The sequence below is a fragment of the Electrona antarctica genome, assembly GCF_951216825.1.
Source record: "Electrona antarctica genome assembly, chromosome: 7".
NCBI lineage: Eukaryota > Metazoa > Chordata > Actinopteri > Myctophiformes > Myctophidae > Electrona > Electrona antarctica.
The window spans coordinates 1,989,152-2,107,898 of NC_136812.1; the positions used below are offsets into that span (position 1 = coordinate 1,989,152).

Sequence of the window (118,747 nt, forward strand, 5' to 3'; positions counted from 1 at the left end):
ACCGGTAGTTGAAAATGAATTAATTACAAAACTGAGCGCATAGATTTTTTTTTATCTATGAAGGCAAAACCCTGAAAGAACCTTTGAAAAAATATATAAAGAGTAGGCTATATGACAGCCTTTTAAAATGTATATTGGAATCTGGGTCAAATCAATTAAGCAGCAGGAGCTGACTATAAGCTCATCTATTCTCAATATTAAATCAAAAAGACAAAAGACTTTGCCTGCTATGTATGTTTATCATATACCTTTTAAAGTTGCACTTAAAAACATGCTCAACAGTAACTGTAACCAAATAATGGCCCTGTGCTGTAACTGTAACCAAATAATGGCCCTGTGCTGTAACTGTAACCAAATAATGGCCCTGTGCTGTAACTGTAACCAAATAATGGCCCTGTGCTGTAACTGCAACCAAATAATGGCCCTGTGCTGTAACTGTAACCAAATAATGGCCCTGTGCTGTAACTGTAACCAAATAATGGCCCTGTGCTGTAACTGGCCGGTGCAAAAATAAATAACAGCCTACTGCAAATAACGGCCTGGTTCCCTATAAACGCTCGGGGTCATATTAACAGCCCGGGCTACTATGTGGTAATATACGGTATTGCATCTGTAGTACTCTTCCTTGGAATGAAACCATAGTGCTGCTCAGGAATGCTCACCTGTGCCCTTAGTCTAGCTTCCGTTACTCATTAACGTCATTGTTTGTTTCATCAGCTTTATTCCTCTGTAGTTTCCACAACTCTGCACGTCACCCTTGTTCTTAAACACATTAACGTCATTGTTTCATCAGCTTTATTCCTCTGTAGTTTCCACAACTCTGCACGTCACCCTTGTTCTTAAACACATTAACGTCATTGTTTCATCAGCTTTATTCCTCTGTAGTTTCCACAACTCTGCACGTCACCTAGCCCGTCACCGGACCCCCCGGGTTGAGCTCCTTTGGACCCCTAACCCGTAGGGTCCGGTCTCATCGACCTCAAGCGACGTGCTCATTTCAATACGCAATCTGACTTACCCTTTCCGACGCTTGTGCTGCGCTGTGGGTATGACGCTGACTTATTCCAAAAGAAGCATATAAGAGCTATAGGAGACAACGAAACCTCTGACCCCCCCCGCGAACGGCGGAGAAGCCGTTAAGTATTTTTAATGTTTGTTAGACCGTTTTGGCAGCTCTCTTCCTTCCTTCCTTGACTTCCTTATTGACATCCTATTGTACCGCCTCCAGCACCGTTGCTGGCTACCTGCGACAGAGGCAGGAACGCGCAGATAGCCAGTTCCGGCGCTGGAGGCGGGACAATGGGATGTCAATAAGGAAGTCAACGAAGGAAGGAAGAGAGCTGCCAAAACGGTCTAAGAGGGTTCGTTGTCTCCTATAGCTCTTATATGCTTCTTTTGGAATATGTCAGCGTCATATCCACAGCGCAGCACAAGCGTCGGAAAGGGTAAGTCAGATTGCGTACCAAGTCACTTGAAGTCGACGAGAAGGAACCCTACGTAAAGTCATCAAAATGTCCGAAACTTTAATGTAGGGTTCCGAAAGGAGCTACACATCACCCTTGTTGTTGTTTCATCAGCTTTATTCCTCTGTAGTTCTTAAAAACCAACACCACCACACTTCTTCATACCGGCTGCCTCATGCACCCTCTCATTCTCTAAGATCCTGTTGTATACTGACCTAGTCAAACATTTTACTTGATTACTCACCGAGTAAGCATTGCAAGCTTGCAGATCTGCTATTTTTGCCACTAACAATAAGTGAAATGTTTTGAACATACAATGTTTCAACGCGACAGAGACAAACTTATCCAATTTATTTGTTGACGAAAATATATACAAACAAATGACAAACAGCAGTGTAATAAGAATAAAGAGACACTTTGTTCACTTTATTTCGTCATGTGGATATGGTCAGATTATGTCGACTCAGATCGCTTATGTGAAAAAGGTATTTGCTACTATTCACAGATTTTCCCCTGTATATTATAACGGTTGCAACAATAACAATTAAGGAACCAATTATAGCAAAAATTAGGGAGGTGGTGGGTCAGTTCAGCATAAGAATAACTAAGGAAATCAGTAAATAAGTTTAACTGTAATTTATTAAATCAACACAAAATAAAGTTTTCAATAACCAAATGTTCACTTAATGAAATATATAATAATAAATAAAATAAAACTGCCTCAAAAGGGATGGGTGTAAAGTTCGAGTGTCCTGGCACTGTCCAAAACTAAACTTAAATGTCCCAAAAATAAATCAATCCAAACCAGTCTGTATGCAGTGTGGCCAGTCTCCTTTGGCCACCCTTAACTCCTTCACAAAGTCTGTCCTTAATCCGATATCCAGGGAAGTAATCCAAAATGGAAAGAGTCTCTAAGTCTCTAAATCCAATGGTAGAATCCAATATTCGGGAAGGTACTCCAAAAAGGGAATATGGCAAGACTTGGGAAATATTCCTCTTGCTTCCCCAGTAGCCTGTCTCTCTCTCTGTTCACTTCCACTCTGGACTGCCAGAGTCAAACTCTCCAGGTGGCCCAAACATTGTGATTGCCCCTCAGCCAGGTGAGCTGTGGGCGGGGCCTCTCAATCACTGTCTGTTGCCATAGCAACACATGTATCTCACTGGCTTCTTGTGGCACATAGTCCAGCAGATAACCAGGAAAATCTCACAGTAGCAGATAGTAGAAAATAATAAAGTACATCAAAATTGAGCATAGTAAACAAAAAATACACAGAAACAATGTGACTCTGGGCACAGATGTTACAATATCCTCATAACTTCAGATGTGCATTGTGACGCAAGCGTTTTTTTCCCCACTAACGTCAACTAAAGGTTTTCTTCCCCTGTACGAGTGACCTTTTAGTTGACTCTTTTTACAGTCTTTGCTAGCCGCAATTTGCAACTCTAGATTTTTTTATAATGGGATGAATCTAGAGTTGCAATACCCTCCATTGACTCCCCACTCATCATTTTGCGTTTGCGATCTGCTTGTCTTAAACGACGTTAAACGCACCAACATTGCAGCTGTAGTCTAAGCTTGAATTATTCTCTTTCAATCTGCAGAGCTTGTTTTTCATAAAAATCCCCCGTAGACATGTTATGAGCTACTTTCTGTCAAGAAGAAGAAATGTTGTAGTTTGGAAGCGCTCGTTTGTATTAAGGGGTCGCGCTGCTGCCTCCTGTATTATGTGCAAATGCGAAACAGATGACTTACGATGAGCGCTTCCAAACTCCAGCACTTAGAATAAGAATCACTTGCACAGAATTTCTTGACAGAAAGTAGCTCATAACATGTCTACGGGGGATTTTTATAAAAAACAAGCTCGGCAGATTGAAAGAGAATAATTCAAGCTTGGACTACAGCTGCAATGTTGGTGAGTTTAACGTCGTTTAAGACAAGCAGATCGCAAACGCAAAATGATGAGTGGGGAGTCAATGGAGGGTATTGCAACTCTAGATTCATCCCATTATAAAAAAATCTAGAGTTGCAAATTGCGGCTAAGTCTTTGCCACATACCGCACACATAAAGGGTTTTTCCCCTGCATGGGTCCTTATATGCTTTTTCCGTTTACTCTGTTGATTACAGCCCCTACCACAAAATGTACAAGTAAAGGGTTTTTCCCCTGTATGAGTCCTCATATGTATTTTCCGTTTACTCTGTTGATTACAGCCCTTACCACAAACTGTACACATAAAGGCCTTTTCATCTGTATGAGTTATTTTAGACGACCTTTTCATTTGTATGAGTCATCATGTGTGATTTTAGATAATCTTTACGACTCCAACCTTTGCCACAAACGGCACACGTAAAGGGCTTTTCACCACTATGAGTCATCATGTGTGATTGTAGATCACCTTTACGACTCCAACCTTTGCCACAAACAGTACACGTAAAGGGTTTTTCATCTGTATGAGTCATCATGTGTGATTCTAGATGACTTTTACGGTTGCAGCCTTTGCCACAAACTGTACATGTAAAGAGCTTTTCGCCTGTATGAGTCCTCATGTGTGCATTTAGATGAGTCGTGTTTACACAGCCTTTACCACATACTGCACAATAATAGGGTTTTTCTCCTGCATGAGACCTCACGTGATCATTTAGAAAACCTTTAGAACTGCAACCTTTGCCACAAACTGTACATGTAAAGGGCTTTTCACCTGTATGAGTCATCATGTGATATTTTAGAGCACCTTTATGTCTGAAACCTTTGTCACAAACTGTACATGTAAAGGGCCTTTCATCTGTATGAATCATCATGTGTGCTTTTAGATAATTACGACTGAAAACTTTGCCACAAACTGTGCAAGCATCCTCAGATTCAGAACAGTGTGAAGAGAGGAGCATGTCTTTATTGGTTGGTTGTGATGGTACCCAGTGCTCTATGTAAGCTTGTGTTTTCATGTGTTCAGTCGAGGTACTGGCTAGAGGCTCTGCCTCTGTGTGGTCCTCTTCTTCTTCTTCACGGTCATCTGTGTCAGATTCAGAACAGCGTGAAGAGCGGGGCTGGTCGATAGTTTTGGGGTGTGATGGTACCCAGGACTCTATGTAAGCTTGTGTTTTCATGTGTTCAGCTGAGGTATTGGCTAGAGGCTCTGTCTCTGTGTTTTCATCTTCTTCACTTTTCACTGCTAGAAATGTCAACATTGACCCACCAGCCTCTTCTGGTCCTAGTAGCAGCTCCTCTTGTTCCTCTTTAATCTGTGGAGGTTGTGGTTCCTCCTGGACCAGACTGGAGCTCCTCTCCTCTTCAGGGGGAACCTCTTTACACTCGGGGAGGTGCAGGAAGTCTAGGGGTGGGAGAAACAAAAAAACACAATAATTATATTAGAGATGCCGCGATCCGATCTTATGATCAGTTATTGGGGCGATATCAGCCAAAAAACGTGATCGGGATCGGATCTGACTACGGCGAAAATGATCGATCAAACGCTCCGATCCAAGCACTCCATTCCAGTACTCCTCGTTCCATCCAGCATGCACCAGTAACATACAATGATCATAACAGTGTTGTGCTACTAGCAGGCTATGCTAGCAGGCAGCTAGCTAGCCAGCAGGCAGTACGACTCGAGCGCTGCTCATTTTTTTTAAATGAGGTTGTGTCTGAGCAGAAGTGACCCCAATATATTGTACTGTGACCTGAACCTAATAAATTGCATTTTTAAAAAAAAGAAAAGTGCAAAACTCTCAAAAATACAGACTGACAGCAGAGCATGCCGAAATGCTCATCTTCTTTTAAAAAAGAATCTCCGCAACAGTTTTGGTTGATAAAGATAGCTAGTTCAGCAATGTTTATCAATACTACAGACCATGCTAATATGGCTGCTAAAGTGCTGCAACAAATGCTATAGTGGTACTGGTTACAATGTGGCACATAGACAGACAGTGTCACAGTGCTGTAGGCCACCAAATGGACCTGTAACTCAGTGTGCAAATGGAACCAATTGGACCCTAACCGGTCCATTTGGACACTCTCAGAGTTAAATTGGCATTGCTTTCACAAAAATGTAAATAAAATACAAATAATAACTGGGTTCCCAGAGATAGAAATGGCTTTAAATGGGGGTCAGTAGCCTAATGCACATCAAACTGGGGGTCCTTGTAATTAACATAATCCAAGCCATCCATGAGATATATAGAGGAAATCTATTATTACCATCTGGGCCATCCACGAGAAAAACAAGATTTGATTAAAAAATATATTAAATTCTTTATTGGTACCTTTTTTCGCTTCCGTTGCTAGCCTCCACAGGCCTCGCATTGTAGAAACAGCCTGAGTGGTAATCTGCAGTGCACGTGCACAGTGCATTAGTGGTTTTTCTGCTCAAAAAGTACCATATGTTTGGGACCTTATAAAACATTAAACTGAGCTTGCGCTAACGAAATGAATCGTCTGTGCAAATTGGTACACAGCTAGCCTAGTGAGGCTCGACTACAGATATGGAGGGCTGTCACTTCCGGGTCGGAAGCTATATCAACTAGGCTTGATAGATGGCCCTTAAAAGATAGCCTGAGTCTGGGCTTCAACCCATTTTGGGCGGGAACCCCTTTTGGTGTTTCAAACATGTTATACTTTAGCTATTGAAAAATAGCAGATCTACAAGCTCATACAAGCGCTATTTTTTAAAAATCGTGGAAATGTGGCGAAAATCTTTGAATATATATTCTTTCAGAGCGAACGTTTTTAACACAAATCTTTGCTTCTGGGGGGGGTCCCTGGAACAACATATTTTCAGATGGGGATCAGCGACCAAATACGTATATAATTTTTGGGGTCCTTGACATGAAATATTGAGAACCACTGATACCACTGATTTTCTGAAAACTGTCAGGATTTAGAAGACATTTTCTTTTAAATTTCGACGTCAGGTCTAAATGGGTTAAATGAGCCGTACTGTACTTTGAATGTGTATGAAAGGTGGTATATAAATAACATTGCCTTCCCTACTTAATTGCGTAGCTCAAAGCAAAGTAAAAGCAAAGATCTATGTTTACCCAGGGTGAATGGACTAAGCTCGAGATGCTTGTTTACAGCCAGACCCTGCTCATAGAGCATTTCATGGTAGGGGTTCAATGCCTTGCTCAAGGGCACTTCAGCGGTGGTAATTTGAACGTGCCGGTCCGGGGATTCGAACTGGCGACCTTCCGATAACAAGACCGCTCCGCAAACCGCTCGGCCACCGCTGCCCCTCAGACTGAGTTAACATAATAGTCTATCAATACATATAAGTGTAAATGTCAAAGGACATTCTGTCTATCTACAGTGCCTTTATGAATGAACATACATCAATGTAACCTGACTCCGCCAGATGGGGCAGCAGAGAGTACACTGGGTTCCCCCCACCTGCTCCCATCTGGGAACTCTCAGGCAGACTTGATGCCCGGCCACAAAACGGCCTGGCCAATCAGCAGCAGCTATCCCGCCTCTAGCTGCTGCTGATTGGCCAGGCCGTTTTGTGGCCGGGCATCAAGTCTGCCTGAGAGTTCCCAGATGGGAGCAGGAGGGGGGAACCCAGTGTACTCTCTGCTGCCCCATCTGGCGGAGTCAGGTTAACATCAATGATCATGTTGCCAAAATAAAACGTGCACATTTATTACATTTCCATTCAATAATCTCACGATTGAATGTAAATTAATTTACATATACAATGGAAAAATAAAAGTATTCAATTAAGGTTTCTTTCCATTAAAGCTGCTATAAGCAATACTATGTCAACATTTTAATGACTTTTTTATTTTTTATTTTCTTGGTATTCAGACAGCCAGCAATGGGTAGAACGCTCCCAAAAAAAATGTAGTCTCTGTGACACATCTAGGGACCGCAATCTGCATTCAAAGATTTTCCTAGAAGCTTTGTCATTGGTCGATTTGCCTGTCTGCTTCCTGATTGGTTAGTCACTGCGACCGGGTTTTTTTCGACCAATGACAAAGCTTCTAGGAACATCTTTGAATGCAGATTGCGGCCCCTAGATGTGTCAAAGAGACTACATGCTTTTTGGGAGCGTTCTACCCATTGCTGGCTGTCTGGATACCAAAAAAATAAAAAGGTCATTCATATTTTGACATATTATTGCTAATAGCAGCTTTAATATTAATTGTGTATAGATATATAGCCTAGTCTGTATAATCCCTCATAGGCTACTACTCATTGTTGACAGATGATGAATTCACTGTTCATTCAGTCACTGACTGTACATGTCGACACATTCAGAGATAAAGTGAAATATTTTGGACCTGTACGTCGTCCATAACTCCTATATGCGCTCGCAATCTATTTGAGCGAGGTTTCACGGCGCCCAAACACTGGTTGAGATATACACGCTATCATTTATTGGTTACTTTGATCGTTCAGGCGACGTCACAAGCAACGACCAACGCTCCATACAAGGACAGTTTTTCGCACAATATCGCTGTCGCGTCGGAACGGTCTCTGTGTGGATGAGGTGTAGACTGACCTGAAGACTGTTTCCACTTCCAGTCGTTCCAATCGCAGAACAGCATTGGTTGATTAAAAACAAATAGTCCCTTTCGCTCGCTGGCTGTAGATTGACACGTACGTAATTTAACATTTGGCAGTGGAATGTACCAAATGGACCCGCTCGTTCAGACAAGATGGCTCGGTTCAATATATTTAACATAATTCCTGCTAGTATATCATTTATGAACAGCAACATGAGTTCAGATGAATTTGAAAAGGTTTTCCACCACCATATTAGCGTTAGCGGTCATCATGGATGAAGCCAAATAATTTCCGAACAACAGGATAACTTCAACACTGATTGGCTGTCAGGACGCCATGTGCAGCAAACGCCGCTTCAATTGGCTTTTCCAGCCCGCCGGCTGGCCAATCACAGCGGGGCACCACAAATAAGGTCATACAAGGTATCACCACCGACAGAGACGAACTTATCCAATCCATTTTTGTAATAAAAAGAAAAACTGTTAAAAATATTTAAAAAAAAAGATGACAAACACCAGTGTAATCAGAATAAACAGACTAATTGTGTTCACTTTATTTAGTCATGTGGATATTGTCCGATTATGTCGACTCATATCGCTAATGTAAAAAAAGGTATTCGCTATGATTCACAGATTTTCCCCTGTATATCCTCATAACTCCAGATGTGCATTGTGACCCAAGCATTTTTTCCACAAACGTCAACTAAAGGTTTTCTTCCACTGTATGAGTGACTATTTAGTTGACTTTTGACTACAGCCTTTGCCACATACTGTACACGTAAAGGGTTTTCCCCCTGTATGAGGCCTCATATGTATTTGTAGTTTACTCTGTTGATTAAAGCCCTTACCACAAACCGTACACATAAAGGGCTTTTTATCTATACAAGTGATTTTAGATGACTTTTTCATCTGTATGAGTCATCATGTGTGATTTTAGATACGCGTTACGACTCAAACCTTTGCCACAAACAGTACATGTAAAGGGCTTTTCATCTCTATGAGTCATCATGTGTGATTTTAGATGACTTTTACGATTGCAGCCTTTGCCACAAACTGTACATGTAAAGGGCTTTTCATCTGAATGAGCCATCATGTGTAATTGTAGTTGACTTTTAAGACTCCATTCTTTGCCACAAACTGTACATTGAAAAGGCTTTTCACCTGTATGAGTCCTCATGTGTGTTTTGAGATGAATCCCGTTTAAACAGCCTTTACCACATACTGAACAATAAAAGGGTTTTTCTTCTGTATGAGTCCTAATGTGAGAATTTAGACAACCTTTAGAACTGAAACCTTTGCCACAAACTGTACATGTAAAGGGCTTTTCACCTGTATGAGTCCTCATGTGATAATTTAGAACCCACTTAAATCTGAAACCTTTGCCACAAACTGTACATGTAAAGGGCCTTTCATCTGTATGAATCATCATGTGTGCTTTCAGATAATAACGACTGAAAACTTTGCCACAAACTGTGCAAGCTTCCTCAGATTCAGAACAGTGTGAAGAGAGGAGCATGTAATCATTGGTTGGTTGTGATGGTGGTTGTGAATGTCAACATTGACCCACCAGCCTCTTCTGGTCCTAGTAGCAGCTCCTCTTGTTCCTCTTTAATCTGTGGAGGTTGTGGTTCCTCCTGGACCAGACTGGAGCTCCTCTCCTCTTCAGGGGGGACCTCCTCTTTACACGCAGGGAGGTGCAGGAAGTCTAAGGGAGAAAAACAAATACGAGAGAAAAATAATAAAATGTGACTGCATCTGTCAAAAAGGCCCTCATTTCAACCAGAGTATTTTTTCTGTTTTTTACCGATTATTAAAGTACAGAATGTAAGCATTCATATGATGTATCATTCAATGAAATTGGCAAATATTTGAAGGAGATATGACCATTTTAAATTAGTGTACCATTATACCCAAACCTGAGTAAAGGCCCTTTGAAAATTCACAACATTTTAACACCTAGAGCTTGACAGAAGTGGGTGTGACAATGGGAGGGACAATAGGTACTTAACTCCACCCACAATGACCACCATAACCAACCCCACGTTTTAGCTGTCAACAGTGCAACACTAGAAACAGTAGATCAGACAGACCTGCTTTTACAGTAAAACAGTATAATTTTATGTAACCTTATGTGGCAGGTAACAAGGACAACATTCCCTAAAGGGAAGTATAACCTAGAACTCTGACGTGTTTAAGCCAGTAGAACAAACAATGCAATTTGTAAGGTGCCCCAATAAACCATTTTGTCAGTACAACAATTCAACATATACACTACCTGGTTGTAAATAGCTACAGTACACCATTTGTATGCAGGTCTACTTTCAGCAATCAAAGTCAGACAATTAGTTAATTATTTTTGTATTGAAGTGACACAATCACTGAATCAAAAATAATGACACTCGAAGCTTCATTCTAGGGAAAATAAATGGTAAATCATGCTAGAATTTCTACATGTTAATGGACATGCACGCATGCTGTACTGTAAAATGTGTTGTAGTACTCTGTACTGTACGATCATGTGCTGCTGTACTGTACTGTACTGTAGTAACATTGCTGCTGCAGTGGTCAATGGGTGTGTGTGTGTGTGTGTGTGTGTGCGTACTGAAGCGGACATATATAGGGACACACATTGGCTGTGCATTAGAACAGTTCGGCACCACTAAAAACGTCACAAAAAACAAACAAAAAGCCGAAAGTGACGACGAAAATGACGTTGCACCACTTCAGGAAGTAGCCAGTGGAGGTGTTGCGTATTAAGACATGGTGGAAATGCGTATATCTAATGTGCGGCTGAGCATCTACATGGTAACGCCCCGCCTGCCTCTGATTGGCCCGCCGACACTGCCCGCCCTGACTGTCCACTGAGGTGGATATAGCTCAAGCCCCCAGTAAGGCTATCCAACGTTGAAGATGCCACTACCTACTGGCGAAATGTGGAATTGCAGCACTTAATGGAAGTGGACGGACGCTCATGATGTCACGTGAAAAGCCCGGACCTCAAAATTGGGGTCCGGGGCTGGGCTAGGCTAAACTTCCGCTCGCTCGAGCCATTGAGTTATAATTATACTTCCGGCAGTCTTCCGGGTGCTTCAAAACGCCACTGAGCAACTTCCACTGAAATGAATAGCGGGGGGCTAACGCTCCAGTTCGGTCTCTATCCTGTATAGCTCTATGATATAGCTATGCTGGATAGTCTGATCTCTGCTGCGAGGTGGTGGAAAATAATACAAGTATACGGTATCGGTATGATTAAGAGAACTGCCTCTGCCTGTAACTTGTACGTTTTATTTTTGTAGAAGAGGCAAACTAATAATGTTTATGCCGTTTGCTTTAATTGAACGTGAAACATTATTGTACTGTAAAAAGGGTCTCTTTTCCCTTCACCTTTATCCTTTTTAGTATAATTAGTTAGTCGTCTCCACCAGGCCGAAGGCATGGGGAGAGAGTATGTTTTGCACTCCGTCCGTGTGTCCGTCCGTCCGTCCGTCCGTCTGTGATCAGCTAATCTCCGGCACCGTTAACCCGGTCGATGCCAAATTTTGCACACACACTCCCTGGATCGGTACACATGCTCTCCATAGTCATGTGATCAAGACCGGTTTGTTTGATTTCTCCTAATCCACCCTCATTGGCTACGATTGGCTTCTAAACTTTTCAGGAGTAGCCCGCTTTGTACCCGTTTTGTACAAATCTACTACTCAACGCAGCGTCCGATTGTGGAGAAACTCTGCATGCATATTCCCACTAGGCTTTGGAAGAAATGCCACTTGACAGTTTTCAAATCAGCCTCATGGTGGCGCTACAACAGGCCAAGCCACGTCACACACACACACACGCATGTACGCACACGCACGCACACGTTTATATTGCTCCTAAACATTTTGCCAAACATCACACTCACACTCCTATACTCCTGGTGGAGACCTGTGCCCAGAAGGGCACTTTTTCTAGTTTACTATAATTAGATTAATACACGATAATCAACACTAACACTTTAATCAAATCATAGTACATCGTACACGTGTGTTCAATCAATTATTCAATCAAAGCAAACGGGATAAACAATATTAGTTTGCCTCTTCTACAAAAATAAAACGTTAGTTACAAGGCTGCATTCTGTCACGCGTGCCAAGCTGTCATTCTCTTGTATTATTTTCCCACCACGGAGTAACCTCGCATCTCGGAGGACAGTCGATACGGGCAGTGTCGGTAGGAAATACAGTAAAGGCTCATACAGAGTCTGGATTTTCGGTGGTGAGGTGACCACCACTCCAGTGGTGAGCTGACCACCGGAGCTGAAATAACGTTGAGCGGTGGTGAGTAAAAACAGAGAGAAGGGCTGGAGCGGCGGCGGTGGTTTGCTCTTCACCGCGGCTCGTGACGACATGTAGTTCCGTGGTCACCTCACCACCGAAAATCCAGACTATGTATGAGCCTTTAGGCTGCAGAAAGAATGCGTGTGCAAGGAGACCCTGGTCCGACGCTCGTCCGGACTGCATAGTGGCTGTCAATTAGTAGCAGGGTCTGGATGATAAATGATCATTGCGATTTCAAAAGGGCTTTGCACTACTGTGCAGTGCTCGGATGTTAATAATAATAATAATAATAATAATAATAATAATACATTACATATGCAGGGGTTGACACTAACACCTGCCCGACTGCCCAGGGCAGGTCAATAAAATGGTCGGGCAAGTAGAGGCGGGATCAAGGCATACACAGTGCTGCCTTGATCCCGCCTCTAGCTGCCGCTGATTGGTCAGGCCGTTTTGTGCCCGGGCATCAAGTCTGCCTGAGAGTTCCCAGATGGGAGCAGGAGGGGGGAACCCAGTGTACTCTCTGCTGCCCCATCTGGCGGAGTCAGGTTAGTCCCTTGGCATATATTTTTCAAGTGGGGGTCCGCGGGCTGATCAGTGTCAATTTGGGGGTCCTTGACATGAAAAAGTTTGGGAACCACTAGTGTAGCCTATAAATGTTCAGCCCGGCCCGTGAAATGTTTGAAACAAACTGGGCCAGGGCCGGCTGAAAGGATCTCTAGCTCCGATGCCTCTCCAGTAGTGAGGGGTGTCCTCCCAATGGAAGAACAATAATGAAGAGAGCTACGTCATGTTAATAATCAGGCACCGTTATCGAAATCAAAGTATTGAACCTGTATAGATATTAAGATTTGTAACGATGCCCAGACACACACACACACACACACACACACACACACACACACACACACACACACACACACACACACACACACACACACACACACACACACACACACACACACACACACACACACAGCAAGAAAGCTGCCTCTTTTCTTCTTTTACCTTTTATTTGGTTCTCATTCATTGCTGAACTGTCCGTCTGGCAGGATGACCTCAGTTTGAAGAGACTGCAGGGTCTGGATATCCTGATTGACAGTCGATGTGCAGTGGCCTCTCGTCCTGTTGGGATAGCAGGACAGGAACAAAAACATGTCAAACAGCGTTGTTTTTGGCGGCACATTTTGATTTTAGTTTTAGTCGTAGTCTCTTCAATAGTTTATTTAGTTTCAGTCACATTTTAGTCACCTGGAATGTTTTAGTGACTAAATCTACAGTTGATTTAGTCGACTAAAAATGTGTTTTGGCAAGCCTTGATGGCTGATTTTACACTTGCTGAATGCGACGCGTTGTGAGCTTGTAGATCGGTTATTTTCAGCATGCAAGCAAGTGTAAAATGACTTACTGGATCTCTTGTCCACTAGTCCCTTCCTAACATTTTAGTCTAGTTTTTATTTGTTGACAAAATTGTCAATACATTCAGTCTTAGTTTAAGTCATCATAGCTTAGTTTTCATTTAGTTTCCATTTTGTTTCCGTCAGTGAAAAAAGGTAGTCGATGAGCAGTTTTCGTCTTAGTTTTAGTCGACAAAATCAACACTGATGTCAAACCCAAACTTTACATCAGATTATTCACAGACTAGCCATGCCAGCAGTGCTGCCAGGTCTGCTATTATTATAAGTGAATCTGCAAAGTTGGGGTTCATAAAAATCAACCGTAGACATGTTATTTTTCCAAGTGCTTGGAGTTTGGAAGCAATCGTTTTTATTAAACGGGTCGTGCTGCTGCCTTATGCATTATGTACAAATTCCAAACAGGTGGGACGCAGGGCTGTTCATAGCCCCTTTCGGGACCCTCGGTTATCTTTTCTGAATTTTGGACGGCGGTACCCTAGGGTCCCTTGTAGGTTTTTCCACCCTCCATAGGACGCAGATTTACCTACTGTCCGTTCACGGAGACCTGTGTGGTCGCTTGAGTGTTGGTGAGTTGTTTCAAAGATGCAGCTTTAGGAGACCGCGGAAACGTGTGCGAAACGGCGCTAATAGGCGTTGCCGTTAAGTATTTTTAATCTTTTTTTTTAATTTTGCTTCGCTGAACTTCTCTCCTCTCCTCTCTCTTCCTTGACTTCCCATTGTACCGCCTCCCGAGCGGCGACTGGCTAGCTGCACGTCCTAGTTACGGCCTCTGATTGGCCGACCGCGTACATGCAGGATGTTTATAATGCTGTTGTCTCGTGGGAGGCGGGACATGGGAAGTGAGGAAGAGAATTTCAGCGAAGCAAAACTTAAAAAAAAAGATTAAAAATACTTAACGCCGATTAGCTCCGTTTCCGCAGTCTTCTAAAGCTGTTGTATGCATCTTTGAAACATCTCACCAACACTCAAGCGACTGGGCAGGTCTCCGTGAACAGACAGTAGGTAAATCTGCGTCCTATGGAGGGTGAAAAACCTACGAGGGACCCTAGGGTACCGCCGTCCAAAATTCAGAAAAGGTAACCGAGGGTCCCGAAAGGTGCTGTTCAATGACTTCGACGAGCGCTTCCAAACTCCAAAAGAATTTGCACAGAATTTCTTGACAGAAAGTAGCAACATGTCTACGGTGGATTTTTATGAAACAAACGCATTGCAGTTTGAAAGAGGATGAATCAAGCTTTCCCTACAGCTGCAAGTTTGATGAGTTTAACGTTGTTTAATACAAGCAGATCGCAAACGTAAATTGGATGAATGAGGAGTCAATGGAGAGTATTGCAACTCTAGATTCAACAAAAATCTAGAGTTGCAAACTGCGGCTAGGACCAGAGCTACTTCTACTTTAGCCTCGGAAACCCAGACGTTTTTATTTCCAGGGAGAACAAAAAAGTCTGGGTCCCACTCCGAGTCCACTTCAATTTGGCATAGAGTAGCGCAAACGTTGATCACTCTCTGTTGATTTCTGATCGTCTGCACCTTTGTTAAAGGACCACTTCACCACTTTTCAACATCTCTTCATATAATTGGTCCTAACTAATGTCCATGATAAAACACCACCATTCTTTTCTGCTCGGTCTGTGTCTCATAGGAGGGCTGTGGGCAGTTCAGACATCCGCCCACCAGTGACATCATCGTTAGGCAGATTTTTTTTTAAACAAGATTTGTTTTAAAATATATATAGATTGTTATTATCATGAGAACGATGGCTTCAATTTTTGCATTGCAACTTTTCAGGAAAAGAAAGCCTGTCGTTTCTATTGGCTTGGAATCCCCATCGATGATGTCACTGGTGGACGGGTTTCTGAACTGCCCACAACCCTCCTATGAGACACAGATTGAGTCGGAAACAATTGCGGTATTTTATCATGATCATTAGTGAGGACCAATTATAGGAAGAGAAGTTGAAAAGTGGTGAAGTGGTCCTTTAAATTGACGCACACCCGTACACACACACACTCCTCTCTCTCTCTGTCGCTCTAATTAATTAGTCTCATGTCCAGCAGCTGCGCACAGTTTCTGCCGGCGGATCCTGCCGGGAGCTGCCTATACACTGACACCACATAAGACAGGAACGCCCAAAAACGTCACATCCGGTTTTAGCCTGGGGTAAGAATTTTCTATGGCTGCCAATGCAACTTGGTCCAATCCTTAATCACATACGGACAAACATCTATGCCGATGCTATCTAACTTGCGGAGGTAGCGTGCCTTGTCCACGGGCAACAGATCTTTCAACGTATGGCATTGCAAATACGTTTGATAATCGCTACTCTGCTCAATATTGTTTTGAAAATGCCGCAAATTGCATTGCAGTGAGCGAGCGCAAATCACAACTTCCCCAGGGGGTGGGCGGAGTCACAGTTTGAGGCGCTGATTACGCGCAGTGGTGTCAGTGTATGCCATAGAAAGCATTAGTGAGTTCCAGGCTACTTCTTCATCTCCAGGTTAGTTTTGTAGCATTTGTTTTTAACCCATTTTGACCTGAGATCAGATTCTAAAAATGTCTTCTACATCCTGACAGTTTTCTGAAAAAGCTATGTTTCTATGTCAGTCGTTCTTCGATTTTTCAAAAAATAGCAGATCTACAAGCTCGTAGCGCGCCACTCGGTGGCGCGCTATGAGCTTGTAGATCTGCTATTTTCCAATAGCTAAAGCATAACATAATGCTAACACCAAAAGGGGCTCCCACCCAAAATAGGTTAATTGTTTTGTATTGTGTAATGAAAACAATGTAAATATTTATTTAGTTAAAACTGGCACAGTTATAGATTTCATATAGCAGAAATAATATGAAATATGTAGAGCATTCTGCTAGCTTTAATTATAATAATCATTTCTTCTTCTGTTTTCTACATGAATATAACCACATTATGACCAACCCATAAAAAAAAAAAATGGTAGTTAAATGCTGCAATTTGTAAGAATGACAAAATATGACTCCTAACGTCGTCAGCAAGGCAAATTACTTCTTGGTTAGAGTGGGTGACAATGTTATCACATGTAAAGATGAAATTACCTACCTAGGTTCCATCCTGGAGGCTAATCTTTCCGGTGATAAAATGGCCACCAACGTAATCAAAAAAGTCAACCAAAGAACAAGATTCCTTTACAGGACCTCCTCACTGGTCAACAAAAACACCTTGAAGACCTTAACAGGAGCCCTCGTACAAGGTTTATTTGACTATGCATGCACCTCCTGGTACCACAGCACCTCAAAGGCCCTTAAAACTAGGCTCCAGACTTACTACTTGGCCTCACCCCCCGAACCCACCTCACCCCTGCCCACTTTACAGGCTGGAATGGCTTAGGGTCGACAACAGAGTACAGCATCTTGCAATGGGTCTGGTCCACAAGATTCGATACACCACCAAGATAGTAGATACCCATGTACCTGTCTAGATACTTCCTTAATGTTAACGAAGTCCACACCCACAACACCAGAGGGAGTGCAACGAACCATGTACAACCCAGATTCGGCACAAACAAGGGACTAAATTATTTTCGCTCCTATGCCACCAAAATGTGGAACGCCCTACCAACAGTCATTAAGACATGCAAATCCCTTGACTCCTTCAAAACCGCTCTCAAAGGGCACCTACGGACGGCTGCAATTCGAAACTGGCCCCCCGTAAAATCTGAATCCCCCCCCCCACCCCTTTTTCCCCCTCACTGTATATGATTCTTTTCCTTTTCACCTCCTTTATGATGAATTCCTGATCTGTTCTTTGACTATATAGAAGTGTCTATTTGAAATCAATTGAGCTATCAATAACAGCTCACTTGATCTCTTAGCTCCTCCCTTCATTTTTGAAAAAGCTCTTCCAACCCTATATAGGGTGATCAGTTTCAGACACACTCTGGGTAGCGGTCTGACTCTGCATTTGCTTGTAAAGCTGCACTTTGGTTCACAGTAAGTGAAAACATACTCTGAACTTTGATCTACATTTCCTTCCTTTATTTGTACTATCTGTTTGTCTTAAGTCTGTGTTTTTATACTCTGAGCCAATTTCACTGTTTACATTCAGAAGCTCAGTTGGAACACTATCAGATTGTATTTCTGAATCTGAACAAAGAGACTAGGACTAATTGAAATCAATTGAGCTATCAATAACAGCTCACTTGATCTCTTAGCTCCTCCCTTCATTTTTGAAAAAGCTCTTCCAACCCTATATAGGGTGATCAGTTTCAGACACACTCTGGGTAGCGGTCTGACTCTGCATTTGCTTGTAAAGCTGCACTTTGGTTCACAGTAAGTGAAAACATACTCTGAACTTTGATCTACATTTCCTTCCTTTATTTGTACTATCTGTTTGTCTTAAGTCTGTGTTTTTATACTCTGAGCCAATTTCACTGTTTACATTCAGAAGCTCAGTTGGAACACTATCAGATTGTATTTCTGAATCTGAACAAAGAGACTAGGACTAATTGAAATCAATTGAGCTATCAATAACAGCTCACTTGATCTCTTAGCTCCTCCCTTAATTTTTGAAAAAGCTCTTCCAACCCTATATAGGGTGATCAGTTTCAGACACACTCTGGGTAGCGGTCTGACTCTGCATTTGCTTGTAAAGCTGCACTTTGGTTCACAGTAAGTGAAAACATACTCCGAACCTTTTCTCTACATTTCCTTCCTTTACACTTCTGAGCTGTCTTAGCTCCTTTCCTTTCCCCCGTCTAACCACACTAGACCCTGACTCATGGCTGGCTGAATCTCGATATTTATCGAACAAATCACACAGGCTGACTAATATAGCCTAGTGTCCAATCCAAAGACCCGGACATCCAGACACATCCAGCGAAGGAGGCCGTCTCCTAGGGTTTTGTATCAACTTACTTCCTACTTCCTATTATTACTATTATTATGTTATAATTATTAGTTGTACTTTATTATTATTATTACTTTATTATTATTATCTCTTATATCTGTTTATAATGTGCTTTCCCACCGTCCCTATACTGTCCTCCTCTTGTCGCCCTAGACACTACCTTTCCCGTCACAGAGATCCCTCAAATCTCATCTATCCAGCTCGTTCACCCAGTCACCACATTGTGGTGGAGGGAGGCCTCTGGAACTGCCACGCAGCTACCAAGAAGAAAATGCCGGAATTCATTTCAGGCCACGCCTCCCTCAAGTCTCTGCATTTCCTTGCTCTGACTGAAACCTGGATTACACCAGATAACACTGCTACCCCCGCCGCCCTCTCTGTTTCACACAAGTTCACCCACACCCCTCGCCCAACAGGTGCAGGGGGGGGTACAGGACTACTAATGTCCCCCAAATGGAATTTCCGTGTCTTAAATCTCTCTCACCTTTCTCTGTCCACATGTGAATTTCATGCTATCTCAATATCACAACCAGTCCCCCTAACCCTCATTGTGCTCTATCGCCCCCCAGGAACCCTTGGGAACTTCCTGGAAGAACTAGATTCTCTGATCAGCTCCTTTCCGGAGAATGGCACCCCTCTGATCCTACTGGGTGATTTCAACCTACCTACAGCAGAGAAGTATCTTCCCGTTACATCCCTTCTGGCCTCATTTGACCTCTCCCTATCTCCCTCCCCTCCCACTCACAAGGCTGGTAATGTTTTGGACCTTGTGTTCTCCAGAGCCTGCTCTCCCTCTACACTCTCTGTTACCCCCTTAATCAGGTCTGACCACCACTTCATAACCTTCTCCCTCTCTCTCTCCACCCTCCCGCCCAAACCTACTAACCCTCCGAACACCACCACCCGATGCAATCTCAAGTCCCTAAACCCCTCCTCCCTCTCATCCTCTATTCTCTCCTCTCTACCCTCCCTGGAGTCCTTCCTCTCTCTCTCACCTAACACTGCAACCTCATCCTTCCTCTCCTCTATCTCATCGGCATTCGACCAACACTGCCCGCTCTCATCCAGGCCAGCTCGCTCATGTCCACCGGCTCCCTGGTTATCTGAAACTCTCAGATCTGAACGAACACCTCTAAGGGCAGCCGAAAGAAGGTGGCACAAGACAAAGCTACCTGATGACCTTTCCCACTTTCACTCACTCCTCTCTGCCTTCTCCCTCTCACTAACCACTGCTAAAACCTCTTTCTACCACACCAAAATCCAATCCTGTACTTCTAACCCAAGGAAACTCTTCTCCACTTTCTCCTCCCTCCTTAAGCCCCCTCCCCCCACTCAACCTGCATCCCTCACTGCTGATGTTTTTGTCAACTACTTTGAGAAGAAGGTTGACGATATCAGCAGCTCCTTTCCCCCCCTCCCCCATAAAGTGGCATCTGACTCAACCAACACTAACCCCAACTTACCATGCATGTCTTCTTTCTCTCCTCTTTCCCCAGACGAGGTCCTACAACTAGTGACATCCACTAGACCTACCACCTGTCCTCTCGACCCTGTCCCGTCTCCAATCTTCCAGACCATCGCACCTGATCTGCTCCCCTTCATCACCTCCATCATCAACACCTCAGTAACCTCAGGCTGCTTCCCATCTGCCCTCAAGTCAGCCAGAGTAACTCCACTCCTCAAAAAACCAACCCTTGACCCCTCAGATGTCAAGAACTACAGACCGGTATCACTCCTTTCATTTCTGTCTAAAAGCATTGAACGTGTTGTCTCCAACCAGCTCTCTCTCCATCTCTCACAGAACAACCTGCTGGATCCCAACCAATCAGGATTCAAGAAGGCACACTCCACAGAAACTGCCCTGCTGGCAGTCACAGAAGCACTACATGCTGCCCAGGCTGCTTCCCACTCTGCTGTCCTGATTCTCCTAGACCTATCGGCGGCATTTGACACAGTGAACCACCAGCTGCTCCTAGACACCCTAGCGGATCTAGGCATCGGCGGGACAGCACTAAAGTGGTTCTCTTCCTATCTCACCGACCGGACCTACCAGGTTTCCTGGAAAGGTCTGCTATCATCCCCCCGAACCCTCCAAACTGGGGTCCCACAGGGATCTGTACTTGGTCCGCTCCTTTTCTCACTGTACACCAAATCCCTTGGCACTATCATCTCTGCTCACAATATATCCTATCACTGCTATGCCGATGACACACAACTGTTTCTATCCTTCCCCCCCTCTGCCACTCAGGTGGAAGAGCGCATCACTGCATGCCTGGCTGACATCTCACAGTGGATGTCCTCCAACCACCTCAAGCTGAACCCAGACAAGACTGAGCTTCTCTTCTTCCCAGCTAAGTCCTGCCCTATGCGGGAGCTAACTATTTCCGTAGACAACGCCCTGGTAACGTCTGTCCCAACAGCCAGGAACCTTGGTGTTGTCCTGGACAGTCAGCTCTCGTTTAAAACTCACATCACAGCTGTCACTCGATCCTGTAGGTTCACACTCTATAACATACTACGAATTAGACCGTTCCTCACCCAGGAATCAGCCCAGCTCCTAATCCAGACAACAGTCTTGTCAAAACTTGACTATTGTAATTCGCTCCTTACTGGCCTACCGGCATGTGCACTTAAGCCTCTCCAACTGATCCAAAACGCCGCAGCTCGTCTGGTCTTCAACCAGCCAAAATTCTCACATGTCTCCCCCCTGCTCCGCTCCCTGCACTGGCTCCCAGTCGCTGCCCGCACAGAATACAAAACTCTGATGCTGGCATTCAAAGCAACCAAAGGTATGGCTCCCCCATATCTTGCAAGCATGATTGAACCCTACAAACCCTCCCGCGCACTCAGATCAGCCAACGCAGGAAAGCTGGAAGTACCCTCACTAAAAACGCCGGGACAACGCTCCACACGTCCCAAACTCTTCTCCCTTCTGGCCCCAAAACTGTGGAATGCACTCCCCGTTGCAATCAGAACTGCAGCATCACTCCCAATCTTCCGCCGTAGTCTGAAGACCCACCTTTTCAGACTCCATCATGGCCCATAGCACTTATCCTACCCCCTTAGATAGCACTTTTTAGACTTAGATAGCATTTGAAACAGACTTATAGCATGTCATGTAGACAGCACAATAATTGCATTGTATGTAGTCATAGCACATCATAGTACATATGTATAGCATAGTATAGTATATATGTATATTTAATATGTATAGTGTCATTATATAGATATGTTCTAGTTACGTTCTTAGCTTACGCATGTTTCTTGATAAATGCATTTTATATATGTGATGTATTCCCATACTTTTGTTCTTGCCTAATGTAAGTCGCTCTGGATTAAGAGCGTCTGCTAAATGCCTAAATTGTAAAATTGTACGTCTCTAAATGTTTTGATGAATTGAACAAGGTGGACCCTCTTGTAAACAAGTGTAATGCTTAATTGGGTCGTCCACTCACAGTTAACAGTCTTTGTATTGAGTTTGTGCTTGAAATGTACTGTAATTCTGCAAACTGTTAATAAATATTTCCATCAATCAATCAAAAAGTGGGACTCATAAAATGTCAATGGGACCGTCAGGTTACCCATCTAAAAGACCACCCCTGGGTGCCGGGACCCATTACATTGATAAACCAATATACAGATGACATCACTGGATCAGCTATTCAGCAAAGCAAAGCAAAGTTACTATATTTACCCAGGGTAACTGGACTAAGCATCAGATATTTGTTTACAGCCAGGCCCTGCTCATAGAACATTTCATGGTAGTGGTTCAATGCCTTGCTCATGGGCACTTCAGCGGTGGTAATTTTAACGTGCCGGTCCGGGGATACGAACTGGCGACCTTCCGATATCAAGACCGCTCCGCAAACCGTTCGACCACCGCTGCCACAAACGTTCCCCATCACACAACTATTTGGGGACCCCTGTAAGTTAACTCTCGGTCCGGTCCCGGACCCCCCAGAGATGTTATCAATAACAACAACAGTCAACAGTAGTCCTATATTATAAGGAATAAAACACAGCCAACATTGGATGTGGCTTGACCTCCATCCACAGACCTTCTGACTTATTGAAACATTAACGTTCATGTAGTAGATCTGCTGTAACAGACTCCATTTGACGTTTTTTACTGTTTATTAGGAGAGGGTTTTCAAGCCGATCTGTTCCGTCAGCATTGATTGATTGATTGAAAAATGTATTAACAGTTTGCAGAATTACAGTACATTTCAAGCACAAACTCAATACAAAGGCTGTTAAAGCTGTTAAAGCAGCAATAAGCAACACTATTCCGGTCGAGCACATACGTTTACCATCAGTAGCTCTTTAGAAATACATTTTACTTTTGGGTTCGATACTGTGAAAAGGGGTTTTCGCCACTGCTTCTGGACCCATTTCTCCCTAGCCTCAGGGAAACCAGAGGCTAAACGGGGCTGTTGATTCACTACTAGGCCGAGAGGCCTGAAAGATGCATATAGCCCGATGTTAGCCACCGTGACACGATAGTAATGTCGTACAAATACAATTATGATAGTGTTACGGTATGCAACAAAGACGCTTACCTGAAAGACTACGGACGTTTTGCGTCTTGCAAGTTCACCTCGGCCCGGCCGGGAGTAGCTACATCCGACCGACCAGTGTTTATTTAGCGAATCTAAGATAGCGAATATAAGACTTCCGGTGGACGATCTCTTCAAAATAAGAGCACACTCTAGAGTAGGCTGAACTGAATGAATCAATTGAAAAACGGTTTTTATTTGCACACTAAAACACATCTAAACGATTAAAACACAGTTAAACGATGCTCTACAACACACATTATGTTTCTTTGTAAAAACATAAAATAAATAATAACTTTAAAATATGTCTATGTGGATAAATGCTGTTCACTGGAGTGCAAGGCCTTTACAAATTGGACGCGTAAAAAAACTTTGAGACGACACGTTGTGAATGTGATGCGATGCGTTGTGAGCTTGTAGTCTAGATCTATTAAATTGTGCTTTTAAAATAGCATAATTTGGGGGGGGGGGGGGGGGGGGGGTTATTGTATTATGCAGTATTCAGATTATTGTATATTGGCTAGATTATTGTATTATGCAGTATTCAGGGATGTGCAGAGCTCACAACTTGTAGATCAGCTATTTTCACGGCACACCCCAGCACTCTTTAGCCAGTGGAGATGCAGGTGTAAAGACATCAAACAAAATGTTTGGTCAAACCATATGGGTTTCCATTGGAAATGTATTGGAGCGGCCATTAAACACAGACACAAGACAGGTGTCTTGAATGTGTGAGCGCAGCCCAGTAAGGGCACCCCCTCCTGGTGATGTGGCCATCTTGGAAACTAAAACACAATATAAACAATGGGAGAGCGGTGGGGCCTAGAAAGGCCCTTATTGTAGCCTACACAATTATAAAAGACAGGGGAAATATTAATTGTCTATCCTACTGAAACCGAACCATGAGGCTGACTGTGCTATGGTTTTGTTCGCTCCCATTTCATCAACTGATTGTAAACACATCTCTCTCTCTCTCTCTCTCTCTCTCTCTCTCGCCCCGTTATAACATTTAGCCTACATATATTTATTTGCCATTTCATTGTTTTGTCAGCCGTTTCGACCGAAAATCAACCGATAATATTGTGCCGATCTTATCTAGCCGATCGGCTCGTCTGGAGCCTACTGGCTGCGATTGGTGTTGATGACACGTTAACCGATCTTATCGGTCTATTCAGGTCTACTGGACATGCTGGGAGCCTACTGAAAATGATAAGCCTCCTCATACCCACCCCTAAACTTAACCGCAAGCATGTCGCAGCGCGGTCCTAATATTAACGCATGTTCGCCAACCTTAATCCTGTCAGGTTTTTTGATCAGTCGGCAGGCATGCCCATACTCGTCGAAAACAATCGTACTGATCCGAACTGATAACTGCGGTCTTGTCCATTGATAACAGTCGAAGCGGGTGGTTTTGAGGTCTCCTCCATCTGCTGTCAGTAGCCCAGCCAACATTATGAACGAAATGCTGCACAGATTTAAATTGATGGGGAAATAGCCTAGTCCCCTCTGTCGGGATATTTATGGGTGTGCGAGATTTGTACTCATAATGGGAGTAAAATATATATTGGGTCAAATTGATTGATCAAACTGTGGGTCTCCACATTCCATTCTGCATGCAAACCCTAGAAGTGGGGGTTTTGCGACCTCTTCCTGTTGTAAGAGAGGCCATTTATGACACCTCCCAGAGGAGTGTCAACTAACAAAGTAGGACATGTTAATGCAGGATGAAGTAACTATATTTAATTCCTTTCAATTGTTTAATGTGTTCTAATAACCCATCATATGTCGGGTGGGTAAGAAGCCCAAATAATAATACCTGTAATGAACGTATATTCTGTCCTTTTCTCCCTCTTTCATCCTCTTAATGAAGATTTAAAACCACTTTGTGGTACCATTGGTACTACCACTGAACTAATCTGAAAAACATCAAGGAGCTAAATTGTATCTGATCTGAAGGTTCTAGAAGGGCCGATCTAATGCAGTAAAGCGTGTTACCAGTAATAGCTAAAACTTCTACCGAGCATAGCAAGAGACAGCAAATAGCAAAGTGCAAAGTCACATGCAGTGTTGTAATACTTACTTATTGTAACGGGGAAGAGTGAACAGAACGTGTGTATGATTGTTGTATGTGTTTATGATTAATAATGAATTAATAAAAACCCTATAAAAAGCACGTTTGAGTTCATCAAAGATAAGCGATTATTGTAACTGTAATTTAGTCAACTGTGCGTGTTAGTCTCTAACAATCTGCTTGTAACCTTGAGGCCGGTCGGGGCCTGGCCCATCTCGCCAAATAACCGAACACCCTCTCTGTACCAAAAGCAATTGGAGGGGACTGGACTTGCTGCGTGTTGAAAAGCCAGTTGGTAGACTACTTTTTATTTCTGCGGGGCAGGCGGGTCGTTGATTAATATATTGTTTTGCGGGGCGGGTTGGCTCCCGTGGCGGGACGGTCGCCACTAACGAAAAGTGTTGGACATACAAGGTTTCAACCCGACAGAGACAAACTTATCCAATCCATTTGTTGAAGAAAATATACAAAAGATGACAAACACCAGTGTAATATGAACAGACATTAATTGTGTTCACTTTATTTAGTCATGTGGATATTGTCAGATTATGCCGACTCAGATCGCTTATGTGAAAAAAGTATTTTCTACTGTTCACAGCTTTTCCCCTGTATGAATCCTCATAACTTCAGTGCATTGTGACCCATTTTTTCCACAAACTTCAACTAAAGGTTTTCATCCCCTGCATGAGTTCTTATGTGACTTTTTAGTTGACTACAGCCTTTGCCACATACTGTACATACTTGTATGAGTCCTTGTATGCTTTTTTAGATCACCCTGATTAGTACAGCCCCTACCACAAACTGTAGACGTAAACGGCTTTTCGCCTGTATGAGTCATCATGTGTAATTTTAGTTGACCTTTAAGTCTCCAACCTTTGCCACAAACTGTACATGTAAAGGGTTTTTCCCCTGTATGAGTCCTCATATGTGTTTGTAGTCTACTCGGATAAGTACAGGCCATACCACAAACTGTACACGTAAAGGGCTTTTCACCTGTATGAGTTCTCATGTGTGTTTTTAGATGAATCCCGTTTAAACAGCCTTTACCATATACTGTACAATGTAAGGGTTTTTCTTCTGTGTGCGTCCTCATGTGAGCATGCATGTGAGCATTAGTAATGAAACGTTTGCCACAAACTGTACATGTAAAGGGCTTTTCACCTGTATGAATCGTCATGTGATAATTTAGTCCAGGTTTACTAGTGCAACCTTTGCCACAGACTTTACATGTAAAGGGCTTTTCACCTGTATGAGTCATCATGTGAGTATTTAGATAACCTTTATAGAAACCTTTGCCACAAACTGTACACAAATTCTCAGATTCAAAACAGTGTGAAGAGAGAAGCAGGTCAATATCCATTGGTTGTGATGGTATACAGTGCTGTATGTAAGCTTGTGTTTTCATGTGTTCAGCTGAGGTACTGGCAAGAGTCTCTGTGTTTTCATCTTCTTCACTTTTCACGGCTAGAAATGTCAACATTGACCCACCAGCCTCTTCTGGTCCTAGTAGTAGCTCCTCTTGTTCCTCTTTAATCTGCGGAGGTTGTGGTTCCTCCTGGACCAGACTGGAGCTCCTCTCCTCTTCAGGGGAAACGTCTTTACACACAGGGAGGTGCAGGAAGTCTAGAGGAGAAATAAATAAAACAAAAAGAAAAACATGAGAAAAATAATTAAATGTTTTAAGTTTATTATTGTCCATGCATGCAGTATAGTGTTACCTCTGTTTTAATTTAATGCAGATCTTATCTTAAAATTGGAATTTAATAATTTGATGATTAATTGACTGCCACCTGTGATTCTGTGAGTCTACTGTTCCTCACCGCTGCCTGTAGCAGCGGGATCTCTTATTTTGAAAAACCTCAAATTCACCCGAAATGAACGGGAAGCAAAGTCGTCTATAACTACTGTGGCGATCGTAACTTTAAGTCATCAGAAGTGTTAACTTTTTCTCTGCTTTCTACGATTATAATCGTAGCTAAAGGTACTAAAGGTGCTAACTACGTACATGTTCGTAGACAACCGTATACTCCATATATGAAAGCGGCGACCGTCAATTTACCTTTTAGCATTGCTCCGGTTGCTATGGAGAGCCTCCGTCCCGACCAGCTTTGGGATTTTTAAATCCAGCTCCATTGAGCCTCCATTATAACAGGATTGTCAAAGTGCTGTATCTCTAAAGCTTCGAGCGCTGTCCATGGTGAGCCGTCGCGCATCCCGGCGATCGTAAATCATTTGTGAGTTTGTATCGCATCGCTGAGCACATGTAACTCTTTGTAAAGAGAACTAAGAGGTCTGAGCTACGGCTAACGATCACTGTGCTCCAGGGCTGGATTGGGACAAAAAATCGGCCCGGTTATTTTCGCACAAATTTGGCCCAGACCAGACCACCACAACCAGTGAGCAGATAGCAGAAACTCATATACTAACCGCTAACAAACAAGCCCTAATACGACCACTTTTACAGAACATAAATTATACAAACCAACAGACAACTACACAACCCTTTGTTGCTCCAACAAGAATGATGCTGGCAAAAGGATTCAAGATAGAGGGTTTATTTGTCACTCACTGATACAGGTACAGTGAAATTATCATGATGGCACTGGCAGAAGGGCAGCAGGACCGGACCTTTCCCAGTGGCTTGCCGCCTATTGGCCTGCCTGCCTGTCATTTTTTTTCTTCATCATATCATAACTTGAGCGGCCCCCTACGGTCGCGGCCCACCGGGAATAAACCCGGTATGTCCACAGCTCACAACAACAGCCCCCACCTCACTGAATAACCTGGAAATGAAACAAGGATAGTAGAGTGAGAGCGGACGGTTGTGCTTATGCTAGGGCATTCACTTCTAGTCATTTTTACTAGTTGACTAGTTGCCTAGTTTAGTTGTTTAACTACCCATTATGTAAAGAATTAAATAAATTAAAAAAATAGTTTTTTTTAGTAATTTTTACTAGTTGACTAGTTTAGTTGTTTAACTACCTATTATGTAAAAAATTCAATAAATTAAAAAAAAACTATAACTATAATCTACCTGATCTTGAGGCCTACAAAATTGAGAAAAAAAAATCAACTTATCAACTAGTCAACTAGTACCAACAAGGTCGACTAGTGGATTTACTAGTCGACTAGTAAACTAGTCGACTAGTTGCTTAATGCCCTAGCTTATGCTACCACCTAGTGGCAGTTATAAAGTTAAGATTTTTTATGAGCCCCTAACATCGACGTTCTGTTCAATCACCTCAATCTCAGCCTCAATTCTGAGAAGAAACGCGGCCAAAGATCGCGCTTATAATGGAAGTGGAGAAATAATTAATTGGCGGGAAGCTAATATACGGTAGATATAAGAGAGACTATTCTGAATCAATAAAAAAAAGCTGTCAAAGACGTCTTCGGCAGGGAACGCCATTGGGAAATAATGGCGTAATAATAATAACCAGTAAGACGTCTGAGGGCGAGAAACTACCTCGCCCTAAAGTCGCGAAGTCGCATGCACGCATCCGCCTCGTTGACGGCAGACTGCTTGGCATGTGGGGCCAGATCAACATGGAATTAATTCTGTGCTGGTCATATAAGGAGCATGTCTTGAGTGTACAGGGTTTGATGAGGTCAGATCAACATATGGAATGTCAGAACAGGTCAGCTCCATATATGGAGATCTACGGGTGGTAGGGGTGGACATTCGCTTGAGCATACAGGGTTTGATGAGGGCCCACGTAGGACCGGGCCTTAATTTGAGCATGTTGAGAACTCTAGTTTTCGCTGGCTGCCGGGCGCGGCTGCATTAATAACTTTGGGGCAGGCCCGTCTAGAGTTTGAATGGACAGGTATCAGTCAAAAGGGAGACATCGAAGAGGATGGATGGATGGGGAAGGATCAACATATGGAATGTCAGAACAGGTTTGACATATATCCATATATGGAGATCTAAGGGTTTGAGGTCAGATGTAGAGTTGCTGGCCAATATTGATGACATCAGGGATCTCCATGTATGGGCTTAACTGCAACATTTACTATGACATCAGGGATCTCCATCCCTGATGATATCACGTGATGTCGCGAGACCTGGGCACCATATATGGGGGCTTTCCCATGTATGGGGATTTTGACTGGCTGACGGACAAAAATGTACGATTTCATAGTAAATGCGACCTGCAGTCGCAATAACTAGAAATGCACTCTGTCGAGCTGCCAACTTGGCGCTTTGCACACAAGTTGGCCATGAATGGCCTTACCTGTGACTCTTGTCAACTTACCGTCCCTCAGTCCAGTTCTTCTTCATCGATATTTTCCAAAGCTGTATAATGGAATTGATCGATAAGACCAAGATATATTATTCTATCCCCTCTACCAGCAAATGGACCGATCATCGTGGGTTCTTCCCATAAAGTTGTAGTTGTTTTATTTCAATGTTACAATTCAACCTTTCACTTAAACCCTGTACCGCTATATTGTCATCCCAGGCATTTTTACCTAGTGAATCAAGATAACTTCTCCATGGAACCTCAGGGTCGTCAACATGATTTATTTTATCATTCTGTTTGTGTGTATAAGAAATACCTGTAATGCACCTCTTAAATGATTCTTCACAGTAGGTGTTCTCTAGACTGATATAAATGAAAAGCCGTATTTTCTATGCGGAGAGCCAGCTTCCAATCGCAAGCGTGTGTTGGTGTTTCATTCTGCGCAGCTAAAAATAGACACACGCTGGACTTGGTGACATGTTAACACCTTGAGGGCTCGGGCCTATTTAATCCATTAATAAAATGTGCCCATCGTTTATAGCGCCCGGACCACTTTTACCGGCGGACCGGAAGTTGTTGTGAATGTCTGTGTAGCAGCTAACAATAGCCACACCACTCTAGAGTCGATTGACAACAACGGGAGGTAAGAATAAATCTATCGCGACTAGCGACTGGACCGCGGAGCGCCGTCTAACACAGGATATTTTTTCATAATTAGACGGGCTGATTTAGATAGCGAGTTATGAACGTTTTAAGATTTTCGTTGTCGTTAGCTAAACAGGCAGGGAACATTTTCGATGACGTGTCACTGTTGTGCAACACCGAGGATTGGGCAACAAGCGTTCCCTAGGCTGTGGAGCGATGCGACCGGTTATGATATCATTAATCTCCGTCGTTTTTATCAATCTCCGTCTCGGGCAACTGACCGTGCACTTGAACTTGACGGTGATCTCCGTCGCCTCCAAGGTGTTAACAAACTGATGACAGAAAAGGCAGTCAACAAATTCACAATCACCCTTTATTTGTCAAATTGTAACAGCACATGTTACTACTACAACTGTAAGAGAAAAAATAAATTGTACTAAATATTTTGATAGAGGGTAAAACTAACATTAAAACAGTAAAAAATACAAGTCAATGAAGGAAATAAAAAAAAAATCATAAAGTGTGCTGCCTGCATGGAAGTAATATGCCTACATTGTGGCAAATATGAATATGTAAGAAGTGTTTGGGAATTGGAATATATTTCAACTTCTGATCAGACAGCAATGTCATATGACACAGCCTATGCAATGTCATATGACATTACATAGCCGATGCAAATTATACGACATTTCTATCAACATAAAAATGAACATGAAGCTCCACACACGAGTGCGAAGCGCGCGTGCATGGGGCCTCCTGAGAATACTTGTCAGGGCGACCAGAATTTGGTGCTACGCCCCTGCATGTAGCCTGTATGTTTGGTGCTACGTCCCTGCATGTAGCCCGTATGTTTTAGGACAGGACACTCACTGTAGTCATCGTTCAATGTTCTCTCATGACTCATGTAGGCCTATTGAATTGTATAGCCTACACAATTATAAAAGACAGGGGAAATATGAATTTGTCTATCCTACTGAAACCGAACCATGGGGTTGAATGTGCTATGGTTTTGTTTGCTCCCGTTTCATCAACTTTCATCAACTCCCGTTTCATCCACCTTCTTTACGTCTATTCCCTGTAACCTCACTGTTCCACTTGGGTTCCTCTCATTCACACACACACACATGTATTCTGTCTTGCTACAGCTAACCTTCATTCCTCTCTTTTCCAGGGCATATCTCCACCTCGTTAGATTTTCCTCTACCTGCTAACTGCACTCACTAAAGATCACAATGTCATCTGCAAACATCATGGTCCATGATTGGGATTCCTGTCTAACCTCATCTGTCAGCCTGTCCATCACCATGGCGAACAAGAAGGGGCTCAGTGCTGATCCATGATGCAAGACCCACTTGCAGATGCAGATCCACCATGAACTCATCTGTCACCCCCATAGCACACCTCACCACTGTCTTACAACTTCCGTATATGTCCTGCACCACTCCAACATACTTTCTCTGTCACACCAGACTTCCTCATACAATACCACAGCTCCTCTCGGCACTCCATCATATGCTTTCTCCAGATCTGCAAAGACACAATGCGGCTCCCTCTGACCTCCTCTGTCAACATCCTCAAAGCAAATATTGCATCTGTAGTACTCTTCCTTGGAATGAAACCATAGTGCTGCTCAGGAATTCTCACCTGTGCCCTTAGTCTAGCTTCTGTTACTCATTAACGTCATTGTTTGTTTCATCAGCTTTATTCCTCTGTAGTTTCCACAACTCTGCACGTCACCCTTGTTCTTAAAACATCAACACCACCACACTTCTTCATACCTCATGCACCCTCTCATTCTCTAAGATCCTGTTGTATGACCTAGTCAAACATTAGAGTAAGCATTGTGAGCTTGTAGATCTGCTATTTTTTGCCACTAACAATAAGTGAAAAGTGTTGGACATACAAGGTGTCAACCCGCCAGACAAACTTATCCAATCCATTTGTTGAAGAAAATATATATTTCACTGCTTCACACTTTCTTATGTTACTTTTTAGTTGACTCTTTTGACTACAACCTTTGCCACATACTGTACACGTAAAGGGCTTTTCACTTGTATGAGTCCTTTTTTTCTTTTTTAGATCACGCTGATTATTACAGCCCTTACCTCACACTGTACAAGTAAAGGGTTTTCCCCTTGTATGAGTCCCCATATGTATTTGTAGTTTACTCTGTTGATTGCAACCTTTGCCACAAACTGTACACGTAAAGCGCTTTTCACCTGTATGAGTCATCAGGTGTGATTTTAGATGACTTTTACGATTGCAACCTTTGCCACAAACTGTACATGTAAAGGGCTTTTCACCTGTATGAGCCATCATGTGTAATTGTAGTTGATATGTACGACTCCAACCTTTGCCACAAACTGTACATGTAAAAGGCTTTTCACCCGTATGAGTCCTCATGTGTGTTTTGAGATGAATCCCGTTTAAACAGCCTTTACCACATACTGAACAATAAAAGGGTTTTTCTTCGGTATGAGTCCTAATGTGAGCATTTAGATCACCTTTAGTAATGAAACGTTTGCCACAAACTGTACATGTAAAGGGCTTTTCACCAGTATGAGTCCTCATATGATAATTTAGTCCAGTTTTATGAGTACAACCTTTGCCACAAACTGTACATGTAAAGGGCTTTTCACCTGTATGAGTCATCATGTGAGCATTTAGATAACCTTTACTGAAACCTTTGCCACAAACTGTACACAAATCCTCAGATTCAGAACAGTGTGAAGAGAGGAACTGGTCGATATCAGTTGGTTGTGATGGTACCCAGGACTCTATGTAAGCTTGTGTTTTCATGTGTTTAGCTGAGGCACTGGCTAGAGTCTCTGTCTCTGTGTTTTCGTCTTCTTCACTTTTCACTGCTAGAAATGTCAACATTGACCCACCAGCCTCTTCTGGTCCTAGTAGTAGCTCCTCTTGTTCCTCTTTAAACTGTGGAGATTGTGGTTCCTCCTGGACCAGACTGGAGCTCCTCTCCTCTTCAGGGGGGACCTCCTCTTTACACTCAGGGAGGTGCAGGAAGTCTAGAGGGAAAAACAAACAAAAACACGAGATAAAGAATGAAATGTTAAAAAAAAAACGTTACCTTAAATTCACATTTTGGTCGTAAAATTGGAATTTATATTTATATTTATAATGTATAATTTATAATTTGTAATAATCATAATCATAATAATAATAATAATGACCCGGTACCAAAATCAAAGAATTGTATCTGTATAAACATTTTTAATGATACCCAGCCCTAATTTAAGTATGGGAGCTGGGTTTTTGTAAACGTCATTCTTTCGGTCAGATTATGTTATCATATAGTTTATTTAGTTTTCATAATGTAACCATTATTTGTTCATGTTTGGAAGGATTAATTAGTGTTTGTTATTGATTTACGGTTAGGTAGTTTTGTCTTGCTTGTTTCTTTGTGTTGCCCCATTTAGCCTTATTTTCTTTGATTACCGCCAAATGGTAGGAGCGATAGTTCAGCTCCTGCCACCATAGACATTTCCCACCCACGGACTCGTAGTAACCTGGCGTCAGTCAGTGTCACCAGACTCGTAGTGACCTCGTGTCAGTCAGTGTCACCAGACTCGTAGTGACCTTGTGTCAGTCAGTGTCACCAGACTCGTAGTGACCTCGTGTCAGTCAGTGTCACCAGACTTTCCACCTCGGAGGACGGTCTGGTAACCACGGAGCAAAGACCAGCATTATCGGTGATTTTTGTTTATTAACATCTTGGACCAAATAGCACATTTTATTTCGAGGTACCTCTGGAGTCAGGAACCTTTCGTCTGGGAGCACTCCGTACCAAATAATTACCCGTTTGGAATAGTTGATCAATATTACAATATTGTAATGGCACTTTGGCTTTCTGTAGGTTAAATTAAATCAAAGTTTCCCCCAAGGCATATTACTAAACAGAATAAACATTACACCTATAACATTTATTTAGTATAATAGTATTAACACATTTGGCTGGAATATATATGTAGGGAGTTAAAAAAGTAAAACCTAATTAGGCTATAATAGGTTAAAACTTACATTCACACATACAAAAGTAAAAGTGGCCCAATAACACAAAGTCCCACACAAATAGGAGTGGATCGACTGAGGACCTCAAGTTTTATTTACAAAACACCAGAATTAAATTTAATGAGGAAATAAAGAGTAGAAACCAGAATGAAATTGAATGAAACAAATAGAGTAATACAGAACATCTGACAGTACAGTAGGCTGGGCATTGGCAGATTTTGTTAGCGAGGTGAGAAAACTGTAAATGGTCTGTGCAAAATGTAAATATACCTAAACAGAATTAAATTGATGAGCATAAATTAAAAAAGAATCAGACCAGTCTGAAGCGAGTGGTGCAACAGCACCCCCTATTGGTACTCTAAACATCGGGACATAGGTTAGGACATAGGTTGGGACATAGCTGTTCCTTGGAGTGGTTGCACCACTCAAAAAGTAGAGTAATAATGAATACACGTACATACGGCATTGACATAAATCAAGCTTGATACATATTAATAGAGAGTATTTTATCTAGATGAATTAGCCCTTTGTTAAATCCCACCCCAAAAGTGATTGTCCAACGCCAATCCAAATAGTTTAGCAACGGTTACTATGCTTCCATTACTCATTCCCATATCTTCATTGTTTGTTTCATCAGCTTTATTCCTCTGTAGTTTCCAGAACTCTGCAGTCTGCACGTCACCCTTGTTCTTAAAGATCGACACCACCACACTTCTCCATTAGGGGTGGGACGATATGGGTACCTCACGATAAGATATAAGTGGCGATATTAGGCCCTCGATAATGATGATATCACGATATTCGATATATTGAGATATTTGCGATATATCAATATATTGCAAGAGATTTCATCAATGATATATCACGATATCTGCAACTGAAAATGAAAAAAAAAAGAAAAAAATACAAGGCAAAAATCAGGAATTACTACCGTAAATCTTCAATTATTAATCCGGTCTTTTATTGGAAGGAGGCAGCTATAAGAAAGAGGCCTATATTTCTACTTTTCAAACTGATCATAATGAATGAATCACATTCTGTGTCAGTTAGAACCCAGTCAAATGTGCTGGGCTCATGTATCCTATTGAAACATTAAACAGTGAAATATTAAACAGTGCAGTTGCATGTGCTCACTGGTCATTTGAACTTTTGTTTTTTATTGCTTATGGTAATAACATCAACATCAATTTAACTTGAACAACCAATGTCAATTTGAAGCTATGATTCCCTGCTTTCATATGACATGAAAAGAAAAATCCAATAGCAATCCCATCTGGTCACAAATATATATAGGCTAACTTCAACTGAGATAAACTACAACAGTACTGTGGTCCGGTCTACAGTTAGGCTAATGACATATAAAGATGCAAATAATAAAATTAAAATAAATGATATGGTTTAGGCTATTTCCTAAAATATCAAAGCAGCTTATATGAACAGTGCAACACTGCAGTGATCAAACTCTTGGAACTTCAACGGGGTACTCACTCATTCACAATGAGAGAGAGAGGGGCGGCGGTGGTTCAGGGGTAGAGTGCCTGGATGGTAACCGCAAGGTTGCCAGTTCAAACCCGGGCTCCCCCATAGTTACTGTCGAAGTGTCCTTGAGCAAGACACTGAACCCCTAATTGCTCCCGATGTGCTAGTTGGTGCCTTGCATGGTTTCCATTGCCATCGGTGTATGGATGTGTGTGTGAATGGGTGAATGTAATGCACAATCTCTGTAAAGAGCCTTGGATAAAGGCGCTATATAAATGCACCATTTACCATTTAGAGAGAGAGAGAGAGCTCTTTGTTGCATAAAAGGTAGATCTGCTAGCAACATGGGGCTGCTGTGACCGCAGACAGCAGCCCCATGCTGCTAGCAGCTCTTTTATGCATAAAGGCTACTAGTAATAAGTAACTTTGTCAGGTTTTACGGACGCTCCGCGACCCGTTTTTCCTCCCAGATTTCAATCGATATTTTCCGGCGGCGTGTCGATTATTTATCACGGGAGGAAGTATCGATATATATCGCAATATAGATATTTAAGCACACGCCTATTCTCCATACCACAGGCATCCTCTCAATCGCTAACATCCTGTGCTCACTTTATTTAGTATGTATAGTTTACATATACAGTTTCATGATATAGATACTCCACTGTTACGTTCTTAGCTTACGCATGTTTCATGATAACTACTTTTTATATATGTGATGTATGTCATGCTTTTTGTTATTGCTTAATGTAAGTCGCTCTGGATTAACAGCGTCTGCTAAATGCCTAAATTGTAAATTGTAAATGTAATCATGCGGATATTGTCAGATTGTTGACTCGGACTGCTCATGTGAAAAATATTCACTAAAAAAAATGTCCTACTATTCACAGCTTCTCCCGTATGAATCCTCATAACTTCAGATGTGCATTGTGACCCAAGCATTTCTTCCACAAACTTCAACTAAAGGTTTTCTTTTCTCTATTTTAGTTGAGTTTATTGACTACAGCCTTTGCCACATACTGTACACGTAAATGGCTTTTCACCTGTAGGAGTCCTTACATGCTTTTTTTTAGATCACCCAGATTAGTACAGCCCTTACCTCATACTGTACAAGTAAATGGCTTTTCACCTGTATGAGTCCTCATGTGTGATTTTAGATGACTTTTACGAGTGCAACCTTTGCCACAAACTGTACATGTAAAGGGCTTTTCATCTGAATGAGCCATCATGTGTGATTTTAGATCACCTTTACGATAGCAACCTTTGCCACAAACGGTACATGTAAAGGGCCTTTCACCTGTATGAGTCCTCATATGTGTTTGTAGATGAATCCCATTTACACAGCCTTTACCACATACTGTACAATAAAAGGGTTTTTCTTCTGTATGAGTCCTGATTATGTGAGCATTTAGATTACATTTATTACTGAAAGGCTTGCTACAAACTGTACATGTAAAGGGCTTTTCACCTGTATGAGTCCTCATGTGATAATTTCGACCACCTTTCTGACTGAAAACTTTGCCACAAACTGTACATGGCTTTCCACCAGTATGAGTCATCATGTGTGATTTTAGATCACCTTTACGATTGCAACCTTTGCCACAAACTGTACATGTAAAGGGCTTTACATCACCTGTATGAGCCACCATGTGTAATTGTAATTGACTTTTACGAATGCAACCTTTGCCACAAACTGTACATGTAAAGGGCCTTTCACCTGTATGAGTCCTCATATGTGTTTGTAGATGGATCCCGTTTACACAGCCTTTACCACATACTGTACAATAAAAGGGTTTTTCTTCTGTATGAGTCCTAATGTGAGCATTTAGACTACCTTTATTACTGAAAGGTTTGCTACAAACTGTACATGTAAAGGGCTTTTCACCTGTATGAGTCCTCATGTGATAATTTAGGTCACCTTTATGAGTGCAACCTTTGCCACAAACTGTACATGTAAAGGGCTTTTTGCCTGTATGAGTCCTCATGTGAAAAGTTAGATTACCTTTATAAGTGAAACCTTTGCCACAAACTGTACAAGCATAGGGTTCCTCAGATTCAGAACAGTGTGAAGAGAGGGGCAGGTCAATATCCATTGGTTGTGATGGTACCGAGTGCTCTATGTAAGCTTGTGATTTCACGTGGTCAGCTGAGGTACTGGCTAGAGGGTCTGTCTCTGTGTTTTCATCTTCTTCACTTTTCACTGCTAGTAATGTCAACATTGACCCACCAGCCTCTTCTGGTCCTAGTAGTAGCTCCTCTTGTTCATCTTTAATCTGTGGAGGTTGTGGTTCCTCCTGGACCAGACTGGAGCTCCTCTCCTCTTCAGGGGAAACCTCCTCTTTACACTCAGGGAGGTGCAGGACGTCTAGGAAAAACAAAACAAGGAAAAATAATGAAATGTTTAAAACAAAGAAAAATAAACATGAAAAAAAGAATGAAATGTTTGGAAGTTTATCATTGTCCATGCAGTGTAGTGTTACCTCAGTTTTAATTAAATGCACATTTTGGTCTTAAAATTTTGAATAAACAAAAATGTGATTAAAATTAAAGCTGCAAGCAGCGATTACGGGGCCCTCACTCATCTGTGGATGTTAGGGGCAAATATCGACCAATCAAAACTGGGAGAAATGCTAAGTAACTCTAATGAAGGACAATAATTTTCAACAGAGTCCAGTGAGGCGACTCATGACTATTACTATCGACCAATCAGAAGAGGATAATTGACTCCAATCATGGACCAGGACTTTCAATCTAATTAAGTGACGTGAATCAAAAGTCTGAGTTATAGCAATAAATAGGAAGTATCAGAATATTATCCAATCAGAAGAGGGGGCAGGGCTACATTACACCAATGAAGGATAAGGACTCTGAACCAAGTCTAATGACATCACCCACCAGTCTTCATGACAAAGGGCGCGGGCAAGGAAGCGCCTAGACCAGACGTCTCTTCCTGGTGTTTAAATAGCTGGTGGATGGAAAATAAATGCAGCTTGCGTGCGACTTCAACTTGCCGTGTCGGCAAAGCATTTGTTTTGTTTGCCGACGCTGCTAGTTGCAGCCACGCGCAAGCGTCATTTCCATCCATCAGCTGTTTAAAAACCCTAAAGAGATGCTTGGACTAGGCGTTTTTTGACGCTTAACTATTTTATTGCGGCTAGTTGTTAGCATAAATCCCAGTTCCAGGTGCCACCATACGCGTACACTTTAAGAGTCTGAGTTTGCCTTTCGTCAGAATACGACAATGTTCGCCAATACGTCATGTTCACGCCAATACGTCAATGTTCGCCAATACGTCAATGTTTACACCAATACGTCAATGTTCGCCAATACGTCAATGTTCGCCAATATGTCAATGTTTACACCAATGTGTCATCTACAGACGCTCCTAAAAAGGACCTTAGAGCGGAAGTAGGGGGCGTGAACCAAGTCCATGACACGACCCAGTAATGTTAACATTGACCCACCAGCCTCTTCTGGTCCTAGTAGTAGCTCCTCTTGTTCTTCTTTAATCTGTGGAGGTTCCTCCTGGACCAGACTGGAGCTCCTCTCCTCTTCAGGGGAAACCTCTTTACACTCAGGGAGGTGCAGGAAGTCTAGAGGGAAAAAAGAAAACATAAAAGAAATATAATGAAATGAAAAGTTTACTATTGTCCATGCAGTGTAGTGTTACTTCTGTTACAAATAATATAACAAAAAAAAGAACAAACATACAAACCATCCACGCACCCCTCATGGCGTGTCTCGACAGCTTACAGATCTGTTATTTTGGGCACATAGACTAATAACGAGGCGCGCCGACAGACAGTTAAGTAATACTAAGCATTTTGGAAATAAAATAGCCTGTAGCCTACAGTGGACTGTAACATTGCATGGTCATTATCATGCAGTGGACTGTAACATTGCGTGGTCATCATGCAGTGGACTGTAACATTGCATGGTCATTATCATGCAGTGGACTGTAACATTGCGTGGTCATCATGCAGTGGACTGTAACATTGCATGGTCATCATGCAGTGGACTGTAACATTGCGTGGTCATCATGCAGTGGACTGTAACATTGAGTGGTCATCATGCAGTGGACTGTAACATTGAGTGGGCATCATGCAGTGGACTGTAACATTGCATGGTCATCATGCAGTGGACTGTAACATTGAGTGGTCATCATGCAGTGGACTGTAACATTGCGTGGTCATCATGCAGTGGACTGTAACATTGCATGGTCATCATGCAGTGGACTGTAACATTGCGTGGTCATCATGCAGTGGACTGTAACATTGCATGGTCATCATGCAGTGGACTGTAACATTGCATGGTCATCATACAGTGGACTGTAACATTGCATGGTCATCATGCAGTGGACTGTAACATTGAGTGGTCATCATACAGTGGACTGTAACATTGAGTGGTCATCATACAGTGGACTGTAACATTGAGTGGTCATCATACAGTGGACTGTAACATTGAGTGGTCATCATACAGTGGACTGTAACATTGAGTGGTCATCATACAGTGGACTGTAACATTGAGTGGTCATCATACAGTGGACTGTAACATTGAGTGGTCATCATACAGTGGACTGTAACATTGCATGGTCATCACCATGCAGTGGACTGTAACATTGCATGGTCATCATACAGTGGACTGTAACATTGAGTGGTCATCATACAGTGGACTGTAACATTGAGTGGTCATCATACAGTGGACTGTAACATTGCATGGTCATCATGCAGTGGACTGTAACATTGCATGGTCATCATGCAGTGGACTGTAACATTGAGTGGTCATCATGCAGTGGACTGTAACATTGCATGGTCATCATGCAGTGGACTGTAACATTGCATGGTCATCATGCAGTGGACTGTAACATTGCATGGTCATCATGCAGTGGACTGTAACATTGAGTGGTCATCATGCAGTGGACTGTAACATTGCATGGTCATCATGCAGTGGACTGTAACATTGCATGGTCATCATGCAGTGGACTGTAACATTGCATGGTCATCATGCAGTGGACTGTAACATTGAGTGGTCATCATGCAGTGGACTGTAACATTGCATGGTCATCATGCAGTGGACTGTAACATTGCATGGTCATCATACAGTGGACTGTAACATTGCATGGTCATCATACAGTGGACTGTAACATTGAGTGGTCATCATACAGTGGACTGTAACATTGCATGGTCATCATACAGTGGACTGTAACATTGCATGGTCATCATACAGTGGACTGTAACATTGCATGGTCATCATACAGTGGACTGTAACATTGAGTGGTCATCATACAGTGGACTGTAACATTGCATGGTCATCATACAGTGGACTGTAACATTGCATGGTCATCATGCAGTGGACTGTAACATTGCGTGGTCATCATGCAGTGGACTGTAACATTGAGTGGTCATCATGCAGTGGACTGTAACATTGAGTGGTCATCATACAGTGGACTGTAACATTGCATGGTCATCATGCAGTGGACTGTAACATTGCATGGTCATCATGCAGTGGACTGTAACATTGAGTGGTCATCATACAGTGGACTGTAACATTGCATGGTCATCATGCAGTGGACTGTAACATTGAGTGGTCATCATACAGTGGACTGTAACATTGCATGGTCATCATGTAGTGGACTGTAACATTGAGTGGTCATCATGCAGTGGACTGTAACATTGAGTGGTCATCATGCAGTGGACTGTAACATTGAGTGGTCATCATACAGTGGACTGTAACATTGCATGGTCATCATACAGTGGACTGTAACATTGCGTGGTCATCATGCAGTGGACTGTAACATTGCGTGGTCATCATGCAGTGGACTGTAACATTGCGTGGTCATCATGCAGTGGACTGTAACATTGCGTGGTCATCATGCAGTGGACTGTAACATTGCATGGTCATCATGCAGTGGACTGTAACATTGCGTGGTCATCATGCAGTGGACTGTAACATTGCGTGGTCATCATGCAGTGGACTGTAACATTGCGTGGTCATCATGCAGTGGACTGTAACATTGCGTGGTCATCATACAGTGGACTGTAACATTGCGTGGTCATCATGCAGTGGACTGTAACATTGCGTGGTCATCATACAGTGGACTGTAACATTGCATGGTCATCATGCAGTGGACTGTAACATTGAGTGGTCATCATGCAGTGGACTGTAACATTGAGTGGTCATCATACAGTGGACTGTAACATTGCGTGGTCATCATGCAGTGGACTGTAACATTGCGTGGTCATCATGCAGTGGACTGTAACATTGAGTGGTCATCATACAGTGGACTGTAACATTGAGTGGTCATCATACAGTGGACTGTAACATTGCGTGGTCATCATGCAGTGGACTGTAACATTGCGTGGTCATCATGCAGTGGACTGTAACATTGCGTGGTCATCATGCAGTGGACTGTAACATTGCGTGGTCATCATACAGTGGACTGTAACATTGCGTGGTCATCATGCAGTGGACTGTAACATTGCGTGGTCATCATACAGTGGACTGTAACATTGCATGGTCATCATGCAGTGGACTGTAACATTGAGTGGTCATCATGCAGTGGACTGTAACATTGAGTGGTCATCATACAGTGGACTGTAACATTGCGTGGTCATCATGCAGTGGACTGTAACATTGCGTGGTCATCATGCAGTGGACTGTAACATTGAGTGGTCATCATACAGTGGACTGTAACATTGAGTGGTCATCATACAGTGGACTGTAACATTGAGTGGTCATCATGCAGTGGACTGTAACATTGCGTGGTCATCATGCAGTGGACTGTAACATTGAGTGGTCATCATGCAGTGGACTGTAACATTGCGTGGTCATCATGCAGTGGACTGTAACATTGCGTGGTCATCATGTAGTGGACTGTAACATTGAGTGGTCATCATGCAGTGGACTGTAACATTGAGTGGTCATCATGCAGTGGACTGTAACATTGCGTGGTCATCATGCAGTGGACTGTAACATTGCATGGTCATCATGCAGTGGACTGTAACATTGCATGGTCATCATGTAGTGGACTGTAACATTGCGTGGTCATCATGCAGTGGACTGTAACATTGCGTGGTCATCATGTAGTGGACTGTAACATTGAGTGGTCATCATGCAGTGGACTGTAACATTGCATGGTCATCATGCAGTGGACTGTAACATTGAGTGGTCATCATCATGCAGTGGACTGTAACATTGCATGGTCATCATGCAGTGGACTGTAACATTGAGTGGTCATCATGCAGAGGACTGTAACATTGCATGGTCATCATGCAGTGGACTGTAACATTGCATGGTCATCATGCAGAGGACTGTAACATTGCGTGGTCATCATGCAGAGGACTGTAACATTGCATGGTCATCATGCAGAGGACTGTAACATTGCGTGGTCATCATGCAGAGGACTGTAACATTGCATGGTCATCATGCAGTGGACTGTAACATTGCGTGGTCATCATGCAGTGGACTGTAACATTGCGTGGTCATCATGCAGTGGACTGTAACATTGCATGGTCATCATGCAGTGGACTGTAACATTGCATGGTCATCATCATGCAGTGGACTGTAACATTGCGTGGTCATCATGCAGTGGACTGTAACATTGCATGGTCATCATCATGCAGTGGACTGTAACATTGCATGGTCATCATCATGCAGTGGACTGTAACATTGCATGGTCATCATCATGCAGTGGACTGTAACATTGCATGGTCATCATGCAGTGGACTGTAACATTGCATGGTCATCATCATGCAGTGGACTGTAACATTGCATGGTCATCATACAGTGGACTGTAACATTGCGTGGTCATTATACAGTGGACTGTAACATTGCGTGGTCATCATGCAGTGGACTGTAACATTGCGTGGTCATCATACAGTGGACTGTAACATTGCGTGGTCATCATGCAGTGGACTGTAACATTGAGTGGTCATCATACAGTGGACTGTAACATTGCGTGGTCATCATGCAGTGGACTGTAACATTGCGTGGTCATCATGCAGTGGACTGTAACATTGCATGGTCATCATGCAGTGGACTGTAACATTGCGTGGTCATCATGCAGTGGACTGTAACATTGCGTGGTCATCATACAGTGGACTGTAACATTGCGTGGTCATCATGCAGTGGACTGTAACATTGCGTGGTCATCATGCAGTGGACTGTAACATTGCGTGGTCATCATGCAGTGGACTGTAACATTGCATGGTCATCATGCAGAGGACTGTAACATTGCATGGTCATCATGCAGTGGACTGTAACATTGCATGGTCATCATGCAGTGGACTGTAACATTGCGTGGTCATCATGCAGTGGACTGTAACATTGCATGGTCATCATGCAGTGGACTGTAACATTGCGTGGTCATCATGCAGTGGACTGTAACATTGCATGGTCATCATACAGTGGACTGTAACATTGCATGGTCATCATGCAGTGGACTGTAACATTGCGTGGTCATCATACAGTGGACTGTAACATTGCATGGTCATCATGCAGTGGACTGTAACATTGCATGGTCATCATGCAGTGGACTGTAACATTGCGTGGTCATCATGCAGTGGACTGTAACATTGCATGGTCATCATACAGTGGACTGTAACATTGCGTGGTCATCATACAGTGGACTGTAACATTGCATGGTCATCATGCAGTGGACTGTAACATTGCATGGTCATCATGCAGTGGACTGTAACATTGCGTGGTCATCATACAGTGGACTGTAACATTGCGTGGTCATCATGCAGTGGACTGTAACATTGCATGGTCATCATGCAGTGGACTGTAACATTGAGTGGTCATCATCATGCAGTGGACTGTAACATTGCATGGTCATCATGCAGTGGACTGTAACATTGCGTGGTCATCATGCAGTGGACTGTAACATTGCATGGTCATCATGCAGAGGACTGTAACATTGCGTGGTCATCATGCAGTGGACTGTAACATTGCGTGGTCATCATGCAGTGGACTGTAACATTGCGTGGTCATCATGCAGAGGACTGTAACATTGCGTGGTCATCATGCAGTGGACTGTAACATTGCATGGTCATCATGCAGTGGACTGTAACATTGCGTGGTCATCATGCAGTGGACTGTAACATTGCGTGGTCATCATGCAGAGGACTGTAACATTGCGTGGTCATCATACAGTGGACTGTAACATTGCGTGGTCATCATGCAGTGGACTGTAACATTGCATGGTCATCATGCAGAGGACTGTAACATTGCGTGGTCATCATGCAGTGGACTGTAACATTGCATGGTCATCATCATGCAGTGGACTGTAACATTGCATGGTCATCATGCAGTGGACTGTAACATTGCATGGTCATCATGCAGTGGACTGTAACATTGCGTGGTCATCATGCAGTGGACTGTAACATTGCATGGTCATCATGCAGTGGACTGTAACATTGCATGGTCATCATCATGCAGTGGACTGTAACATTGCATGGTCATCATGCAGTGGACTGTAACATTGCATGGTCATCATCATGCAGTGGACTGTAACATTGCATGGTCATCATGCAGTGGACTGTAACATTGCATGGTCATCATCATGCAGTGGACTGTAACATTGCATGGTCATCATGCAGTGGACTGTAACATTGCGTGGTCATCATGCAGTGGACTGTAACATTGCGTGGTCATCATACAGTGGACTGTAACATTGCATGGTCATCATGCAGTGGACTGTAACATTGCGTGGTCATCATACAGTGGACTGTAACATTGCGTGGTCATCATGCAGTGGACTGTAACATTGCGTGGTCATCATACAGTGGACTGTAACATTGCATGGTCATCATGCAGTGGACTGTAACATTGCGTGGTCATCATACAGTGGACTGTAACATTGCATGGTCATCATGCAGTGGACTGTAACATTGCATGGTCATCATACAGTGGACTGTAACATTGCATGGTCATCATACAGTGGACTGTAACATTGCATGGTCATCATACAGTGGACTGTAACATTGCATGGTCATCATGCAGTGGACTGTAACATTGCATGGTCATCATGCAGTGGACTGTAACATTGCATGGTCATCATGCAGTGGACTGTAACATTGCATGGTCATCATGCAGTGGACTGTAACATTGCATGGTCATCATACAGTGGACTGTAACATTGCATGGTCATCATACAGTGGACTGTAACATTGCATGGTCATCATGCAGTGGACTGTAACATTGCATGGTCATCATGCAGTGGACTGTAACATTGCATGGTCATCATGCAGTGGACTGTAACATTGAGTGGTCATCATCATGCAGTGGACTGTAACATTGAGTGGTCATCATGCAGTGGACTGTAACATTGCGTGGTCATCATCATACAGTGGACTGTAACATTGCATGGTCATCATGCAGTGGACTGTAACATTGCGTGGTCATCATGCAGTGGACTGTAACATTGCATGGTCATCATGCAGTGGACTGTAACATTGCATGGTCATCATGCAGAGGACTGTAACATTGCGTGGTCATCATGCAGTGGACTGTAACATTGCATGGTCATCATGCAGTGGACTGTAACATTGCATGGTCATCATGCAGTGGACTGTAACATTGCATGGTCATCATGCAGAGGACTGTAACATTGCGTGGTCATCATGCAGTGGACTGTAACATTGCATGGTCATCATCATGCAGTGGACTGTAACATTGCATGGTCATCATGCAGTGGACTGTAACATTGCGTGGTCATCATGCAGTGGACTGTAACATTGCATGGTCATCATGCAGTGGACTGTAACATTGAGTGGTCATCATCATGCAGTGGACTGTAACATTGCATGGTCATCATGCAGAGGACTGTAACATTGCATGGTCATCATGCAGTGGACTGTAACATTGCATGGTCATCATGCAGTGGACTGTAACATTGAGTGGTCATCATCATGCAGTGGACTGTAACATTGCATGGTCATCATGCAGAGGACTGTAACATTGCGTGGTCATCATGCAGTGGACTGTAACATTGCATGGTCATCATGCAGTGGACTGTAACATTGAGTGGTCATCATCATGCAGTGGACTGTAACATTGCATGGTCATCATGCAGAGGACTGTAACATTGCGTGGTCATCATACAGTGGACTGTAACATTGCATGGTCATCATGCAGTGGACTGTAACATTGCATGGTCATCATGCAGAGGACTGTAACATTGCGTGGTCATCATGCAGTGGACTGTAACATTGCATGGTCATCATCATGCAGTGGACTGTAACATTGCATGGTCATCATGCAGTGGACTGTAACATTGCGTGGTCATCATGCAGTGGACTGTAACATTGCATGGTCATCATGCAGTGGACTGTAACATTGCATGGTCATCATGCAGTGGACTGTAACATTGAGTGGTCATCATCATGCAGTGGACTGTAACATTGCATGGTCATCATGCAGAGGACTGTAACATTGCATGGTCATCATGCAGTGGACTGTAACATTGCATGGTCATCATGCAGTGGACTGTAACATTGCATGGTCATCATGCAGTGGACTGTAACATTGAGTGGTCATCATCATACAGTGGACTGTAACATTGCGTGGTCATCATGCAGTGGACTGTAACATTGAGTGGTCATCATGCAGTGGACTGTAACATTGAGTGGTCATCATGCAGTGGACTGTAACATTGAGTGGTCATCATCATACACTTTCTTGTATCGTACATTTAGCGTTTACAGAGTTATATCACTTATATGGATCGTTCGGTGACGTTGATTAATGATTAGGTTAAATTCACCGCACCCAGCTGGGTTTAACGAGATAGCTCGGTGCAACATGACGAAAACCCTCCTCCTCCAGTCACAAGTGAATCGCCAAGATTCACCAGCGCAGCTCTCTTCATAATGAATACATGTATACACATTACACAAATAACAGAATTGCTATTTTTATTATAATAACCTTCTTAAAAATATATATATCACGGAAAATCACAGAGCCCGAGGCTCGTTCCGACTAATTAGCATACATTTTGGGCCCGGCTCGGCCCGAAAACGTCGGGTCGGTTTCGGGCCAGATCGGGTTAGGTCAGGTTCGGGGCTCGGGCAGAGTTTGAGAACTCTACTTTGCACTGTGCAACGATACCCAGCCCTACATGCATGCACACAGACAGAGCTGCAGATACCCAGCCCTACATGAATGCACACAGACAGAGCTGCATATACCCAGCCCTACATGAATGCACACAGACAGAGCTGCATATACCCAGCCCTACATGAATGCACACAGACAGAGCTGCATATACCCAGCCCTACATGAATGCACACAGACAGAGCTGCAGATACCCAGCCCTACATGCATGCACACAGACAGAGCTGCATATACCCAGCCCTACATGAATGCACACAGACAGAGCTGCAGATACCCAGCCCGACATGAATGCACACAGACAGAGCTGCAGATACCCAGCCCTACATGAATGCACACAGACAGAGCTGCAGATACCCAGCCCGACATGAATGCACATAGACAGAGCTGCAGATACCCAGCCCTACATGAATGCACACAGACAGAGCTGCAGATACCCAGCCCTACATGAATGCACACAGACAGAGCTGCAGATACCCAGCCCTACATGAATGCACACAGACAGAGCTGCAGATACCCAGCCCTACATGAATGCACACAGACAGAGCTGCAGATACCCAGCCCTACATGAATGCACACAGACAGAGCTGCAGATACCCAGCCCTACATGAATGCACATTGCACACAGACAGAGCTGCAAATACCCAGCCCTACATGAATGCACATTGCACACAGACAGAGCTGCAGATACCCAGCCCTACATGAATGCACACAGACAGAGCTGCCACCTGCAAAGCAAATAGATATCCACCAAGGAAGCTGTTTCTCTTTTCTTCTTTCCTTTTACCTCTTATTTGGTTCTCATTCATTGCTGAACTGTCCGTCTGGCAGGATGACATCAGTTTGAAGAGACTGCAGGGTCTGGATATCCTGATTGACAGTCGATGTGCAGTGGCCTCTCGTCCTGTTGGGATAGCAGGACGATGTGCAGTGGCCTCTCGTCCTGTTGGGATAGCAGGACAGTCGATGTGCAGTGGCCTCTCGTCCTGTTGGGATAGCAGGACAGTCGATGTGCAGTGGCCTCTCGTCCTGTTGGGATAGCAGGACAGTCGATGTGCAGTGGCCTCTCGTCCTGTTGGGATAGCAGGACAGTCGATGTGCAGTGGCCTCTCGTCCTGTTGGGATAGCAGGACAGTCGATGTGCAGTGGCCTCTCGTCCTGTTGGGATAGCAGGACGATGTGCAGTGGCCTCTCGTCCTGTTGGGATAGCAGTGGCCTCTCGTCCTGTTGGGATAGCAGTGGCCTCTCGTCCTGTTGGGATAGCAGGACGATGTGCAGTGGCCTCTCGTCCTGTTGGGATAGCAGGACGATGTGCAGTGGCCTCTCGTCCTGTTGGGATAGCAGGACAGTCGATGTGCAGTGGCCTCTCGTCCTGTTGGGATAGCAGGACGATGTGCAGTGGCCTCTCGTCCTGTTGGGATAGCAGTGGCCTCTCGTCCTGTTGGGATAGCAGTGGCCTCTCGTCCTGTTGGGATAGCAGGACGATGTGCAGTGGCCTCTCGTCCTGTTGGGATAGCAGGACGATGTGCAGTGGCCTCTCGTCCTGTTGGGATAGCAGGACAACAATTTGAGTGGTGCAACCACTCCAAGGAACAGCTTTGTCCCGTTGGGACTATGTTTAGAGTACCAATAGGGGGTGCTGTTGCACCACTCACTTCAGACTGGTCTGATTTTTTTTTTAAGATGAGCACAACTTTGGTCCATTATTTCCCCCCATCTGAAACTATGCTGTTCCAGGGAAACCCCAGAAGCAAAGATTTTAGTTAATATATTCTTCAAAGATTTGCGCCACATTTTCAAGATAAAAAAGGCAGATCTACAAGCTCGTAGTGCGGCACTCGGTGAGCTTGTAGATCTGCTATTTTTCAATAGCTAAGGTATAACATAAAAATGGTCAATATGTGTTGTTTTTTCCATATTACTGTGGGAGAGTGCAATCATCCAATTCACTATGCAACTCAAAGCAAGGGTTGAATACCAGACATTTGTTTTTTCTTCTTGGCATTAACCAATAAAAAATAGATCCCTCACATAATAGGGTTTAAGCATCCCTATTCTGTGAGGAATCTATTTTTTTTTTTTCACTTGTGAGCTTGTAGATCGGCTATTCTGGGCAACGAGGTTTGGTGTAGAGGGAAGAGCCAAAATGTCAAGTTTTACTGTCTGCAAATACATTAATCCAGCATATTAATAGAAAATATCATGTGTAAACAAACAAACAAAATCATGAATGTACATCAGTGGCAGCGGTGGCCGAACGGATTGCGGAGCGGTCTTGATACCGGAAGGTCGCCAGTTCGAATCAGCGGTCCGACACGTTAAAATTACCACCGCTGAAGTGCCTGTAGCTGTACAGGTTCAAGTAAGTCCACGCATCATACAGATGTCTGATATTGGTTTTATTTGTCATGCGACTTTCGACTCCTCCAGTCACCAAGACACCGTGAAAACTATAATGAAGAAACAATAACATTCTGTTCAGTTTCGAGTCCATACATGTGCATTCAAATGATCAAACGAATTCCACAGTTATACATTACAGCAACATTAAACAATCCACAACAACACAACACAACAAAATCACAAAGAATATGTACCGTGTGCGCCTTTGAACCATGTGTAGATTAATTAATATCGTCTCTCTCTCTGACGTTCCCAAAACAATGCTTCTTTCCAGGAACTCAGTTCAACCTCTGACCCTTACTGATAGGTGACGTCACGTGAGTGACGTGACACTCTAATCATGTGATCCCCTTTTGCATAGGGTGCATTTTTACCTTGCGATATAACCTTTTAACATATTTATTGTCGTTTTTAATTCTATTTATTCATAATGAAATCAACCTTTTTATCCAAGTATGATCATAAATGTTGCACAACCAAAACCATATTTAATAAAATTTAAGTTTATACCTGAACCCACTGTCTCTCGTTCTGGGACAGTTACAGTGCCCTTGAACAAGGCATTGAACCACTACGATGAAATGTTCTATGAGCAGGGCCTGGCTGGAAACAAGTTCTTGAGCTTAGCCCAGATACCCTGGGTAAATATAGTAATCATTTAATTTCATTTAATTTCCAGGAATTACATTTTGGGCAGGCAAGAATTACATTTTGGACAGGCAGGAATTACATTTTGGGCAGGCAAGAATTACATTTTGGACAGGCAATAATTTCATTTTGGACAGGCAAGAATTACATTTTGGGCAGGCAAGAATTACATTTTGGACAGGCAAGATGTGTTATTGTCGTCACCCCCGCGCACAATCGTAGCACTAAAGGTTTTCAAAGAGATATACCTGCCAGACGTACATACGTAACAACGCTGGTGATAATGCCAATGATAAAAAAGTCTATGAATGAAGCTATATCTATGAAATACTAGCTGAGAGATGAAGTAAGGAAGGACCACCACCTCATATTGAAATACTTTAACCTAGCTGAGAGATGAAGTAAGGACCACCACCTCATATTGCATCAAATTGTGTGGGCGGGAACCCCTTTTGGTGTTAGCATTATGTTATGATTTAGCTATTGAAAAATAGCAGATCTACAGTGGCGCGCTACGAGCTTGTAGGTCTGCTTTTTTTGAAAAACGACTGACATAGAAACATAGCTTTTTCAGAAAACTGTCAGGATGTAGAAGACATTTTTAGAATCTGATCTCAGGTCAAAATGGGTTAAACTGTTTTAGATTTGTTTGACACACATTATCTGAACCCTCAATTAGTCAACTTAGTTAACATGTCATTGTATAATTATGATGACAATAAATACTGATTCTGATTCAACTTCAATGTTGGCTGAACGTGGCTCTGTACTTTGTCTGCCCTTTCTTTTTTTTGACCTCCTTATTTCCTGTTTTTGGCTATATAGAAGTGTATATTCGTACGTCTCTAAATGTTTTGAGGAATTGAATGGTGGTCCCTATTGTAAACGAGTGTAATGCTTTATGGTGTCGTCCACTCACAGTTAACAGTTTTTGTATTGAGTTGTGCTTGAAATGTACTGTAATTCTGCAAACTGTTAATACATACTTCAATCAATCAATCAATCCCCATCAACATCATAGGCCTACAACTATTTGGGGGACCCCCTGGCTGTAAGATCCCCCCCCCCCCCCCCCCCCCCCCGTTGAAGACCCCTGAGATGTTATCATGATTTCAACAACAACATCATATTCATTATTCAGTAGTCCATACATAGCCTACATCTAGCCAGCATTGGATGTGCCTCGACTTACCTCCATCCACAGACCTTCTGACTTATTGAACATGTTCATTCAGTAACTCTGCTGTAAAACAGACTCCATTTGACGCGTTTTTACTGTTTATTAATATTAGGAGAGGGTTTTCAGCCGCTCTTTGTTTCTCGTCCTGTTTCAACGCTATGAAAAACTATGTGTGTTCCGTCAGCAGCAATAAGGAACAACAAACAATACGATTTCCGTCTTCAGAATAAGAGCACAAGTTTACTATCAGTATAGCTCTTTAGAAATACATTTTACTTTTGCGTTCAATACTGTGAAAAGGGGTTTTCGCCACTGCTTCTGGAAGTTATGACCCATTTCTTCCTAAGCAGGGAAACCTTTCCACGGAACCTAACAGAGGCTAAACGGGGCTGTTGATTCACTACTAGGCCGAGGCCGTTAGCCCGATGCTAGCATACTAGACACGATACTAATGTCGTACAAAAACAATGATAGTGTTACAGACTAGTATGAAGCAAAGACGCTTACCTGAAAGACTACATCATACAAACATATTCCAAAGAACAAGGAGTTAGTTCGGTGACGTATTATCAAAGTAATTAAATACAGTAGAAGTCCTCTCTGTGGCTGACTGTATCTCTGTCTCAATCCCCTCCTCCTCCAAGCCCCCAGAACGGATGGCTAACGTTGAAGCCGCGAGGCGTAGTGGTCAGAGATGGAACTGTTTTCTGACTTTCAATACAAAAACTGTTAACTGGTTAAATAGTTGGTGTAGATGTAGCCGGTTTGAGCTCTGCGTTGTGTTCAGATGCAGGACAAGGGGACTCGGGATCGCTCTTTAGCCTTTGGCATATTTATTTCTGCAGAGAAATAAAGAGACACACACAATGCAGCAGGCATTAGACATAGCCTCTGCATGCAGCACACCAACCTCTCTCCAAGCTGGCTTCTAGCAAGAGAGCTAGCCAAACATGACTTACAAAAATACAAAACTACAAAACACATAATCTGTCACAAAACATTACAAAATAAAAGTGACAATACATAATATGGCATGTGAGGGATCTTTGGTGGAATGCATTCACTTGTCTTATATACCTGCTACATAGACTATATACACCAACTATTTAACCAGTTAAAAGTTTTTGTAGAGGTAGCTCTGGTCCATAACTCCTTCTTGATTGATTGATTGATTGAATATAACAGACAGGCACCGAGCCTTTTCAGTCATTGCTCCTAAACTGTGGAACCAGCTACCTAGCCATGTCAGGCTGGCTCCATGACTATACCTATATTGTGGCAGCGGTGGCCGAACGGATAGCGGCGCGGTCTAGATACCGGAAGGTTCCCAGTTCGAATCAGTCGTCCGACACGTTAAAATTACCACCGCTGAAATGCCCTTGAACAAGGCATCAACCACTACGATGAAATGTGTTCTATGAGCAGGGCCTGGCTGGAAACAAGTTCTTGAGCTTAGCCCAGATACCCTGGGTAAATATAGATTTCATTTCATTTCATTTCACCTGTTTTTAAAACACATCTTAAAACTCATTTTTATTCCCTGGCTTTTAAACCGTGATGAATGTGTACTCCTGACTGTTTCATTGTATTGTAGGCTATATGTTTGTATTACTGTATTATGTTGTATTACTTATTTGTGCTTTGCCTAATTGTACAGCACTTTGGTCAACTTTGTTGTTTTAAATGTGCTCTATAAATAAAGTTGGATTGGATTGGAACAGTTTGCAGAATTACAGTACATTTCAAGAACAATTAACTCAATACAAAAACTGTTAACTGTGAGTGGACGACACCATAAAGCATTACACTTGTTTAAGAGGGTCCACCGTTTTCATTTCATCATAACTAGTGATGCACCGAATATTCGGCCGCAGAAAATATTCGTCAGAAAATGGCTAAAAATGCATTTCCGGCCTATTCGGTTTCGGCCCGAATAGGCAGAAAATATATCAACGAATAGTGTATGCAATTAATGCATTCAAAAGAGCTGAATAAATGTTTTATGGACCCATAATAGTGATTATTATTTAAGTTAAGTTTTGCCATAACTATATAACTAGGTAGACCTATTCGGTTTTCGGCCAACTGTTTCCTATATTCGGTATTCGGTTTCGGCCAAGAATTTCCCTTTTGGTGCATCCCTAATCATAACATTTAGAGACGTATAAATATACACTTCTATATATAGCCACAGGAAATAAAGGAGGTAAAAAGGGAGAAAAACACATTATTGTTATTATTATTATTATTATTAATATTAATATACAGTGAGGGGGAAAAGTCGGGTGGGTGGGGGATTCAGATTTTACGGGGGCTAGTTTCGAATTGCAGCCGTCCGTAGGTGCCCTTTGAGAGCGGATTTGAAGGAGTCAAGGGATTCGCACGTCTTAATGACAGTTGGTAGGGCGTTACACATTTTGGTGGCATAGGAGCGAAATTAATTTAGTCCCGTGTTTGTGCCAAATCTGGGTTGCACAAACAAGGGACTGTGCTGGTTGGTCCTGGGCAGACTTCATGGGGCCAGTCCAATGGCTGCTGCTGGTTGGTCCTGGGCAGACTTCATGGGGCCAGTCCAATGGCAGCTCTTCTACATAGACTTCTATTGAATGGGGACAACCGCAAGTATTGGATGGGGACAACCGTAAGTTTACGGAATGCATTGGAGTCTATGGGCTCGCGCGAGTTTTGCCCCCTCAATATCGCAACTCTTCTATTAGATGGCTCCGGTGCTGGGGAGCTCCCAGGTGTAGGGCTGTCCCGATTACACATGTATACAAATTAATGGCACATTTAACCATATTTTACTTTCAGAGTGACCGTTGTGTTGAAAGCTTGTAAACTAGCTATTTCTGCTATGTTTCTGAAAATGTATTAACATTTTTCTACATGGAAATGATTCTGACGATTATGCAAAATAATTGCAATTAAATAATTGTGATAATGTAATAATTGTGACAGCTATATCTTCTGGGCTTGGAGTGCTGTTTGGTCCCGAGGAGGCCACAGCTGTAGCTGCTTTTATGTTACTTCATGCGGTGAAATATGCGGGTAGTTGTGAAGTTTGTGTGATTATGCTGCCCTTTTGCTTCTTTTTTTTTTACCCCTGCAGAATCTGTGCCATTTGGCTGATTATGCAGTAAATTAACATTTATAAACACATTTATCTGGAGGGCATACATGCATAACATACATTGTTGTGTCTGGAACATACTGTAAACACTAGTACATTTGGTAACTGGAAAAGTGGGCACCAAAACATTGTGGAAACCTAGATATTAAATTAAATAGGCTATTTTAGAGTAATGTAAAGTATACAGTATGTACGTGATTTGAACATGTTTGAACATTTGAGGCCTAATATGACATTGAAGAAAGCAGGAAAGATGGCGAGAGACCCAACTCCAACTTCAGCACCTGCTTCGAGGTCCTGCCCTCGGGTAGGAGATACGCTGCATCTACATTCAAGAAGCCAAAAGCAAGGAGCAACTTGGACACTCAGGTATGAAGGAAGCATGAGTTCAAGTCCGTTGCTCTCCCCATGTCCCCCATATATGGGGACTAGGTTGGCGGAGGGTGTGTAGAGCCCAGGATCACATTAGATAATTGACACAGGGGTGAAAAATGGGTTACAAAATCGTGGGATAATTCTTTTTAAAGGGCAGTGCCAGTTTCATCCCCTCTGCCATTAGGCTCCTAAACAAACACAAACCCCCCAATACCTGATCCACCTCGGTTGGACTTGCTTGCCAGTTCCCCCTGGCGTGTGTGCGTGTGCGCATGCATCGCCCATCGCTAGTCGCGTTAGATTTAATCATGCCTCCCGTGGTTGTTGATCGGCTCTAGAGGGTTTTGGCTACATTTAGCTGCTACATCCACATCCATTAAAAGTGCTCCGCTGCTATAAATCGTTGGCGCTCTGATTTAATGGATTTAAATAAAATAAATGTTTGTAGTGTTTGACACGTTTGACAAAATCCATTGTCACATTTTACAAGTTGAGAACTTATTTAATTCAATTCAAACTGTATTAGCTGACTCAGGTCCATACACAATGTACAAATAAATAGACAGAACACGACAGGCAATACAAAGTAATTAAAATGATGTAAAATAGTACAAAACACAGTCATTTCAACCCCTGCACCCCTTGCACCCTTAGTCTGGATGTTTAGCGTCATAGTGGGGTTTGAGAGTGCCACAACGATGCTGTTTTCAGATACATCCAGCTGTTGTGCTGGAAAATGATGCAATGAGAAGAGTATTCTCATTGCATCATTATATCTCTGCTGTCGGGAATAAACCACCTAACTCCAAAATGTTCATTTCTCATACTTATATATTTTGAAAACAAAGCAATACTGCCTCATCAAGGTGTTGTGACTATATACATTGTGCAACGTGCAGACTTTGCATACTAGACTTCTTATAAAATTACCACAGGTGGGCAGTATGAAGAAGTGTGCAATATGGCTAAAATAATGACATGCACTGGAGTTGAACAATGACTACATTTACAGGCAGAAGTGTTTGGTTGAGCATACAACTTGCAACATTGTCTGTAAATATCATCATCAGTCATCTGGTTTTCCGCAGGTATGAGTCCTCATATGCATTTTTAGTTGATCCTTTCGACTACACCCTTTGCCACAAACTGTACATGTAAAGGGTTTTTCACCTGTATGAGTCATCATATGCGATTTTAGATGAGTTTTTTTACTACAACCTTTGCCACAGACTGTACAAGCATAGGGTTTCTCCCCTGTATGACTCCTCACGTGTAACTTTAGATCAGACATTCCACTAAAGCCTTTGCCACAAACTGTACATGTGAAAGGCTTTTCACCTGTATGAGTCATCATATGTGATTTTAGATTACTCGTGTTTGCACAGCATTTACCACATACTGTACAAGAAAAGGGCTTTTCTCCTGTATGAGTCCTCATGTGTCTATTGAGTTCACCCTTCTGACTACAGCCTTTGCCACATACTGTACACATAAAGGGCTTTTCACCTGTATGAGTCATCATATGCGATTTTAGATGAGTTTTTTTACTACAGGCTTTGCCACAGACTGTGCAAGCATAGGGTTTCTCCCCTGTATGACTCCTCACATGTAGCTTTAAATCAGACATTCCACTAAAGCCTTTGCTACAAACTGTACATGTGAAAGGCTTTTCACCTGTATGAGTCATAATATGTAATTTTAGATTACTCGTGTTTGCACAGCATTTACCACATACTGTACAAGAAAAGGGCTTTTCTCCTGTATGAGTCCTCATGTGTCTATTGAGTTCACCCTTTTGACTACAGCCTTTGCCACATACTGTACACATAAAGGGCTTTTCACCTGTATGAGTCATCATGTGTGATTTTAGATGACTTTTTAGACCAAAGCCTTTGCCACAAACTGTACAGGCATAGGGTTTCTCCCCTGTATGAGTCCTCATGTGTGTTTTCAGTTCATCCTTTCGACTACACCCTTTGCCACAAACTGTACATTTAAAGGGTTTTTCACCTGTATGAGTCCTTACATGCTTCTTTAGATCACCCTGATTATTACAGCCTTTACCACAAACTGTACAAGTAAAGGGTTTCTCCCCTGTATGAGTCCTCATGTGTCTTTTTAGTTCACTCTTTTGACTACAGCCTTTTCCACATACTGTACATGTAAAGGGCTTTTCACCTGTATGAGTCATCATGTGTGATTTTAGATGAGATTTTTGACTACAGCCTTTGCCACAAACTGTACAAACATAGGGTTTCTCCCCTGTATGACTCCTCATGTGTCTTTCTAGAAGAGCGTTTCCAATAATGCCTTTGCCACAAACTGTACATGTAAAAGGCTTTTCAACTGTGTGGGTCATCATATGTGTTTTTAGATTACTTGTGTTTGCACAGCCTTTACCACAGACTGTACAATTAAAGGGTTTTTCCTCAGTATGAGTCATCATGTGTCTTTTTAGTTGACACTTTTGACTACAGCCTTTTCCACAAACTGTACATGTAAAAGGCTTTTCACCTGTATGAGTCCTCATGTGTGTTTTCAGATGAATTGTGTTTATACAGCCTTTACCACATACTGTACAATAAAAGGGCTTATCTCGTGTACGAGTCATATGAGTCATCATGTGTCTCTCTAGATCTGACTTTTTAATACAGCCTTTTCCACATACTGTACATGTAAAGGGCCTTTCACCTGTATGACTCATCAGGTGTCTTTCTACACCCGACTTTTGACTAAAGGCTTTACCACAAACTGTACATGTAAAGGGTTTTTCACCTGTATGAGTCATCATGTGTATTTTTAGATGACTTATACGACTGAAACCTTTGCCACAAACTGTACAAGCATAGGGTTCATCAGTTTCAGAACAGTGTGAAGAGAGAAGCAGGTCAATATCCGTTGGTTGTGATGGTACCCAGGACTCTATGTAAGCTTGTGTTTTCATGTGTTCAGTTGAGGTACTGGCTAGAGGCTCTGCCTCTGTGTCTTCTTCTTCTTCTTCTTCTTCTTCTTCTTCGTCAGTTTCAGAACAGTGTGAAGAGAGGATCTGGTCGATATTTTTGGGGTGTGATGGTACCCAGGACTCTATGTAAGCTTGTGTTTTCATGTGTTCAACTGAGGTACTGGCTAGAGGCTCTGTGTTTTCATCTTCTTCACTTTTCACTGCTAGAAATGTCAACATTGACCCACCAGCCTCTTCGGGTCCTAGTAGTAGCTCCTCTTGTTCCTCTTTAATCTGTGGAGGTTGTGGTTCCTCCTGGACCAGACTGGAGCTCCTCTCTTCTTCAGGGGAAACCTTATCTTTACACTCAGGGAGGTGCAGGAAGTCTAGAGGGAAAAAAGAAAACATGAAAGAAATATAATGAAAAGTTTGAAGTGTATTATTGTCCATGCAGTGTAGGGTTACTTCTGTTAAAATTAACACAACCGATGCCGCCAGCATCTTTCAAAATAAAGGCGTTAGAGTGCCAGCAGCTATGGCAGATTTTACTCTGAAAGGTCCCCCCTTCCGTTCCCCCCTTAAAACTGGGAGGCATAATCTTCCGTTCTTACCTCACGCTGGTCACGCTAAAGTCTCTTTAGAAGCGTTTATATTCCAAACGAGATGTACATGCTGAAGTCAGAAATGAAGACAGAACATTGTCCTTTTCGTCAAAACCATGGAGAGCTCCCTAGATTAGGAGTTACGCACCATTGTTTTGGAGCCGTAAACAAGGAAGTGAACGTCAGCGAAACACAAGGAGTACGGTGTAGAAGGAAAGGCCAAAAAAATAATATATATAGCAATAAAATAGCCATAAGATGTGTATACACGTCCAAGGCCTCCTGCGGTTTGATTTGAATGGACGTCTATACATACACAGCAAAACAATGTGTTAAATGTACATTTTGGACTTAAAAATTCTAATTTAATAATTTTAAAAACTCAACTCCATAAAACTCATTGACTGCCACCCGTGATTCAGTCTAACGTCCCTCACCGCTGCCTCTAACAGCGGGGCATTTTATTTTGAAAATCCCAAAATTCACCCCAAATGAACTGGAAGCAAAATCGCCTATTATAACTAGTGTGGCGATCGTAACTTTAAAAGTCATCAGAAGCGTTAATATCGTAGCTGTGAGGGAGCGCCGATTTTTAATGAGCCCCAACATCGACGTTCTGAATCAATAGAACCCCCTTCGGCAGGGAGCGTGATTGAGAAATAGGACTAGGAGGAATAGGATAGCAATGAGTTTTAATATAACCAGTAAGACGCCCTGAGGGCGAGAAGCGGGCGAGGTCGCGCTGAAACTACAGGTCTGGGAATGACCATATGTGGAACTTTTTTTAATTGACGTCTTCGGGCCGGGTAGGGCGTAAAATGTGTGCTAATTAGTAAGGCCAGTTGAGGCCTCTGGTCAGCCCAGTTAAGGTCGGGCCTTAACAGTTTGACGGCGGCTAATTGTTTAATCCAGGGTTCCACCACGCTTAATACGCTACACCCGCTATTTGTTTTATGTGTTTCATTCGCCGTATTTTAATATTTAAAAATAAACAGCGGCTTTGTCGCGGACCTGGTGACGAGGCCGTCACGTTATGACGAAACCGGAAATCAACCCATGTTCTGGGCTGCTAGGGCTTCTGGGAAATTGAGCCCAATGCAAGTGAACGAGGGGGTAGGGAATATCTTGGCTCGCTTTGCTCTTTGTCTGTGACCCGGATCAAGGAAGTGGCTTTTTTGTCGGCTCAATAACAAATGCTGGGAGTGTTTACTAGCGGTTTTTCAAAAGCACACATACTTTGGCGTTATGCTGCAAAGGTAATAAAACAATCTAGGCAGCATAGAATATTTGATTAAATAGCTGGGAATGCGGATCACGCAGTAGAACTGTTAATTTTTGGTCCTGTTGAGAACTCTAGTTTTCGCCAGCTGCACTAAAAACTTTGGGGCGTGTAGAGTTTGAATGGACAGGTATCAGTCAAAATGGAGACCTCGAAGAGGAAGGACGGATGGGGAAGGATCAACATATGGAATGTTATCACAGGTCAGCTCCATATATGGAGGTCTAAGGGTTTGAGGTCGGATGTAGAGTTGCTGGCCGGCTCCATATATGCAGATCTAGGTGATGACCCAGTCTTCTCGGATGTATGGCTATACAGGGTTTGATGAGGTCGTGATCTTCATATATGGAGACGGCCATATATGGAAGTGTGTCACGAGGCATGATGGACTAGGGATGGAGCTCGTTCATTTTGTATTGATAACGAGCACCTTATCGATCGGGCTTATCGAGCCAGGTTCTTATCGAGCCCACTATCGGGCATTTTCGATTATTTTGTGGAAAGAAGGTAGACAATAAATTCTGAACAGAACCAGTATGTGATCCTTTCGACTACATAATTTGCCAAATGTTAAAGGGTTTCTCACCTTTATGAGTCATCTTGCGTTTGTAGATGACACATTGGACAAAAACCTTTGCCACATTTCACAAGTTGAGAGCTTATTCAATTCAATTCACTTTATTAGCCGACTCAGGTCCATACACAATGTACAAAGAAATAGACAGAACACGACAGGAGAATAAAAAGTGAGTAAAGGATGTAAAATAGTACAAAACAGTAATTTCAACCAGTGCACCCTCAGTCTGGATGTACAGTGTGAGCAGCTCATAGTGGGGTTTGAGAGTGCCACAACGATGCTGTTTTCAGATACATCCAGACGTTGCATGAACTTGAACATTACATTTATAAAAAGTGCAAAGAGAGTATTCTCATTGCATCATTATATATTTGCTGTCGGGAATAAACCACCTAACTCCAAAATGTTAATTTCTCATGAAACCTAGTTATATTTTGAAAACAAAGCAAGTCATCAAGGTGTTATGACTATATATATTGTGCAAACTTTGCATACTAGATTTCTTATGAGATGACCACAGGTGGGCAGTATAAAGCAGTGTGCAATATGGCTAAAATAATGACATGCACTGTAGTTGAACAATGACTACATTTAAAGGCAGAAGTGTTTGCTTGAGCATACAACTTGGAACATTGTCCGTAAATATCATCATCAGTCATCTGGTTTTCCGCAGGTATGAGTCCTCATATGCATTTTTAGTTGATCCTTTCGACTACACCCTTTGCCACAAACTGTACATGTAAAGGGTTTTTCACCTGTATGAGTCATCATATGCGATTTTAGATGAGTTTTTTTACTACAACCTTTGCCACAGACTGTACAAGCATAGGGTTTCTCCCCTGTATGACTCCTCACATGTAACTTTAGATCAGACATTCCACTAAAGGCTTTGCCACAAACTGTACATGTAAAAGGCTTTTCACCTGTATGAGTCATCATATGTGATTTTAGATTACTCGTGTTTGCACAGCATTTACCACATACTGTACAAGAAAAGGGCTTTTCTCCTGTATGAGTCCTCATGTGTACATTGAGTTCACCCTTCTGACGACAGCCTTTGCCACATACTGTACACATAAATGGCTTTTCACCTGTATGAGTCATCATATGTGATTTTAGATGAGTTTTTTTACTACAGCCTTTTCCACAGACTGTACAAGCATAGGGTTTCTCCCCTGTATGACTCCTCACGTGTAACTTTAGATCAGACATTCCACTAAAGCCTTTGCCACAAAATGTACATGTAAAAGGCTTTTCACCTGTGTGAGTCATCATATGTAATTTTAGATTACTCGTGTTTGCACAGCATTTACCACATACTGTACAAGAAAAGGGCTTTTCTCCTGTATGAGTCCTCATGTGTCTATTGAGTTCACCCTTCTGACTACAGCCTTTTCCACATACTGTACACATAAAGGGCTTTTCACCTGTATGAGTCATCATGTGTGATTTTAGATGACTTTTTAGACTAAAACCTTTGCCACAAACTGTACAGGCATAGGGTTTCTCCCCTGTATGAGTCCTCATGTGTGTTGTCAGTTCATCCTTTCGACTACACCCTTTGCCACAAACTGTACATGTAAAGGGTTTTTCACCTGTATGAGTCCTTATATGCTTCTTTAGATCACCCTGATTATTACAGCCCTTACCACATACTGTACAAGTAAAGGGTTTCTCCCCTGTATGAGTCCTCATGTGTCTTTTTAGTTCGCTTTTTTGACTACAGCCTTTTCCACATACTGTACATGTAAAGGGCTTTTCACCTGTATGAGTCATCATGTGTGATTTTAGATGAGATTTTTGACTACATCCTTTGCCACACACTGTACAAACATAGGGTTTCTCCCCTGTATGACTCCTCATGTGTCTTTCTAGAAGAGCGTTTCCAATAATGCCTTTGCCACAAACTGTACATGTAAAAGGCTTTTCAACTGTGTGAGTCATCATATGTGTTTTTAGATTACTTGTGTTTGCACAGCCTTTACCACAGACTGTACAAGTAAAGGGTTTTTCCTCAGTATGAGTCAGCATGTGTCTTTTTAGTTGACACTTTTGACTACAGCCTTTGCCACAAACTGTACATGTAAAAGGCTTTTCACCTGTATGAGTCCTCATGTGAGTTTTTAGATGAATTGTGTTTATACAGCCTTTACCACATACTGTACAATAAAAGGGCTTATCTCGTGTACGAGTCATATGAGTCATCATGTGTCTCTCTAGATCTGACTTTTTAATACAGCCTTTTCCACATACTGTACATGTAAAGGGCCTTTCACCTGTATGACTCATCAGGTGTCTTTCTACACCCGACTTTTGACTAAAGGCTTTACCACAAACTGTACATGTAAAGGGTTTTTCACCTGTATGAGTCATCATGTGTATTTTTAGATGACTTATACGACTGAAACCTTTGCCACAAACTGTACAAGCATAGGGTTCATCAGATTCAGAACAGTGTGAAGAGAGGGGCAGGTCAATATCCATTGGTTGTGACGGTACCCAGTGCTGTATGTAAGCCTGTGTTTTCATGTGTTCAGCTGAGGTACTGGCTAGAGGCTCTGCCTCTGTGTTGTCGTCGTCGTCATCATCGTCATCTTCTTCTTCACGGTCATCTGTGTCAGATTCAGAACAGTGTGAAGAGAGGGGCTGGTCGATCATTCTGGGGTGTGATGGTACCCAGGACTCTATGTAAGCTTGTGTTTTCATGTGTTCAACTGAGGTACTGGCTAGAGGCTCTGTCTCTGTGATTTTATCTTCTTCACTTTTCACTGCTAGAAATGTCAACATTGACCCACCAGCCTCTTCGGGTCCTAGTAGTAGCTCCTCTTGTTCCTCTTTAATCTGTGGAGGTTGTGGTTCCTCCTGGACCAGACTGGAGCTCCTCTCTTCTTCAGGGGAAACCTTATCTTTACACTCAGGGAGGTGCAGGAAGTCTAGAGGGGAAAAGAAAACATGAAAGAAATATAATGAACAGTTTGAAGTGTATTATTGTCCATGCAGTGTAGGGTTACTTCTGTTAAAATTAACACAACCGATGCCGCCAACATCTTTCAAAATAAAGGTGTTAGAGTGCCAGCAGCTATGGCAGATTTTACTCTGAAAGGTCCCCCCTTCCGTTCCCCCATAACACTGGGAGGCATAATCTTCCGTTCTTACCTCACGCTGGTCACGCTAAAGTCTCTTTAGAAGCGTTTATATTCCAAACGAGATGTACATGTTGAAGTCAGAAATGAAGACTGAACATTGTCCTTTTCATCAAAACCATGGAGAGCTCCCTAGATTAGGAGTTACGCGCCATTCTTTTGGAGCCGTAAACAAGGAAGTGAACGGCAGCGCGCATGTGCGAAACAGGAGTACGGTGTAGAAGGAAAGGCTACAAAAAAAAAACTATATATATATATATACAGCAAAATAGCCATAAGACGTGTATACACGTCCAAGGCCACCTGCGGTTTGATTAGAATGGATGTCTATACATGTCTTTAGCAAAAATGTGTCAAAAGTACATTTGTCTTAAAAAAATAATAATAATTTGAAAAACTCATCAACTCCATAAAACTCATTGACTGCCACCCGTGATTGAGTCTAATGTCCCTCACCGCTGCCTGTAACAGCGGGGCATTTTATTTTGAAAATCCCAAAATGCACCCCAAAACCCAGCCTTGTTCTTATCGAGCCCACTATCAGGCATTTTCTATTATTTTGTGGAAAGAACGCAGACAATACATTCTGAACAGAACCAGTATCTGATCCTTTCGACTACACCCTTTGCCTCCAAATGTTAAAGGGTTTCTCCCCTGTATGAGTCATCGTGCGTTTGTAGATGACACATTTGACAAAAACCTGTCACATTTCACAAGTTGAGAGCTTATTCAATTAAATTTACTTTATTAGCTGACTCAGGTCCATACACAATGTACAAAGAAATAGACAGAACACGACAGGAAATAAAAAGTCAGTAAAAGGATGTAAAGTAGTACAAAACAGTCATTTCAACCAGTGAACCCTTAGTCTGGATGTATAGAGTGAACATCTCATAGTGGGGTTTGAGAGTGCCACAACGATGTTTTCAGAACTTGAACATTAAAATTCTTACAAGTGCTTTAAAATGATGCAATGAGAAGGAGTATTCTCATTGCATCTCTGCTGTCGGGAATAAAACACCTAAATCCAAATCAGGAAATTAAGAAAACCTGGTTATATTTAGAAAACAAAGCAATACTGCCTAATCAAGGTGTTGTGACTATATATTGTGCAACCTTTGCATACTAGATTTCTTATAAGATGACCACAGGTGGGCAGTATAAAGCAGTGAGCAATATGGCTAAAATAATGACATGCACTGGAGTTGAACAATGACTACATTTACAGGCAGAAGTGTTTGGTTGAGCATACAACTTGCAACATTGTCCGTAAATATCATCATCAGTCATCTGGTTTTCCGCAGGTATGAGTCCTCATATGTCTTTTTAGATCATCCTTTCGACTACACCCTTTGCCACAAACTGTACATGTAAAGGGCTTTTCACCTGTATGAGTCATCATGTGTGTTTTTAGATTACCTGTGTCTGCCCAGCCTTTACCACATACTGTACATGTAAAGGGTTTTTCACCTGTATGAGTCCTTATATGCTTCTTTAGATCACCCTGATTATTACAGCCCTTACCACACACTGTACAAGTAAAGGGTTTCTCCCCTGTATGAGTCCTCATGTGTCTTTTTAGTTCACTCTTTTGACTACAGCCTTTTCCACATACTGTACATGTAAAGGGCTTTTCACCTGTATGAGTCATCATGTGTGATTTTAGATGAGATTTTCGACTACAGCCTTTGCCACACACTGTACAAACATAGGGTTTCTCCCCTGTATGACTCCTCATGTGTCTTTCTAGATGACTTATACGACTGAAACCTTTGCCACAAACTGTACAAGCATAGGGTTCATCAGATTCAGAACAGTGTGAAGAGAGGGGCAGGTCAATATCCATTGGTTGTGACGGTACCCAGTGCTGTATGTAAGCCTGTGTTTTCATGTGTTCAGCTGAGGTACTGGCTAGAGGCTCTGCCTCTGTGTTGTTGTCGTCATCATTGTCATCTTCACCGTCAGCTGCATCAGTTTCAGAACAGTGTGAAGAGAGGGGCTGGTCGATATTTGGTTGTGATGGTACCCAGGACTCTATGTAAGCTTGTGTTTTCATGTGTTTAGCTGAGGCACTGGCTAGAGTCTCTATCTCTGTGTTTTCATCTTCTTCACTTTTCACTGCTAGTAATGTCAACATTGACCCACCAGCCTCTTCTGGTCCTAGTAGCAGCTGCTCTTGTTCCTCTTTAATCTGTGGAGGTTGTGGTTCCTCCTGGACCAGACTGGAGCTCCTCTCCTCTTCAGGGGAAACGTCTTTACACACAGGGAGGTGCAGGAAATCTAGAGGGGGAAAGAAAACATGAAAGAAATGAAATATGAAGTTTATTACTGTCCATGCAGTGTAGCGTTACTAATTAATTACTAGGGGCCTAATAAGGCCCCTAGTAATTTTAATTTGAATTAACTTAAATGACACTCATTTAAGGGTTTGTCTTGTTTAGTGTTTGTATTTTCTCTGTATTTTTAATGTCTTAAATGCATTTGTATTATGAATGTATTTTTTTCAAGATTGCACCTATTATTATTGTGCAGTGTTATTTTGTATTGTGTTGTGTTATATTGTCATGTACCCCAGGAAGAGTAGCTGCTACTTCGGTGGCAGCTAATGGGGATCCATCTGAATAAAGAATAAAGAATAAAGGGCCAGGCCTTAATTTTCGGGCCTGTTGAGAACTCTCTAGATTTCACCGGCTGCACTAATAACTTTGGGGCGTGTAGAGTTTGAATGGGTATTTGAAGGGAGACCTCGAAGAGGAAGGACGGGTGGGGAAGGATCAACATATGGAATGTTAAAACAGGTCAGCTCCATGTATGGAGATCTAAGGGTTTGAGATCGGATGTAGAGTTGCTGGCCGGCTCCATATATGCAGATGTATATGTATGGCTATCCAGGGTTTGACGGTCTAGGGATGGAGCTCGTTCATTTTGTATTGATTACGATCACCTTATCGATCAGGCTTATCGAGCCGGGTTCTTATCGAGCCCACTATCGAGCATTTTCTATTATTTTCTGGAAAGAAGGCAGACAATAAAATCTTTTACTAGCGCCTTCAAATAGAGTACTTTTCTAACAGACAGAAGGCAATTGACCTTTTTACCAATACTTTTTATATATTTTTTCCTATTTTATTTTTCATTATTATTTTTTATTTATTTTCTGTTGTTGCTGCGCAGCAGTTGAGTAGAACGCAACTATGCATTCCTTTAAGCAACACAACGTCTGCAGCTGCATCCATATGTTTAGAATTTGCATTGATCAAAGCCCAATAATAAAAAATAAACTTTATTTTGTAAACAACGACACTGAAGGAGCAGCGGCGCTATCGGCTATGCTATCCTATGTCCCAACTCTCAAGTGTCTGCAGACTGTCACGAGTCCCGTAATGAACAGATACGGGACGCACGTTGTTCCGTAGTTTAATGTCGGGTCGGGGAATAAATACAGTATGAATGACGGCGGGATTTATTTGACAACTCTGTCCTGCTTTCTTCACAACGAGAAGAGCGCTCACAGCTCAGAACAGAGCAGACCTGTGGCTGTCAATTTACTTTAAGGCATGTGTGAGAGTTGCCAATTTGTGAGATAAATAAGCATTCAGGTCTATGAAAACAAGCCAAAAATAATCGACTAATGGGCTATTTGAAAATAGCCAATCTACAAGCTCAGCTGCTGTTTTCAAAACAATCATGGAATTATTATTATTTTCTTTTATAGAATGTGGAATATTCTTTGAAACATTTTACCAACAACACAAATCTTGTATGGGGGTTCCTGGTTCCTGGTATACATCTATGTTGTAGTTGGACAAATATGGAGCCAGGTCCTTGACATGAAAATGTGTGGGAATCACTGGTTTAAACAATATGAAACAAGCCCAAATAAGCAACTACACTTTAGAAACAAGGCGCTAAGCCCAAATAAACAACTACACTTTTAAAAACAAGCCCCCAAAAAAACGCAACCTGCAAGTTGTAGTTGCAGGCTGCAACTACAATTTTTTACAAACAACTTTACCGAAAACAATCCCAAAGTCGCTTATAATAAAACGGCATGGCAACACTGCCTGTGAGTGTGACCAATGAGATGTGAACCTGGGGTCTGGGAAGCTCAGAGCTGCAGCCATTGGCTCATGACACGAGCACAAGACCAATGGGACAGAGCATTCAGTGTTGCTAAACCCCCCTAAACCCACACCCTTGGACGATGGGGTCTATTCCGCAGCGCTCAGTACCACAACAACTGCAGGGCATGCATGATGTGACGACAGACGCAGCACAGCAGGGTCACACAGACAAACACGTACCTCTCCCATTTTGAAACAGCAACATTTATAATGTTTTATTACTATTTGTAATAAAACATTATTTGATAGGACGGAGACCTCCGTTTATGCCGCTCAAGGTGTTAACACTTATACCGCCATTGACGAAGTCCTTTGTCAATTGAAGCCTAATTTTGATACTAACGCTTAACGCCATTGCCGAAGACCTTTGTCAATTGCGCTTTTATAGTGCATTCGATCGTCCGAGCCATAATGCTACTTACGTTAGCCGGTTAGCTAGCAATGTTGTTAGCACAGCACTGGATTGTTCATCTTAGATCATCGTCGCCATAATAATTCATTCTATCCGTTTCTCCAGTCGACTGAAAATGTGGCTTTTCAAAATAAGAGCTCGACTGGAAAAAATGCTGGCGTGAATTAGGTCCTAATTGCTAAGCGCTAAATGGGTTAATATGTGTACCGTCATTTTGTTTCCCCGGACAGCGCTGGTTGGCAGGTATAAATACACTTTTAGACCGACATGTTTGTGCCAGCATGGATAATTACATTTATTTCTTGATCACCTCTTGTCTTGATTGTTTAAACATGACGTCATGGGCCGCTATGCTCGATAACAGGCTTGATAAGCCCAAAGCTTATTGATAACGGGTACTCAATAAGTTTATTCGATTTTCTTTCGGGTATCCATTATCGAGCTCCATCCCTTTGACGGACTGACTGACGGCCATATATGGTGGCATGACGGACTGACAGGTTTTGCAGGTTTTCATAGTAATCTGCGACCTACGGAAATATAATAATAATAAAAATTTAGGCATTTAGCAGACGCTCTTAATCCAGAGCGATTTACATTAAGCAATAACAAAAGCATGGCATACATCACATATATAAAAAAGTAGTTATCATGAATCATGCGTAAACTAAGAACGTAACAGTGGAGTATCTATGTAAACTATACATACTATACTATATAATATATTATACATGTGTACTATAAAGTGCTATGACTACATAAAATGCAATTCTAGAGCTGTCTACGTAACAAGCTATAAGTCTGTTCAAAATACTATCTAAGTCTACATAATGTGCTATCCAAGGGGCTAGGCTAGGGCAAGTGCTACGGGCCATGGTGGAGTCCGAAGAGGTGGGTTTTCAGACTACGTTGGAAGATTGGGAGTGAGGCTGCAGTTCTGACTGTGATGGGAAGTGCATTCCATAGTTTTGGAGCCAGAAGGGAGAAGAGTTTGGGACGTGTGGAGCGTTGTCCCAGCGCTTTTAGGGAAGGTACCTCCAGCTTACCTGCGTTGGCTGATCTGAGTGCGCGGGAGGGTTTGTAGGGTACGATCATACTTGTGAGATATGGGGGAGCCATGCCTTTGGTTGCTTTGAATGCCAGCATCAGAGTTTTGTATTCTGTGCGGGCAGCGACCGGGAGCCAATGGAGGGAGTGGAGAAGGGGGGAGACGTGTGAGAATTTTGGCTGGTTGAAGACCAAGCGGGCTAGGGCATTTTGGATCAGTTGGAGGGGCTTAAGTGCACATGCCGGTAGGCCAGTAAGGAGGGAGTTACAATAGTCAAGTTTTGACAAGACTGTTGTCTGGATTAGGAGCTGGGCTGACTCCTGGGTGAGGAACGGTCTAATTCGTCGTATGTTGTAGAGTGTAAACCTACAGGATCGAGTGACAGCTGTGATGTGTGTTTTGAACGAGAGCTGACTGTCCAGGACAACACCAAGGTTCCTGGCTGTCGGGACAGACTTTACCAGGGCGTTGTCTACGGAGATAGTTAGCTCCCGCATAGGGCAGGACTTAGCTGGGAAGAACAGAAGCTCAGTCTTGTCTGGGTTCAGCTTTAATAACTAGAAAGGTGCAATTCTTGGAATATTTGTTTCAAGTAGTTGGACCGCTGGGACACGAGGAATTCCGCTGGGAGAAATACCGCCGAAGGCCGTGTGACTTGTGATTCAAATTTGGTTTTGCAAGACAATGACATTGTCATGTCACTTCTGAGATCACTTCTATTTCATTTTGAAGAGGAATGATCCCCCTGAAAATCATAATTTTGCACCAAATGGTAACATTTTAACATTTGTGGCGTCCCTATGGGTCAAAGTGGAAATGCTTTTGGCAATTCATTGAGCAAAACAGGAATTATAAAATATCATCCAGGGCTAGGTTACACCAATGAAGGACAGGGACTTAACCAAGTCCGATGACACCACCCACAAGTCTGTACGACAAACAGTTGAGAAGTTATAGCAAGGGAACTATCAAATATCAAGCAATCAGAAGATGGGGCGGGGCTAAGTTACAACAATGAAGGACTCTGAACCAAGTCAAATGACACCACCCATAAGTGACACTTGAGCGAGAAGTAAAACAATATTATAAGCCTTGAATAAAGTCATTGGTTTAAGAAAGCAGGGCTGTCTGTACTACTGTCACTTTGACTGTACCATTGCATAATCATATCGGTGCAAAATCTTTGCACAATCCTCATGGAAAAGGGCTGTTTTTATTCCAGTTAAAAAAAACACTATATATCGGTTGCAAATCGGTTATCGGTTGTTGTATAGTGTATACCCTCTATCGTATCGGTTATAGTATCGGTCACAAAATTCCATATCGGTCGGTCTCTACTGGATATCAAATTACTTTTTGCAACTGCAAAATCCGAAATCATAATCTTTGGTGCCCCTAATTCCACTCAGCCATTTATTTCAGAGCTTGGTAGCCTATCCCACAACGTAAAAGAGGTGGCCCGTAACATGGGTGTGCTTTTCGACTCTGGCCTCACTTTCAATCCCCAAGTAACACGAGTTGTCCAAACTTGCTACTTCCAGCTAAGGAATATAGCCTGCATCAAACGTTTCCTGTCACCTTCAGATCTGGGAAAGGTAATTCATGCCTTTATCTCTACTAGGGCTGACCCAAAAATCGACGTTCGGTCGATAAGCACGGGAGTCAATCTTGAAATAAAAAATTGAATAGTCATTCAAAAAAAAAGAGCGGCCCCTTTTGGTCCGCGAGCCGGCCCGTTTGGTCCGCGAGACATGCTCGCGCCTCGCAGAGCCTCCTCCGTCCTCACGTGTTAATTAACAAGGAAATCAACAATTGCAGCTACAGTCATTGCCACCACGACCACTGCAGGGCTCGACAGTGCAACTAGGTACTCGCATATGCTACTAAAAATAGCACCGTGCGAGTTGTAAAATGAAATTTGTAGCACCGGTGCGACTACAGAATTTGACCATTCAATCGTGATAAAGACAAGGCAACTGCACATTCTATAGTCGCGGTTCTATACCTAAATTTATATTTCTTAGTACGGCGGTGTCGTTCGCCAAAAAGAGCAGATCTACAAGCTAACAACGTGTCGAGGCTCAATGCAGCGTTCATTTGAAGATCTGTCCCCTTTGCTCCCACCGCCCCGCCCCTCCCTGTGTTGCTGGCTGCTCAGTTCTCAGCAGCGGAGCGAACGCAGCAGGATAGCATGATAGCATAGAAGGAGTTGCTTGGACCCCGACACGTTGAATACTAAACTTATTTGGAAAGTTTGGAATGTTCAAACATCACTCGATATAACTTTACCAAACATGGGTGAAACAGCGTGCAGCCGTGCACGCAAAGAGTGCACGTGCGCACGCACATGGAGTGGACGGATTGATTGATAACCAAAACAACCCTTGCTTAGCACCTCGCTTACAAAAGTGTGTGCGCAGGCTGCGCAGCGCAATACGAATGACCGACCTGTCACCTGGCTGCCGCTGGATACATAATTTTATTACTATTAGTCAGTGGCCTGCATAACGAGAAACGGAAAAAAGGCAAAGATCCCCCCACCACCTTCTTCCACCACGCCGAGGTGTATATGTACGATGTTTTGTCTGAACTGAAGCAGTCAAAGCCAAGGAGAATGTTACAATACTAATTCACCATCGAGTAGCCTCTGCACTGAATATCACACTCGCATGATAGAACAGCAGGATATAAACGGATTGTCTGTCTGTCCATGAGCAACATGAAATGAATTGATGATTATCTATCTATCCATCCATCCATCCATCTGCATAAAAAACTAATAGTCTATCAGCATAAAAACAAATCGATTAGGCTATAGATTATATAAAAACAACAAAAGATCCAGATGAATATCAATATTGTGATAATTTCTGAAAAGATATTGTGATATAATATTTTGCCATATTGCCCGCCCCTGCCTCATATCACTTTATTAAAGAAAAATCACACCTGTGTGAAGTGAGGGGCACTCTTATCATCATACATCATCATGAATCATCTCATACTGGCCAATCAGAATGCCTGTTGCCTGTGATTGGTTAGCTGAATTGCTCGTTTACATATGACGTACTTTTTCCTATCAATGTTAATGGCGTTTAATGTTTTGATGTTTAATTTATGTCATATTTAGCTGAATTTTGACCTAATTTCTCCGTTCATTGTCAATGGCAAAATCTTGAGACGTGTGGGGACTAAAGCTGTATAGGAGGGGCTAGTGCCTCAAAAACACATATTTGCTAACTTTTCATCGTGCTACTTGGAAAAATGCTAAGCGTCAAGCCCTGCACTGTGGTGGAAAAATAATGTTCCACGTTATGCAAAGTTGGCACCTATATAGCGAAGAGGATTCTATCCATCCCCGATTCCCTGCCACTATACAACCTATTCGGAGCGCATCTTCTCCAAAGCGGGATTTATTGTCTCTTTTCTGCACTAATATAAGTACGGTAACTAACTATAATATTGCACTCTCAGAGACAGAGCCGCTTTTTAGGTTGCGCGAACGGTGCGGCTGCACATGGGCCTCGCGGAGTCTGCATTTTTTTATTCTTTGAAATGGAACGGCTTTACGTCTCTCTCTCTCTCAAAGCAATTCTCTCTCTCTGGTATTTCATTACATATTTCCATTTTGCACCAATATTATACTGCCATGTCTTAATACAGTGTTGCTTTTTACAAATAAAATAAGCAAATTAAGAAGGTTGATCACAAAGTTAGTGTGGTAGGCTATAGGCTACTTTGATGGGAATGCGACGCGATTAAGAACACCTGCCTTTATCTGACCTATATTTGCGCAACTGACTGGCATTTGGTAGCCTAGTAATTATACTTATTTGGCAGCACCTGCAATTCAGTAACCTATACACATTTCAAAAGGCTTTCATATGCTATTCATATTTTTTCTAATAAGGTTTGTCCATAGATAGAAATGTGATCATTTTTGTATAGTTTTGGATATTAATTAATTAATTATTAAAGCACAGGGCCTCGCATTTCTCCCAGGCAGCTCTGATTGCGAGCCATGCGTGCGCCTCGCAGCAAGCACTCGTCTCGTTGCTGTCATAAAGCCTCGACGCTTTATTTCAGTTAATTTTACGGCAAGAGAAGCAAAATGCCTTTCCTTTACACTTGCGTGTGCTGTTTCCACGAAGCCTCCGAGTTTATTTCAGTTATAAATGCAAAATGCCGTTCGTCATGTGCTGTGCTGCTTTGGATTATATTTTTTTATTTGAGAGGTAATGCCTGTGTCAGGCAGTTTTATTTAATGTTGACTTGTTACGGTCGGATGTTTTATTGTAAGCCTAATTATTTGTGCGTCACTGCTTTCATGAAGGCTGCTACAATTTTTTTTACTGTTCTGGCCTATGCAAAAAAGCTATGTCCCGTCTCCAACTCGTACATAATTCAGCTGCCAGACTGTTAACACCCCGATCGCCTAGGACAAAGTTCACCGTCCTTTCAATTAGTAACACCCAGCGCCCAGGACGAAGTTTTATCCAAAAGACGAAGTTTATTGTCATCGAAAATGTTACCCCCCATTTTAGCCGACGAGACCGAAAATCTTAAAACGTGAATAACTCTTGATCTAAATCATTCCGTCCAATTCTAAGAAAAGATTATGTGTTAGACGGCCCATCGAGGTCCCGTCGCTAGTCGCGTTAGAATTAATCATACCTCCCGTTGTTGTCGATCGCATCTAGAGTGTTTTGGCTACATCAAGCTACTTCAGCCACATAAATGTGCTCCGCTGCTATAAATCGCTGTATTTCATTCACCATTTTTAATGTTATTTGGATGACCCCATGGATCATAAAAAAGCTTGAACGATTATTGCAATTTACTGGCCTATTCCCGTTTGGTTTAGGTCATGGCTCCAAAATAAGTTGGGACAATTTATACAGGTGTGTACTAATTTGTATACATATAGGTGAAACCGTATCGTGGGTCTTCAAGCACAAACCTTTGTAGGGGGCGCTATTGAGCGATTAGGAAATGCACCTTTTTGAGATGATTAAAATTCGTAATTGTTCGCCCCGTGTGATGCGTGTGCAACGTTTTGCAACTTTTTGAGTTCAATAGGGCTTAGGGTTGGGTGACGATACGAATCTATCGTCAATCGCGAATGTACGAGTCCAATCGCCGAATATTTTTATTAGGCGATTTTTCGGGACGATTTTTTTCTTTTGCAAAATCAATTTGGGCCAGCAAAGTAGTAACAGCGTCTCATCACAATCCCAATGCGCTACCCGTGAAGTCGGGGGGAAATAAAAAAACAGGCTGCTAGTGTTAGTGTAGGCTCGGGGATCGTTAGCTTAGCGCTTAGCTTAGCTACTGATTCAACCCACTGATTGAACTTCATCTCCGCCTGTAATCTAGGTTATTTTTTTATTGACAACGTGAACGAACCCCGACACCAGCGCTGCAAAAATAGACAGATCTACAAGCTCTCAACGCGTAGCGAACAGCGCTGCAAAAACAGGCAGGACGCGATGCCTTGAGAGCTTGTGGATCAGCCGCAGCAGCATGGGGGGCCGGCGCTCCGAGGGGAGGGAGGCAAGAGTTCTCCGGGGAGGAGGAGAAGTTACCAGGGCAGGCTATATGTTGCTGCGGCTAACAACACTGTCACCAGCCAGTGGTTGTGATGTTAGCTTGGCTTGCAGCTGCTTGTCCGTTCCAACTTCACTTCATCTCCACCTGTAACTTATTTTTTATTTTGTTACCCTGGCTGCGCAGCTGCGCTGCAAAAATAGACGGATCTACAAGCTCTCAACGCGTAGCGAACGTCGCTGCAAAAACAGGCAGGACGCGGCGCCTTGAGAGCTTGTAGATCTGGCTTTTTTGCGACCTGTAGTGAGCTGTTCTCACTTTACTTTTATGACACGAATATATCGTCCATCGGCGATTTTTGGACAGACGATGGGCGATTGAAAAACATTGGCATATCGCCCAACCTTAATAGGGCTTCACACTACCGTGCAGTGCCCGGGCCCCAATAGTCAGGAAACGGTATCAAAACCAAAGCATTGAATCTGTATAGATACCCAGCCCTACATGCATGCACACAGACCTGCCACCTGCAAAGCAAATAGATATCAAGATACAGATACCAGAAGCGGTCTGTCTTTTACTTTACCTCTTATTTGGTTCTCATTCATTGATGAACTGTCAGTCTGGCAGGAGACTGCCAGGGTCTGGATATCCATATTAACAGTCGATGTGCAGTGCCCTCGCGTCCTGTTGGGATAGAAGGACAGGAACAGAAACATGTCAAACCCAACCTTTACATCAGATTATTCACAGTAGGCCTATCCATGCCAGCAGTGTTGCCAGGTCTGCTTATTATAAGTCTGCTTATTATAAGTGACTTTGGGCAAATGCAACTACACTCGTTTCCAAAGTGTAGTTGCTTATTTGAGAAGGAGAAGTAGTCCGCACACTTTTTGTAGCTCCCACAGGAAATGTATTTATTGGGTAAGGATCAGAAGACCCATAAGGGGTCGAAACGTTGTATTTATTGGGTAAGGATCAGAAGACCCATAAGGGGTCGAAACGTTGTCATCCTTACCCAATAAATAAATGTATTTATTGGGTAAGGATCAGAAGACCCATAAGGGGTCGAAACGTTGTCATCCTTACCCAATAAATACATGTATTTATTGGGTAAGGATCAGAAGACCCATAAGGGGTCGAAATGTTGTCATCCTTACCCAATAAATAAATGTCCTGTGGGAGCTACAAAGTGTGCGGACTACTTCTCCTTCTTCTGTACGTATCTTTTTGTTCAGCACCTAAACGTTTTTTGTAGATGTGCGTACTTTTCTCTGGATATAGTTGCTTATTTGGACTTGCTTCCTAACCAGTAGTTCTCTTTTTTTTATAATTTTATCCCACGATTTTGTAACCCATTTTTCACCCCTGTGTCAATTATCTAATGTGATCCACACTAAGGCTGAACGATTTTGAGAAAAAATCTAATTGCGATTTTTCTGACCAATATTGCGATTGCGATTTGACTCGCGATATATTTTTTTTAAATCACACCCGTGTGAAGTAAGTGGTGCAACTCCGTGTGGGCGCCCCCGGGGGGGTCCCCGAAACTTCCAGACCCACAGGAACGTGCCCAGGGTGCCGGCCCGGTTTAGGCGAGCCGCCCCGTGTCCGAAACGGTCGAGAATGAGTTACCGTGTGTGGGTCCCCAGGCGGTCCCTGTACTGTACTGTACTGTACTGTACTGTACTGTACTGTACTGTACTGTACTGTACTGTACTGTACTGTACTGTACTGTACTGTACTGTACTGTACTGTACAGTCACTGTACAGTAATGTCACACCTAAAATCATCATATAGGGCCTATACAGTTAGGCTGCGCAACAGTGACACTTGGTTGTGAAAACCAACCAAATTCTGTTTTCGTGCTCGGACAGACCCAGCCAGCCAGCCAGCCACCCACCCACAGACACACAAAGCTCCATAATGAAGTGGTTGCACCACTTAAAAAGTAAAGCTTCAATTTAGTATTCACTGTGTCCATTTAAAAAGTAATGAAACATTATACCAAATGGCATACCATTCATTTACTTTACCAGGCAGTGATGTCAGGATTCACAGGATGTGAGACAGCTCAAAATAATGTAGGCTAACTAACCAAATTGACCTGTAAGAATGTGTGTTAAAATTGTAATGTTAGAAATAATTGTAAATAGCTCTCTGGATACAGACCATAAATGCAATGTAATTTCCAGACTTTCTATTTAAGTGCAAGTGCTATTAGGCTACAGTTATCTAATCATCAGAGCACAATATTGTGATTCTCATTTAATATTCACATTTAGATATTATGTTCAATTGATTTATTTGTTTTTGAGGGGCAGTAGCCCCTCCTAAATCCAGTGCACGTATGTTCACAAACGTCCTACACAAACATTAAATTCCCATTGACAATTTTATGTCATTGTCTGAGCAAAGAAATAGGCCTAGTGTCTATTTTACGTCATGATGATGTACGATGATAAGAGCGCCCCTCACTTCACACGGGTGGGATTTTTGTAACCAAATAAAAGCATATGCATTGCATAAGTGTAGGCTACATTTTGACAGATGTGATGACAGAATTAGGCTATCAATTATTAGAGATCATATTGTCTGAGGTTTAAGACAAGCTCATAACTTTAACTTTAATGTTTATGAGCTTGTTGGCCGGCTATTTTCCCACCACGGGTCCTGGTGTAAGCTTTTTTTTTAATGATGGCTCTCGGATCTCGGTACAATTTTGCGGACCTCGCTCAGACAAATCATTACAAATGTACATGCACCACAATGGGGACCGGTTCACTAGAATCGGGGACGACGACGACAATGTAGCATTAATAAAATAAACAGGGGACAGGACAGCAGGACAGCGCCCGTGCCATGCGAAGGTTTGTGGTGTTGCTGCGGGATGTTTTGACTGTCGCTGTACCATGACAGGTCTTGCACAAAACTCTCTTGTTGGACGTCTGTAACGTCAAAACCAAAATAATGCCATATCCCCGAAGTGCCTGATCTCTTTGGGATTAAATTGTGCGGATTTAAGAAAGTTTATTCGGGCTCCGCAGACGCTATCTGCTCCTCAGCTGCTGCTGACTTGGTAGCATTAGCATCAACGCACTGAACACAGAGCAGAGTAGACGTAAATGATGACTTTGTTTTGGGCACTGCGCGAGCGTGTACACATGCACTGCAGTCACATGCACTGCAGGGACACTTCTGATTGGTTAGAATAGAGAGCACAGTATAGCCGTGTTGTAAATACTGGATCAGACGCGCTCCGGGTTGATTATGATTTTTGTTTTAATCGCAGCCTTTGCGATTTGCTAATCGCGTGGTTTCAAATCGCAATTTCGGTTTGAAAACGATTAATCGTTCAGCCTTAATCCACACCCTCCGCCAACCTAGTCCCCATATATGGGGGACATGGGGAGAGCAACGGACTTGAACTCATGCTTCCTTCATGCCTGAGTGTCCAAGTTGCTCCTTTACATGTTCTCAAACATTTCCATGACCCCATGTCAAGGAGACAAGGACTCCCGAATTAATATGCATTTGTCAATGGAAGTATGGCACCCCTCCGTACCAGATTTGTGTTGTTAAAAAATAACAAATGTCACCTTTTCTCCCCCCCAAAAAAGAAAATAGCTGATCTACAAGCTCACAACGCACCACATCGGGACCATTGTGAGCTTGCAGATGAGCTATTTAAATATAGGCATATAACTGTAAGGTCAAAGTGCTCATGTGGCCCAATAGTCATTTATTTTGAGCTTGTTCCTGTAGACTTGGTTGCTTATTTCTCTTGCAAATAAAATCTGGCAACATTGGTAAATAAAATGGTGCATTTACATAGCGCCTTTATCCGCTTTACATAGACTGGGTGACATTCACACACACATTCACACACCAATGGCGGCGGAAACCATGCAAGGCACCAACCAGCACATCAGGAGCAATTAGGTGTTCAGTGTCTTGCTCAAGGACACTTGCAGTACTCCTAGTGGTCACTCTACCCCTGGGCCACCGCCGCCCCCTAGTTGTCACTCTACCCCTGAGCCACCACCGCCCCCTAGTGGTCACTCTACCCCTGGGCCACCGCCGCCCCCTAGTGGTCACTCTACCCCTGAGCCACCACCGCCCCCTAGTGGTCACTCTAGCCCTGGGCCACCGCCGCCCCCTAGTGGTCACTCTACCCCTGAGCCACCACCGCCTCCTAGTGGTCACTCTACCCCTGGGCCACCGCCACCTCCTAGTGGTTACTCTACCCCTGGGCCACCGCCGCCCCCTAGTGGTCACTCTACCCCTGGGCCACCGCCACCTCCTAGTGGTCACTCTACCCCTGGGCCACCGCCGCCCCCTAGTGGTCACTCTACCCCTGGGCCACCACCGCCCCCTAGTGGTCACTCTACCCCTGGGCCACCGCCGCCCCCTAGTGGTCACTCTACCCCTGGGCCAACACCGCCCCCTAGTGGTCACTCTACCCCTGGGCCACCGCCGCCCCCCTAGTGGTCACTCTACCCCTGAGCCACCGCCGCCCCCTAGTGGTCACTCTACCCCTGAGCCACCCCCTAGTGGTCACTCTAGCCCTGGGCCACCACCACCCCCTAGTGGTCACTCTACCCCTGGGCCACCGCCGACCCCTAGTGGTCACTCTACCCCTGGGCCAACACCGCCCCCTAGTGGTCACTCTACCCCTGGGCCACCGCCGCCCCCCTAGTGGTCACTCTACCCCTGAGCCACCGCCGACCCCTAGTGGTCACTCTACCCCTGAGCCACCCCCTAGTGGTCACTCTAGCCCTGGGCCACCACCGCCCCCTAGTGGTCACTCTACCCCTGGGCCACCGCCGCCCCCACCCCATTCCATGTGCAGTGTATAACAGTGAGGCTGTGATGTCTCAAAGTGCACACTGAGCATTGTTTTAGTCTATTAGACGTCTAAGTGGCCGTCTAAAAATGGGGTAAAACTGTCTAAAAAGTGTTTTAGCGCTCTAGGCTTAGATTAGACGTTGAAACAATATATTATATTTAGATCTTGATTGGCCAGACTATTTTTAGACCATCTATAAATAGACGTTGAAACCACGTTGTTTCAACGTCTAATCTAAGCATAGACCGCTAAAAAAAACGTTTTTAGACTATTTTTTACCCCATTTTTAGACGGCAATTTAGCCGTCTAAAAGTGGACTATTGCTCAGTGGGTGAGTACCGTCCACCCAGGGGTGCCATAGATTCTTAGAACTGGGGTTCTCAAAAAGAATTGGCCCAGGTACCCCTTGCACTGGCTATTTGAAAGTGCAGAAACATAATTGCCTTCCTTGATGGATTAGCGAGCATCAACGACCATCAACTGGTCACAGACACACACCTCTCCATTGCAGTGCTCTGACTGAAAGTGGCTGGAGTCTGTCTCATTTCTATCCAAAAGCCCTTGAATATGATGGACTACGATGCGCACGCACACACAATATCAGGGAAACATTCCATTTTCCTCTGTAATATAATTCAAAAAATTAACTCTTTCATGGCCAACAGCCCCATCTAGTGGTTTGGCGCAGAATGCCAGGCTCCCAATCCTGTAGTAGGCCTAATATCTATCTCTGAATGATAGCCATGCAAATGGGGTTTTCTCTACAAGAGTTTTAACGTTGACTTCAGTTCCATACGCTGTAGTTGCACTCAATCTAATTATGATTCCCTGCTTTCATATGACATGAAAAGAAAAATCTAAAGTGACAGTCCTAGTTCTAATAAAAGTAGTCACATATTTTTGCCTTTGAATAATTGAAAGGCAACAGACTAGACTAGAGTGACATACATTTCTCACATGGCAAGTGTTGTATAACAATATAAAAATTGGAAAAACCGGTATCGGTATGTCTCAAAATCAAATGATCAGAATCGGATCGGGAGCAAAAAAAAACGTGATTGGGACATCCCTACCCTATTACATCAGCTATTTTTTTTAAAGAATCATGAAAGCAAGCCCAAATAAGCAACTACACTTCAGAAATAAGCCCAAACTATAAAGCCAACAGGAAACTATGAATAGGCCTATTAAGCTATGTTACAGGAAAAACCAGTCCAAAGTCGCACACACGCACACACACACACTTCCAAAACTTTTCCAGAATATTTAACCCAATTTCCAGGCCTATATAACAATCATTCAGCACAAAAATTAGTATCTTAGTCCTATATGTGTAATGCCCAAAGACAGGCAGTGTTACTGTGTAGCAACAACAATGCATAGAATATAAAATACCATAATTCTATTCCAAATGTTTTGCTACACCACCTATCCTAGGACATAGGATCACGCTGCAGCACAGTGTGATCTTGCAGATCTGCCATTTTTTTGTCACATACAGACATTAGGCTCAATAGGCTGCAATCACACTGCCAGTTTGGCACAAATTATATTTCGTGTAATGTTATAGCCTACATGTGTTTATTTATAGAAGTGTCTATTTGTACGTCTCTAAATGTTTTGATGAATTGAACAAGGTGGACCCTCTTGTAAACAAATGTAATGCTTAATTGGATCGTCCACTCACAGTTAACAGTCTTTGTATTGAGTTTGTGCTTGAAATGTACTGTAATTCTGCAAACTGTTAATAAATATTTCAATCAATCAACAAAATCAATAGGCAAAAACAATGCATATCCAACTATTTTTCCAGGGCCCGTGATATATTCCAAACCTTTCCCATGACTTTTTTTTTTTTATAATAATAATAATATAATATTTCTAGTTATTTCATGACCGTGGAACGCTGTCTCCATAAATAGCTGATCTACAAGCTCACAGTGTTCCTCGTTGTTAGCTTGTAGTTGTAGATCAGCTATTCGGCTCACGTTCCAACATCACAACTATTTGGGGGTCGGGACTCCCTGTAAGTTAACTCTGGGTTTACTGTTAGTGTTCATTAGGAGAGGGTTTTCAGTCGCTCTTCGTTTCTCGTCCTGTTTCAACGCCATGAAAAACTATTCCGTCAGCAGCAATAAGGAACAGCAATACGACTTCCGACTTTTGGATTCGATACTGTGAAAGGGGTTTTCGCCACTGCTTCTGGAAGGCTCTACCCATTTCTCCCGATACCTTTCCACGGAACCTCTTATCTGAGCTAACAGAGGCTAAACGGGGCTGTTGATTCACTACTAGGCCGAGGCCTGAAAGGCTAGCTAGCAAGGCAACGTTAGCATGAATATAGCCCGATGCTAGCGCACTGGACTAATGTCGTACAAACACAATGATAGTGTTACAGACTAGTATGAAGCAAAGACGCTTACCTGAAAGACTACATCATACACACATATTCCAAAGAGGGAAGTTCGGTGACGTATTATCAAAGTAATTATACAGTAGAAGTGTTCGCTCGGTTTAGGACGTGGCTGTAGCTCTGTCTCTGTCGAAATGAATGCTGAGACAAAGGGGGAGGGGGGGGGGGGGGTCGACCAGTGTACAGTGAGCTAGGATAAGCTAGCTAGGATAAGACTTCCGGTAGCCGCGCTCTTCAGAATAAAATAACCCGCTAAAGTAAATAAAAACGATTAATTTGCACATTAAACAATACATTAAGTATATAAACGAAAATATGCAACACAAAATATGTTTCTGTGTATTTTTTTTAACATTTATAACATTAAAAATGATCTATAAAAAAAAAAAAAAAAAAGCAATGTTTATTCATCCAAAAGCAGACATATTTCAGTCTCACTCCTAATGTACCCGTTTGTCCACTTCTATGACCTGTCTTTATGAAATAAGTTTCTCTGCACATATTCTTATTGAGCCTAGACTTTACCTTCATAGCAAACTTGAATTTGTCCTTTCCACCAATAGATGACAGCGTAGGACTGTTAAAGATAAACAGGTTCTGATTTCCATCATCCTACAGACTATGGTATTAGAACCACAGATGGTTTAGTCTACTCTACCATCACAAAAAATTTAAATATTTTATAAATGTGATAAATGTCTCTACACTCATATTTACATAATTTCTCTATCCTCCCATCTCATTAGCAGACACTGTGTGTGTGTGTGTGTGTGTGTGTGTGTGTGTGTGTGTGTGTGTGTGTGTGTGTGTGTGTGTGTGTGTGTGTGTGTGTGTGTGCGCGCGCGCGTGCGTGCGTGCGTGTGTGTGTGTGTGTGTGTTAACATTTGCTAACATTGGTGTTTGTCTTCGTTGCATGGATCACCAACATGTCTTCATTGCAGGGATCACCAACATGTCTTCATTGCAGGGATCACCAACATGTCTTCATTGCAGGGGTCACCAACATGTCTTCATTGCAGGGATCACCAACATGTCTTCATTGCAGGGATCACCAACATGTCTTCATTGCAGGGATCACCAACATGTCTTCATTGCGGGGATCACCAACATGTCTTCATTGCAGGGGTCACCAACATGTCTTCATTGCAGGGATCACCAACATGTCTTCATTGCAGGGGTCAGGGTCACCAACATGGCCATACAGGGCAGGCTCTGCTCCAGGATGGAATGACTGAGGTCCCAGTTGAAAATGGCGAGAGGGCACACATCATTCCCCACAAGGCAAATACATGATTTTGAAGGTAACATGTACGGTCGCCCCTTTTCCATCTCGCCCCACTACTCTACCTAGCTGTAAATAACAAACATAATTCATGTCGGTGATTATATAAAAGGCATTATCATATTAATGTATCATTGTTAAGTTCACTCTGTATATCCACGGGCATAATAGCATGATGATGATTACAAAACATGGGCTACATGGAAGAAATGTGTTTAATAAAACGAAATTAACTGCTAGAAGGTCCTAAATTAACTTAATTAAGAAGTCACCGTCTCTGTGTCATGTTATTCTTTCTTATATAGTATAGAGATCGACTACTATAGGCCTACTGTATACAAGATAATTTCAGAGAGGGAGGGAAATACTAAATGAACTGTTAACTACATTAAAACATTTCACGGGGGCGAGTTGGTAAAGGGGCGAGTCGTTTGGTATTCATTTTGAATGACCTTTCTGTCATACTTCAAAGCATCTATCATTCATCAAATGTGTTAAATCAAAAGTTGTCAAAAGTTGTGGAATCCTCTAGATGCATCACTTATAAGTCCTCATTATCCTTGCCAATATTCAAGAAATGTCTAAAGCAATATCTTATTTCTTCCTTGCTGTAGTTTACATGATTGAATTTGATGTGTTATCTTTTATTTTGTGTTGTTGTTGTTGTTGTTGTATTGTTTATGCCCCTTTTTGTGCAGTCTCTGTTTTTATTTCTCTATTGCACAGTTGCTCCCTTTGTCAATTTGTAGTCTTTTGTATTGTTCTTATTCAACTTTTAATCTGTTTAAATAATGACCTCTTCCAAAAATGGCCATAGACAGACTACTACTCATATAAAACACTGCTGCTAGATTATTAACGAAAACAAAGAAATGAGAACACATCACACCAGTCTTGCACACCCTCCACTGGCTTCCGGTCTCCCATAGAATAGATTTTAAGGTACTACTTTACAAAGCACTCAACAGCCAAGGCCCTGCATAAATAACAGATTCCTTACCATCATACACTCCATCCAGAACACTAACATAACAGATTTCTTACCATCATACACTCCATCCAGAACATTAAGATCCTCAACAGCAGGTTTACTAACCACAAAAGGAAAAAAGAAACCACAAAAGAAAATAGGAGAGGCCGCATTCTCTTTTTATGCACCAAAATTATGGAATACAATTCCTCAGGAAATCAGAGAGGCCAACTCCACCAACATTTTCAAACAAAAACTAAAAACACACCTCTTCAGATCGGCCTTCTCCACCCTACCGTAGCACTTTATTGAGGCTTCCCCAGCATGTATTTTATTATTATTTTTCAACAAATATCTTAAATGCTTGACCTTCTCATGCCTATTTTTATCTCGATGTCTGACTTTATGCACTTTCACTGTCTTGTCTTGTCTTGTCTTGTATTGTGTTTGATATAACCTATGACCTAACTGTAAAGCACTTGATGTATGTCCTGCCTGTGAAGCACTTTGAACTGCAACCCTGTATGAAAGGTGCTATATAAATAAAAGCTTATTATTATTATTATTATGGTGCCAGGCACCCTCAAGGCGCCAGGCCCCCTCTGGCCCCCCATGCCAAAGCGCCAGCGATCATCCAGCAGTCTGCTGTCACCCAGGCGGATGAGTGCATGCGACCTCGCCCTTTGGCATTTTACTAGTTAAATATGACCTCTGTCTTCTTCTTTCTCTGCACTTATTCTTATTGAGCCTATGCTTTACCTTCATGTCCATATGATGACCGCAGAGTGTGAAAAACACATTTTCACTACGTCTACGAAACTTTATTATTACATGTTAAACTCTCAATACTGCCTGTGTGTCTTGTTTCTGGTTTAAAGTTTGACCGAGACTTAAATATAATTTTGATCAAGTATTTGATCAAGTAGGTTATAGGGAGTTCCCAGGACCCACAATTTCAACATGTATTAATCCCTATCTGATGGGATCAGATTTGGATTTTGGGGAATAGTTCAAAACCAAATATCTAGATCACTGATATCTGATCAGATCAGGAAATCCAATCCAAGCTGTAATCTGGATCAAATCCTCAAAACGGGTAGTTCCAAACAAACATGTAGGTTTGGGATCATTCTGATCCCCAAAAATCTGGATTAGGCTACCACTGGAGGGCTGGATTTACCGAAGCAAGACACACTTTACAATTAATTTAAACATTATGTTTCAATATAAATAAGATCGTAATGGCTGTAAATTGAAATAATACATAATTTGTACAACCTTTATGGCTGATAAAATTTTCATTTATTTTGTCACTTATGCAGAGAGGGCTCTTATCAACCTCTCAGAATCAACCAAATAAAGAATACTTTTAATTCATCAATTCTGATGTATTCATTCCTGATCCTATCCATCCTTGTTACTCCCAGAGAGAACCTCAACATTTTACTCCAGCTCTGCTTCCTGTCCTTTCCTCAGTGCGTCTGTCTCTAAACCATACAACATAGCTGTCTGTCTCTAAGCCATACAACATAGCTGTCTGTCTCTAAACCATACAACATAGCTGTCTGTCTCTAAACCATACAACATAGCTGTCTGTCTCTAAACCATACAACATAGGTGTCTGTCTCTAAGCCATACAACATAGCCGTCTGTCTCTAAACCATACAACATAGCTGTCTGTCACTAAGCCATACAACATAGCTGTCTGTCTCTAAACCATACAACATAGCTGTCTGTCTCTAAACCATACAACATAGCTGTCTGTCTCTAAGCCATACAACATAGCTGTCTGTCTCTAAACCATACAACATAGATGTCTGTCTCTAAACCATAGAACATAGATGTCTGTCTCAAAGGAATAGACATAAAAGAAACACGACAGGTAATAAAAAGTCATTTAGGATGTAGAAGGATGTAAAATAGGATTTCAAATAGTACAAAAGTTAACCCACAGGCATTTCAACCAGTGAACCCTTAGTCTGGATGTATAGCGTGAACAGCTCATAGTGGGGTTTGAGAGTGCCACAACGATGCCGTTTTCAGATACATCCAGCCGTTGCATGAACTAAATTCAATTTATTAAGTGCTTTAAAATGATGAGATGAGAAAGAGTATTATCATTGCATCCTTATATCTCTGCTGTCAGGAATAAACCACCTAGCTCCAAAATGTTTTTTCAGAAAATGAAAAATATTCATATTTCAGGAAATTAAGAAAACCCTATATTTTCAAAACAAAGCAATACTGCCTCATCAAAGTTGGTGTTGACATATTCACTGTAGTTGAACAATGACTAAATGTATGAATGAATGAATGAATTGTTTATTTCGGTACTTTTACAGTTTCATGTTTAAGACAGTTGTGTTACATGATCAGGTTTAGCACCGAAAAGGTGTAGGCTGAAGCCGAAGCTTATTATGCCTACCCTTTTTTAAGAGTAACATTAGTTACTGACAAAACAAACATAAAGTAAGAATATAGCTGCAAGCAGCGATAATGTGGGACCAAGAAAGAAGACAATATGCAATAAGAACAATATGCACAAATAAGACTGACAAGGGTGGTTCCAAAACTTTTTCGTGTCAAGGACCCCCAAATCAACATTTATTAGGCCACGGACCCCCCATTTGAAAACATTATGCCAGTGACCCGATAACGGAGGATTTTTACGGCTCTATAGCAGTGATTCCGAAACATTAATTTAATGGACCCCCTGTTTCACACGCATTATGCTACGGACCCCCGATTTAATGGCATTTATATCTCTGGTACCCCAATTTATATTGTAAAACCACTGTTAATTTAACTCTGAGGGTGTTTGTACACTCTCTGAGTTACAAACCCATAAGGTTAAATTGCTCCAAAAAAAAGCGTTTTTTAAACTGCTCAAAGTGGCGGAAAATCTGAGGGCGGATCTTACTGATCAAAGTTACAGACGTGTTCCCCATGAGTCAAGGAACATGTGGAAACAAGTGCCATGAATTTTGGCCAAACGAGGCAAGAGTTATGCCTGTTCAAAGGTTTCATTTTGAAAACATTGCTATAGCACCACCCTTTGGCCTTTCAGTGCTATTTGGCATGACCCTCTACCATACTGTAAAGTGTCATAAGCAAATTACGCTGCATGTAGGTATTAAAGGCAGAAGAAGAAGTTTCACAAAACAGCAATTTTCATTGGCTTATACAAACTAAAAATTTTCACTTAAAAAAAAGGATGATTTTTTTGTCGGTATAGGTCGTATAAGTGTAGACGTTTTTGTGCATATTGATCAAAGATCCTGGGAGGAGATACATTTGAACAGTTTTTCATATAATTCAAAATGGTGGGTGATCTAAAGGTCAGAGGTCAAAAGTCAGAAGACGAAAGTTGTTCGGCATGAGAAGACACATATGTGTATCGAAGTGTCATTGCCAACGGTCAAACGGTTCATGAGCTATGCAGTTTGCATTTTCAATTGAGTGCTATAGCGCCACCATTTGGCCAATGGTCATGGGCTTCGCATAGTCACCGTTTGGCATGGCCCTCTACCAGATTCCCGCATTTTGCGAAAACCGACTGCACGGTTCAGCCAGAACTGCTATTTTTGGCGGAAGAAGGAGAAGAAGAAGAAAAAAACAAACACAAAAACAATAAGTAACCAAAGTTATTTCGTGACTTCTTGGTCCCTTAAAAAAACAAAAACAAACAAAAAAACACAGCTTTTTGTTTTTCTTTCTTGGTTTTACAAAATGTAACAAACAATTTACGGGCAGTAGTGTTTGCTTGAGCATACAACTTTCAACATTGTCAGTAAATATCATCATCAGTCATCTCATCAGGTATGAGTCCTCATATGCAATTTTAGTTGATCCTTTCGACTACACCTTTTGCCACAAACTGTACATGTAAAGGGTTTTTCACCTGTATGAGTCCTCATATGCAATTTTAGTTGATCCTTTCGACTACACCCTTTGCCACAAACTGTACATGTAAAGGGTTTTTCACCCGTATGAGTCATCATATGTGATTTTAGATTACTTTCTTTACTACAGCCTTTGCCACAGACTGTACAAGTAAAAGGCTTTTCACCTGTATGAGTTATCATATGTGATTTTAGATCACTTGTGTTTGCACAGCATTTACCACATACTGTACAAGAAAAGGTTTTTTTCCCTGTATGACTCATCATGTGTCTATTGAGTTCATGCTTTCGAATACACCCTTTGCCACAAATTGTACATGTAAAGGGTTTTTCACCTGTATGACTCACCATGTGTATATTGAGTTCATGCTTTCGAATACACCCTTTGCCACAAATTGTACATGTAAAGGGTTTTTCACCTGTATGAGTCATCATATGTGAGTTTAGATTAGATTTTATACTACAGCCTTTGCCACAGACTGTACACAAAAAGGGCTTTTCTCCTGTATGATTCATCATGTGTTCTTTTAGATGACATTTTTGACTATAACCTTTGCCACAAACTGTACAGACATATGGTTTCTCCCCTGTATGACTCCTCATGTGTCTTTCTAGATTGTAGTTTCCAATACAGCCTTTGCCACAAACTGTACATGTAAAAGGCTTTTCAACTTTATGAGTCATCATGTGGTGTTTTAGATGAATTGAGTTTACACAGCCACTACCACATACTGTACAATAAAAGGGCTTTTCCCGTGTACGAGTCACTGTACATGTAAAAGGCTTTTCACCTGTATGAGTCCTCATGTGAGAATTTAGTTCACCCTTTTGACTGCAACCTTTGCCACAAACCGTACATGTAAAGGGCTTTTCACCTGTATGAGTCCTCATGTGATAATTTAGATTACATTTAGTACTCAAAACTTTGCCACAAACTGTACAAGCATAGGGTTCATCAGATTCAGACCAGTGTGAAGAGAGGGGCAGGTCAATATCCATTGGTTGTGATGGTACGCAGGACTCTATGTAACCTTGTGTTTTCATGTGTTCAGCTGAGGCACTGGCTAGAGGCTCGGTCTCTGTGTTTTCATCTTCTTCACTTTTCACTGCTAGTAATGTCAACATTGACCCACAAGCCTCTTTTGGTCCTAGTAGTTGCTCCTCTTGTTCCTCTTTAATCTGTGGAGGTTGTGGTTCCTCCTGGACCAGACTGGAGCTCCTCTCCTCTTCAGGGGGAACCTCTTTACACACAGGGAGGTGCAGGAAGTCTAGAGGGGAAAACAAGAGAGAAAAATAATGAAATGTTGGAAGTTTATTATTGTCCATGCAGTGTAGGGTTACTTCTGTTTTAATTAAATTCACATTTTGGTCCTAATATTTATTGGTTAATAATAACTAGAAATTTAAATTTAAAGCCTGGCCCGTAGGGACGGCTCGTCAGCGAGCGCCTGGTGGCAGGGCTTACCACGGAGCATGGCCGGGCACAGCCTGAAGAAGCAACGTGGGCACATCTTCTCCGCCACGTGGGCCCACCACTCACATCAGGAAGCAGTGGGGTCGGGTGTGTGGCCAGACGGGTGGCAGTGACACTGGAAGGGCCATCCAATCTCTGTACACCCAAAGCGAGAGCTGTGTTCGTGTGCTCTGGAGTAAGTCGCATTCGTTTCCAGTGGGGGTTGGCCTCCGCCATGGCTATGCATTGTCACCTATCCTGTTTGTGAGTTTCATGGACAGGATCTCGAGGCAAAGTTGTGGCGGAGAGTGTATACGGCTCGGTGAGCTAAGGGTTGCATCACTGCTTTTTGCAGATGATGTGGTCCTGATGGCACCATCGGTTCAAGACCTTCAGCTCTCACTGGACCGGTTCGCAGCCGAGTGTACGGCGGCTGGGATGAGGATCAGCGTCTCCAAATCTGAGGCCATGGTTCTCAGCAGGAAACCGGTGGATTGTGCAGTCCAAGTAGCGAATGAGGCATTACCCCAGGTGAAGGAGTATCTCAGGCAGTTGTGGGCCTTCAGGGCCAGCAAGGCCTTCTCTGCTGGCCCACTTGCCCGATGCAGAAATTAAAATTTATATTTTATAATAAGTTTTTATTTTTAACAAATATTATATCTATAATATTATATATAATATTATATTTATTTCGCTGCCACTGCACTGTTTCTCACTCAGACAGGCTGGATGCTCTGCTTCCATTCTGTGCAGGTACAACAGCCCTTGTTTTTTTTTAACCAATGAGATTATTTCATTGTGTTGTCTCCGGGTAAAATTCTCTACCGGGAGGCCTGCAGAAACTCCAGTGAATCCCCTTGCCGTTGAAATGAATGGGAGCAATATAGAGATTGACAGGTTCCTTAGCCAATCAGATTTCGAGTTTGCCCTGCTGGGCGTTTTCTTTCATGTACCAGCGCCAGCTAGCTGGCCTTTGGTGACGTTAACGTCTTGCTTGGATCCCATCACTGGGGGAAATATTGTCAAATGAGAAAAGAGAACTGGGTTTTCAAACTTTCTGCGCGAGTTCCCATATGTGGGTTGATTGAGGAGCTAAATAGATTTAACTCACAAACAAACGCGGAAAACGGCTGAAGGAGGAGAATAAACAGATTTAGTGGTGGATTTACAGCATTTTTCGAGAATGAAGGACTTCAACAAAAGCTTGCGGGTCGACCATTGGTATGATGCAGGCAGCCATGGTAAGGATCTTTATATATAATATTTATATACATGCGATCGCGATGCGACGCAGCTTATTGATGATTGATCTTTTTATAGGCTATGGTTGTGGACTTCAGGACTTGTGGTTGTCCGTGCTGACAGTGTGTGTGTGGCCGAGTCTCATTTGGCTGTGCGCTGCGGAGCCACTTGAGAGTGTGTGTGTGTGTGTGTGTGTGTGTGTGTGTGTGCGCGCGCGCGCGCGCTGCGTGTGTTTAGTCCCCGCCGGTGCAGCATAGCTGGGATATTACAGAGCCTGATGGTTCAGTTCCACCAATTTTTGCGTGGTTTAATGTTGTATAAGAACATATGACAGGTTGTTGGGGGGGGGGGGGGGGGGGGGTGAAGGCCTAGTTCATTTCAGCACGGCCCGCCACTGATCTCAGGGTATTGTTCATGAGTGAGGGGAGGACGGAGAAGGAGATCAGCCAGCGAATCGGAGCGGCAGGGGCGGTATTACAATTACAATTTACAATTTAGGCATTTAGCAGACGCTCTTAATCCAGAGCGACGGTATTGCAGTCGCTGTACCGCACTGTTGTGACGAAAAGATAGTTGAGCCAGAAGGCAAAGCCCTCTGTCTACCGAGCAATCTTCGTTCCTACTCTCACCTATGGTCATGAAGTGTGGGTCATGATCGAAAGAATAAGGTTGTGAATACAAGTGGCCAAAATGAGTTTTCTCCGACGGGTAGCAGGCATCTCCCTTAGAGATAGGTTGAGAAGTAACCCTAAACCTAACCTCAGTAAAACTATACCTAAACCTAACCCATAACCCTAACCTTAACCTCAGTAAAACTAAACGGAGTATCTTGAACTGTAGGGCTTGACTTTACAGTCACATGGTGCATAGCAGTGTGTTAAAGTTAAAAACCCCAGAGGAAGACTTTACAGTCACATGGTGTATAGCCCATAGCCCAAATACTACTGTACAGTAAATTGCCATTGATTATTGTTCACACTGTCGGCTGTTTGTAAACTGCAGAGCCTAGGAGCGCTTCTTTCCACTAAACCTCCATTTTCTGTAGCCTCCCCGATTTACAAGACCACACCGCGTCGCGGATACAATGCACTGTGGGCTTGTAGGTCAGTTCTGTTCCCTGCTGCGTTGTGAAGCGAGAAACGGGCAGCAGCAGAACGCAGACAGCACAGCGGTGTTTTCAAAGCACTGTCTACACTACAATCATGTACAAATTACAATGGGTCACTCACAGACGAGAGCTAGCCGCATATACAGCATTTAACATTAGAACAACGTCAAGTGATCTGTGCAAAAACATCCAGCATAATCATCTAGTTCACCGCGATGACATGTCGTTGTGTTGAAACCTTTAGGTGAAATCACAAAGACAAGATATGGCTATGCTGCTAAATATATGTAGGCCTATATATTATATACACACATACACGGCCCGGCGTTCACATCAAACATTACCACTCAACGTAACGCAGCGGAGGCTGTAAAATATCTCCACAAAAGTGTACTAGTTTCCTCATGCACATCGGCAACTTTCGCTGTTTGATAACTTTGATTTGTCCTAATGTTGGTCGTTCGTAGACCAGGGCAGGCTGAGTGGCTGCTTGAGCCTTGAGCAGCACGCATGCAATATAGGAGTCACAACATGGGCGCTCGCTCGTTATTAATTAAGCGGCCGAGCCGCGGAGAAAATTGTAATTAAAGAGGATCGGATTGGCACTTTTTGTTGCCCCCCTGAGCCCCTCATATCACTTCACTAGCATAGCAAGTCTGCTGCGTTGTGACTGCTTCGGTCATGTCATTCACACCACGGTGTACTCTGTACACATGCATACCCCCCCCTTCATAATATGTTTTTGCGGATCTACACTGATCTCATTAATGGTCCCTATGAAATCCTCAGGACGGAAATCCGTCCCCAGGACGGAGAACTTTAAGCCCTGTAAATAAGTAAAATAACAAAACAAAAAAACGAACCAGAAAGGCATAGTTTCCACGGTAGCCACGGTGGCTAAAATGAGCTAAAATGTCTATAAACTGGGATTTAATATGTACAAAGCAAGTATAAAACAATTATACACATGGCAACTACTTTTAGAATTTTGGCATGGTGTAGGTATGGGCAAAAAGGTTTTTAAAACAATCGCAAACTAATTTGGCTCACCCCCTAGTGGTTTTAACTCACATGTGGCTCCCGACATGCGCAGCAGGTGAAAACTAACCCGTGGCTTCCTGTGAGGTTAGGTTTAGGGTAGGGTGTATTTGCTATGATTCACAGCTTTCCCCCAGTATGAGTTCTTATGTGTGCAGCCCTTTGCCACAAATTGTACAAATAAAGGGCTTTTTTCACCCATGAGTCCTCGAGTGCCTTCAATGGACTTGTGTGAGCACAGCCTAGGCCACAGACAGCACAAATATGGGGATTCCCTATTATATGAGTCAATTTGCTTTTAATGCACTCGCTTGACTATATCCTTTGCCACATATTGTGAAAATATAGGGCTTTTCACCTGTATGAGTTCTCATATGAATGGTTACTTGTAGTAGCAAAGCCTTTACCAAATAATGTAAAGGGTTTTTCACCTGTATGAGTCCTCGTGTTTGCAGTTCATCCTTCCGAGTACACCCTTTGCCACAAAATGTACATTCAAAGGGTTTTTCACCTGTATGAGTCATCATGTTTTAGATGACACATTTGACAAAAACCTTTTCCACATTTTCCAAGTTGAGAGCTTATTCAATTTAATTCAAACTGTATTAACGGACTCAGGTCCATACACAATGTACAAAGGAATAAGACAAAAGAAACATGACAGGCAATACAAATGTATTAAAATGAAGTAAAATAGTACAACACTTAGTCGGGATGTATAGCGTGAACAGCTCATAGTGGGGTTTGAGAGTGCCACCACAACGATGCTGTTTTCAGATACATCCAGACCTTGCATGAACTTGAACATTCAAATTTGTGAATGTGCTTTCTCAATGCATCATTATATCTCATCATTATATCTCCTAACTCCAAAATGTTCATTTTTCAGAAAATGAAAAATATAAATGAAGAAATACTGCCTCATATACATTGTGCAACTTGCAAACTTTGCATACTAGATTTCTTATAAGATGAGGTGGGCAGTATAAAGCAGTTTGTAATATGCCTTAATGACACATTCACTGTAGTTGAACAATGACTACATTTACAGGCAGATGTGTTTGCTTGAGCATACAACTTACAACATTGTCCTTAAATGTCATCAGTCATCTGGTTTTTCACAGGTATGAGTCCTCATATGTCTTTTTAGACCATCCTTTCGACTACACCCTTTACCACAAACTGTACATGTAAAGGGCTTTTCACCTGTATGAGTCATCATGTGAGCTTTTAGATTAATTTTTTTACTACAGCTTTTGCCACAGACTGTACAAGGATAGGGTTTCTCCCCTGTATGAGTCCTCATGTGTGTTTGCAGGTCATCCTTTCGACTACACCCTTTGCCACAAACTGTACACATGAAGGGTTTTTCCCCTGTATGAATCATCATGTGTAATTTTAGATGACTTGTGTCTGCCCAGCCTTTACCACATACTGTACAAGAAAAGGGCTTTTCTCCTGTGTGAGTCATCATGTGTGATTTTAGATGACTGTTTAGACTAAAGCCTTTGTCACAAACTGTACAGGCATAGGGTTTCTCCCCTGTATGAATCAGCATGTGCCTTTTTAGTCTAAACCTTTGACTACAGCCTTTGCCACAAACTGTACATGTAAAAGGCTTTTCACCTGTATGAGTCATCATGTGTGATTTTAGATGACTTGTGTTTGCACAGCATTTACCACATACTGTACAAGGAAAGGGCTTGTCTCCTGTATGAGTCCTCATGTGTGAATTTAGTTCACCCTTTTGACTACAGCATTTGCCACATACTGTACACATGAAGGGTTTTTCACCTGTATGAGTCATCATGTGTGATTTTAGATTACTTTTTAGACTAAAGCATTTGCCACAAACTGTACAGGCATAGGGTTTATCCCCTGTATGAGTCCTAATGTGTCTATTTAGTTCACCCTTTTTTCTACAGCTTTTGCCACAAACTGTACACATGAAGGGCTTTTCACCTGTATGAGTCCTCATGTGTGATTTTAGATTATTTGTGCTTGCACAGCATTTACCACATACTGTACAAGGGAAGGGCTTTTCTCCTGTATGAGTCCTCATGTGTCTATTTAGTTCAACCTTTTGACCACAGCCTTTGCCACAGACTGTACACATGAAGGGCTTTTCACCTGTATGTGTCATCATGTGTGATTTTAGATTACTTGTGTTTGCACAGCATTTACCACATACTGTACAAGAAAAGGGCTTTTCTCCTGTATGAGTTCTCATGTGTCTATTCCGTGCACCATTTTGTTTAAAGCCTTTTCCACAAAATATACATGTAATGGGTTTTTCACCTGTATGAGTCATCATGTGTATTTTTAGATGACCTGTGTCTCCCCAGCCTTTACCACATACTGTACAAATAAAGGGCTTTTCTCCTGTATGAGTCCTCATGTGTCTATTCCGTGCACCATTTTGTTTAAAGCCTTTACCACATACTGTACAGGCATAGGGTTCCTCCCCTGTATGAGTCCTCATGTGTGCTTGCAGTTTATCTTTTCGTCTACACCCTTTGCCACATACTGTACATGTAAAGGGTTTTTCACCTGTATGAGTCATCATGTGTGGTTTTAGATCACTTTTTTTACTAAAGCATTTGCCACAAACTGTACAGACATAGGGTTGCTCCCCTGTATGACTTCTCATGTGTGTTTGCAAGTAATCCTTACGACGACACCCTTTGCCACAGACTCTACATGTAAAGGGGGTTTCCCCTGTATGAATCATCATGTGCCTTTTTAGTTGACCCTTTTGACTACAGCCTTTTCCACATACTGTACAGGTAAACAGCTTTTCACCTGTATGAGTCATCACGTGTATTTTAAGATGATTAATATGACTGAAACCTTTGTCACAAACTGTACAAGCATAGGGTTCATCAGATTCAGAACAGTGTGAAGAGAGAAGCAGGTCAATATCTGTTGGTTGTGATGGTACCCAGTGCTGTATGGAAGCTTGTATTTTCATGTGTTTAGTTGAGGTACTGGCTAGAGGCTCTGTCTCTGTGTTTTCATCTTCTTCACTTTTCACTGCTAGTAATGTCAACATTGACCCACCCGCCTCTCCTTGTCCTAGTAGAAGGTCCTCTTGTTCCTCTTTAATCTGTGGAGGTTGTGGTTCCTCCTGGACCAGACTGGAGCTCCTCTCCTCTTCAGGGGAAACCTCCTCTTTACACTCAGGGAGGTGCAGGAAGTCTAGAGGGGGAAAATAATAAAACATTAGTCTGTATGAGTCATCATGTATTTCTAGACCTGACTTTTGACTAAAGCTGTTGCCACAAACTCAACATTGACCCACCCTCCTCTTCTGGTCCTAGTAGTAGCTCCTCTTGTTCATCTTTAATCTGTGGAGGTTGTGGTTCCTCCTGGACCAGACTGGAGCTCCTCTCCTCTTTACACTGCAGGTCTAGAGGAGAAAAAAGAAAATATGAGCCATCATGTCTTTCTAGACCTGACTTTTGACTACAGCCTTTTCCACAAACTGTAAATGTAAAGGGTTTTCACCTGTATGAGTCATGTGATCTTAGATTAGTTAGTTTTGTACCTTTGCTACAGGTTTCTCCCCTGTATGACTCCTCATGTGTGTTTGCAGTTCATCCTTTCGACAACACTCTTTGCCAAAAAATGTACAAGCAAAGGGTTTTTCCCCTGTATGAATCATCATGTGCCTTGTTCATTGACCCTTTTGACTACAGCCTTTGCCACATACTGTACATGTAAAGGGCATTTCACCTGTGTGAGTCATTGTGTGATTTTAGATGGGTTTTTATTGCCACAAAACTTACAAACAGGGTTTCTCCCCTTTATGACTGCTCATGTGTCTTTTAGAGGAGGGTTTACAATCCAGCCTTTGCCAGAAACTGTACATGCAAAAGGCATTTCAACTGTATGAGTCATGTTTTTAGATTACTCTTGTTTGCACAGCCTTTACCACACACTGTACAAGTAAGGGGTTTTTCTAGACCCAACTTTTGACTAAAGCCTTTGCCACAAACTATACATTTAAAGAGCTTTTCAGCTGTACGAGTCATGTGTGATTTTAGATTACTTATACGACTGCAACCTTTGCCACAAACTGTACAAGCATAGGGTTCATCAGATTCAGAACTACTGCTAGGAGTTTGTTAAAAGTGTGACCTGTAAAAATGGCAAAATTGTGCCAAAACGCCACAATGGCTGACTTCTAGGTAGGTCAATCTAAGCTAAAAAGAGGGGTGACCCAAACAATGTATTGGTCCCAATACTCTCATGCATCATATATTACAAGTTTTCCTTCATGGATTTAGTGGAACATAAAAAAGTTGGGGTACCATTAAAACACAACGGATGCCGGGGAATTCTTCAAAATAAAGGCGCTAGAGTGCCAGCAGATATGTCAGATTTTACTCTGAAAGGTCCACCCCTTCCGTTCCCCACCAAAACCGGGAGGCATAATGTTCCATTATTACCTCGCGATGGTCACGCTAAAGTCCAAACGAGAGGCTAGTTTTGTCAGAAATTATGACAGAAGTATGCCCTTTTGGTCAAAAACATGGAGTTACCTAGATTAAGAGATACGAGCGATTATTTTGGAGCCGCAAACAAGGAAGTGAACAGCAGCGCACATGCGCAAAACAGCAAGGAGTATGGTGCAGGAGGCCAAAAATATAAATATATATTGTTTTAAATCAATAAAAAAGCACTAAGATGTGTCTACACGTCCAAGTGCTCCTATGTTTGGATTAGAAAATACGTGTGTACACGTCCTACGGTCTAAATATGTTAACAACCTATATAAGGCAATATTTTCAAAATGTCATTATGCTTTAAGTAGCATGTGACATGTCAAACTAGGGGTTTTTCATGATTCTGGACCCATTCCAAGCATTAGTTTTGCACGGAAAACTTGGGCAAAATTTGGCCATAGCCACTTGTGTGGCTTTTTCGTGCAGGTGTGTTTTTTCGTGCAAAACTAATGCTTCATCATGAAAACCCCCTAGTTTGACACGTCACATCTATCTGTCAATGCAAATTGGCTGGGGGCGAACTTGTAAAAAAAATCACCAATATTTGGCTTTTGGTGACTAGTTTTTGAATTTTGGCGTGGTGTTAGGTATGGGTATAAGGTTTTCAAATAGCTGTGCAAACGTGTTGGGCGCGCCACCTAGTGGTCAGTCTCAAATATTAGATACGTATAGGTATGGTTGAAAACAAAAAATTATTGATAAAATAGATTTTCAATGGATTCTGTTACTATTGGGTGCGCTAAATAAAAAAAGAACAGAATTTTAGATAAAATGGACCAGGAAGGCATAGTTTTCAAGATGCCGTCCACGGTGGCTAAAATGAGCTAAAATGCCTATAAACTGGGATTTAATATGTAAAAAGCATAACAATTATACACTTGGTAACTACTTTTTTGAATTTTGGCATGGTGTTGGGTATGGGCAAAAGGTTTTCAAAAACCATCGCAAACTAATTTGGCTCGCCCCTAGTGGGTTAAACCCTCACCTGTGACTCCCGACATGCACAGCAGGTTAAAACTAACCCGTGGCTGGTTAAAACTAACCTGTGGCTCCCGACATGCGTGGCAGGTTAAAAATAACCCTTGGCTTCCTGTGAGGTTAGGTTTAGGGTAGGGTGTCGGACTAATGACTGTAGGACTGTTAGTACATCGGAAACAAACACATGCACCCGACTCAGGTCGCATATGTGAAAAAAGTATTTTCTAAGATTCACAGCTTTCCCCTGTATAAATCCTCAAACCTTCAGATTTCAGCATTGTGAAATGGCTTTTCCCCTGTATGAGTTCTTATGTGTGCTTTTAGATTATCCTTTCGCCCTTTGCCACATATTGTACAAATTAAGGTCTTTTTTCACCCGAGTCCTCGTGTGCCTTCAATGGACTTGTGTGAGCACAGCCTAGTCCCACAGACAGAACAAATATGGGGATTCCCCCTTGTATGAGTCCATGTGATTTGAATGCACTCGCTTGACTATATCCTGACTATATATTGTAAAAATATAGGGCTTTTCACCTGTATGAGTTCTCATATGAATGGTTACTTATAGTAGCAAAGCCTTTACCACAGAATGTACAAGTAAAAGGTTTTTCACCTGAATGAGTCCTCGTGTTTGCAGTTCATCCTTTCGAGTACACCCTTTGCCACAAAATGTACATTCAAAGGGTTTTTCACCTGTATGAGTCATCATGTTTTAGATGACACATTTGACAAAAAACTTTTGCCACATTTTACAAGTTGAGAGCTTATTCAATTTAATTCAAACTTCATTAGTGGACTCAGGTCCATACACAATGTACAAAGGAATAAGACAAAAGAAACATGACAGGCAATACAAATGTATTAAAAGGAAGTAAAATAGTACAACACTTAGTCTGGATGTATAGCGTGAACAGCTCATAGTGGGGTTTGAGAGTGCCACAATGATGTCGTTTTCAGATACATCCAGACGTTGCATGAACTTGAACATTTTTTTTTTTTAAATGTGCTTTAAAATGAAGCAATGAGAAGTAGTCTAGTAGCCAGAATGTGAACCCGGACATGTTGAGTACACCAACGTTTTATGTTATAAACGTTTAGTATGGGTCCCCAGCATGTACAAACTGCCGGATGCTAACTTTCATATGTTGAGCAATTTTCGTAATTGGCATATGTGACCATACCATTAACAGTTCTACTGCGTAACCCGCGATCCCCGCTATTTAATCCAATATTCTACACTGCCGAGATTGTTTTATTGCCTTTAGAGCATACGCTGAAGTATTTGCAGCTTTCAACCACGAAAATCCGTCGAAAAATGGTCCGTTGGTTTGTTATGATCAGAAGCACCAGCGGCCATGACAATGCGAAACGAAACCACAGTGCACAGCATTAATTATTTTAAAACAGCGAATTAAACGCATTAAAAAAATAGCGGGTTTAGCGTGTTATGCACGGAGGAACCCTGGATTAAATAATTTAGAAGCCCGAAAGTGTTAACAACCTATAGAAGGCAAAATATTCAAATTTTCATCATGCTTTAAGTAGCATGAGACGTGTCAAACTAGGGGGTTTTCATTGGGCTAAAAACGGCCATTGCCGTCATAACAAATGTGATGATGTCAGCACAATTGGGCAAGTGATTACAGATTATGCCAATTATGAAAATTGCTCAACATATGCAAGTTAGCATCCGGCAGTTTCTACATGCTGGGGACCCATACTAAACATTTATAACATAAACCTTGGTGTACTCAACATGTCCGGGTTCACAATGGGGCTCTATGGGCTGGCTACTAGACTAAAGGAGCATTCTCATTTAGTCCTAACTAGATATGACCTAACTCCAAAATGTTCATATTTCAGATAATGAAGAAAACCTTCGAAAACAAAACAATACTGCCTCATCAAAGTTAGTGTTGTGAATATATATATATATATATATATATATATATAGTGCAACTTGCAAACTTTGCATACTGGATTTATTATAAGATACGGTGGGCAGTATAAAGCAGTTTGTAATATGCCTTAAATAATGACACATTCATTGTAGTTGAACAATGACTACATTTACAGGCAGATGTGTTTGCTTGAGCATACAACTTACAACATTGTCCGTAAATTTCATCAGTCATCTGGTTTTTCACAGGTATGAGTCCTCATATGTCTTTTTAGATCATCCTTTCGACTACACCCTTTGCCACAAACTGTACATGTAAAGGGCTTTTCACCTGTATGAGTCATCATGTGTGTTTTTAGATTACCTGTGTCTGCCCAGCCTTTACCACATACTGTACAAGAAAAGGGCTTTTCTCCTGTATGAGTCCTCAGGTGTCTATTTCGTTCACCATTTTGACTAAAGACTTTTCCACATACTGTACAGGCATAGGGTTTCTCCCCTGTATGAGTCCTCATGTGTGTTTGCAGTTCATCTTTTCGACTACACCCTTTGCCACAAAATGTACATGTAAAGGGCTTTTCACCTGTATGAGTCATCATGTGTGGTTTTAGATGACTTTTTCTACTAAAGCCTTTGCCACAAACTGTACAAACATAGGGTTGCTCCCCTGTATGAGTCCTCATGTGTGTTTGCAGGTCATCCTTTCGACTACACCCTTTGCCACAGACTGTACATGTAAAGGGTTTTTCACCTGTATGAGTCCTTATATGCCTTTTTAGATCAACCTGATTATTACAGCCCTTACCACAAACTGTACAAGTAAATGGTTTTTCCCCTGTATGAATCATCATGTGCCTTTTCAGTCTACCCTTTTGACTACAGCCTTTGCCACAAACTGTACATGTAAAAGGCTTTTCACCTGTATGAGTCATCATATGTGTTTTTAGATTACTTGTATTTGCACAGCATCTACCACATACTGGACAAGAAAAGGGCTTTTCTCCTGTATGAGTCCTCATGTGTCTATTTAGTTGACCCTTTTGACTACAGCCTTTGCCACATACTGTACACATGAATGGCTTTTCACCTGTATGAGTCATCATGTGTGATTTTAGATGACTTTTTAGACTAAAGCCTTTGCCACAAACTGCACAGGCATAGGGTTTCTCCCCTGTATGAGTCCTCATGTGTATTTTCAGTTCATCCTTTCGACTACACCCTTTGCCACAATATGTACATGTAAAGGGTTTTTCACCTGTATGAGTCCTTATAGGCTTTAGATCATCCTGATTATTAGAGCCCTTACCAGAAACTGTACAAGGAAAGTGCTTTTCTCTTGTATGAGTCCTCATGTGTCTATTTAGTTCACCCTTTTGACTACAGCCTTTGCCACATACTGTACAAATGAAGGGCTTTTCACCTGTATGAGTCATCATGTGTGATTTTAGATGGCTTTTTAGACTAAAGCCTTTGCCACAAACTGTACAGGCATAGGGTTTCTCCCCTGTATGAGTCCTCATGTGTGATTGCAGTTCATCCTTTCGACTACACCCTTTGCCACAAAATGTACAAGTAAAGGGTTTTTCACCTGTATGAATCATCAGGTGTCTTTTTAGTTGACACTTTTGACTACAGCCTTTTCCACATACTGTACACGTAAAGGGCTTTTCGCCTTTATGAGTCATCATGTGCATTTTTAGATGATTAATACAACTGAAGCCTTTGCCACAAACTGTGCAAGCATATGGTTCATCAGATTCAGAACAGTGTGAAGAGAGGAGCAAGTCAATATTGGTTGGTTGTGATGGTACCCAGTGCTGTATGTAAGCTTGTGTTTTCATGTGTTCAGTTGAGGTACTGGCTAGAGGCTCTGCCTCTGTGTCATCATCTTCTTCTTCACCGTCATCTGTGTCAGTTTCACAACAGTGTGAAGAGAGGGGCTGGTCAATATGTTTTGGTTGTGATGGTACCCTGGACTCTATGTAACCTTGTGTTTTCATGTGTTTAGCTGAGGCACTGGCTAGGGGCTCTGTCTCTGTGTTTTCATCTTCTTCACTTTTCACTGCTAGTAATGTCAACATTGACCCACCAGCCTCTTCTGGTCCTAGTAGCAGCTCCTCTTGTTCCTCTTTAATCTGTGGAGGTTGTGGTTCCTCCTGGACCAGACTGGAGCTCCTCTCCTCTTCAGGGGGGACCTCCTCTTTACACGCAGGGAGGTGCAGGAAGTCTAAGGGAGAAAAATAAAAATCAGACCCGTCTGAAGTGAGTGGTGCAACAGTGACACTTGGTGGTGACAATATGCTATTTCCATGCTCGGACACAGGAACACACACACACACACACACACACACACACACACACACACACACACACACACACACACACACACACACACACACACACACACACACACACACACACACACACACACACACCTGTCTAGAGGAGTGGTTGCACCACTCAAAAGGAAAACATGAGTGTCATGAGTCTGTATGAGTCATCATGTCTTTCTAGACCTGACTTTTGACTAAAGCCGTTGCCACAAACTCAACATTGACCCACCAGCCTCTTCTGGTCCTAGTAGTAGCTCCTCTTGTTCCTCTTTAATCTGTGGAGGTTGTGGTTCCTCCTGGACCAGACTGGAGCTCCTCTCCTCTTTACACTGCAGGTCTAGAGGGGAAACAAAGAAAACGAGTCATGAGTCTGTATGAGTCAGCATGTCTTTCTAGACCTGACTTTTGGACTACAGCCTTTTCCACAAACTGTACATGTAAAGGGTTTTCCACCTGTATGAGTCATGTGATTTTAGATGAGTTTTCTTTTCTACAGCCTTTGCTACAGACTGTACAAGCATAGGGGTTCTCCCCTGTATGACTCCTCATGTGTGTTTGGCTTTGCAGTTCATCCTTTCTACAAAACCCTTTGCCACAAAATGTACAAGCAAAGGGTTTTTCCCTGTATGAATCATCATGTGCTTATTTAGTTGACCCCTTTGACTACAGCCTTTGCCACATACTGTACACATAAAGGGCATTTCACCTATATGAGTCAAAATGTTATTTTAGATGAGTTGTTCTTACTACAGCCTTTGCCACAATGTACAAGCATGGGGTTTCTCCCATGTATGACTCCCATGTTTACCTTTAGATCAGTCATTCTACTAAAGCCTTTGCCACAAACTGTACAGGTAAAGGGTTTTCCACCTGTGTGAGTCAGTGTGATTTTAAATGGTTCATTTTACTACAGACTTTGCCACAGAACTTACAAACAGGGTTTCTCCCCTGTATGTCTTTCTAGAAGAGGGTTTACAATACAGCCTTTGCCACAAACTTTACAAGTAACGGGTCTTTCTAGACACAACTTTTAACTAAAGCCTTTGCCACAAACTATACATTAAAAGGGCTTTTAAGCTGAACAAGTCGTGTGATTATAGATGACCTTTTAGACTAAAGCCTTTGACACAAACTGCACAGGCATAGGGTTTCTCCCCTGTATGAGTCCTCATGTGCGTTTGCAGTTCATCCTTTCGACTACACTCTTTGCCACAAAATGTACATTTTTTCACCTGTATGAGTCATCATGTGTATTTTTAGATGATTAGTACAACTGCAACCTTTGCCACAAACTGTACAAGCATAGGGTTCATCAGATTCAGACCAGTGTGAAGAGAAAAGCAGGTCAATATCTGTTGGTTATGATGGTACCCAGTGCTGTAAGCTTGTGTTTTCATGTGTTCAGCAGATCTGGAAAAGGTAATCCATGCCTTTATCTATTTTTGTTTAGATTACTGCAACTCCATTTATTCTGGCCTATGCAAAAAAGCTATGTCCCATCTCCAACTCGTACAGAATTCAGCTGCCAGACTGTTTACCAACTCAAACATTTTTTTTAGCCACCCTTCACTGGTTACCCGTTAGTTTCAGAATTGATTTTAGGATTTTTACTTTGTTTTTCTATAATCTTTATTATTTTGATTATTTATGATTTTTGCAACCCAATTTTTTTCACCCAGTGTCAATTATATAATGTAATCCTGGGCGCTACACTTCCTCTGCCAACCTGGGGGGGGGGGGGGGGGGGGGGGGTGGCAGCGGACTGACCTCATGCTTCCTTCAATACATGAGGAGTCCAAGCTGCTTCTTTTCACATGACAGAAGGGAATTTCCCCGGCCGGACGTAGCATGTTGAAGGAACACGTTATTCCGACCAGTTCCTTTCCCCTCCATCAGGCTCCCCGGCTGGCCAGGGGGAGTTTAGAGACCAGGATTAATGCATGTTTTTTGTCAGGGTACCTACCCTAGGGGACACGAGGAGAACATGCAAACTCCACACGGAAAGGCCCTTTCGCCAACCCCACCTCGGGTATGGGCATTGATGACGCGGAGGAGGGAACACGCCCCCAGCGCCCACAAGTAATACAGAATGCGAGTACTTTAAAAGTACTCGCATTCTGTATTACTTGTGTCAAAAGAGATGGGAAAAGTACTACTTTTCCCATCTCTGTCCGTGTGTGGAATGGAGCGACGAAGGTTAGTGAAAAACACCAGCAGTGAAGGGGGTTAAAGATTCATTAATAACGCTGAACTGACCAACCTGCTAGGAGTTTGTTAAAGTGCGACCTGTGAAAATGGCATAAATTGTGCCAAAACGCCACAATAACTTCCAGGTCAGTCAATCTAAGGTAAAAAGGGGTGTGACCCAAAATAAATTGCAATAGTAGCCTACTGTTATATAGTTTGTATAGGTCCCAATACCTTACTACATCATATATTAAAGGTTATACTAAATAAATATTGCGCTTTGCATTTTCGCAAAGCGTTCAATCTTGGGCGCTGAACAGAAGTATTCTCAAACACTCACATGTCTTATATTATTATGAGAAATGGGTCTGTGCGTCATGACGTAGTACGTGCCCGGCTCCCCGGGCAGAAAGCCACGTATCTGCGCGTGCTCGTTATACGTTTTCTCTTCTGCCGTTTCCGGATGCCATTTCCAGCTAAAAGAGTCAGTGAGTTGCAGGCGCTCTCGGTTAGTGAGACTGTGAGACCGAACCCAGCCTTTGTCCCCAAGAATTCTAATGGCACCATAGTGCCGGTGGACTTGAGGTCCTTTCATCCGCCTCCTTTTGGGTCGGAGGAGGACAGGAGGTTACATTCTCTTTCCCCGGTTAGGGCCATAAGAGAACATGGACAGAACGGCCTCCCTTAGGAACGGGACTCAGCTGTTTGTAGGCTGGGGTGGGAATGCGAAAGGGAAGACTGTTACTAAGGCCAGGCTGTCACAGTGGATTGTGGAGGCCATTGCGTTGGCCTATTCCAGTGCGGAGGTCCTTCCACCTATAGGTTTGAGAGCACACTCCACACGGAGTGTTGCAGCATCCTGGGCACTCTGTGAGGGCGCTTCAGTGCAGGATGTGTGTACGGCGGCGAGCTGGTCCTCGCCGTCGACCTTCGCTAGATTCTATAACTTGGACGTTACGGAGCCATCAGTAGTCCTGCAAGTTGCTACGGAGTGTTGGGGACCGCTCGTAGGAGTCCTCTAGTTCTCTGCCTCAGGGAGTCAGTGTCAGCTAGTGGACCTTAGGCCTAGGATAATTAGGCGTGGAGCATATAAGGCAGCCTAGGACTGTCGGCTCCTTAGATAGGGACGGGACCATCGGGTCGGGGAGCCGATTGGTCAATTATCTATTACCTATTATCCTTGACCTGTGGGGGCGTGGCCTGCGTCGGTGACGTAGGCAGTCCCAGGGACTATGGAGGAATTGTGTTTTCAGTGATAAGGAAGGGAGTTCATGAGGTCTCCCAAATGCGAAAATGTGAAGCGCAATATTTATTTAACCCATTTTGGGCGGGAACCCCTTTTGGTGTTAGCATTATGTTATGCTTTAGCTATTGAAAAATAGCAGATCAACAAGCTCATAGCGCGCCACCGAGTGGCGCGCTACGAGCTTGTAGGTCTGCTATTTTTTAAAGAACGACTGCCATAGAAACATAGCTTTTTCAGAAAACTGTCAGGATGTAGAAGACATTTTTAGAATCTGATCTCAGGTCAAAATGGGTTAATATTATATGATATAACCGTGGTTATATAAATAGATATAAGCGGGCATTTCCGCCAAGTTACCCTTCTTGCTTGACAACCGGCAGAAGGAGAAATTCCACGAATAACGCACATGCGCAGATACGTGGCTTTGTACCCAGGGAGCCGGGCACGTACTACGTCATGACGCACAGACCCACATGCGCAGATACGTGGCTTTGTACCCGGGCAGCCGGGCACGTACTACGTCATGACGCACAGACCCACATGCGCAGATACGTGGCTTTGTACCCGGGCAGCCGGGCACGTACTACGTCATGACGCACAGACCCATTTATCATAATAATATAAGACATGTGAGTGTTTGAGAATACTTCTGTTCAGCGTCCAAGATTGAACGCCTCCCAATTGCAAAAATTCTCGCTTATATCTAATACTTTAGCTTATTGAAAAAATAGCAGATCTACAAGCTCATAGCGTGGCACCGAGTGTCGCGCTACGAGCTTGTAGATCTGCTCTTTTTTATAAATCGTGAAAATGTGGCACGAATCTTTGAATATATATTCTTTCAGAGCGAATGTTTTATTTCAAATCTATGCTTCTGGGGGGTTCCTGGAACAACATATTTTCAGATGGGCGTTGGTGGCCGATTACATATAATATTTGGGGCTCCTTGACATGAAAAAGGTTGAGCACCACTGACATAGAAACATAGGTTTTTCAGAAAACTGTTAGGATTTAGAAGCCTATTTTTGAGGGGCGCTATACAGGTTTAATGTTTGTTTTTAGTTAAATTTTTGTTTTAAAAGCGCCATTGACAATGAAGGGAAAATTTACATCATCTTGTCCCTAACACATGCCATTAACAAAAAGTTTGTTTTGACACCGTTTGTTTTACATCACCATTACATCACCAAATATGGTAAGATGATAAGAGCGCCCCTCACTTCACACGGGTGTGATTCTTTTTCTTTTTTTTTTTTAAGTTATCGGCCTCAGGTCTTAATGGGTTAACTTGTTCTCGACTCTCCGCTGCTCTTCCGTGGGTTGATGATGAGGCAATAATAGGCATGCAGTCAGTCTATCTATAGTGCATTACACCAATTCATCCACCAGAGGGCAGCGACAACTGTTCTTCTGGCTGGCATGATTACTGCTATGCTGGCAGCTTCCGTATCTTCATTTTTTTACGGTCTATGGCCCTCATTTATCAATTGAGTGTAAAATCTGCCCCACATTCGAGTGTAGGTTTCGTAGTACACCCACGTCGGGTCGGCATTTACAAAGTGATCGCAGACAGCTGATCCTTCCTAATTTCATTCCTAGCAGTAATAAATGTGACGGCTGAAATCAATCTGGCACGCCCTATGAAATCAAGCCTCGCCCTCGTTTTTGCGTCATGAACAACTGCAATACGACCTGGAAACCATGGATACAGGAAAAACTTGCTGCCCGCCTCACCCCCCTCTCTCATACACACACACACACACACACACACACACACACACACACACACACACACACACACACACACACACACACACACACACACACACACACACACACACACACACACACACACACACACACACACGCACACGCGCAACTTGCAAGCCCAACTAACTGGTGTGTATCTTAAATAAATAAAGAACGAACACATGCATGAATTAAATAAAGCTGTAGGCCTCCTACCCTGTCTGTTTCCCTCTCACCTCGCTTGCCTTTCTGTCATGTCCACGCACGCACGCATGCACGCACGCACCTCAAGGCTACATGACACATCGCATCGCCATGAATGGAATACGTTTGTAGGCCTATAATAATTTTACCCATTCGTGCGCAGTGCACGGAGAAGGCGATCAGTGCTGTGATAAGTCCTGTGGGTGAGTGATAGGCTACCATGTCGTCAAGGCAGTCATAATCAACGTTTATGGAGTGATTTGATCATTGATGAACGAATCATAAACATATGGATGAAGGTTTGCATGTGTGCTTGTATGTGCTGGGCTGGCGACGCACGCCGCGACCCCGTCCTCCCGACCCCCAAAAATGATCTCGCTTTTATCTGAACTGTCAAAGCGCTTATTTAAATGGTGAATGATTAAGCCCCTTACGCCTATAGCCTGCTACAATTGCAAATAGGCAAGCTGTATGATTGTCATTGTCACTTGGAAATAAAGGCGTGCAGTCCATGTGCCTTTAAAAAAAAAAATAATATCACAGTGATTCTATAGGCATCTGATGTCATGCTCATGCCGCATGCGATGCGCTCCCAAATGATCTCACAAGTGCGCTCGCATAACAAGGCCAGTAAAGCACTGTTTGATTAAGCACAAACTAATACATTGTAAACATGTTATATTGTTTTTAATTGCGCGATTTTAATTACTTGTAAAGTTGGAAATCTCTCTTTTTCTTTTTTTTACATGTATATACATACAGTTTTATATTAACATTTTAGGAGTGAAAACATATGTTTAGATGCCTGTGACAGCGTGTCAGCAGTTCAGACAATGCTGCTCCGCTGTTCTACGACAGAAAAACAGGTGAGGACAAAGCGTACGACAGCTCCCGACCAGACGTGATTTTTGTCCTGGCTCAAGTTCAAATTCATGCTTTGGCGCAAATCGTAAATGCCGCCATATTTTGGCGTACGCACGGTTGATAAATGATTCATGATTCATATATTCTAAACTGTAACTCAGTTACGGTATGGCAATATGACATAACAATAAACAATCAACAACTACTACCAACACCACAAAGCTGCATGTCTTCTGTAGAAAAGCAAAAACTAAAAAGAAAAATCCAAAGAAATATTAAAAAAACAATATTAGCGGATAATCACATTTTAATTTACAGTGTCTTATAGTGTTTTGATATTCGAATATTCTATTTATGCCCTAATTATAGATACCCCAGCCCTACATGCATGCACACAGACCTGCCACCTGCAAAGCAAATACTGTATATATCCACCAAGGAAGCTGTACATCTGTCTTTTCATTTATCTTTTACCTCTTATTTGGTCCTCATTCATTGCTGAACTGTCCGTCTGGCAGGATGACATCAGTTTGAAGAGACTGCAAGGTCTGGATATCCTGATTGACAGTCGATGTGCAGTGGCCTCGCGTCCTGTTGGGATAGCAGGAAAGAAAAAAAGATATGTCAAACCCAACCTTGACATCAGATTATTCACAGTATCCGTGCAAGCAGTGTTGCCAGGTCTGCTTATTGTTAATGACTTTGGGCTTGCTTTTTCAGTTAATTATGTTGTTTGTTGGCGGGGAAGGGGGGCAAGTGCAACTACAAAGTGTTTCCAAAGTGTAGTTGCTTACACGCAGTTAACTATGAAATCGCGCATTTCCCGTCAGTGTGTGTCACGATGCCTCCTTACATGGTCACGAGTCGTGACATCACACCTCCATATATGGTCACGCCTCGTGACACGTCACGCCACCAGATATGGCCATCTCCATATATGAAGATCACGACACTGACCTAATCTAACCCTGGATAACCATACATGGAGAAGACTGGATCATCACCTAGATCTGCATAAATGGAGTTGACGTGTTTTGACATTCCATATGTTGATCCTCCCCACCTGTATCCTCGCCCAGCAGTCTGACGTCACTCAGGCAGATGCGTGCACGCGACCTCGCTCAGCAGTCTGCCGTCACTCTGGCGGATCGCTTTACTGAAAGCGAGCGCTTCCAAAGTCCAACAATAAGAAACAAATCACCTGCAAGGAATTTCGTGTTTTTTGTTTTTTTTACACCTCTCCCGTAGGCCTATTTGTAAGGAATAAGCACTCCAGTGAACAGCATTTATCCATTTAGATAATTTGTTAGTGTTAATAACTGTGTACATGTTAATACAAATACACAGAAACATAATTTGTGTTTAAATACTTAATGTATTGTTTATTGTGTGCAAATTCAGCGTTTTTGTTTACTTTAGCGGGTACTTTTATTCTGAAGAGCTCGGCCACCGGAAGTCTTATCCTAGGTAGCTTATCCTAGCTCACTGTACACTGGTGGCTTGGCCTGGAGGCCCGACGCCGCTATAGCAAGGCAACGTTAGCATGCATATAGCCCGATGCTAGCGCACGAGACTAATACCGTACAATGATAGTGTTACAGACTAGTATGCAACAAAGACGCTTACCTGAAAGACTACATCATACAAACATATTCCAAAGAAGGAAGTTCGGTGACGTATTATCAAAGTAATTATACAGTAGAAGTGTTCGCTCGGTTTAGGACGTGGCTGTAGCTCTGTCTCTGTCGCAGTGAATGCTGAGACAAAGGGGGGAGTGGACGTTCGTTGGCCTGACAGAGCCATAATAGAGTAAGACAGAGTTGCGACATTGAGGGGGCAGAAAACAGCCTGGTCACGTGGGTTCATGTACTCGCGTGAGCCCATAGACTGACTCCAATGCATTCCTTAAACTGCCGGTTGTCCCTTTTCAATATAAGTCTATGTAGAAGAGCCGGCTTCCCACACATTATTGAAGAAGAATAACTAAATTCACACCGCAAATTCATAATTCACCTTCAGCGATGGCCATTTGGTTTAAAATGTTAAAAAGTAAAATGGTATTTAAGTGTAAGTGTAAGTATATGTGCCGATATATATATATATATATATATATATATATATATATATATATTATAGTTGAAGCCATTCTGAAAAAACACTGTAAACACTGACTGAATTTGAATGAGCAATGCTTGTTCATTAAAAAATAAATCCCATTCCCTTTTACATGCATTTTTGTGCTCTCAGTATTTCACATTCAAGTAATGCTGTCGATCCTAACAGAAAGACAAACAATACAGTTGCACTTGCAGAAAAGTGTGTGTGTGTGTGTGTGTGTGTGTGTGTGTGTGTGTGTGTGTGTGTGTGTGTGTGTGTGTGTGTGTGTGTGTGTGGTGTGTGTGTGTGTGTGTGTGTGTGTGTGTCTCTCAGGTTGGATTAAAATTGTAAAAAGTATTAGTTTTAAGATACTTCTTCCACTTGTAGCATAAATGTATAGATTAAAGTGTGAAAATGATCTAAAAAAATAATAAAAAAAATAAGTATATCGGAAATGAAATAAGGTTTAAGAAACCTTCAATTACAGCTATAGTGTTTATTGGCATTCCCATTTACAACGTTAATGTCTATATAAATGTTCAGATTTCAAATATAAAGTGCTCACCCCAGAGCCACGGATGAAACTATTATATATAAATGCACCATTTATCATTTACTCTTGCATCAGTGGCATAGTACCTGTATGATTGACAGTTTGCAGAATTACAGTACATTTCAAGCACAAACTCAATACAAAGACACTTGTTTACAAGAGGGTCCACCATGTTCAATTCATCAAAACATTTAGAGACGTACAAATAGACACTTCTATATAGTCAACGATGAGTACAACCTCTGCGGTGGAGCCTCTTGTAAACAAGTGTAATGCTTTATGGTGTCGTCCACTCACAGTTAACAGTTTTTTGTAATGAGTTGTGCTTGAAATGTACTGTAATTCTGCAAACTGTTAATAAATATTTCCAATCAATCAATCAATGCTAATGATTGTGTTTTTGTTTCTTCTTTTGCTTGGAAAGTGTATTTGTGCCATCTAGTGGCTGCAGAGAGGATTGCAGTATAAAGCAGCTAGGAATCTGTCAGCGTGATCATACAGCGCAGTTTAAGTGAGAAGTGTAACTTTGCTCTGTTTTCAATCATTACAGTGTGTACGTGCGTGCGTAGAAGGGCTGTACGCTGGCAGAGAATTGTTCAATACAAGGATACTGGTGCTGTTACCCCATGGGCACATTTGAGCCGACAGCCTCGGACAGAAGAAGCTGTGTTTTACGTCATTTCCGAGTTTTTAGACAGCTGGTGGATGGAAAGAAGCTCCACCCCCGCAGCAGTAAGGAGAGCGTTTCCGGGAATCTGTCCGTCGCGCCAGTCATGCAGCCGCGGAGGTGGAGCTTCTTTTCCATCCACCAGCTGTCTAAAAACTCGGAAATGACATAAAACACAGCTTCTTCTGTCCGCGGCTGTCGGCTCAAGTCTGCCCATGCTGTTACCAGGACCAGTCCAACGATATTGAACACTGTGACTTTTGACCTCCGACCTTCGGGGGTCAATGTCAACTTGGGAACAAGCGAACAACCCATCAATTAAATGTGTCCCAAGGACATTTTATTAATGTATTTATTTATTTGACAGGGACAAAGCTCATTAATCAATCAACATGTCAGTTTTCACATCAATGTAAATGGGCCAGAGTTAGCCAAAGCTAAATTTCATCTGTAGTCCCTCTTAAAAAATGCCAGCACACAACAACATATGCTTTGATGCCATGTGTGCATATGTGCAGGCACCCAACACTATATCCATACAAAACACAGTACAGTACAGTACAGTACAGTACAGTACAGTACAGTACAGTACAGTACAGTACAGTACAGTACAGTACAGTACAGGAACAGATAAACATGGTACAGGGGACAGAACAACTGCAAAGTGAAGTGAAAAATGACACCGGTGATAAATACTAAATAGTGCTGATTTGTTCAATAACAACTGATTTGTTCAATAACAACTGGAAATGTCTATTTTCTTCTTCTTTTGTTGTTGTTGTATTTTTCATTTATAAATCCATGGATGGAAGGTCTAAATGGGTTAAAAAGAAAAAGAATCACACCGTGTGAAGTGAGGGGCGCTTTACCAACCCTTATCATGTTACATCATCGCGATATCATAACAACATAATGTCGATTTGCTCAGTGACAGACAAAACAAACATTAAACCCATTGAGACCACTCCGGGGACCCCCCCGGTGACCCCCACATGGTAACTCTGTCATTTCCGGCACCCTGGGCACTTTCCTGCGGGTCTGGAACTTCCGGGGACCCCCACCACCCCCACACGGAGTTGCACCACTCACTTCACACAGGTGTGATTTTGTCTAGGAAAGACAAACAATAAACCTGTCTAAAGGAGGGGCTAGCGCCCCTCAAACAGGAGCACACTGTAGTTGCCTCACTGTTTTTAGGGCCCTAAACAAACAGTCCATAGACTTGGCTGGCACCCTGATCCCCGAGTCGTTGCGTTTGTGACTTGTGAGCGGCCGTGTGCCACTCGACTGCATCAATGATCCAATGCCATGATGTGTTCAGCTTGTCTGGTTGATTGTGTGTTGCCCGATCGATCAGCAGCATATCTTTGTCTTTGTGACTAAATGTAGCCTGGCTACTACATTTGCAAACAGTGCTGTTGAGTGTTGAGTCTGTTGACCAGGTTACGTTGCTACATTGTCCACGTAACATTTGTGGGTTAGGGTTAGGGTTGCAACAAGAGCCAATGCCAATATTCTACATTAATATTATAACTTTTTAAAGACAGATTAATTGACAACAATGCAGCCGCGGGTGCAATGGGGCATCATCACTGTGCTGCCTGCTGAATGAATAATAGTCTAAACTAGAACTGCACTCTGTCGAGTGCCTACTTGCTTGTTGTTGTGCGCAAGCAGAGCGCGCAAATACTGTCGTCCGCTACGAACTTTCAAATCTCAGCCTCTTTCAATATTGAATTATTAGGTTTAGCTATGTGCTACGTACCTAGTTTTTGGAGGTAAAAACATTTTGAAGTATGGTAAAAGCTTCTATCTATAAAATAAATAGTCCCATCGATTTAGAAGTGTCCAGGGTATAACTGGCTCTCAATGGTGACGTAATAATGATATGTTAACTGACGATAGACAGCTGATGCTGAGCCATCCATATATGATGAATTAAAAGGCACCCAGCCCTACTTGACTACATCCTTTGCCACGTATTGTACAAATATAGAGCTTTTCACCTGTATGAGTAAAGGGTTTCTCCCCTATACGAGTCCTCATGTTTGCAATTGATCCATTAGACTACACCCTTTGCCACAAAATGTATATGTAAAGGGTTTTTCACCTATGAGTCGTGTTTGCAGTTCATCATTTCGAGTACACCCTTTGTACATTCAAAGGGTTTTGGTATGAGTCGTGTGTTCTTAGACGACACATTTGACCATAACTTTTGACACATGTCACAAGTTGAGAGCTTATTCAATTCAATTCAAACTTTATTAGCGGACTCGGGTCCATACACAATGTACAAAGGAATATACATAAAAGAAACACAACAGGCACTAAAAAGTCATTAAAATGTAAAATAGTACAAAACACAAGCATTTCAACCATTTCACCCTTAGTCTGGATGTATAGCGTGAACAGCTCATAGTGGGGTTTGAGAGTGCCACAACTATGCCGTTTTCAGATACATCCAGACGTTGCATGAACTTGAACATTACATTTCTTAAAAGTGCAAATGAGAAGGTGCATCCTATTATATCTCTGCTGTCAGGAATAAACCACCTATGTCCAAAATGTTCATTTATCATAAAAATAAAAATATATTTTCTTTCAGGAAATGAAGAAAACCATATATTTTGAAGATAAAGCAACACTGCCTCATCAAAGTTGGTGTTGTGACTATATAACTTGAAAACTTTGCATACTAGATTTCTTATAAGATGACCAGTGGTGGGCAGTATAAAGCGGTGTGCAATATGCCTTACATAATGACACATTCACTTTTGTTGAACAATGACTACATTTATAGGCAGTAGTGTTTGCTTGAGCAAACAACTTACAACATTGTCCATAATTATCATCATCAGTCTTCTGGTTTTCCGCAGGTATGAGTCCTCATATGCATTTTTAGTTGATCCTTTCGACTACACCCTTTGCCACAAACTGTACATGTAAAGGGGTTTTCACCTGTATGAGTCCTTATATGCTTTTTTAGATCACCCTGATTATTACAGCCCTTACCACAAACTGTACAAGTAAAGGGGGTTTCCCCTGTATGAATCATCATGTGCCCTTTTAGTTGACCAAGTTTCACTACAGCCTTTGCCACAAACTGTACATGTAAAAGGCTTTTCACCTGTATGAGTCATGTTTTTCTTAGATTACTTGTGTTTGCCACCTGTATGAGTCATCATATGTGATTTTAGATTACTTGTGTTTGCACAGCATTTACCACATACTGTACAAGAAAAGGGCTTATCTCCTGTATGAGTCCTCATGTGCCTTTTGAGTTGACCCTTTTCACTACAGCCTTTGCCACATACCGTACACGTAAAGGGCCTTTCACCTGTATGAGTCATCATGTGTGATTTTAGATGACTTTTTTGACTACAGCCTTTGCCACAAACTGTACAAGAAAAGGGCTTATCTCCTGTGTGAGTCCTCATGTGTCTTTTCAGTTCACTCTTTTGACCACAGCCTTTACCACATACTGTACAAGAAAAGGGCTTATCTCCTGTATGAGTCAGCATGTGTGCTTTTAGATGACCTTTTTGACTACAGCCTTTGCCACAAACTGTACAAACATAGGGTTTCTCCCCTGTATGACTCCTCATGTGCATTTCTAGCTGAGCGTTTACAATAAAGCCTTTGCTACAAACTGTACATGTGAAACGCTTGTCAACTGTACGAGTCATCCTATGGGTTTTTTGATCACTTGTGTTTGCACAAGTACTCATGTGGTATTTTAGGTGAATTGAGTTTACACAGCCTTTACCACATACTGTACAATGAAAGGGCTTTTCCCGTTTACGATTCATATGAGTCTTCATGTGTCTTGCTAGATCCCAACAGCCTTTGCCACATTCTGTACATGTAAAGGGCTTTTCACCTGTATGACTCATCATGTGTGCTTTTAGATGACCTTTTTGACTACAGCCTTTGCCACAAACTGTACATGTAAAGGGCTTTTCACCTGTATGACTCATCATGTGTTGTTTTAGATAAGCTAATTTACTACAGCCTTTGCCACAGACAGTACAAGCATATGGTTCATCAGATTCAGAACAGTGTGACGAGAGGGGCAGGTCAATATCCATTGGTTGTGATGGTACCCAGGACTCTATGTAAGCTTTTGTTTTCATGTGTTCAGTTGAGCTACTGGCTAGAGGCTCTGCCTCTGTGTTGTTATCACCTTCTTCTTCTTCTTCTTCTTCTTCTTCACTGTCATCTGTGTCAGTTTCAGAACAGTATGAAGAGAGGGGCTGGTCGATATGTTTGGGGTGTGATGATACCCAGGACTCTATGTAAGCTTGTGTTTTCATGTGTTCAGCTGAGGTACTGGCTAGAGGCTCTGTCTCTGTGTTTTCGTCTTCTTCACTTTTCACTGCTAGAAATGTCAACATTGACCCACCAGCCTCTTCTGGTCCTAGTAGTAGCTCCTCTTGTTCCTCTTTAATCTGTGGAGGTTGTGGTTCCTCCTGGACCAGACTGGAGCTCCTCTCCTCTTCAGGGGAAACCTCCTCTTTACACACAGGGAGGTGCAGGAAGTCTAGGAGAAAAAAAGGAAACACGAGAAAAAGGAAATGTTTAAGTTATAAATGTTTTATTGTCCATGCAGTGTAGCGTTACCTCTGTCTGAATTAAATTCACATTTGTCTTAAAAATTGGAATTTAATAATAGATTATTAATTAATTGACTGCCACCCGTGATTCAGTCTAATGTCCCTCATGCTGCCTGTAGCAGCAAATTAACCGGAAGCAAAATCGCCTATACCTAATGTCGCGATCGTAACTTTAAAAGTAATCAGAAGCGTTAATATCATAACCGCGAGGCAGTGCAGATTGTTGACGGGCGCTAGCCCCTCATATGCACAGCTTTGTGCGTCTGTGTGTTTGTACCACGGAATGTGATTTCATTGGCTGAAAGTGCCTGTAAACAGGAAGCAGGCCTATTTTTGAATTAGGTGTACAAGCAATATTGTGTATTCAAAATTTGTCAGACCACAGAATAATGTTATAACACTCCCAGCCTAATTAGAAAATTTTAAAAAATGCTTTCAAAGTCATGAAAAATAAATATGTTTTGGAGAGCTGTATGGTGTGTGGGCACTGATGGCAGTGAACTATTTATTCTAGCCAGAAGATGGCAATGCACTAGTCCACTGGTTCCCAAACTGTGGTGCATGCACCCCTTGTGGTGCGCAACATGCCTTCTAGGGGGTGCGCAACATGAAAAGGCTAATGGTGGTGCTATGGTTTTATTTGAAATATGTTAACATATTATGCCAACATATGGCAAGTATATGCAGAATATAGCCTATGCTGCACATATATTCCATATTCAGGCTCATATGTGCATATATGTGGATATATAGGGAATATATGTCTCTATATAGCTTATGCCATTTTTATCACACATGGAAATAAAAATTGCATAAGCTATATAGAGACATATATTCCCTATATATCCTGGAGGTAACAGGGGGTGCGTGGCCAAAAACTGGAGATGGCGGTGCACTCCAGGGTATCGCATCAGAAAACTGCTGTACAATGAAATAATATCCCATCTACGTCAGTTTAGTGCCTACAAAAGAGAGAGGTTTAGTGCCTACAAAACACCCTGCTCTCTGCAGGAAATGCCCAAACAAGGAATTAGCTCTTTAAAGCCACTTTGTGTGATCATAAGAGCACTTCCTACGAGTGTGAAGTGAGGGGCGACGTTCTGTTCAATCACCTCAATCTGCGACTCAATTCCGAGAAGAAAAACAAAACACGGCCAAAGATCACGATTATAATGGAAGTGGATTGCGGGGAGATAATTCATTGGCAGGAAGCTAATATACCCGGGACCCAGGCCCGGGACCCAGGCCCTGGACTACACCCCACAGGGGAGGGCCGAGAAACACCTGGAGACGTTCCACTCTCCAAGACCTAAAGGACATTGGAATGAGCTGGCAGGAAGCAAAAGCCCAGGCCCAGAAGAGAGTGAGATGGAGAGCTCTGGTGGACGCCCTATGCCCTTCGACGGATTAAAGAGGATTAAGTCAAGTAAGTAAGTAAGTAATATAAGGTAGATATAAGAGAAGCTATTC

At 42.4% G+C, this 118,747-nt stretch overlaps 2 protein-coding genes across 7 annotated transcripts; both read right to left on the reverse strand.

The window, feature by feature from the left end:
* Window positions 1-4,676: 4,676 nt before the first annotated feature.
* On the reverse strand, window positions 4,677-60,868 carry LOC306927328 (uncharacterized protein; the record flags this gene model as incomplete). Its single annotated transcript, XM_079507039.1, has 8 exons — window positions 4,677-4,791; window positions 9,524-9,665; window positions 26,689-26,823; window positions 32,978-33,115; window positions 37,825-37,962; window positions 39,062-39,190; window positions 48,499-49,254; window positions 60,856-60,868. The coding sequence occupies 8 exons, from the start codon at window positions 60,866-60,868 to the stop codon at window positions 4,767-4,769; spliced, it is 1,476 nt and encodes a 491-aa protein (XP_079363165.1). The 3' UTR covers window positions 4,677-4,766.
* Window positions 60,869-60,969: 101 nt separating this feature from the next.
* LOC306926922 (uncharacterized protein) lies at window positions 60,970-111,114 on the reverse strand. Of its 6 annotated transcripts, XM_079506431.1 has the most exons (7): window positions 110,974-111,114; window positions 109,822-109,938; window positions 103,327-103,434; window positions 102,854-102,991; window positions 96,680-96,787; window positions 96,439-96,576; window positions 87,419-89,805 (listed from the first exon to the last, which is right to left on the reverse strand). In XM_079506431.1, the coding sequence occupies exons 2-7, from the start codon at window positions 109,871-109,873 to the stop codon at window positions 88,451-88,453; spliced, it is 1,899 nt and encodes a 632-aa protein (XP_079362557.1). In that variant the 5' UTR covers window positions 109,874-109,938; window positions 110,974-111,114; the 3' UTR covers window positions 87,419-88,450. The 6 variants fall into 6 exon arrangements, 3 of the variants coding, with proteins under 3 accessions (XP_079362556.1, XP_079362557.1, XP_079362555.1); XM_079506429.1 differs by lacking the exon at window positions 87,419-89,805 and having other exon boundaries at window positions 94,053-96,576; XR_013790455.1 differs by lacking the exons at window positions 87,419-89,805; window positions 96,439-96,576; window positions 96,680-96,787 and adding an exon at window positions 95,905-95,960 and having other exon boundaries at window positions 100,326-102,991.
* Between the last annotated feature and the right edge of the window lie 7,633 nt (window positions 111,115-118,747).

Coding starts and splice junctions, on each gene's coding strand:
- LOC306926922 (XM_079506429.1), bottom strand. CDS start 109,873: ATGTCATCCTGCCAGACGGACAGTTCAGCAATGAATGAGGACCAAATA. Junction 102,992..103,326: donor ACTAGGACCAGAAGAGGCTG/GTGGGTCAATGT, acceptor TTTCTCCCTTAG/ACTTCCTGCACCTCCCTGCG. Junction 96,577..96,679: donor ACTAGGACCAGAAGAGGAGG/GTGGGTCAATGT, acceptor TTCCCCCTCTAG/ACTTCCTGCACCTCCCTGAG.